The sequence below is a fragment of the Balaenoptera ricei genome, chromosome 8 (assembly GCF_028023285.1).
Source record: "Balaenoptera ricei isolate mBalRic1 chromosome 8, mBalRic1.hap2, whole genome shotgun sequence".
NCBI lineage: Eukaryota > Metazoa > Chordata > Mammalia > Artiodactyla > Balaenopteridae > Balaenoptera > Balaenoptera ricei.
This window is the reverse complement of record NC_082646.1, coordinates 9,759,166-9,903,344: the sequence shown is the minus strand read 5'-3', so window position 1 is coordinate 9,903,344 and position 144,179 is coordinate 9,759,166. Positions and strand designations below refer to the sequence as shown.

Here is a 144,179-nt window from a genome sequence, read left to right as displayed (position 1 = left end):
TTCGGTTGGTTTCTCCTGGACTCAGTCATGTGACAACATTTAGCTGGTGGACAGACTGGGGCTGGGCTCAGGTGGGAAGGCTGTGAAGACTGGCCCTCTCTTTCCATGTGATCTTTTATCTTCAAGGAGGCTAAACCAGCCTCTTCACATGGCGATGGGAAATGCTTCAAGGGGGTGAGAGCGCAGCTGTAAGGCCTGTAACTTCTGTTATGTTCTGTTGGTCGAAGAACCTCACCAGAATAGCCCAGATTCCAGGGTTGAGGAAACAGACTCCACCCCTTAATGGGAAAGACCACAAAATAATTTGTGTCCATTTTTAATCTGCCACAGTCCATCCTTGGGCCACAATTGTTTGCAGCTCCTCCCATCAAGAAATGGAGTTCAGGGACTTCCCTCGTGGTCCAGTGGGTAAGACTCCACACTCCCAATGCAGGGGCCTGGGTTTGATCCCTGGTCAGGGAACTAGATCCCGCATGCATGCCACAACTAAGATCCTGCATGCCGTGACTAAGACCCGGTACAGCCAAAATAAATAAATATTTTAAAAAAAGAAAAAAAAGAAATGGAGTCCATGTCTCCACCCCTTCACTCCAGACTGGCTTGCAGCAGGTTTTGACTGGTAAAACATCGGGGAAGACTTAGGCTCCAGTGTGTTGCCTTTTCTCTCTTGGAACACTGTCTCAGCATGTGAAGAAGCCTGGTCTAGACTTCATGAGGATACAAGACCACGTGAAAAGAAAGCCACCCCAGGCTCAGTTCCCAGTCAATCTGCCGCCTGAATGCAGCTGCATGAGTGGGCCCAGAAGAAGAGCTGCCCACCCAGCCAATTCACAGAGTTATGGGAAATCATAAATGTCTATTTTAAGCCACTACACTTTGGAGTATTTGTCACGCAGCAATAGATAACTGCTACAGGGGCTCTCCACAGCAGGAGTTGTGCAAAGTCTGAGTTGTCATTATGTGACTGCTCCGAAACCTGGTGTCCAGGTCTCTTGGCTCCAAGTTTGAGTCAGGAGTCTACCTCTGAAGCAACCAGCTGGGAGGTGATGGGCCAAGTCTCCTGGCACAGATGGGTGCCCAGGAGTCACCCAAGTTGAAAATCTCCCATCACCTCCATGCTGTATCCCAAGGAGGTTGCTATCTCTGCTTTTAACCTTCAAACCCAAGCCCAGGTAGGATGAGTGTCCTTCCTAGCTTCCCTTTAGCACAACTGAAAAATGTTGAAACTTAAAAAAAAAAAAAAATTGCCAAAACCTCAAGAGGAACCAAAGAGACCAAAATAAAGGGAAATGAGAAGTATCTAATAATGTAAATAACAAGGTGTCTGATGTGCACAGACTAGACATGGCTGTCATGATGAATTCTATCAGTCCTTACATCTCACATGCTGAGAACTGTTCTGTCCCTGTTGCAGATCGGACAGCATATCAATATCTTGACCATGCAATACATGTCTGTAGAACGTGGGTCTATTCCAGAAACTTTTCATTTACAAATTCCACTAAGGGAAATTTTTTGGGGGGAGACAGTATTGCAGAGTGTTTAATATTATGGATTTTAAAGAATTAGACTAGTCTTCTCATTTGTAAAATGGGAATAAAATGTATTACCCAAGATTATGGGGCAGACTAAAAGAAAAAAGCATGTACAGGCATCCCTCGGCATCTGCAGGGGATTTGTTCCAAGACCTCCACAGATACCAAAATTCACAGATGCTCAAGTCCCTTATATAAAATGGCCTAGGATAGCTGGCCCTCCACACCCGCGGATGCAGAACCCCCGGCAAGGGAGGGCTGACTCTTACAGTATTTAGCATAGCTGGCAAACAGAAAGTGCTCAGTAAATGCTTACTGTTAATAATAAACTGAAAACAGCTTTGAGCACTGGGACTTGCCCTTCGTCTTTGTACCCTCAGATACCCTCAGCATATCCTAGGGGTACAATAAATGTTCACTGAATGAGTCACTATATCTAGGGGTTGGGGGGCACAAGGACACCCAGCAATAAAGACATTTGCCACTCTGCCACTTCAAAGCAGAGTTTATAAATCTCTCCAGTGTGGGTTTCCCTTTAAGTCTCTTGCTTCCTGTGTGTTTAGATCCTACCTGACTGAGCATAAGTCTTGGGGAGAAAGATTCAATCAAGGTTCCAAGTCTGATTCTATTCCGGCCAGAGCTGAGTGTCTGTCTCTCCTCTTCCCTGGGCCTGCGACAATCTTGACAAATAGGCTTTTAAATTAAGTAGTGATTTGGAATGTAAGTGAGTGCATTTAAGATGATAAGAGACAGAGAGATCCTAATGGCTGAAATATTTGTCATATCACAAGTAAACGGAGTGTTTCCGGGAGTCACTAATGTAACTAATTTTTTCCAAACCCTCCTATGCTCTGTGTGAGAAGATGAGGTCAGCGCGGGTTGAGCCAGCCCGCAGTGAGCAGCTGTCGGGGGACTGAAGAGAATACTGATGGATGGCCGAGGCACCCGGACTGTTTTCCTCGGGAAACCAGGGCCCAATTGCGCAAATTAAGCTGCGGCTGCCCAACAACCAGCGGCAGGTTGCTGCCAATGAAAAGGTGGGGGAATGAGCGTGCAGCCCAGACGGCCTCCCCCCAGAGAGCAGACATGCTGATGGTTTGGGCTTAGCTCCATGCTGGGGGTTCTGAAGGGAAAGTAGAAATAATCTCACGCAACTCCCTCCTCCTCACTCCCACCCCCTACTCCTGATTCTCCTCTGCAGCAAACCCAAATCATGTTCGGCAAACCTCTTCTTGACTGCTCCCAGAGCCTGGGGTCTCACTACCTCCGGGGCAGCCCACTTCAATCAGCATGTTCAGCAGAACCCAGCAGTGTCCTTTACAGCGGCCTTACTAACATTCTGCTTGTGTTGGCAGTGAACCCAAAGGTGGACGGCCCGGTCAGTAGGGCTTGGTGCTTGGAGTGCTTACACTTCCCGCCCAAAACCTGAGTTCAGGTCTTGACGCCACCACCAAATTTGCTGTCCTGTCTTCAACTAGGAACAATGCTTGCTGAGACCCTTCTGGTTTGTAAAAATGGGGGTGGCATCTACCCCATGGACTTTCCCAATGGGAAGTGTTGATGGAGAGAAAGAGTCATTTCACCTGAGTCTCACATTAATGAAGCTCCCTAAATTTACATTTTGACATTATCTCAAGATGAATATACATTCAACTGCAGAGAAATACTGACGAGAGTGAAAGATGTTCATCCTCCACTTTCAAGCTGATGTGTCACACAGCATCACCACACCTTCTGCGGCACATTCTAAAGGATTTTTTAAAACAAATTTTGTCTGGGACAAGCATATGGCATTGCATTTTTAAAAGTATTCATTTATTCCATGTAATAAAAATGTTAATATACCACAATTTTTAAAATCTCAGTTTCAGGTTTCTTAATATCTTCAGAGCCTAAAAAAAAAAAATGGAAATGGCCCAGGACTCTCTCTAAAAGGCTCTGCCCTACCTGCTTGTAGGACTTCCCTGGTGGCGCAGCGGTTAAGAATCTGCCTGCCAATGCAGGGGACAAGGGTTCGATCCCTGGTCCGGGAAGATCCCACATGCCGCGGAGCAACTAAGCCCGTGAGCCACAACTACTGAGCCTGCGTTCTAGAGCCCGAACTCTGAAACAAGAGAAGCCACCGCAATGAGAAGCCTGCACACCTCAAGGAAGAATAGCCCCTGCTCGCAGAAACTAGAGAAAGCCTGCGCGCAGCAACAAAGGTGCAATGCAGCCATAAATAAATAAATAAATAAATAAATTTATTTAAAAAAAAGATTGTTGTAATCAAATAAGATTAAGAATGTAAAAATTAGTTGGCTATAAAAAGGTCTTACATATTATATGAGGTTTCTAGAATAGTCACTGTTAGAAAATATAATGGTACTTCTACTTTCCCAGGGGCTGGGGGGGAGTGGGAAACGGGGAGTTGTTGCTTCATGGGTGCAGAGATTCAGTTTTGTTTTTGTTTTTTTAAATTTATTTATTTATTTATTTATTTATGGCTGTGTTGGGTCTTCGTTTCTGTGCGAGGGCTTTCTCTAGTTGTGGCAAGCGGGGGCCACTCTTCATCGCGGTGCGCGGGCCTCTCATTATCGCGGCCTCTCTTGTTGCAGAGCACAGGCTCCAGACGCGCAGGCTCAGTAATTGTGGCTCACGGGCCCAGTTGCTCCGCGGCATGTGGGATCCTCCCAGACCAGGGCTCGAACCCGTGTCCCCTGCATTGGCAGGCAGATTCTCAACCACTGCGCCACCAGGGAAGCCCAAGAGATTCAGTTTTATAAGATGGAAAAGTTCTGGAGATTGGGTGTACAACACTGAATATACTCAACACTATTGCACTGTACACTTAAAAATGGTTAAGATGGTAACATTTGTTATATGTATTTTACCCCAATTAAAAATATTTTAAATCTTAAAAAAAAACTTTTTTAACGTTTAATATAAATATTAGGTGTTGCTGATAATATGAATACTATCAGTAATTATATACCCAGCCTCTCTTTAAATACATCTTTGAGTATCTACTCTGCACAGTGCCAGACACCATGCAAGGCCCTAGGGAACTTTTAACTATAGGTGGTGAATCAACACAACATAGAACTTCTTGAGGTAGGTGACAGGAAGTTTATAAAAAGGTAATATAAATTAGTATCCGAGTGTTGGAAGGCTCACCAAACGGAATTCCAGCCTAGAGTGGCAACCTGCCCTACCATCAGCATGGCAGCAGGAGAATGCTAGAATGAAGTCAGTTGTCCTAGACTCTAATCTGGGCACTACTGCTAGATAACAGCAACAGAGAGAAAATGGGTAAAAGTAGGCACTCAAGCTGGAAATCTTTGGTCCAAACCTCAGCTTTGCAATTTATTATCTGTATGATCTTGGGCAAGTTACTTACCCAGTCTGTATTTCGGTTTCCCACCCTAGGAAAGGGGGATTTATGATAGTACCTACAGGAGAATGTGATTATGGTTTAAATGAGCTATTTATCAAGGTGTTTAGAACAGTGTCTTCTATATAGTAAGTGCTATATGTAAGTATTAAATGAAACTTTCTTGATAGTAATTAAGTCAGGGTCCAGTGAAGAAACCAGAAACCATACTAGTGATTTCAGTGGAGAGAATTTCCTGTAAGAAACTAGGTATTAGATAACTGACAAAGCTAAAAGGGGACACTGAGGTAATACAGAGATAATAACTTCAGTCACCTCATCCAAGGCTGGGGCACAAAGGGACAAGGAGAGGCTATTGGAGCCTAGAAGCTTAGATGAGTCCCCAGTAAAGCTGGACCCAGACCTCTGAGGAAGGGCGCTGCCTCGTTATTGCTGGGACCTCAGGAGCTTGGAGGAGAGCCCAGTAGAGCTGTGATTCAGACCTCTGAGGGGGCAGTTTTACCCAATGCTGATAACCTCTGAAGGGCCACAGTGATATTTGCTCTGGGTATGTTGAAAAACAGCTGGACACTGGAACAAATTGCCACTGTCATGGTGGAGGGCCACTGCTGGGTGATGCTATCAGTAACAGCAAACCAGAATATGGATGTCCCTTATCCTTCCTCCTGCTCTCCAGGCTCCCTTTGATGCCCCCTAACTGGCGAACGTAACGGGGATCCAGCTGGAAAGGAGGAATATGGTTTTCAGAGTCCCAGGCCCTACATCAAAAAGCAGAGTCTAAAAGAATTGGTTTGGCACTAGAGAAAATAACTTCATAACTGACAGCCCCCAAATTGTTTCCTGTTACTTCGACTCAGCCACAGATGCCGGTTCTGACCTCCAGAGTAACCCTGATATATTCACACTCTTCAACTATCAAGAGTAGGTAGTCCACAGATTCAATGCAATCCCTATCAAATTACCAATGGCATTTTTCACAGAACTAGAACAAACAATTTTTTAATTTGTATGGAAACACAGAAGACCCCAAATAGACAAAGCAATCTTGAGAAACAAAAATGGAGCTGGAGGAATCAGGCTCCCTGATTTCAGACTATACTACAAAGCTACAGTCATCACAACAGTATGGTATTGGCACAAAAACAGAAATATAGATCAATGGAACAGGATAGAATGCCCAGAAATAAACCCACGCACCTTTGGTCAATTAATCTATGACAAAGGAGGCAAGAATATACAATAGAGAAAAGACAGTCTCTTCAATAAGTGGTGCTGGGAAAACTGGACAGCTACATGTAAAAGAATGAAACTAGAACGCTCCCTAACACCATACACAAAAATAAATTCAAAATGGATTAAAGACCTTAATGTAAGACCAAATATTATAAAACTCTTAGAGGAAAACATAGGCAGAACACTCTTAGACATAAATCGCAGCAATATCTTTTTCAATCCATCTCCTAGAGTAATGGAAATAAAAACAAAAATAAACAAATGGGACCTAATTAAACTCAAAAGCTTTTGCACAGCAAAAGAAACCATAAACAAAACAAAAAGGCAACCCACAGAATGGGAGAAAATATTTGCAAACCATGTGACCAACAAGGGATTAATCTCCAAAATTTACAAACAGCTCATACAGCTCAATATCAAAAAAACAAACAACCCAATCAAAAAATGGGCAGAATGGATGGGAGAGAAGTCTGGGGGAGAACGGATACATGTATATACATGGTTGAGTCACTTTGTTGTGCACCTGAAACTATCACAACATTGTTAATCAGCTATACTCCAATATAAAATAAAAAGTTAAAAAAAAAGTACAAAAACAAAAAAATGTACAGAAGACCTAGATATTTCTCCAAAGAAGACATATAGATAGCCAAGAGGCACATAAAAAGGTGCTCAACATGGCTAATTATTAGAGAAATGCAAATCAAAAGTACAATGAGGCATCACCTCACACCAGTCAGAATGGCCATCATCAAAAAGTCTACAAATAATAAATGCTGGAGAGGGTGTGGAGAAAAGGAAACCCTCCTACACTGTTGGTGAGAATGTAAACTGGTATAGCCATTATGGAGAACAGTATGGAGGTTCCTTAAAAAACTAAAAATAGAGCTACCATATGATCCAGCAATCCCACTCCTGGGCATATATCCGGTGAATAACATGGTTCGAAAGGATACATGCACTCCAATGTCCATTGCAGCGTTGTTCCTGAAGCCAAGACATGGAAGCAACCTAAATGTCCATTGACAGATGAATGAATAAAGAAGATGTGGTACATATATACAATGGACTATTACTCAGCCATTAAAAGGAATGAAATAATGCCATTTGCAGCAACATGGTTGGACCTGGAGATTATCATACTAAGTGAAGTAAGTCAGAAAGAAAAAGACAAATATCATATGACATCACTTATATGTGGAATCTAAAAAAAGTGATACAAATGAACTTATTTACAAAACAGAAATAGACTCAGAGACTTAGAAAACAAACTTATGGTTACGTAAGGGGGAAAGGGTGGAGAAGGATAAATTAGGAGTTTGGGATTGACATATACACACTACTATATTTAAAACAGATAAACAAAAAGGACCTACTGTATAGCACAGGGAACTCTGCTCAATATTCTGTAATAATATTCTGTAATTATTTTCCCTAAATGGGAAAAGAATCTGAAAAAGAATATATATATATATATATATATATATATATATATATATATATAACTGATTCACTTTGCTGTACACCTGAAACTAACACAGCACTATAAATCAACTATAGTCCAATATAAAATAAAAATTTAAAAAAAATTAAAATGTTGGGAATTCCCTGGCGGTCCAGTGGTTAGGACTCCACGCTTCCACTGCAGGAGGCACAGGTTCGATCCCTGGTTGGGGAACTAAGATCCCGCATGCCACATGGCATGGCCAAAAAATAAAAAAATAAAAAAATAAAAAATAATAAATTAAATTAAAATTTTTTAAAAATTTAATTAAAAAAAAAAAAGAGTAGGTAGCTCAGCTGCCCCAGGCTTTCCTTTTCCAGCCTAACAGAGACTTATGCTGATTTCTCCACTGTGGGCTCCTAAGACAGAGTCTCTGGGACTCATTTCTGTGCCCCTCTGGAGTCAGCATAACACTACGAACACACCAGGTGCTTTCTCAGCGTTGATGTGAATTGTCAGATGGCTCTGAATGTTAGGAAATTAGTCTCTATACTCAGCCCAAAAGAACCTGTCCTCAAAGCAAGTGGCCTATGCAATTCAGGACACCACCTCACCCACTTAAGACCCTGGCATGATTACAGTTCAGGACTCCCCAGATGAGAACTCTCTGCGTGCCCTTTGCACCTTCCCCTGTCACTTGGCCTAGCTGCCCTCTCCTCCTCAGATCATGCAAGCGCTCTAGAGCATGAGCCAGTGGAGATCCTTTGTAAGAGTGGTGGGCTTTCAGGGGGGATCAATTTTGGCCAATTTCAGGGATAGTCTTGCCTGGCACTGCTCATGGTAGACTCAGTACAGCGTGGAGGGGAACCAAACAGGCTTGGGAGTCACCTGTGTTCACATTTCTGCTGTGTCCCTTCTTATGTGACCTTGGGCAAGTAACTTGGGCCTCACTTACTCAACTGAAAATTAGAGTCAATAATGGCACTGAACTCAGAGCATTGTTACTATTCATGACATATAATAAATGTTCAATATATATTAGCTATTTCTGAGCACTGGGTACTTGATACTGTACAGAGTGTCATTTGCTACCCTGTCATTTAAACCTTTGCATGCCTTGTGACTGGGTATATCACCCACCTTTTACAGATGAGGACACTGAATGTGAAGTGGCCACATAGACAAAAAGAGGCAGTGCCAGGGTTTTTGAACCCAGGGTGATTTCTGAATGCCTTCCAGATATTCATGTAGATGAAAAAGCTTTCTATAATGTACAAAAATAACATGAAGTCTTTTTTGCACAACTGAAAAATACACTGAATTTTCCCAGAAGGTAAATACCATGTAAAATAAGAAATGGATGTCCTTGCTTCATTTGGGACAATACAAAGATTTGGTCAGCATTTCAGAAGAGTCTATCTTGACAGCAGTGCCACTGATGTCTGAGCCACCAAAACAGTGGCCTGAATTCTGCTTTCACAAGGATTCTGCAGAAGGGTTGAGCAGCCCACTAGTTATGTCTTCCAGTTTAACTGAACTTGAGCATCTACTGAAACACACGTCATTTTATTGCAAACTTTTCCTTTCACTCTTTTTCAGATTTATAATTAGAACATTAAATGGAATATTTTGATTATCTATGAATTTCATTCCAGAATAGTAAAGAGATATTATAAAATATTTGTTATAAAAAAGAAATTCAAGTTCTAATTGGATTGGGAACTCCACTGCATTACAGTATACACTTTCTAAAGCCTGGTAGGATTTAACTGAGTTTCCACTCACCCTGTGTCTGGGATCATGCAAGATTGTCCATTTGTTCATCTCTAAGCCACACCTCTGTTCCAGTAAAAGAAACTGTGTCCCTTGATTCAACACATCTGCACTAAGTGCCTACCCCCAAAAAAGAGCAGGTAGCAACTACCTCTAAGATAGGTATTATTATTCCTTTCTTTATAAATGAGAAAACGGAATCTCCCATGAGTAAGAAACAACTTAGGTACAACTTCTTAGAAGGAAATTATATTTTAAAGAAAAGCATTTTCAGAGGGAAACTTGTTGAGGTTTGCACAGCTGGAGGAACATGCTACGCAGACCCCAGAGCTCTGACTCTGCTCCGTGATTCCCAGGGAGGCAAGGCCTCAAAGGGGTGGGGGGAATATGAAAATGAGGAAGCCTCAGTCCCTACCTCAGAGGATCTCCCTGTCCAGGGGGAGAGAGCCAGCCACACAGACAGCTCCAAAATGTGTGAAAAGTGCTCTACTAAAGGTATCAAATGTATAGGGAGCACTGAATGGGGGCGTCACCCACATTGCCCAGGAGAATCCCGAGAGGGACTATTTCAGCTTTTGAAAAATGAATAGATTGGGACTTCCCTGGTGGTGCAGTGGTTAAGAATCCGCCTGCCAATGCAGGGGACACAGGTTCGAGCCCTGGTCCAGGAAGATCCCACATGCCGCGGAGCAATCAAGCCCGTGCGCCACAACTATTGAGCCTGCGCTCTAGAGCCCGCGAGCCACAACTACTGAGCCCATGTGCCACAACTACTGAAGCCCATGCGCCTAGAGCCCGTGCTCCGCAACAGGAGAAGCCACCGCAGTGAGAAGCCCGCCGATGGCAATGAAGAGTAGCCCCCCACTTGCCACAACTAGAGAAAGCCTGCGTGCAGCAACGAAGACCCAACGCAGCCAAAAATAAATAAAATAAAATAAATTTATTTTTCAAATAAATGAATAGATCAGCAGGTGGAGAGGAAGAAGGAAGCCATTCTAAGCCCACAAGTCCCATCTTGAGGATTTTATTCTCTCTTGGCCCTACCTATGTCCATTCTTCCCAGGCTGTCTCTGAAAACCACATTTTGCAACACTTCCTGTTTTCAGTTTCAGTCATTTCCTTTAAATTGTGAGCACCTACATTTCTTGCATTAGTCTCCTTCCTCCATCCTGGTCTTTGCTGGCAGTTTTATCACAGATAGGCTGCCATGCTCAAATTTACCCTTAATACAAGCATGATAGCAAAACCCAATTTGTTAAAGAATATCTATGAAAAACCCAAAGTTAATATCATACTTAATGGTGAAATATTAAATGCTTTCCTCCTAAGATCAGAAACAAGGCAAAGGATGTCCATTCTCACCATTCTATTCAACATTTTACTGATGGTCTTAGACAAAGCAATAAGGAAAGAAAAAGAAGTAAAATATGTACATATTGGAAAGGAAGAAATAAATCATCTTTCCTTGCAGATAACATGATTGCTTATGGAAAAAATCTTAAGAAACTCTTCAAAACCAGTACTGGAATTAATAAGTGAATTTAGCAAGATGGCACAATACATGGTCAACATTTAAGTTCCACTGTATTCTTACAAAGTAGGAGCAAATAATTGGAAACTGAAATTTTGAAAACGGTTCTATTTACAATAGCATTAAAAAATGTAAATGAAAACCGATTTAACAAAAGGCAGAAGCTTTCTTCATTCTAAACTACAAAACATTGCTGACAGAAATTAAAGAAGACCTAATAAATGGCAAGCTATGCCATGTTCATGGATTGGTATTCAATATTATTAAGATATCAGCTTTACCCAATTTAATCTATAGTCATTAAAATCCCAATTATAATTCAAGAAGGCAATTTTTTTTAAAAGAAATGAGTTGATTTTTTAAATTTACATGGAAAAGAAAAAGATCTAAGAGTCAAAACAAATTTGAAAAACAAAATTGGGGGACTATGCCTGCCTGATTTGAAGACTTACTATCAAGCAATAGTAATCAAACTTAATCAAACACAAACTTTACCAAATGTAACTTTTCCAATTATCTGTCACCATGTAACAGATCACCCTAAAACAGTAGCTTAAAACAATAACAATCATTTATTTTGCCCATGAATCTGAAGGTTGACTGGGCTCAGCTGACCAATTCTCACTCAGGGGCTCTCTGAATGAAGATGTAGTTGGTTGATGGCTGGGGCTGGAGTCAACTCCAAGGTTGCTTCACTCATGTGTCTGGTACCCAGACTAGGACCACTCAACAATGAAGCTCCTCAAGCATCTCTATGTGGTCTTTCCACATGGGGGACTCAGGGGACCAGACTTCCTACAGGGCAGCTGAAGACTACAGTGAATGTTCAGAGAACCAGATTGGAAGCAGCAGGAATTTAATAATCTAGACTTGGAAGTTACCCAGAGTTGCTTGCTCCACCTTCTATCCATTAGAGGTCAGTCCCTGAGGCCAGCCCATATTCATGGGGAGAGGAATTAGACTCCATTCCTTGATGACAGGAGTGCTCAAAAAAATTGCAGACATGTTTTAAAACCACCACATGAACTAAACAAGTGAAGGGCCTGAAATAAAAATCACTCTTGGCCTAGAAGAAAGTATGGTAGAAACAAGAAAGCATCTGACAAAATGATGGGAAATACCATCCGGGACTTTTTGAGCTTCCTAAAGCTCCTGACGAGCTTTATCAGCATGACAGGCAGGTAGAAGACAAGAACCCAGGTTGGGAGAGGGACCTGTCCCCACCTCATACAAAGTATTGGCCTCAACTAGAGAAGGTCCCCAAATTTCTTGGGCCTTCTCTTTCATTCCCAGGCCTTTCCAACATGCTGTTCCACTGACTAGCATGCCCTTCCTCTTTCCTATGACTACTTCCTACTCATTCTTCAGGTTGTTTAGGAATTTATCCCTCCAGGAAGCCTTCCTTGACCCCCAAGCCTGGGTCAAGGCCCCTCCCATGGGGTGCCATAACTTCCTATACTTTGCCCCTTCTCAAGGCTCATTAGTGTCTTGTGGCTACTTATTTACTTATTGATCCCTCTACTGCTTACTAGAGTTGAAGATCCCTGAGGGCACAAGGCAGTACTTTACTCTGGGAAGGCTGATGAATGACTTGAGGGTGTGGAATATTCCTGAGCTAAAATAGGACACAAAGCTACACAAGGAAGTGGCTGCTCGATCTCTTGCTTTGTCCCGAGATATTGTGCATCACCTCCCTGCATAGGCAAACCAGAACTGGGCAGAGCAGATCTGACGGAGTGATTAGCTCCCTCAGTGTGAACAGCTGACACTGCAATCTGCTCAACCATGGCCTCCCCTCCAGCCTCCCCAAATCAGCAACTCCCCTTCCCAGCTCCTCTCTGAGAGTAAATCGACCTGCTTCCCACTAAAACCATAGACGCGATAATAGGAAGAAAAAAAGAGGGTTGAGGGTAGGACAATTGGTGGCAATGAGATGAACACAGATTAATGACGAGGACCTCGCCCTGGCCACCCCAGCCTGGGCTGGCGAAGGTTCATAGTTGATACCCATTAAAGGGCTTAATGAAATAATTATAATTCACACCCCAGAGCATCAAAGAATCAATACCGGGGAACTTTGGGCCACTCTGGGGGTGGCATCCCACTGGCTTCACAGTTCAGCACAGCAGGCAGAGCTGGTGGAAGTAAATGCAGTTGACACGGAAGCTGCATTAAAAGAGGGCAATAATAGATTAAAAGCTGCCGGGATCCTGGCGACTGGCCGTCAATATCCTTTATTCCCTACCTCGCCCCAATTCTGCCCCCCTCCACGCACTATTAGCCCAAATCGATGGGCTGTCAATTGACATCACCAGCTCCAGCATTAATGCGAGCTCACAAAAGAAGCCCGGCCCTATATTATCAGTTCTCTTGCTTCCAAATTACCACATAATGCAGGCCGCGGGCAGCTTGTGACATATTAACACCATACACGATTTGTTGGGATCGGACTAAATATTTCATGGCTAAAGATTTCATCAGAGACTTGATGACAGAAATAAACTGCTGCCCACAGGGAAATCACTGGAAATAACAGAATTAGGCATTGTTGGAAAATCCAGAGGGACCAAGGGCTGGTAAAGGGATAGAGAGGAACACTGCCCACAGCTGGTGGCCTGCGCTTCAGGGAGACTGCAATGAAAAGGCCTTTTTATTGGTCTCACAAAAGAACAGGTATTTCGATTTCGTCTAATTTACTTTCTATTCTTGTGCAAAAGCTGGGGAGGAGATTCCTCTTCTTCGATAACAGGGAATGTGATTGTCATGGGTTGAACTATGTCCCCCCACACAATTAAAAAAAAAAAAAGTTAAAGGTCTTCACCCCCACAACCTCAGAATGTGACCTTATTTGGAAACAGTCTTTACAGGGTAATCTAGTTAAAATGAGGTCACTAGGGTGGGCCCTAACCCAGTACGACTGGTGTCCTCATAAAAAAAGGAAATTTGGACACAGACGTGCACAGAGGGAAGACAATGTGAAGACACGCAGGGAGAAGACAGCCATGTGACTGGAGTGCTGCATCTTTACGCCCAAGGACACAGGCCACCTGAAGCCAGAGGGAGGCACAGGTCGGCTCCCTCCCTGAGCATGCAGGGAGCATGGCTCTGCCAACACCTTGATCTCCGGCTGCTGGCCTCCAGGACCGCAACACGATACACTTCTGTTGTTTAAGTTTTTGGTACCTTGTTATGGCAGCCTTAGGAAATGTTAATATTATCACTTAATTCATTTAATTAATAGTTAATAACCCTTACTAGCACGGTACTCTATGCGTCAGGCACAGAGCTAAACTCTCCATATACACTGGCTCACTTAATCCTCATAACACACCTAATGGCTGATTATTATAATCCCCATTTCATAGGTAAAGATAATCAGCTTCAGAAAGAATAATTCACTGAAGGTCACACAGCTAGTAAACGACACAGCAGGTCCCAGACACATGAGAAACACTAAATCAACAAATAAGGTTTCTGGTGAATATTTGCAATGTCTTTTTTTTTTTTAATGTGGCTTGATCTAATTTTTTTTTTAATTTAGTTATTTTTGTTTGCGTTGGGTCTTCGTTGCTGCGCGCAGGCTTTCTCTAGTTGCGGCGAGCGGGGTCTACTTTTCGGTGCGGTGCGCCGGCTTCTCATTGCGGTGGCTTCTCTTGTTGCGGAACACGGGCTCTAGGTGCACAGGCTTCAGTAGTTGTGGTACGCAGGCTCAGTAGTTGTGGCGCATGGGCTTAGTTGCTCTGCAGCATGTGGGACCTTCCCGGACTAGGGCTTGAACCCATGTCCCTCGCGTTGGCGGGCGGATTCTTAATCACTGCGCCACCAGGGAAGTCCGTGCAATGTCTTTTCAAGTGGTTACTTGCCTGCAGCCTGCTTTCTTTTCAGCCCAATCTAATTTTTTCAACTCCTGGGTTTGGAAGCTGTATCAGCTTGGTTTGAGAGTCCACAATGTCTCAGAGGGATGTGTAGACATTAGAAGGCAACAGCATAGGGCAGTGGAGAAATGGGAGGATTTGGTGAAAGGGTACTCGGGGGATCTAAAAATGTACAGCCTGGTGACCATATTTAACAACACTGTATTGTATACTTGGAAGTTGCTGAGAGAGTAGATTTTAAATGTTCTCACCACAAAAATGAAACAGTAATTATGTGAGATGATGGAGGTACTAATTAACCTCATTGTTTTTTTAATTGGAGTATAATTGCTTTACAATGCTGTGTTAAGTTTCTGCTGTGCAACGAAGTGAATCAGCTACATGCGCACATATATCCCCTCCCTTTTGGATCTCCCTCCCACTCCCCCACCCCATCCCACCCATCTAGATCATCACAGAGCACTGAGCTAGCTCCCTGTGCTATACAGCAGGTTCCCACTAGCTATCTATTTTTTATATGGTAGTGTATATATATATGTCAATCCTAATCTCCAAGTTCGTCCCACCCTCCCCTTCCCCCACTGTGTCCACATGTCCGTTCTCTATGTCTGCATCTTTATTCCTGCCCTGGAAATAGGTCCATCTGCACCATTTTTCTAGATTCCATATATATGCTTTAATATACGATATTTGTTAAGTCAGAAAGAGAAAAACTAACCTTATTGCTATAATCACGTCACAGTATGTAGGTATCAAATCAACACTTTGTACGCCTTAAACTTATACAATGTTATATGACAATCATGTCAATAACGCTGGTGGATAAAACGGAAAACCACCGCACAGCCAACGTTATTACTTAGTTCCTTGAGAGTAAGAATATGGTTTCATATTCACATACATTCTCTCTCCCCCCACTTTGGGGAAGCCAGCTCTGCAGCCTCTTTCTTTTCTAACTCAAAAAAGATTTTTCACTGCTTTGTTGAAATACTATTCATATACCACACTATTCATTAATTCATCTATTTAAAGTGTGCAATTCAATATTTTTAGTATAGTCACAGAACTATGCAACCATTGCCACAACCAATTTAGAATGATTTCACCATCCCAAAACAAAATCCCATACCTGTTTGCAGTAACTGCATTTTTTTCCCCAACTGTCCTTTCCCCCAGCCCTAGGAAACCACCTCTATCTCAAAGGATGTGCCTACTCTGAACATTCCATATAATCATACAATATGTGGGCTTTTGTCACTGCCCTGTTTCCAAGGATCATCCATGTTGTAGCATGTATCAGTACTTCATTCCCCTTTACTGCTGAATACTATTCCATTGTATGGACACGCCATGTTTTATTCATCCATTTGCTGATGGACATTTGGGTTATTGCCACTTTCGGCTATTATAATCCTGCTGTGAACATTTGTGTATAAATGTTTGTGTGGATTTATGTTTTAATTTCTCTTGGGTACATAAGTAGGAGTAGAATGCCTGGGTCATAAGTTAATTCTAACTTTTGAGGAACTGCAGGCTGTTTTCCAAACCTGCTGCAGCATTTTACATGCACACCAGCAGTGTATGAGGGTTCCAATTCCTGCACATCCTTGCCAACTTGTTCTTGTCTAGACATCCTAGTGGATATCAAGTTCTGCCTCATTGTGGATTTGATTTGCATTTCTCTGATGGCTATTGATGTTGAGCTTCTTTCCATATGATTATAAGCTACTTGTGTATCTCCTTTGGAGAAATATCTACTTAGATCTTTTGTCCATTATAAACATTGGTTTTTCTTTTTTGAGTTACACGAGTTTTTGTAATACATTCTGGATAGTACTACTTCTTTAGATATATGACATGCAAATAAATTAAATACCTTCCCCAATTCTATAGGTTGTCTTTCTTCACTTTCTTGATGGTGTCCTTTGAAGCACATTTTTAATTTTTATGAAGCCCAATATATGTGTTTTCTTTTGCTGCTTGTGTTTTTGGTGTCTAGTGCATGGGTCAAGATTTGCAGCCTTTTTCTTAGGGCCCTGGGGCTGGCTGCACGCGGAACGTTCTGTGGCCCAGCTTCTTAGGACAGGCCTCAGCTCTCCTGGCAGGCCCCGACTGTCCTCTCGTGTTGCGAAGACTACGTACACTGCTTCTGCTCACCCCACTCACTCCACGTACCGCCCAGATCTCAGGGGCAATCTGAAGACTGCAGGTGGTCCTTTAGGTCAGACTTTGACAGTTCTGTTACTGCCAACTTTCATTTGGCTAGAGCTGCTCTGGGCTTGATCGTTTCCTCATCTCATGCAGCTCTAATGTTGGCTCCACCACTCTGCAAGGAGCCTGAACTCAGCCACTCAGCCAGCCTCTCACCACTCCAAGAGCCATGACCATGACCAAAGCATCATAAAGCCCAAAGGGAACACATTCTACCACTAACTTCTTGGGTGCCCGCTCCACCCCTTTTCATTTATTCACTTGACGACATTATATGTTTATAATGGGCCAGACACTGGTTGGAACTGTTAAGAGTGCATGGGTATTCTTGCACTCATGAGTTTCAGTTTGGTGAGGAATTCAAACATTTCATACAAGTGATGAGTCTCAGGGGTCGGCGTCAAGGGTGATGAGGGAAATAACAGCGTTTTAAACTAGGAAGAGCGGATCAGGAAAGACTCTTTTCTCTTCCCGGGGAGACTCACCTTTTTTCCCCGCATATTTCAAAGCTGTTTGTATTTAACCTGTCTGTCCCAAGTACCCTAAAATCTCTACTCAAACCCATACCCCCCAGTCAAGGCACTTGCTTCAACTTACTCAGCCGGAAATGATTTGCCTGGAACGTGAACGTGAACATTTGGAGCTTTCTTCCCTCAGCATTTACTGTGCTTCTAGTTAGGCAACTTGTGAAACAAAAAGCACAAACCTTAGTGAAAATGTTCCAAGCAGCCTCCCTCAGCGACCCAAGTAGTTTTCTAAATAGCTTACTGCCATCTAGTGGATACAGATTTCGTTACAGCCATAGATAGACCACAGAGAAGAAAATCCTCAGCCTTTCCTATTTATGTCCCACCAATCACCCCATTTCACCTTAACAGAACCCAAAAGGCTATTTTTCCTATGAAAGTATATTGTAGGTACTCAATAGTGTTTCAGCAAAGGATTGTTTGCAGGCATCGTTTTCTTTACAGTACATTTTAAGTACATAAATAACTGCAGTAATATTATTGGGAGTAAATGTGCTGCTGTGGCTTCTAAGACGAAAATTATTCCCTTAGTAGTTTAAAAAATACAATTACTGTTACTCAATGGGCTATGGTAATAAAAATACATTTGTAAACATAACCATGTTATTGTTAAGTCCAGCTGAAACCAGCATGTAACTCTTAAAATTGGACATGGAGATTGAGAGCCACTGAACTTTTTTGCTCTCACTTCCCAATCCAACCGTGCCCTGTGCAAAATTTAAAAGCCAGGCATCCAAGGGCCATGACCTTAGATTTATAACCTCAATCTCATTATAATAATCCACACAAAAGTGAAATTGATTGTCATCACGCTATACAGACTTACACATGCACAGCCGGACGATCCAACCCTCATTCTCTTTTAGGGTTGTTAGGATAATCAAATGGGGTTAAGACAAGGGAAAACCATTCAACTATCTAGACTGAATGGAAAACTGTAAATGCTGTTCTTATGGCCACCTTCTCCACATCTTCTTCTAGGCTGTAATAAACAATCTAACTTACACTTACTGCCAGTGTTCCCTCGCAAAAAGGGTGCCATTTTGTAACTGTCTTCATCTTGTGAATGTCAGTGTCTCCTATAAGGCTGGAACACATCTTCACCAGCTTCTGTATCTACTCCTGCAGTCAGGGCTTAGCCCACAGCAGGAAACTAAAAAACAATAAGGCAAAGTGAAAGACAAAAATTGACTTGAGTCATTGGGTTCAAATCCCCAGACTGCTTAGACTTCTCACAAAAGGTAAGTCTCCCAAGTTTGAACACCCAAAGGACTGAGGGGGGAAAAAAAAAGACAAACAGGGAATTATCTGATGGACATTAGGGCCAAGTTATTAAGTACATAATTGCAAGTGTTTTCAGAAGCAAGATTACAAATCCCCTTGGTTTAAAGAAACCCCTTCCAGTAAACGTGAACCCCACGCTCTGCAGAGATGAGCCAGGACTTCATAATTCACTGCACTGGGATGCAGGAGCAAACATACAGGTCTTGGAATAAGTCTACCCCAAATTCGAATGGCTGGCTGGCTCCCCTCCCCTGTGTAATTAAACCTAGCAAATAGTTAATCTAATCCGTAGCTCCTCCCTGATCCCACTTATTTTCTATTACACAAGCCCAGCAATGCATTGTTTCTCCCATCTGTGAAAAGAAAGTAATTTTATTTCAGTCTCACTGATGAAACTTACATCTCAGGTAACTGTTGAAATTCAACAACTTCCAGTAATGGCTACCACTGATAACCTTCCACTAGGCCTTGTGCTAATTTTCACCATCACATGTGATCTTCACTTTTCTTACCAAGACCCCATGGTTCATGAGACATGTTATATTACTTCCTTGAGAGTGATCTCAAAAAAAAAAGCCACATGGGGCTTCCCTGGTGGCGCAGTGGTTGAGAGTCTGCCTGCCGGTGCAGGGGACACGGGTTCGAGCCCTGGTCTGGGAGGATCCCACATGCCGCGGAGCAACTGGGCCCGTGAGCCACAACTACTGAGCCTGCGCGTCTGGAGCCTGTGCTCCGCAACAAGATAGGCCGCGATAGTGAGAGGCCTGCGCACCGCAATGAAGAAGAGTGGCCCCCGCTTGCCACAACTGGAAGAAAGTCCTCGCACAGAAACGAGGACCCAACACAGCCATAAATAAATAAATAAATAAATATTTTAAAAAAACCAAAAAACCAAAAACCACATGGTTTGCTCCAGGTTCACAACAATGCAGTAAAAAACTAAAACCCAGGTCAGATTCCCAGTCACTTGAAAACAGGTGGAAAAAAAAGTACATAAACTATGCTTTCATTTGTAGCCCTTGGAGAAAAATTGGGTGCAGTGCTATCAATTCCTGGAGAGCTGTCAAACATTAACACCTAAGGCACTGAACTTAGTCAATTTGATGTATTTTTAGAAGAAACTTCAGCTGTTTTACAAATGACAGCCTTTGGCTATACCCACTAACCTTAACGAGGGAGGGTCAATGCTGGGTAGTTATTGGGGAAACTCTTATGAAGCCCAACTGTCATCTGTATTGTGCTAGTTGGGTCATCCAAGAACAGCTACAGGAAGGTGGAGGAAGGAGAGCTAAAGTAGAAACTAAGATTGGGTCATTCTGCTGAGAATGAACTGTGACCCAGGACATCCCACCATACCAGAACTGAGATTTTTCCTAAGTGACCACTAGGTGGCTGGTTGGCACTAAGCGGGTCTCATGAGCAAAGCTTGAGGTTTAAGCAGGCCCATCTCACACAAGGATGACTTTAAAGGATTCACTCTCAGGTGCAATACCTTCTGGCCTGTCAACTCAAGCTAACATACCAATAGCCCAATGAACAAAGAACCAATGAGAAGGCCTTTGCTCCTAAGCAAGCTTACCTAAAAACAGTCCAGCGTAATTAGGCTTGGTAAGCACAACTGTTCTGCCTGAAGTTGCTGAGTTAATAAGGTTAGCTATGATTTAAGATGAGATCAGAATTAGACACTCAATTTCTTTAAATTCGGTTACAAAGGGTGAAAGGGCCCTCACTATGCCAACCTTACAGCCAGCTCTATTAACTCCCAGCCCTTAATACTCAGGTGAGAAAACAGAAACCTCTGCCCACGGATTAAAGGATTTCAGACGGACACTCTACCTGAAGTCGCCTGTGTACACCACATGTTGTTACTTCTGACTTGGTATATTTCCTTGTCCTAATTTTGGCCTCAAATTTGTCCTCTTTTGAACCCTCAGATATTTTCAGTAAACCACATGGAACACTAAAAAATATTTGGGATGCCCCTTTCCAGTCTAACACAAACACTGGAAATCACAATGATCTGTAGTTCAAACTACACTAACACTTAACGTAGACTTAGTACTAAATGAGCCTAGCTAGCAAAAAGTTTACACATTTTCCCACTCTTTACACCTTAAAAATTCAGGCAGTTGCTTAGACTGAACAATCTGTCATTGACAACCCAGATACTGCTGTAATACTTAGGCCAGAAAGAAGTTCAACCCCCAAAACCGAACACTACCTTACTGCCCTTTTAAACAGAGTCAAAACAATTTTATGGTGCCAATTTTAAATACAGTTTTATTTAAGACATTGCATTTTCCACTTACAATACAGTGCTTGTAAAGTGCAATGTTATTTCCTTTCCCTGTGCACACACTCCACGTTCAAGTATCAAGAATGCCCAGTTTACTGCAGCAGCTCAACTTTAAAACTGCCATGGAATTTGCTACAAATTTGGGTCCTTCAGTGTTGTGTGGAACAATGCTACACCTATGCTAGGCTGGCTTAATCAACCTCTTCAATGGTGGGCCCAGAGGAGGCACCACCAGACGGAGGAGCTCCACCACCAGGGAAGCCCCCGGGCATCCCTCCGGGCATCCCTCCTGGCATGCCTCCTGCGCTCTGGTACAGCTTGGTAATGATGGGGTTGCAGACTTTTTCCAGCTCCTTCTGCTGATGTTCAAATTCTTCCTTCTCTGCAGTCTGAGGAGAAAAAAATACTTTATTACAAGTTCTTCAAACAGAAGACTCTTTAAGCCTGATGTAATCAATCTGACACACTAGACACACAACAGCACATGAAGTTACGTTTAAGATCTTGGGTCACTCAGACATCCAAGGAAGGAAGTTGCCAACATCTGTAGTTCTGGTGGAAACCGCGAATGTTTTGAACCATTCATCATCGTGACCCTACAAATTTGTAAAACCCACCTACCCACCTAAGCTTTTGCTAATAAAGCCCTACACACCCAACCCCACACCCTCAAATTTTTGGCAACAGAAATTACAAACCTGGTTCTTATCAAGCCAGTTGATTATTTCATTACACTTATCAAGAATCTTCTGTTTGTCCTCATCATTAATCTTGCCTTGAAGTTTCTCATCCTCAACAGTAGCTTTCATGTTGAAAGCATAGGATTCAAGAGAATTCTTCGAAGACACCTTATCCCGCTGCTTCTCATCTTCAGCTTTGTACTTCTCTGCTTCCTGAACCATGCGTTCAATGTCCTCCTTGCTCAAACGGCCTGTAAAATTAACCAACCTTTTAGGCAAGACAATCACCTGCAGTTCTGCACCATCACCCTGCAACTCCATTTAGCAACTAAGTATGATCTCTTGGCTAAATGCCCTTGGGGTAGGAGTAGAAACACGTGGAAAATAAAACCATTATGAACCAAATTCTGCCTCTAAAATAAGCAGGTATGAGTGCCACAGGGTGCAGGGTGCCACGGAACAAGTCAGCATTCGAGTCTTCAAATCAGGTATGGGTAACAGAGATACAGAAATTGACTCCTTCGTAAAGGGAATCAATCTCAATACAGGCCTGGGTGCTGTAAGAGTGCACGCTTAGCACGCTCACAAAATACTGCCCGAACTTACCCTTGTCATTAGTGATGGTAATCTTGTTCTCTTTTCCTGTGCTCTTATCCACAGCAGAGACATTGAGGATACCATTGGCATCAATATCAAAAGTGACTTCAATCTGAGGAACACCACGGGGGGCAGGAGGTATGCCTGTGAGTTCAAACTTGCCAAGCAGGTTGTTATCCTTGGTCATGGCACGCTCACCTTCATAAACCTTGTTTTGAAATAAGAAATAAATTCAAAATTACAATAAAAACACAAAAACAAGAAAGAAAAATCACAAATATCTGTGCTACTTCAGATTTGTATAAGCTTGATTAGGAAAGACTGATCGCTCAGACATCCAAGGAAGGAACTGGCCAACACAGGATTTCTGGTGGAAACTACGAATGGTTTTGGAATCCATCATCACAGCGGAACAAGTCTTCCCCAGTTTTATAGGCCCTCAGGTAATCTAGACCACAGAGAAACATACCTGAATGAGTACACCAGGCTGGTTGTCCGAGTAGGTTGTGAAAGTCTGCGTCTGCTTGGTGGGAATGGTGGTGTTGCGCTTGATGAGGACAGTCATGACTCCACCAGCAGTTTCAATTCCAAGGGAAAGAGGAGTGACATCCAACAGCAGCAAGTCTTGAACATTTTCAGATTTGTCTCCAGATAAAATGGCTGCCTGGACAGCTACATGATTAAAAAGAAAAATTTAAATAAAACACAGTACAACTCATTATGTAACTAACTATTCTCAATCGCTCAGACATCCAAGGAAGTTTTGCCATCATTAGCTACGGCTTTCGGTGGAAACCACGAATGTTTAAAGATCATTCATCACAGCGAAAAATCAGTTAGCTAAGGCTTCCCAACAGGCTGCCTGTTAAACTGCTTAACTAGGATAGAAAGATTACCTGCACCATAAGCAACAGCCTCATCAGGGTTGATGCTCTTATTCAGTTCCTTCCCGTTGAAGAAGTCCTGTAGAAGTTTCTGAATCTTGGGGATGCGGGTTGAACCACCCACCAGGACAATATCATGGATCTGAGACTTGTCTAGCTTGGCATCCCGAAGGGCTTTCTCCACAGGGTCCAGTGTGCCACGGAACAGGTCAGCATTCAGTTCTTCAAATCGGGCACGGGTAATCGAGGTATAGAAGTCGATTCCTTCATAGAGGGAATCAATCTCAATACTGGCCTGGGTGCTGGAAGAGAGAGTGCGCTTAGCACGCTCACAAGCAGTACGAAGGCGGCGGACAGCCCTCTTGTTCTCACTGATGTCCTTCTTGTGCTTGCGCTTGAATTCTGCAATAAAATGGTTGACCATCCGGTTGTCAAAGTCTTCTCCACCTAAGTGGGTATCTCCAGCTGTAGATTTGACCTCAAAGATTCCATCCTCAATAGTGAGGATTGACACATCAAAAGTGCCACCACCTAAGTCAAAGATCAGCACATTTCTTTCTGCACCAACCTGCAATTAAAACACAAATTATTCTCATACCTATTATTTGTGGTGACTCAAACCAACCTTGAGTGACGCATACATAAAACATGGTACTTACCTTTTTGTCTAAGCCATAGGCAATAGCAGCAGCAGTTGGCTCATTGATAATCCTAAGTACATTGAGCCCAGCAATAGTTCCAGCATCTTTGGTAGCCTGACGCTGAGAATCATTAAAGTAAGCGGGTACTGTGACAACAGCATTGGTAACAGTCTAGGAAGAAAAGAGATGAAAACTTAACCACTTAAGACAAGAATAAAGACACAGACCTACTAGAGAATGGACTTGAGAATATGGGGAGGGGGAAGGATAACCTGTGACAAAGTGAGAGAGTGGCATGAACATATATACACTACCAAACGTAAAATAGATAGCTAGTGGGAAGCAGCCGCATAGCACAGGGAGATCAGCTCTCTGCTTTGTGATCTCCTAGAGGGGTGGGATAGGGAGGGTGGGAAGGAGGGAGATGCAAGAGGGAAGAGATATGGGAACATATGTATATGTATAACTGAGTCACTTTGTTATATAGCAGAAACTAACCCCATTGTAAAACAATTATACTCCAATAAAGATGTTAAAAAAAAAAAACTTAACCACTATATCATCTATTTGGACATGCAAAGATACATCCTCAAATAAAGTTCTGGTTTTACCACCCGTTTTGATAGCTTTATCTACTGCTCACTCTTACTCCGCATTATCAGGAAACCTGGTAATCCCCATCTATATCCTCTCCCTGCTGTACTCTGCACTACTCACCTTCCCAAGGTAGGCTTCTGCTATTTCCTTCATCTTTGTCAAAACCATGGATGACACCTCCTCTGGATAAAAACTTTTTGTCTCTCCCTTGTATTCTACTTGAACCTTAGGCCTGCCTGCATCATTCACCACCATGAAGGGCCAATGCTTCATATCAGACTGGACAACAGCATCATCAAATCTTCGTCCAATGAGGCGTTTGGCATCTGCAAAAAGTATCAATACAAACGTTACCTTGAATTTCATTACATCTTTCCACTAAGAACTTGGCCCACCATTCCAAGACCAAATGCCTATAGATTCAAATTTTGAATGACCAAGATGCTGCAAACCTTAAGCCTTAAAGGGATAATCACTGAAGTTTCCTACGGATAACTTTTCCTATTCTCAGGGCTTTCGTGGCCGCGTCACATTTAACAACCTTCGGAGACAGCTTCTCAGATTACATACCGCCGAAATCACTTAAGTTCACACCATGAAGATGTACTGGCTTACCAAAAACCGTGTTGGTGGGATTCATTGCAACTTGGTTCTTCGCAGCATCACCGATCAATCGTTCGGTATCAGTAAAGGCGACATAGCTTGGGGTAGTTCGGTTCCCCTGATCATTGGCAATTATTTCCACTTTTCCGTGCTGGAAGACACCCACACAAGAATAGGTGGTGCCAAGATCAATGCCAACTGCAGGTCCCTTAGACATGGTTGCTGGGAGGGGGAAAAAAAAAAAGCCCACGGTTTGAAAGGCGGATCAAGCACTTAGAAAACGTTTACCAAGTCAACGCTACCAGATACTACCACTCTGCAAATTATGCTTAGAACCTCGCCCCAGAAACTGCTCTTGTCGGAAATAACCACGCGGGAGGGTCAGAGCAGGCATGGCGTGCCGCAGTAAGGTTGCCGTCCGAACCGCAGAGCCCGCCGCAGACGGAAGCACGCACCTGCCAGGAGGGTCTGCGCCACACCTGAGCACGTGGTCCCATGCCCCGGGCTGAACCTTAGCCCTCCCCCCACCCCCGCCGTGCTCAACACAGCAAGGCCTGCAAGGGTCCGAAGCCCCCTCCCCCACCTTGGGCGCGTGCCAATTATGACTTCCTCCTTTAAGAAGAATGGGTCCTGAAACAAGGAAACAGGGAACGGCAAGCTCTAAGGCGCCGGTTCCACGCCCCGCAAACGGGCGCCGCCTCCTCCCCCTCCGGGCGGCCCGCCCTCCGCCTCGATTGTACCCCAAGGAGGCTGCCTTCCCTCGGAAACAAAGCTCCCCAGCCGGGCAAAGGAATCGCCGCACACACCCTGCCTGACACGCTCAGAAGGCCCCGGGCCGCTGCAAACCTATGTAGCCTGGGCCGGGCGGCAGGCTCCCAAGAAGCCGCAAAAGCCTTGGAAGACAAAGACCTTAACTTACCTGGAGCGCAGGTCCGGGTCCACTGGAGGAGGAAACAGCAACCTATGCCGCTGCCGCCGCGTTCAACGAGACCGGTTTCCGTCCTCCGCCCCGTCTCTTATACCCTGCCTCAGAACCTTCCAGAAGGGGCCCGCCCCTGCCAGTGCCCATCTCGGCTCCTCGGCCAATGGGCGCGCGGCCACCTCCGCAAGCCCCAATGACGAACCCGGCTCTACCTTTCGGTCCTCCCCTCTCCCGCCCCAGCCCGCCCCGCCTAGCGATGACGCACTCACCGCAGCGTTCTGGAACTTTCATTCTCGCCCCCGCTGTCCGAAAGGCCCCGGGGAAAGGGAGGGTGGGGCCGACGGAGCCCGCGCGCGCGAGACTCCTCAGTCACCCCGGGCGCGGGGGAAGGGCTCGTCTGCCTCTGCGCATGCGCCCCAGGAAGCGCAGGCGGGAGGGACGAAGGAGGGGGAGGAAGAGGGGCGGGCCAACTTGGAACCAACCAATGAGAGCAGCGCGATCGGCGATCTGGCTCCTGCGGAACCCCCGGGAGCGAGAGCGCAGGGCCTGCAGGGAGGGGTCCGGCGCCGGCAGCCCTGGAGAGAAGGCGGAAGTGGAGCGAGGACAAGATGGCCGCGAAGGTGGTTGCGCCCCTCCCCCAGCATTCTCTTTCCCTTACTCCCACCCCGGCCTTGTAGATGGTCTTCTAGGCCCTCCGGGGTTCCACACACCCACATAGCCAGCGTGGCTCTGTCCTAGGACTGACGCCGAGCGACGGGGCCGAAGTTTCCGCCCCCAGGGTGCTGCGAGGGTAACTTGCCCAGTGGCACCCAGATCTGGGGATGGAAGGAGCCGGCCGGCCGCCGCGGTGTCTCGCCTCTGCGCGGGATGCGACAGGTTAGCCGGGCAGGCCCCCGGGACCCTCTGTTCATTGTGGTAGATGGAAGCCGGCTGACCCCGACGCAGAGTGCGGAGGGGCCCGACTTCTCAACCTCCAGGGTCCGATGCTGTGTCTGGAGCCTCAGCGAAATAGATGGCTAAACCCGCTTCTTGGAGCCCGGATGCCTCCGTCACCCCCCAGCGCCCACCGAGAATAGACTCGGCTTCTTGGCTCGGCCCCTTCTCCACCCGCCCGGGCCCCCGCACTTCTCAGTTATTTGTTTTTAAAAAAAGAAAAGCTAGGGAGCTCTTTCATTGTAAGTGAACCAGGCGTTAGGAATCTGGGTTCCGGTAGCCCTGTGTCCTTGATTGAGACTTCCTGAGCCTCTTACTTTCAGAAATTCGAGGTAATATCTTTCCTGCCTTGACTTTCGGCAAAAACTAAGCGAGAAACCAGGCAGAAACGCCTTGAGAATATTACTGAACGAGTGGAGTGCACAAAACAGTGTACCTAGAATTTCAAATTGCGGCGCATGATGCGGTGTTTGGGGCCTTGTCATTCTAAGCCTTTCTCAGCACGTTGAATGCTTTCTAGTGAGCGCTTTCAAACAGGTTGGGCAGGTAGTATTCCTATTTAGTAGATGAGTGGGCACAAATAGGTGAAAAGATTTTTTTTAACACTATCTAGCAGAACTTTTAGTGGCGTGGCTGGAATTAGAAAGGTCTCCAGACTTCGAGAAAGGCTGTCAGACGAGAGATACCTTGTCCTTGTCAAAGCCAGTAAAGCCTAGAGACAGATTCGAATGTTGGATCAAAGGATGTCCTTTCTGTATTTGCCTTCTGGGGGAAAATGTGGGCTTGAGTCCTTGGAGGTATGTACCTAAATTCTCCCCACTTCCCAAGGAGTTCGTTTTATATGATGCTTTCACAGGGTACAATGTGCTTTCATTTGCTATTTCATTTAATCATCAAAACGATTCTGAGAGAGAGATCATTCATTCCTGTGTTAGGAGAGAAATGAGGTTTAGAGATGTTATTTGTGGGAAGTTAAACATCTGGCTGAGCTACAGTAGAACCTAGCTCTTGATTCCAGAATCTTTGGTCTTTTTTTATTAGTAATTTCCTTCCTGAAAACACGTGTAACTGGAACTGCAGAGAAAGATGTATACTTCTTGCAATTTTCTTTAGCATCTGCAGACTTCCTCTCCCCACCCAATTTATCGAGTACAATCTCTGAACCACACCCTACATTTTGCAGCTTTTTAAACTAACCTCTGAACTACCTACAAGATTTGAACCGGTGGAAAATAGAACGGGTGCCCAAATCCACGGGTTTGGGGTATCCCACCTAGTAGCAGTGATTACAGAAAGCTGAACGGATAACCTTCCCTTCTGGTCACTTTCAAAATGCGTTCTAGGATTTGAACTATCTTCTTATCGACTAGAATGAGTCAGAGTTTATATATTTAAAGTTCAGATTATGATAAATGTCCTGTCTCCACCTCTTTAAATGCACAGGGTTTCAAACCCACTCAGGATCTAAAGTTAAAGTTTGGGTGCCTTGGGCTCCAGTCTGAGGCCTAGGGTTTCTGACTAGGGAAGAGGGTCATGATTAACATTTTTTGAGTGCTTGTCACAGGCCAAGCACTGTTGTAAGTGCTTTGCATATATTACCTCATTTAATTCTGTGAAATTTTTTTCAGATTTATTTAAATCTCATAGTGTTTACTTTTCAGATTTCTTTAAACCCTGTAGTGTGTACTTTTTTACTGGCACTTCACCTTGATATAAAATACTTGCTTAGTAAATATTATTTGTTATTTTGATAAAGTCCTTAAGGTCAGAAACTGTCATGAACTTTGTCGTCACTTGGTTTGTCCAGGACTACTTAGTATCTCGCCTTGTGAGAAAAAAGTGCTTGGTATATTTGTGACTGGAATCAATAAATAATAGATCATATTCAGTCTGAGTTCTTCTGTTCTTCAGTTGGCAGCAAGCTAATAAATAAATTTCCAATGCAGGTTATATGAGCTTCAGCCTCTCCTACAGTATCACCTTTACTTATTTATTTTTAAATTGCCGACACGGATGCACCTGTAATAAATACTTGGTTTTTGTGATCAAACACAGTCCCATTTACAAGGCAACTTAGAAGTTAAAATTGAAATACAAACAGCTTAACACCAGAAATGAAGCAGAATTATATATGTCTTTTTTGCAACGGCAGTTTTGAAATTGTTCTTATACAGTGTAACAACAAAGGCATCACTTCATTATTTTACAGTTCTAAGTGTAGTGTATGCATTTTATTGAAATGATTATTTTCTAAACATCCACATCATTCCATCTGTATCTTCTTCCTACAAACACTTTTTCTTCTACCATCTATTTTATCCTTTTTTGTTTTATATTAAAGAATCAAATTTGTTTGTCTTGCAAGGTTAATGGAATATGGTTTGAAACAAATAGTGGCTCAAACTTTGTCTTAAACCCAGAGCCTGTCATATCTGAACCCAAAAGCCTGACTGAAAGAGAAGCACACTATCACTACTAAGACTTCAGCACCTTATCTCTCAGAATCTTCAATTCCTAGAATTTCTCAGATTTCAGGTAATAATTTGTTTTGTGACATTTTTTGTAGATACCCCGTATGAATGGATTTCCAAAATAATACGGATATTCAACTGGTATTTTAGTCTTCTAATAACTAACCTGTTTAAATAATCTAAACCTTTTCACGCAAAGGGGACTGATGCCTGCTTGCAGAGGCATAGGCAGGAAACCTTAGGTTCAAAGGTAATAAATAATGATAAGAGCAAATTTCTAGTGATGGTACAGCTGCAGCTGCCATAGCGTACTCATTTGGCTCAGGTACTCTAGGAATGTGAATTCTCAGAATTACACAGCAGATGTGTTATGTTGCCTGGACACCACACTACCAGAAGAATAAGGAAGTGGAGTAAGGAGTTTATATCTTACAATGAGGCAGTGTTAGTATAAGAAGCATTCCAAATGTGCTAGCCCTCTTAAACTAATGGCAGCCATTCTTTACATTACTTCCTCAGTGTCTCTTATGTCCCAACTTTTGGCGGGGGGGGGGGGGGGGGGGGGCGCGGGCCGGGCCTGTGCTGCGTGGCTTGCGGGATCTTAGTTTCTTGACCAGAGATTGAACCCATGCCCTCAGCAGTGAAAGCATGATGTCCTAACCACTGGACTGCCAGGGAATTACCCCCAATTACCCCCAAGCCACCCCCATGTTTCCCAATTTTTTTTTTTTTTTAGGAAAACAAAACTCAAGATGAAACTTTCACTCAAGGATAAAACCCTATTTCTTAAAGGACTTTGGAAGGAAATGCATTTGTACTATGTGAGAATTAGATGTAAAAATGAAAATCAGAAATAGGACAAAATCCCAGATCAACTTTTTCCCTTTAAGCACCTGATTCCCATTTTAGGAACAGGGCTTTCATCACCACATTCAGCACTACTTTTTCTTTCCTATAGCCTGCTCCTTTTTTTTTTTAAGACTTTATTTTATTTTTATTTATCTATTTATTTGTTTATTTTTACTTTTGCAGGGCCTTAGTTCCCTGACCAGGGCTTGAACCCTCGCCCTCGGCAGTGCAAGCGCAGAGTCCTAACCACTGGCCTGCCAGGGAACTCCGTGTCCTTTTAATAATAAGAAATATTTTGCTCTACCACTGGTGATCTGTTGACACTTGCTTTAGAGTCTTTGAAGGGCTATCTCAGGTTTAGCATTCTTGCCATAGGATGAATTTGACTAGCAGAGTCGTCAAAACTATTAAAAAGGCAAGTTGTTGTATTGGAGGCTGCTTTCTTTTTATTTCTCAGATATCTTTCTTCTCCCATGAGTCAGCTCTTCTGAGAGCTATCCCGGTAAATCATTTCTGCTCATTCTTTGCAAGATGCCAGCAGTATTTAACAGCACTAACCCAGATCCGTCCTGCCACGCACTAGTTACCCTCACCATCTCTGCCCTAAATGTTAGTTTCCTATCCTTCCAGCCCGGAGCTAGGCTTCCTGAGAGGCTAAACTTGGAAAATACTGAATTTCTCTCTGTCTCAACCTCTCAGGAGGGAATGGTATGATGTCCATGCAGTGCCATCAGGAAAGGTTGTCAATCCCTGAACTTTTTGATAATTTAAGGCCTAGAATCAGCAAAAGTCCCAGGTGAATCTTTCTCTGAAAATGAAAGAAATGGAGGAAGCTCCAAGTTTGGTGCAATGCTGAACTTCTGATGCCACTCCTTGACATATTAAGAGAAAGCTGATCTAATCTCCCTTTTTAGTCTAGGCAGTCTTGAAATCCTGATTTCATATGTTCACTGAAAGAAGAGACTGTTGTTGGATGATCTTCCAGCATTCTGAAAAGCTCTCTTTCTCTAGAATACTTCTAAGGAGATTGTTAAATGACACCTAATGATTGTTTTCTTGCTCCAGAGATATCCAGCAGGGAAGTCCTTAGAGACATCCAATTTGAGGGAAAATCCACAATTATTCCAGCATATATTTCTTTTTTTTTTTTTTTTTTTTTTTATATGGTTTTTATTCTTCAATTTGTTAATATGGTGTATCACATTGATTGATTTGCGTATATTGAAGAATCCTTGCATCCCTGGGATAAATCCCACTTGATCGTGGTGTATGATCCTTTTCATGTGTTGTTGGATTCTGTTTGCTAGTATTTTGTTGAGGATTTTTGCATCTATATTCATCAGTGATATTGGTCTGTAATTTTCTTTTTTTGTAGTGTCTTTGTCTGGTTTTGGTATCAGGGTGATGGTGGCCTCATAGAATGAGTTTGGGAGTGTTCCTTCCTCTGCAATTTTTTGGAAGAGCTTGAGAAGGATGGGTGTTAGCTCTTCTCTAAATGTTTGATAGAATTCACCTGTGCCAGCATATATTTCTGATATTTGTCAGTGGCCCTCTGAACATCAAGATGGAAGGTTTTTCACAGTCCCTTGTTACACATTTTGGACTCCCTTTTTTTAGTTCAATATAAGTAGGAAGATTAGTAGTGAACAGAGTGGGAAAATCTCAGTCATTCTCCATCTCCCACTATTTCTCAACTCCTCTTGAAATTAATATCCAAACTTTCGAAGTAAATGAAGTCAGGTCAGAATGGAAAAGACATGTTTCCTTTTTTGGAGTTTTTCATGGTGCAGATAGGTGTGATATAAGGCTGTGGGTTCTGCTTGACTCTGAATAATCATAGCAATCCAGTAGGTTTGCAGAAATGCATAGAAAATTTATGAACAACACCTCGTTTCTTAACAATGGTGAGTCAAAGTGTTGACACAAAACAGCCCAAGTGAGGAATTCTAAGTGTGTTCACTTCCCCTCTCCCTAGCCTTTCTCACCACCGGTCCTGGTCCCCAAATGCACAGATTTGGCCCCCGCTCTGGTCTAAAGGCACAGTGAGATGCCTTTTTGGAGACGATCAGCTTACATCCTTTTCCTTGTTTGGTGTCATATAAGGAAAGTGTTCATTTGAATCTCTCCCATGCAATGGTCACTGCTACTTCAATGACCTCTCGTTTGGTCCGAGGGGGTTGTGTGGCTGGTGGCCGGGCGTCAATGACGAGAAGAGTCCTGACTCCTGGGAAAGGATGGGAGTCAAGTCCGCTGGAACTCAGACAGTTTGGAAGGCTCTGCTCTGGCTGGGGATCGTGCCAGGAGTGCTTTCTGCTTTGGTCAGGGTAGCGTGGCGGACTTTCTTTGGTTCAGACCCTCTTGCCTCCGGCCCCACTGGACCGTAGGTGTGGGTAGCCAGCCCTGGCCGGGGCGCCGCTTCCGTGGACGGTGTCCGCTGGCTGCGGGAGCCGCTGTTTGCCGTGGAGCGCGTGGAGGAGGAACCGGAGCGTGAGCTCCGCGAGCCGGAGGAGGAGGAGCTGGGTTTCACAAGGCGGGCTTTCGGGGCTTCGGCATCTTCTCTGAAGAGGAAAAACAGCAAAGATAGATTTTAGGACCACAGGACTGTGAAAGCTTCCGCTGCGGCTGCTGCTTTCTGAGGTTGCCCGATCAACTCCTCAAGGTGGAAACCTCGAGCTACCACGTAGGGAAACAGGGACCCCCCCCCCACTGCGTCCTGAGCCCTTGCGGCGGGCTTGGGCGGGTGTGCGGCCCCTTGGCCGGGAGGTCCACCCTGTTACTCTGGGGGAATGGGCACTCCCCACTGGATGTCTAGACAGCAATCCCCTTGACTGGGAATTTGTCTGCAGAAACCCTTTCATGGCCCATAGGCTAGGCCCATTCTTTATTGCATGCCCTTTATAAGTGGAAGGCAATGAGATGGCAAAGTTTATTAAGTCCCTGTTGCGGATAGTTTCACAAGAAAGTCAAGGTGAACCAGTCCTCCTGCCCCTAGGCTGGAACTCCTTACCCACCAGAATAATCCTTTTAACAGATTTAAGGTTAAGAGGAAATGGGACATTTTTGTTGGCTGGTCACTATGGAGCTGGCGGTAGAAAGGCAGCCTGGGTGAGGAAGGGGATTTGGCGGGAGGTTTACCGAATTTCATTCGGTCTCTCTTCCTCCTCGTATCTCTCTTTGTCTTTCCGTCGGATTAGCAGCCACACCAAGAGGAAAATCAGCAGGGCTCCAGCCACCATACCTGTCACCGCTCCTGCAATCATGCCGATGCTTTGTACATCTGTTTTCTCAGAAACAAAAGCAAAAGTAAAACCAAACATAAGCTAAGCAACACATGGACTTAAAAAACATAAGCTCTGGACAAGATGAGTACTTCCAGATCTTTGTATCTATCTTCCTGAGTTCCCCATATACCCTTTCTTGGTGTATGACTGTCCCTCTTGATATTGAAGGGGAGCAGAATACGACACCCCAAAATATGCCTCGTTGACATTAGGATTATTTTTAGCCGATTATTTTTGAGAAACAGCAGACACGAGAGAAGCTCTGCAAACAGAGCAGAAGTTACCTTTTGTAAGGGAAATTTATATCTATGAAGGAAACCTCCATTTGGTTTTGGTCCCCTCCTGGATATAATAAATTTCTTTAGGGGGCTGGAAAATTCACACATACTATAAATACAGAGTTAGCTACAACTGTTGAACAGTCCTTGGTAACTACTGAATTTATTTCAGTGATAGCCATGTTCTTCTGGAGATAAAGATGTTGACCTTACTCTTACTTGTGATTAAAAACATTTTACACTGAACCACAGTGCAGAGACAAAACCAAACCAACCCTTTGGGTACTTACACTGAACAGCCACTCGCACCACACAGCTCTCCTTCCCGGCCTCATTGCCCGCTGTGCACTGGTAGAGCCCAGAGGAGGACATGGTGAGATTCTGCAGCAGGACGCGTCCAGGGTGGTTGTAGTCTACACAAGCAGAAAGATGACTGTAATCCCCTAGTGACAAGGTCTATATTTATCGTTTATTGTGTCACTGACCTAAGATTCTATCAATATAATACGGTTTGGTAAGGATGAGGTGAGAGAGTCGATCCCTTTTTGGAATGTGGGAAGAAAGGTGAACATTCCTTTAAACTGCAGTGCATCCTCAAAAGTTACAAAAGATTCTGAACATTTAAGGGATACTAAACACAATAATTAGAGATAATGGATTTATAGAGTACATTTACTCCTAATCTCCTTACCACTTTTATTTTTGCCATTTGAGGAAAGAAAAGACAGATTTTTCTGTCCCTGTTTAGGGATGAAAAATGGAAGTTCAAAGAGGTCCAGCAGTGTCTTCAAAGTCACCTTGTGAGTTGCTGACAAAACCAGATTTAGAATTCATGGAGAGAGTACTGTCCTGCTATCTCAATAGACCGGTAGAAAGATGACTTACCAATCCTAGATTTGGGAGGCAAACGTTCATCCTCTCCCTCCTTCTCCCGGATTCGCTGCCAGTAATACACAATGGGCTGTGTGCCAGAGGATGACTCACACTGTAAAGTCAGGTCACTTCCTTCTGTCAGCTCTCCTTCCAATTCACACTTGGGCTTTGATGGTCTCACTGGCAGAAAAAAAAAAAAAAGATCCCCAAACACCCAATTCAGTGGAAGAACTACATCCTGTTGACTTGTTTTTCCACCCATATGGTCAACTTTTGAGTGTGGATTCAATAGCACTTTGTTACCTTGCCATGCTTTACATCACCCTCCAAAATATACCCACTTCCATCCCCTGCACACATATACACCCAATTCCAGCTGTTTCCAGTGGTGCTGTTGTAATTTTTAGAGGCTGCCTCAGAAACTCTCTCATCACTTCTCAAAGAAGAGAAACTTTTATAATTGGAAATTTTAGGAAAGTTGAGTGTGATTTTACTAATACTGAAACAGGGACAGAAGTTCGTTAACTTGTAAGCAATTAAGAACTTAGTAGCTCTTGCTATCACAAAACAGAGAAATGGACTTGAAGCAGATCTGAGAGATTTGTTAAATATGAGGATACTATTTAAACATTAGAGGATATTTAAATTTTGTAATGGGTTACCGTGGAAACCTGTGATTATTTGTTCTTCTTTCATTACGGCTAAAATACAAAACATACACACTTCTTCCCAGGGAACTGGACTAGGTGACATCTGTATAATACGAAGGATTGAATAGGAAGTTTTGTACCAGTGTGACACATGTGCCTATCCCTCGCCAAGACCTCATTAACACGATGTAGGCGTTTACGAGGGCACTCTGTCTTACCTAAGACTTTTAAGATGACGTGGCTCCACACGTAGCGCCCTGAGTTCTTCACCTTGCAGGTGTACCGGCCCTCGTCGCTGGGCTTCAGAGGCTGAATCTGCAGGGAAGCATCGCCCGCCAGGAAATTGGAAGCAAAGGCCACTCGGCCCTTCTGTTCCTCAGTCAAGTTATTGTAAACATGACGACTGGAGTAAGTGATCACCTGTGGGACAGACGGAAGCAGAGTCAAGTTGTGTGGCTCTTAGCCGTGCCCTCCAGCTGAGGTCAAGATGAAGAAAGGATGGGAATTCCTGGTGGTCCAGTGGTGGGGCTCTGTGCTTCCACTGCAGGGGGCGCGGGTTCATTGGGGAACTAAGATCCTGCATGCAGCCACGCGGTGAGGCCAAAAAAAAAAAAAGACCAGGAAAGGAAAGGAAATGGAACAAAGCAGTCAAGCCTGGGGGTGATTCTAAGAGTCCAAGAGATTTCTGTTCTAAACAAACTTAAATACACTGTTTGTCTAGGCCTTCCTTTTTCTAAGAATACGAACACCTCATATTTGTGTAGCATTTTAACTATAAAGTAGTAATTGTTGCATTAAATGCTCAGAACTTTTCCATTTTATAGGTAAGGAATTTTATTTTATTTTATTTTTATTTTATATATATGTATGTGTATATATACACACATATATATACACATACATACACATATATACACATATATACATATACACATATACACATATACACATATATACACATATACACATATATACACATATACACATGTATATACATATACGCATATATACATATACACATTTATACATGTATACACATATATACACATATACACATATACGCATATATACACATACACGCATATATACACATATATGCATATATACACGTATACACACATATATACATACACACACATATATACACGTATATACACATGTACACATATATACATATATACACGTATATACACATATACATAATACACATATATACATATATACACATACACATATATACATACATACACATACACATATATACACATATACACATATATACACATATATGCATATATACACGCATATATACACATATATGCATGTATACACACATACACATATATACACATATACACACATACACATACATACACATATACACATATATACACATATACACATGTATACATATATAGATATATACACACATATATACATAATACATATATACATACACACATATATACATATATACACAATATACATATACACATATAAACATATATACATATATACACATATATACACACATATACATATATACATATATACACACATATATACATATACACACATATATACATATATATATATAAAATCTTTTTCATATTCTCTTTCCTTATAGGTTATTACAAAATATTGAGTATAGTTCCCTGTGTTATAAGGAGTTTTAATTTTGAGTTACAGACTCAAGTTCTCACAGCTGAGTCCAGGAAAGAAGTAAATGCACAGAACGGTCCCCAGAGTTGACTCTGAGGGGAATTGAGAGAATGGAGGCTAAGGAGGGGAGGAGACTTACCTTTCCCCTGCATACCTTCCTCACTTTTGCATTTCCTACCACTTGCACATGATCTGGTCAAAGTACATACACTCCTTGTGCTAAGTGCTTTTACATCTAGTTTATTTCTCACAGTTTTTCCAAGTAGGCGTTATCTATCCCCATTTCACAGGCACATAGCAGAACCAGGATTTGAACACGGCCGTCTAAAGCCATCCAGTTCATTGTTTTGGTTACCACAGTTACCTCTCCTTGTCCCACCTGCACTCATTTCACTGCTCAGAAACTGCTCTTCCAGAAAGTTTGGAAATGAAGGAGAAAATGTGAAATGAAAAAATGTGTTTTGTTTTTTACAAAAGTTTCGAGTCCAGCTGAAGTTAAGGAGTAGAAGTTTATGGTTAAAATCTAGGTTTGATACTGAGGGATTCATTGTTGGCTTTCCTTCTTTGTCTGGCTTCACTGTGAAGTAGTAAGTTAGGTGGGAAAACATTGTGTCCTTTCCTTCCATAAAATACACGTGAGCTTCATGTCTTTGTTTTCCCTGGTAGGGAGACCAAACTTTAGATTTCCCCAACAGGAAAAAACAATCATGATTTTTACTGGATTTTCATCTGCCTGCAACACTACCTCTAGTTCTTGAACCTTTTCCTGGTTCTCTTAGTCCATCACCTCCTGGTAATCACAAAAACCATGGTGATCTTGTCCACCAAGACCTCAAGCCGTATAACTTCAGTTTTGTCCTCCCCGCCACTTAGCAATCATATTCCTAAACTTACTTGATTTAAACATCAGCAAACATTTATGGAATGACTGCTCCCCATCAGGTCAGGAGGAGGCTATACAGATGAAGTAAAACCCTCTTCTCATCATCAAGTAATTGATAATCTAGCAGGATTAACAAGGAGAGAAGTATAAACACAGAAAAAGGAATGATTAACTTGAAAGAGTATCAAGAGAGAATGTCCCAGAAAAGTTGGTGGCATTTGAGTTAGGCTTTGAAAGATGAGTAGACTAAATAAGAGATGAGAGAGGCAGGGAGAAGCTTGCTGGAGGGAGCATGCCAGATACACAGAACAGCACTAAAAAAAAGGCAGCAAGCATGTGGGAGTCCCCCAAGCACATTTCTGGCTGCAGCTGTTCCAAATTGTTTCACTCGACTTTAAGCCCTTAACCCTATTGTCAATCCCGTGATGCTCTGCGGCACAGGAAATGCTTTCCTGAAAAGGTATGGAGCCATCCAATAAAACGGCCATAAATGCTCTCACCATTATATCAAAACTGTTCAGTATCATCCATTTTGCCCTTACCACCTCTCTGAAAAAAAGTGTTTCCTCCTTTCTCTGCATATTCTTTTTCTTCAGCAAATATTTATTGAACGCATCTGCCGGGTGCTTTGCTGGGCACTGGAAAACAAGCAGGAATAAGACACAGTTCCTACGCTGAGGGCCTCACAGTTTTGTGGGGGGAAAAAAATGGGGGAGCAGCAAGTAAGAAAACTAAGGTAAACACTGTAATCGATAATACACTTAAAACGTTTTCAGTATTCGATTTTGTCCCCTCACTTCAACCAACACCACAGTTGTGATAATTCTGACATCTTTGTCTCTATTGCCAACATATTTTTGAGCTCCAGTTTTATATTTCCAGCTACCTGGCCCCTATAGATGTCTGTCTTCTCCAGTCTACCTTACATAATAATGTAAGTTAATGCCAAGCTAATATTAATGTAAAACTCACGCTAGCTCTTTCCCAGATCAAAAACCTTTCATGGCTCCACGCCACCTCTGAATGATGACCAGATTCAGACCAGGGACATCAAAATGATCTCTGCATTACCTTCCCAACCTCGTTTCCTATTTAGTCCCCCTCACATTCCTGGGTGTAGACACGGTACATTTCCCTTGCTTTCATATGAGGTGCGCTTTCTTTTTTTTTTTTTTTTTTAATTATTAGCACCTTTAATTATTTATTTATTTATTTATTTATTTTTTGGCTGTATTGGGTCTTCGTTTCTGTGCGAGGGCTTCCTCTAGTTGCGGCAAGCGGGGGCCACTCTTCATCGCGGTGCGCGGGCCTCTCACTATCGCGGCCTCTCTTGTTGCGGAGCACAGGCTCCAGACGCGCAGGCTCAGTAGTTGTGGCTCACGGGCCCAGTTGCTCCGCAGCATGTGGGATCTTCCCAGACCAGGGCTCGAACCCGTGTCCCCTGCATTAGCAGGCAGACTCTCAACCACTGTGCCACCAGGGAAGCCCGAGGTGCGCTTTCTTTGTGCTCACATGCCTTTGCCCACTGCATTTTTCCACTTAGAAACTCCCCTTTCTCCATCTCTCCACATAAAGAATCCCTATTCATTCTTTTAAACGCCAAATCAATGTTAATTCCTTATGAAACCTTCCCTGATAGGACACTCAGACTAAGAATGCTGTCATCCATAGCATGTCTTGGCACCATTTTTATGTGAGGAGAAAGTGTGAAAGACAAGACGTTGGGCAAACAGGTTGCTGGATCCTCTTTCTGTAATTCTGGGCATTGTCTGGGAGACCCTTCAGGCCGCTCTGATTTTATGTATGTCTGTTGCCATTGACTGTCTTTGGCTAGGCAATTTTGCAACCCGGCAATCGTTTATTTAATAAACACTAATTGAAAACATACTCTACACTTGGCACTGTTCTAGAGATGACAACAATACAGGGAAATGAATTTTATAAGTGTTGTCAGGGACCAGAACATGCCACCCCCAAACATGCCACTTTGTATATGCATAAGGATAAATTTCAGCTGAAGTCACTTGAGCTCCTGAAATCCCTTCTCTGCCTAAAAGCAGAGCCTCCCCAAAGAATTTGTGTCCATAAATCCCCTTTCCCAGTGCAACTCTAACCTTCCCTTCTGGGAGATCAGAGGTGGGCATCACACCCAGACATTGTCACAAACTACCACATCTCCCATCTATTCTTCTAAGGGCCCATTTATCTTTCCAAAAGGTCATTTGCTTTCCCATAAGTGCCCTTTCTACCCCTCCCTTCCCACACTAAATTAGGTATACTTTAACCGCCTCTTTGAGTTACTCATTGCTGGGTACTCCCAGGTGTTACTTACACAATGCATGGGTTAATAAAATGTCTGCTTTTTTTCTTATTAACCTGTCTTTTGTCAATCTAACTGACAGTGCCCCAGCCTGAACACCTAGGAGGGTAGAGGGAAAAAGATATTTTTTTCCTCCCTTACAGTTTGAAAGAACAACTATTTTTTAAAAAGGTGAAATCGCGACTCTCGTATATGTAGAAAATAAACATGTATCAAAGATTTTACTTAACTCATTAATTAATGATGGAACCAGAAAGCTGTTACAACAGGTTCACAGGAGAATTGGACTAAAGAGTTTACATTCTCCTTTGGACAAAAATTCATCTGCATCTCTATGAACAGGAACCATTTCCATCCTATGGATAGGAAGCTTGGCATCACCATCAGCATTCCACAAGTTAATTTCCATTTCTGCAGAAGTTAATACATGAGGAAAATTAGACCCTAATTCATCTCCAGAAAACTTGGACCCTAAGCATAAAGCTGATGTTCAGGAGGCACCTCCCTGTGGTGTATGGCAGGGAAGGGCCAAGTTTTCAGGCTCCGTACAGAGAAGGCCACTTTGGTATGACAATGAGGGGAATTAGATCCCTTGAAGGCTGTTTCCCTGCGCTCCCCGCTCCCCTACAGCTGCCTCCCTTAGGGTGTGGTCTCCAGGTTCAACTCGCTGAGTCTTTACATTAGAGAACCTGAAAGGTTACTGGGAACAGCACTATGGGGGTGCCTCCTTCTTACTGGGATGAGGGTGGAGGGGGAATTGGGGCAGCTTCGCTAGGACAGCACCATCAGGCTGCTCCCTAAGGCTGAGGTGAACTCTTCAAAGACGTCTTAAAGCAAACTGGGGGCGTCCCCTAACCACGTGGTCCAGTGGTTAGGACTCTGTGCTTCACTGCAGGGGGCACGGGTTTGATCCCTGGACAGGGAACTAAGATCCCACAAGCCACGTGGCACGGCCAAAAAAAATAAAGCAAATTGGCAAGCATGGCCAGTTAGAGAATATTTAGGAGAGCGAAGAGAGGATAGGAGGGATAATCATCCATAGGTAAGGCTGGACATGTGACCAAAGGCTGGACTTGAATCTTAAGCTGAAGACATCCAAGATGACAGTCATTTATTCAACACATTTTGAGCCTCCACTATGTGCCAGCACCTGTTTTAGACACTGGGGGGATTATCAGGGAACACAACATGTAAAAATCCAGCCCTTGAGAAGTATATGTTCTAGTGATGGAAAACAGACATAGAAGAACATTATATGGGAGATCTGACAGCGTGAAATACTATGAAAATAACAGAGCGGGGGAGGGGGGTTGTGGGCCAGGGAGACAGACTGCAATTTAAATAAGGTCATCAAGGTAGACCTCACTGCAAGGTGAAATTAGAGCACACACTTGAAGGAGACACAGACCTAGCCTTGGAGTTATCTCGGGGCAGAGAGTTCTAGGCAGAAGAAAGAGCCAGTGCAAAGGCCCTCAGGTGGGAGGGCGCCTGGCATGTTTGAGGAACAGCAGGGAGGCCAGGTAGCTGGAGGATAGTAGATGAAGTCAGGCGCTGGGGCCTCATCACGTAGGGCCTCGTGGGCCACTGTAAAGATGGCTTTTACTCTGCGGGAAATGGGGGGCCACTAGAGGGCTCTGAGCAGAGGAGTATCAAGACCGATTAATGTTTTGAGAATAGGCTGTAGGAGGCCAAGGGTGGATACAGGAAAACCAGTCAGGAGGCTACTGTAGTGAAGATCCAGGCAAGAGATACGCTGCCTGGAAGGGAAGCAATGGAAGTGATAAGAAGTCATCAGATTCTGAATGGATTTTGAGATAGAACCTACTAGATTTCCCAATAGACTGACTGACCACCTTATTGAAATGTTTGTGGCATGAGAGTGTGAACTAAAATTCATATTTATGGCAAGACAAGAACGATTTAAACATAAAGATTCTTCTTTGCCCTTTGCCCCCAGCCCCCCACCCCGCTCTGCATCATGTGTCTGCATTTTGCACTGACCACACCCCCCATCAGCAGGAATGCCTGCTCAGCCGGAAAGAGCAACATTCTCCTAGCCTCAGCAAGACAACTCCTTAGAGATCTTGAGCTTGTAAAGGGTCACATGACCCACCACAATGGTGCTTAAATCTGAATTATGTAACCTGTCGATCATATGTCATTTAACGTACAGCCCTCTGGCTCAAAAAACGTATATAGGGCTTCCCTGGTGGCGCAGTGGTTAAGAATCCGCCTGCCAATGCAGGGGACACGGGTTCAAGCCCTGGTCCGGGAGGATCCCACATGCCGCGGAGCAACTAAGCCCGTGCGCCGCAACTACTGAGCCTGCGCTCTAGAGCCCACAAGCCACAACTACTGAGACCATGTGCCACAACTCCTGAAGCCCATGTGCCTAGAGCCCGTGCTCCGCAACAAGAGAAGCCACCACAATGAGAAGCCCGTGCACCGCAAGGAAGAGTAGCCTCCGCTTGCCGCGACTAGAGAAAGCCCGCGTGCAGCAACGAAGACCCAATGCAGCCAAAAAATAAATAAAAATAAAATAAATAAATAAAAAACGTGTATAAACTGTGTCTTGACTTCTAAGGGGCAGAACAGTTCTCAGAGCTTTCTGAGATGCTCTTCCCGGGTTACAATCCTCAAACTGGGCTCAAATAAAATTTTCCAATTCTTTCTTAGATCGACTGATTCATCTTTCTCGACAAGAGAAAAGGAGTCCAGGACTACTCCCAGGTTTTCGGCATGAGTCCACGCAGGGAGAGAACTGCCCTCAACCAAGAGGGGGAAGACTGCACAGAGCAGGTGTGGGGTCAGAGCGTGGGGACTGGGGAGGGGTCAGGAGTTTAGTTTTGGACTTACTCCATTTGAGGTACCTGCTAGACACCCAAAGGAGGTGTGGAGTAAGCAGCTGCATACTTGTGAGTCTTCTGTGCCGGGGTGAGGCCTGGACTGGAAATAGGGATTTAGGAATTATAAGCATGTGGTTGGTGTTTAAAGCCAGGAGACTGGGTAAGATCGCTGAAAGCATGAATAAGAGACCAGGAACACAGAAGGGAGAATGAGGCTATTCATATAGTGGATATGGAAACACAAGAACGAGAACTCCAGTAAAATACCAACAAGCTCAGAGTAAAACGAATGACTGTCATCTTGGATCGCTTAATATTCAAGTCCCGCCTCACCTCTGGCTGACAGCTGCTCTTCCTCCCACCCTCTCTTCCTAGAGGCTCTCTGAGTCACTGGTGAAGTCTCCATGAGACCACAGACCAGGAGGAGGCCTTGGAGGCATGGGGGCGGGGAAACAGCCAACTGGAGAGCTAATTCTCCTCGTTATCATACCAGTAGAGGCTCTCTCCCCACTCCAGCCTGAAAACTGCCACCTCCACAACTTACCCTCTAGGGAGGTGCCTCCTGAACACCGTCTTCAAGCTGAGGAATATTCCAGAAAATACAGGAAAAGCATGGGGGGTGGGGCAGAGGGCTTTAACTGTAGGAATCTTGGGTTCAGATCCGAGCCCTGAAATCTATCAGACAAGTCCTTCATGTTTGCAAGTCTGAAAGGTTTAGAGTCCAAGTTTTCTTGAGATGAACTAAGGTCTCATGTTCCTCACATATTAAAAGAAAACTACTATAACAATCCTTACCCTACCGACTTTACAGGCTTATAGGAAGAATTAAATTTAAGATGGGAGTTCCCTGGTGGCCGAGTGGTTAGGATTCCGGGCTTTCACTGCCGTGGCCCAGGTTCAATCCCTAGTGGGGGAACTGAGATCCCACAAGCCATGTGGTGTGGACAAAAAAAAAAACAAAGAAAAATTTAAGAGACGACATTTGAGAATGGGCACAGTTCCTTCCCTCGATGACCATTTAGCAACTCCTCTGCCAGCACAGTGCTTGGCTCTGGGATCAAGCATGTGAATTACATGTAGACATGAAAATCCACCAACACAGTACAATACATCCACTCAGGGTTTTTTGTTTTTATTTAACAAACATGTATGTGGTATTTATTTTGTGCTGGGCACTGTTCTAAACACTTAACACATATTAACTCCTTGCATTCAAGAAAAAAAAAAAAGGCAGCATCACACAGTGAAAAGTTTAAGACAAGATGAAGGAGATTAAGGAAGTAGGCTCTCCAATACACTGCTTAGATTTAAGGCCATTCTTTTGTTTAATAAATATTTGTAGAGTGCCTTCCATGGGGTGGGTACATATATCTTTAACCTGAAACTGGGGCCCTGCAGTTGAAAAAAAAAAAAAAAAAAGGTTCTATTCTGCTAGAATGGGGTAGTTCTTTTTGGCCCTCCTGTAGTTGCTAATTAATAACTGCATTTCCCACTGAGGCTGGGCATCCCAGGGAGTTCTTAGGGCCAGGGAGAGGTTTCTATCCTATTCTTATCCCTTGAAAGGCAACCAGCCTCATGTTCCAGGAGGTGGCCAGCAACATTTCTGAATAATTTCTTCATCCCACCTCACTGCTTTTTGTTTTTCTCCCAATCAGATAAAACCTATGAACTCTGACCCAGAAAAATGTACATGACATCTTATTTTGCAGATAATTCCTTAGGGTTCCTGGTGTTCGACTTAAAGCCCTGTGCTTTAGACTCGGACCAGGAGGACCTAGGACCACACCCTCACGATATGGTACTTGTTCGTTTTAAACGTTTGCAGGGTGTTCTTGCCCCACCTCCTGTTGCACTCCATGGGAAGAATAGGTTTCTTACAGGGTAGAGGAGCTGCCATAGAAATGCCAAACCAGTGGGACAATGGGGAGAGGATGAAACACATTAGCAACAGGAAAAAACTGGAAGCTTTAGAGCTCACCTCCTCTCTAAGAGGGAATAGGGGGGGCTGATGTTTGGAGATAGAACAAGTAAGCGTGGAACACTTAATAGGCACTCAATTAATGTTATTTTCTTTCTTTCTGACTTTTTCATATTTGTGTACATTTATGTAGGTGCACATCACCTATGTGCTTCCTAAGAACAAAGAGACTCTAAACCTAGAAATCAGTACAGAGCTGGGTGATTTTTAGGGACTTTTGGGTTTTTTGGGCTGTGGGAGGTTGGTGACCCTTTGTGGTCCAGGGGATTTCTTCCTTGTTCATTTTAGTATTTGGACTAATATCAGGAGATACCTTTGTCTTAAAAGGTACTTTTAACTTCGGAGAGCCTTAGGAGGTGTGGTCCAGAGTTGAATCTGACTGCTTTGGACTGTTAGAAGTTCACTACCGTAGGAGCTTTCTAACGTTTTGAACAGGCACACACTAAGAAATACATTTTTCTTCCTGACCCAGCACACACAGAGCATACACATATATAACTGAAACATAAGTTTCATGAAACAGTTTATGTGCCATATGCCCTGATACTTTCCAGTCTATATTAAAACAAAATGTCTGGCTGCTTAGGATCCACTACTGAGTCCTAATTTGGAGAAACGCTACTGGCTGGGAAGTCGGTAGTCCTCTGTATTCAAATGAGAGCTCCTCCACCTACGGCTGTGTGCCTGGGCTCAACTAATGAACTTTTCTAAACCTTAAGGTCCTCAACTGTCACACAGGGACAAGCTACTTCATAGGACTTTTGTGGGATGAGATAGTAAGTGTTCATGATCACTTTTATTAGGCAGATTCTGGGTTCAAGGAAGCCTCTAAGGTTTCCAAACTGCTCAGCCCATTCATTCCATTCATTTCTATAGTGGAGCTCTCCTGGCTAAAAGCCTCCATTGTTTCCCATCACCTGTGCACACGTGGTCTACAGTTTGACCCTCTGAATGTGGCCCCTAAGGCCAGTGCAGGCTGGACCACACCTCAGCTTTGACCCCTGCCCTCACATCTCTGAATAGCCTAGTCCCCAAACTTGAGTCCCTTGATTCCGAACAATGTCCTCTGATGCGTCTTTGTCTTGAATCATACAGTCTTCTCCTTCTGAAATGCCTCTCCTTTTATTTTTACCTAAACAACACCTACACAGGTCTCAAGATCAAGCTTGAGGGTCACCTTCTGTGTATACATGCTTTCCTGGTATATTGCTTTTCCCTGCCTTTCCCCCAAATCCTGTCCTAATATTAAATGAAGAAAAAAGAGATAACTACAGGTAAGTATTTAACATCTTTGGGAAGCAGAGATTATACAGCTTCAAAATAATTTTTTTTTTTTTTTTTTTGGCTTGCAGGATCTTAGTTCCCAGATCAGGGATCAAACCATGCCCTCGGCAGTGAAAGCGCGGAGTCCTAACCACTGGACCGCCAGGGAATTCCCCCAAAATAATATTAATAGGGACTTCCCCGGTGGCGCAGTGGTTAAGAATCTGCCTGCCAATGCCTGCCTGGTCCGGGAAGATCCCACATGCCTCAGAGCAACTAAACCCGTGAGCCACAACTACTGAGCCTGCGCTCTAGAGCCCGCAAGCCACAACTACTGAGCCCGTGTGCCACAACTACGGAAGCCCGCATGCCTAGAGCCCGTGCTCCGCAACAAGACAAGCCACAGCAATGAGAAGCCTGCGCACTGCAACGAAGCGTAGCCCCCGCTCGCCTCAGCGAGAGAAAGCCCATGTGCAGCAAGGAAGACCCAACGCAGCCAAAAATAAATAAATTTATTAAAAAAAATAATCTTAATATAATTAAATAACCCTTATTTAATATGAGAATTTCACAACACTTCTGACATGAGTTGGGGGTCAGTTACAGCCTTGCAATTTGACTCTTTCTTTTTTTTGTTCAGACACACATTGAATCTCGGATGCTTGTGTGCCTGTCTGTTTTATTTTGTTTTTTTAATTCTAGGGGATGTAGTGCTGAGACTAAGCCATGGATCAATAGGGGTGTGATGGGGGAACAGTGAATAAATTTAATCCTTCTGCAAACAAACAAATTAAATATATGAATCGCAGCTGTTGTAGGGCTGTTTGTCTTATGACATTCCTGGTGGACCTGCTCCCGATGCATTTTTAGGGAAAGAAGGCAGGACAATTTGTTAGGACTCCAGTGGAACAGTGCAACTTTCTGGCAGTTGCTCTGCTGTGCCAGGCCCTACGTAGCAGTTGTGAAACTGCCTTGAAGGAGATGGATGTAGGCCCCTCTCTCTGTGTTTTAGATCAGGATTTTTCTTGCTTAAAGCCAAAGAGAAAGGGGAAAGGGTGAAAGAGTGGCCAAGAGTGGCATGGGAATTGGAACATCTCTGTCCTGATTTCTCCAACTGAAAAACAGAGGGGAAATGTTGTGAGTTCCTGACTGACCTTGGGGGAGGGGAGCACTCTTACTTTGGAAATTCTACCGCGTTTTCATCCTAGAACCAGGAGGAAAGCTCCAGATTTCTAGTGGCCATGCTCTCTAGGTTGAAATTCAAATATCCCTGAGGCTGGCTACCCACCCCTAAATGTCCCCTGCATATCTGAGCATCCTAGACAAGAGGGATGAAAGTGTTTCTGCTCAGATTGAAACGCAAAGCTAACCTTGGGATATAGGTCATTGGTTAGCCTCACATCCAGGAATTCCCTGGTGGTCCAGTGGTTAGGTCTCTGAACTTCCACTGCAGGGGGCACAGGTTCAATCCCTGCTTGGGGAACTAAGATCCTGCAAGCCGCGCAGCGCAGCCAAAAAAAAAAAAAAAGAAAAATAAGCACCACGTCTGTTCCAACCCTTCCTGTATTTTCTTCCTCGGCCCCCCTTACTCTCACTCCCAACCCCCTGGCAATTAACCAGCTCTGGCAACTTCACCCACTGCTTGGTATCCCAACTCCCCACGACTGCAGTTTAAGCCCTTATCGTATAGCCGGAAACTGTTCAACTGACCTTGTTTCTACTGGAGTCCCGCTTAGATCAGCCTCACAGAGCCAGAGTGCATGCTCTAAAATGCAAAGATGCCCTTTTCACTCTTAAAAGCCTTCAAGAACGCCATGACCTTGTAGGAAAAATTCTCAGCTTCCTGGTATGGCAGGCAAGACCTTTCAGTTTCTGGTCCTGCAACCCACAGGCTCACACTTGCACTCCTTGAGAAGCACACCTTGACCTCTCCCCTCCTCCAAGGGCTCTCAGCCAGCGGCTCCTCCTTTGTTTTCCTCTAGAACACTCTGCTTATCTCTATCATGATATGTATCTGTTCAAGTAGCTCCTTTATGAGAGACAGTATGTGTGTTTAGTGGGAATCCAATATTTATTATATTTAACTAAACTGATTTTTGGTATTTCAGAACTTCCAATAGTGCTCAGCTTTTTCCAGCAACAGAGTCTCTGCATAATTAATTCTGTCTGGAATAATTTTCTCCCCATATTCTCCTTATTTCCTATATAGCAGCACATTTTCTAATTTCAAATTATTTATGAAGGTGACATAGCGAGTGGTTAATAGCCCAGGTACCGATGTCAGCATGCCCAATGTCAAAAATGGGTGACTTTAAGCAATCTTCTCACTTTGTATGTGTATATGCACGTGCCTTAGTTCCTAATTTTTGAAATGGCACCAATAATCCTGGTTATGAGGCTTAAGTTAAGTGAGATAGTATGTGCTAAACAGATTTGTGCCTGGCATAATATTTATTGTTCTGTCCTTAAAAACAATTTCTTGGGGGAGATTGGGATTGACATATATACACTAATATGTATAAAATAGATAACTAATAAGAACCTGCTATTCTTATTAGTAAAAAATAAAATAAAAAAATAAAATAAAATTCAAAAAAAATTTTTTAAATTATTGAATGACATTTCGCTTTAAGCTCCAAGAAGGCAGGGATGCTGATATCTTCTTCACTATTGTACCCCAGTGCCTACCCTACCGTAGCATACAGTAAGTGCAAAATAAATTCATGCCATGTGAATGACTGAATAAATGGCAATCCTTACTTCAGAGCATTCACTGAAGATAAGTAGGGAACTGTGCCTGCTTATCAGAGTGATAACAGAAGCCATATCAGTGGCCTTCTTTAATCAACCCTTAAGTTCACTTGGCTACATAACCAAGCAACTCTTTTTTTCTTTAGTTTAAATGAAACCGCTTGGGTGAAAGTTAGATGAGTGGCGTCATTCTTGGATTTTTATTAGAGGAACATGGCCTCTTACTTCCTTCCTTCAGAACTGAGAGTATCATGTCTAGGATTGATTATGAAATTGTTGGAATAAACATGCACAGGTTAAGGTGACCTTGCTCTCGAGAGAACAGAGTGAGTCTTGGGATGATGTACTATGAGAACAAAATGACAAGCGGTATCAAAATAACAAGGTGATGTAGGCAGCTCTGTAAGCAAGTTAAACTCCAACCGTGATCCTGAATTATATTTTCAGCGAAAACCTTTGCTTCTCCCTGCATAAACCACCTTATGAAATTAGTAGTATAGACAGAGGAGAGGAAAGGACAACTTTGCACTTTTTGTAGGGTAAGAAATAAAGTTCTGAAAATGAAGGAAAGTCTAAAGTCAGCTTCCCTAGGTTATAGGTTTTTGTTTGTTTTTTGTTTTTTTAAAATCACAAGACTTTCAACAAAAAGATTTTTAAAAATAAGTCAATGGGTAAAGGGAGTGAGAATAGTTATGCTAGAAAACCTAGGTTGAGGCAAGGTACAGTGGCTGAGTGCAGCCAAGGCAGAAAGGATGGTAACAATAGGTTACCTACTTCTCCTTCTCTAATGAAGACCAGACCAGGGGGTCACCAGGAGCAGAGTGTGACAAGTTCTGTTCACACCGCCAGAAGCTTATAGAAACCAATGGACCACCCTGGTGGTCCTACAGAACCTGAGCACTGCAGACCCAGGGCCAGCTCCTTTGTTTTCCAACTCTAGAACCAGTATCAGTTCTTTTGCTAACCAGTTATACATGTGTTAAACATTTCTATTTATGTCCTGTACTTGTTCCTCTGTATCTTATATTGTTTATCATATTATACAATCTTAGAGTTCAGAAGCCATGACTGTGCAAAGCTTAAGCATCAGCAGGTGGTGATGGTTTCAGGGGAGGAAGAGGAGCAAGATTCCCAGTACAGGTGTGGTTCTGGCCCACTAGACTAGGCAATCTAGCTGCTTCATCCTAGCCCCCTTCATAGGAAAGACCCTACTAGTGCAGATTCCCTCCTTAGGCAAATGATAGATGGCTTTCTCGTAGTTCTTGCTTGCCCAGGAAACATAGAATCTCTTACACTCGCAACCCAGTACCCTTTCTTGTTTATAGTTTTGCATCTGGAAGACTCTAGCCTTTTTCTAGCTAGAAAAGCAGTTTCTAGCCCTTACTGACACAAGGAGAAAGGCGAGGGAGGATGGGAGGAGAAGAGGCGGGGCTCTAGCCGGGCGCACACTCACCACTTTTTGGTTCCCTTCATGATCGGTGAGCAGCCATTCGATGTCCAGGGTGTCTTTTTCTGGGAGCCCCAGTTGATGGTGACAGGGCAAAGTGACCTTTTCCTCTGCCACTCTCTTGATCTCAGTGTGAGTCCCCAAGGTTCCAACATAGCAGGAAACTGGAAGAGGAAAACCTCTGATGAATCACGCAGAAACTGGATGGCAACGTGCAGGAAGCAAATATTACAACTAATAGCTATTGGATGTTTCTGTGGGCAAGGGGCGAGTCAGAGTGTTGGAAGAATCCTGCACCAGAAGTGATAGAAGTCCCGGGTCTCACACTGGCTCTTCCATATTAATTGAATTCATCATATCTTCCTTAACCCCCCAAATTACACTCCAGCTAATGCCCACCTTTCCTACCTTACTGGGTTTTCAGGAACAATGAAATAACTCAGGTCAACAACAGCTTTGTCTTTTGACCTTTCTATCCTCCACTAGCAAAGGCTTCCAGAAGGACGGAACCTAAAAGGGAAGGCAGGGTTGGCCTCCTCCCAGAACAGGCTCCAGATACTGGTTCACTCCTGAGACTCTTCTTAAAGTCAGGCTGCCCTCACAGAACTCTGAGTAAGTGCAGCATCACCTCTGGGAGCAAGTGGGCTCTTACAGGCAGTCCCTGCTTCCTTTAGGGACACACATCCTCCTACCTTGCCACCCCCGCCAACTTCTATCTTTCATTCTCTGTAGTTTCTTTCTTTTTTTTTAAATTGAGTTATAATTGATATAATATTCTATATAAGTTACAGGTGTTCAATATAGTGATTCACAATTTTTAAATGTTATACTTCATTTATAGTTATTATAAAATATTGGCTATATTCCCCACGTTGTACAGTATATCCTTGTAGCTTATTTGATACATCATGGTTTGTACCTCTTAGTCCCCTACCCTTTTCTCTGTAGTTTCGTATCATATGGCTTCAAAATATCAAGCAGCACTTTCTAGCCAAAGCAGAATTCCAAGTTACCACATTTGGATCCTGTCCCTTCATCCATCCAATATTCCTTTGGCCAATAGGAATTCAGTTCCACTTTTGCTTTTTTTTTTTTTTTTTTAATAATTATTTATTTATTTACTTATTTATTTATTTTTGGCTGTGTTGGGTCTTCGTTTCTGTGCGAGGGCTTTCTCCAGTTGCGGCAAGTGGGGGCCACTCTTCATCGCGGTGCGCGGGCCTCTCACTATCGCAGCCTCTCTTGCTGCGGAGCACAGGCTCCAGATGCGCAGGCTCAGCAGTTGTGGCTCATGGGTCCAATTGCTCCGTGGCATGCGGGATCCTCCCAGACCAGGGCTCGAACCCGTGTCCCCTGCATTGGCAGGCAGGCTCTCAACCACTGCGCCACCAGGGAAGCCCCACTTTTGCTTTTTTTAACTGTCATCTTTTTCCAGGAATGGTATGGTGTCAGCAACTTTGCATCCCAAGTTCACCTTCTCTCCTTCCTATTCATCTCTTAGTACCTGACTTTTTCTTTTTTTTTTTACTTTTTGGCTGCACCAAATGGCATGTGGGATCTTAGTTCCCCAACCAGGGATCAAACATGCGCCCCCTGCAGTGGAAGCTCGGAGTCTTAACCGCTGGACCTCCAGGGAAGTCTCTCTTAGTACATGACTATTAAATCTGCAGTATTGATGACCGATAAATTGATATGATGAAACCTCACCTGATTCTAGGTATGATGTGTCTGACATTCAAAGTGTGCTTTAGCTCTGATCCTCCTTTATCTCCTTACACAGAGATAAAGAAGTTCAGCGTCAAAAATGATCTCTTTCAAGCCATTCACAATGGAACAGAATCACACAACCTCTAAGATGGAACAGCCCCAAGTGCCAGGGCTTGTGTGAAGCCCTCTCTCTGGCAGAGAACTCACTCTGCCACTTTAGAAGGGTTTTAAGCACTAAAGACCAAGGGTCGTGACCAACAGACGCATATAAACTACCTCTCTTATTCCCCGTTCATTTCCCCAAATTGATTAGCAGCACATCTGTAGGAAGGAGAAGGGCCTGTCTTCTTGCCTGTAGGGAAATGAAACAAGGAAGAAGGGAGCAGAGGAGATTGTGGTTCTCGCTCAGGGGGGCTGATGGGCTGAAATGCAGGGGGCCTCGGAGGTAGACCCCAAGAGAAGCAGCGGGTGGATCCCCAAGCTCCATGGCCAAGAAAGGAGACTAGAGAAATCTGCTGAGCATAAGAAGGGGCCTCAGAACCAAAAGACAAGCCCCTCGTGGGGTCTAACTGACATTCTCAAGAAGGTTTCTGTTGTTTCAGTTTAGAACGTGACACTGCAGTGGGCGTGGCCGCCATGTAGTGAGCACTTCTAATGGTGTGGCTCTACACTGAGCAGCCACTTTATAAAGAAAGGGTTATTATCCAAAATTACTGAGGAAATGTACAGAGGGGGTTAGCAACTTGCCCAATATCATACAGCTAGTGCAATGTGGCAGTGCTGGTCTCCACCCAGATGTGTCTCACTGCGAAGCTCACACTGACAACCATGCTATGCTGCACGTACCCTTTGTTTTTTGTTTTTGTTTTTGTTTTTGTTTTTTACAGCTTGTTGGTATTTTAATCATCAACATCTGAGTGCTTTATTTGGTCTCTACACAGGTGACCATTTGTGTCTGATCTCTACACAAATGACCATTTCTCCAGTGCTTTTTCTGGAGAGACAACAGAGACAGCAAGGTCTCAGTTACCTGGTAGACACAGGGTAGTACTTGATGAACTGCTGGAAGAACCCTCCAGGACTTCTTCATCCTGCTCTGGCTGATTTTCATTCTTTTTTTTATTCTGCTGGTGGTAGAAGACTAGTATCATGGACTTCTTCCCTTTCTTACATTTTTCCACACTCTGCCAAAGGGTTGATTTTACCTTCATGACCGTCTTCCGTACCTTCTCACTTTCATAGTCCTGAAGTTGATAAGGGGCCTTCCTCTTCTTCTTCCCTTTGACGCTTGGTGTTTGTTGTTTCGAACTCATGGTGTGTATCTCTGAATCCGAATTAGGCTCCTGTGGTTTCTCAGTTACCTCTGCCATGTTGTAGCAACAGTGTGATCTCGTGCCCTTTGTTTTATGTGGCTTCCTGGATGTCTGGTTCTCCCGTTAGCCTCTAAGCTCCTTGAGATCAAGTTCTGTTCACCACTGCATGCCCGGAGCACTCAGCCTGGGTCTCACACACTGCAGGTGCTCAATAAATATGTGTTGGATGGATTTGAATCTAACCCACACAATGATTTTACCAATGAGCAACCTGAGGTCTGGGAATAAAGGAGTCGGCCCAAGGTCCTACTGAGAGGGAAACCACTGACCAAAACTGCCCTTCCTGGTCAGGCACGACAGTAACCACTTGCATGAGTTATCTTACAACAGGAGGTGCTGGTAAGGAACTCAGAACTGACAAGCTACCACCAACCAGAAGAATTCAGGAAAGGTCAAAAGGAGAGAGGAGATGCCAGTCCGTATGTCCTACCAACCTCCCAGAATCCTTCTCGCTGGAATCCATCTTGGCTGAGTGATGCACATGTCACCAGGAAGGACCCTGAGTCAGAATGATTGGCCAGAGACAACCCGGAAACTAAAACCCAAGACTGCGAGCCACGTGGCAGAGCAGTCCTCCTGGGTTCCCTTACCCTGCTGCTCTCCGCCCGGGGACCCCTTCCCCATAAAGTCTCTTGCTTTGTCAGCACGTGTGTCTCCTCAGACAATTCATTTCCTAGGGTTAGACAACAGCCCACTCTCGGGCCCTGGAAGGGGTCCCCCTTCCTGCAACACTACAACTCATTTAGTGGCAGAAATAACCCATATAAAACCCATCCTCCCTCAGTCCCCATAAAGCAGAGGCGGTTTGCACTGAACTAAGCTAAGCTTGTAAGGAGGAGCTCTGGCTTCCATCCCTGATCATTCCACTGGACACGACAATGTTCAAATGAAGCACCCCTGGCAAAGCTAGAGAACCCAGTACCAATTTGGTGCATACAGTAGGTACTCTATACATTGAATAAATAAATGCAAAGAATCGGCTATGAAAGTTGCCGATTTGAGCCACTAGAGGGAATCAAAGGCTCAGATTTGGTTGCTGTCCCACAAGGAAAGGAACAGAGTGGTGGGTGGTGTGCTTTGCCAGAGCACCAATTTCTATTTATACCACACCCAGAATTAAACACAGCAATGCGGGGACTGGCCACTCAGTGAATACAAGCGGCTTTACCAAGGCAGGGAGCCTCAAGATCAGGGTGCATTGCACTTTTAGTCTTCCCTGAACCTCGGTTCCCCAGGACCCCTGCAGATTTCTCAGGTCCTTCTGTGCTTTTTAACCCACACTCATGTTCTACAGTCTACACGGACAGGGGCCTGGGCTCTGATTACCACCCCCAGGCTCGGCAATGCTCATGGGGGCTGCCGAGCACGCCTGCCGCCTGGCCGGTGAGCAGGACGGAGCAATCCCAACACCCCAGGGCCAGCCTTGGGTTCCCTGGACACTGAACGGTTTGTCTTCATTGAGAAAGACCTTAGGGGGTCATCAAAATTTAACTGCAGCTTGGAGATTTGAAGCGTCAAGTCACAAAGCTGGTTGGTGGCAGAACTGCAAGTAAGGGAATTATCTCTATTGTGTGACTGGGACTTGTGGCGTTTGATGGTGGGGACAGGTGCTGGAAGGCGGCAGTGGTAAGGACCCCCTCCATGTGCAAATGCAGTCATGGACGCCGCGGCCGCTCCCTAAGCTGAAGCCTTTGCCTACAGCTCCAGCACTTAACAAAGGACCCCTGTGAGCTTGGGAGAATTACCCTCTCTGAGCCTTAGTGTTCTCATCTGCAAAATGGGAATTAAACTAGACGCTGAGGTAAAGCACCTGGTGATGGCACATAGGGGTCTCCCCCTAAAATGTTCTTCTCTAGTACAGAAAGGAGTTTTTCCTCAGATGCCTGCTGCCTACATTCGTTAAGATTAGTTTAAGGTTTTATTCTCTAAAGGGCATTTATATTTATTAAAGATTCTCTTGAACCTTCAAGACCTCCTTCAAAGAGAAGGGGCAGGGGTAACTTTTTTTTTTTCAACATGAATATTTGTATATAACTGAGGGAAAATAAGCCACATACTTTGGAGATGAATCCACTGAGGAGATGAGTCAGTTTTTAAAAGGCGATTTCTATAACCAATTGACTATTCACATTAAAACACTCATAGTTGGGACTTCCCTGGTGGCACAGTGGTTGAGAGTCCGCCTGCCATGCAGGAGACATGGGTTCGAGCCCTGGTCCGCGAGGATCCCGCGTGCCGCGGAGCGGCTGTGCCCGTGCGCCACAACTGCTGAGGCCCGTGCGCCACAACTGCTGAGGCCCGTGCGCCTGGAGCTCGTGCTCTGCAGCGGGGGAAGCCACCGCAGTGAGAGGCCTGTGCACCGCACCGCGGCGAGGAGTGGCCCCCCCTCGCCGCAGCTGGAGGGGGCCCAAGGGCAGCAGCGAGGACCCAATGCAGCCGGAGATAAAAAAATAAGTAATTTATTAAAAAAAAAGAAACACTCATAGATGACTATTCTACTCACATAAAACATTCACTCTCAAATCGCCTTTCTAAAAATGTTATGTATGAAGAGCTGGCATTGATTCAGTGGTCAGGTAGACGCCTTGGACGACCCTTTCAAGGAAGCTTACTTAGTCCAAGTAAGTGAAGCCTATAGTCTTCAAGCCCTGACAAAAACACTGTTTCCCTCATATACTGAGGCCCTATTTCTGGATCAGACTGTATGGGTTCGAGAGATGTGGCAGGAGTGAGAACCCTGGCTGAATTTTCTCAGATGGCTCCCCTAGGGCTGCCGGTGACCCATCTTGCTTTCACAGATGCAAAAAGACAAATGGCCAGGGGTAAGTTTTAATAGAAACCAGGATGCTGCATATAAAATATCTATTTCTCTTTTCTTTCCCTAACAGAGAAATTTTCTACTTCTCAAATACTTACTGAATGCCTACGGGGTACAAGTTGCCCAGGGCCCGCTTGCTACTCTCTCCAAAGAATGGATCCTCTATGCCGCCCTCATCAACACAGGTCATGCACACTATTTACTGTACAGCAGGGCACCTGCTAACAGGCGATGGAGGGGTGCAAGCACCCCCTTCCACTCGGTGATTACACTCTTTTCAATGGACCCGTGCTCTTACCTGAAGGGGAGGAGAATTTTCTTGTGTTTTGCTTTACATGGAATATTTGAGAAAGCCTCAAGAAAATCAAAATCATTGAATGTCATTTAGAAAAATGAAAAGGATTTTGGAAATTTAAAAATAGACTTCTCTTAATTTATAGATCAAGAAATCGAGGCTTAGAGAGAAGTGACTCACCCAAATGCCTCCTGATTTCTAAGACTAATATATATATATTTATATATATATTATATATATATAAATTCTGTAGGGGTGTGTGTGTGTGTGTGTGAGGGCATGTACCTTCCAGACTGTTTCTGGAACACTGTATGCAATTCAAGGTACAGCAGGATGCAATAGAAGGAGCATGAGTTTGGAGTCAGACAGATGTGGACTTAACTGGTCCTAAGACCAATTAATTCCCTGACCGCTCTGAGTCTTTTTCCTTCTCTGTAAAATGAGCATAAAAACATCAACCATGAAAGGTGATTTTAAGGGTTACATTTGATGTATGTAAAGTGTCTGGCACTGGCACATGGTATACAGTACATACTCAACAAATGTTCATTGTTATTATTAATAGTTGTACACGTCATGCTTTGAAAGACAAGGAAAACCAGAAAAACATGCTGAGGAAGTGAAGAAGAATTGTAAGGAGTATGAAAGTCATTTTGCTAGATAACTCTTAATATTTGGCCATATTTGCTCTCTCTCTCTCTCCATATATATATATATGTATCTGTATATATATGTATGCATATGTATACGTACATATACGTACATATATGTATGTATACATGTATATTTTGCTGCATATTTTTGCTGCTATGTTTCAACATCTTGATCACACCTAGGCAAAGTGATCATATTGTGTGGAAGATCAATCATTTCCGACAAGAGTGGTTAAGAAAGACGCCAAAGAGTAAGTGGGATTAAGCTGTTTCTGGAGACAACAGGCTTTTCCTGCACAGACCCCAGGGAAGGCAGAGAACATTCCTGGTGGAGGAGCAGCTTGAGCAGAGGCAGCCTCTCTCCTCTAGTCTGCCTCTCAGGCGCCCTTGCTGTGAACCAGGCAAGTTTCTCTTCTCTCTATTTTGCTTTCCCAGGCCAAACCCAGCATCCCTCCAGCCAGCTGCCTTTATGAGGTGTTTGGAAAAGGAAAACCAATTCACTCTGAGCTGCTAGATTCATCCCAATGTCTTCTCAGAGACAAACGTATACTTGATATTTAGAGAAAGCCTGGAGCTGAAGGAACGCAGCTGTGATTATCAGTGGAATTTCAGGCATCTGGGAATCAGTGTGGTGCCTTGTTATCTTTTTCCCCCAGGAGGTGAGCATTTGTTCCTGTAGTCCTAAAATTAATGATGTGGGTGCAAGGACCAAGATGGCAGCCTTCGGCTTCAGTGTCGGGGTGGGAGGTGGGAGTGTATAGAGCTTCCTCTGGCTTCCCAGTCTGGGGGTTGGTTTTAGAGGAGGAGAAGGAAGTGGGGAGGAAGATGGAGTAAAGGAGGAGGGAGGAAGGGAAGGAGCAGGGCTAGATGTAGGGGGAAAGGGAGAGCCTTATGCTGATAGAAGATAGTTGAAGAAGTTTCCAGACTAAACACAGGCTGATTAAAAATTATCAACTCATGGGCTTCCCTGGTGGCGCGGTGGTTAAGAATCTGCCTGCCAATGCAGGGGACACGGGTTTGAGCCCTGGTCCAGGAAGATCCCACATGCCGTGGAGCAACTAAGCCCGTGCGCCACAACTACTGAGCCTGTGCTCTAGAGCCCGCGAGCCACAACTACTGAGCCCGCATGCCACAACTACTGAAGCCCACGCGCCTAGAGTCCGTGCTCTGCAACAAGAGAAGCCACTGCAATGAGAAGCCTGCGCACTGCAAAGAAGAGTAGCCTCCGCTCACTGCAACTAGAGAAAGCCCACACACAGCAACGAAGACCTAATGCAGCCAAAAATAAATTAATTAATTAAAAAGAAATTATCAACTCACCTTCCTTCCCCTCTGTGAAAAACTTTCTCAATATGTACTTTGTGTGTATTTATCCACATTAAAAAATTGTATGGAGCTCTTCACCTATCAGGTATAAAGGGAACACATAAGATGATAACAGTTTCTCCCTCCTCCTCAAACCATTTGAAAGCTAATGATTAATAATACTTCACATTTATTTAGCAATTAACAATTAACTCAGCCTATTCAAATGCATTATCTCACGTGGCCCTATGAGCACATGATGAGCTCATGTTATCACCTCTGTTTCAGAGAAGAGAAAACAGAGGACCACACAGCTGAGGCCACACGGCTGATGGGTGGCACTGTGGGGACATGGGCCCACCTCCAGTGTTTATTCTAATCTCTTTCCTACACCAGAGGTCATTGCCTTTGCCTTGAAATTGGTTGGAAACACAGAGGTCATGCTTATTAAATATGGGTGGCACAGAGCTAGGTAGCTGAGCTAATCTGAGTGAACACATTTAAGATATATAATCATCTTGCTAGCTGGGATTCTGAGCCAAAGGCTAGATGAAATTTAATAGAGACAATTGTTAGAAGTTATAGCTAGGCACAAGTACAGGGTGGGAAAGACCTGGAGGACCTGGGGGGCTACGAGATTTACACTGACCAGTAGTATGATATAACTGCTGAAAAAGCCCATGGAGTTTGGGTTGCAAAACCTCTTTGAGGAATAACCGCTTCATTGTCCTCTATCCTAGACAAATGAGCATATCCAGAACACCTGTGTTCAGTTCTTGAAGCTGCACATGAGAGGGACATTGACAAAAAATTTGGCATCCAGGGTTGTAACTGGGAGATGATGGGATCTAAAAACATGTCATATGAGGAATAGTTGACACAATTATTGGTGAAAAGGTAGCAAGACAGAAGACTAAGGGGCAACATGGTAGTTCCTTTCCAACATTTAAAAGCCTACAAAACAAGTAATAGGCTTATTGAGTGTTGTTCCAGAGAATAGAATTAGGTCCAGATGGTGTAATAGATTCAACCATAAAAGGATAAACTGGGAGATCTCCAACACCTCTTTCCAGTTCTGAAATGATATGATTCTCTTACAAAGGATCTATTCCATTTGGGCTTAATATTTTTTTAATTGAATTATAGTTGAATTACAATGTTGTGTTAATTATTGCTGTCCAGCAAAGCGACTCAGTTATACATATATATATTCTTTTTCATATTCTTGTCCATTATTGTTTATCACAGGATATTGAATATAGTGCCCTGTGCTATACAGTAGGACCTTGTTGTTTATCCACATTTGGGCTTAATATGTTGATAGACTTTCTAACAGTCCCTGCCTGATCGGCGAATGCACTGAATCATTTAGTGAATTTTCCATTCCTGGAGTCACTCAAGTGGGGTTATGTCAGGGGCTGTGAAAGGGACCCTTATGTGTGGATGTTAAACTCAATATTTCATGTCCTTCCTAACATTCTATTAAATATTTTTCCAATGCTTGATATAGTCAAGGCACGGTCCTCGTATACAAAGTGTAAGATACAGATGTATACTATTAGCTGTCAGTGTATTTTGTCATCATCTATCAGCTCTTACACAATTTATACAAATAGTCTAGTTTTGTTCCATTGTAACATTACTTTTCAAGATCACTGACGGGCTCTTTGATAGAACTAAAAGGAACTGGCCCCAAGCAACTGTAGCATTTCTTTCCTATCTGTGGATATTTTAATCCACAAGGGGGCAGAATTTGCTTAGCGAGATTAGCCGAGCCTCACCTTACATTTTTATAACAGTAAAAAGGATTAAAATTGACAAAGAATTATAGACGACCTTGGATTTAAGTTTGAAAAGCACTTTTTTGCTATTTGTGGTTATATGCTAAATTTCAAACTGTATGCATTTAGTTTCCAAGGGCCATGGAAAAAACGGAAATCTTAGAAAATATGATCAGGCATTTGAGAAAAACGTTGTTAAAGAAATAGAAACACACACTTTTAAAAAATAACTTAAGGTCACTGGTTTAACTTTTTCCAACTGAAATAGGTGTTTACTTTGTCTAAGACCAAAAAAACTTATTTTCATTGCAGAACTTCTTATGAAGCAAATCAATTACTCAGGTATTGTGAAGTATCATCTTCAGAGAGTCAATAAGGAAAGGCAAAGAGGGAAGGAACAAAAATCCATCTCAGGTGGCTTAGAGGGGAGGAATCAGCAGAAGAACCCTGGTCCTTTAAATCTTAATGTTTAGCCTTTGTTTTAGGTTGGTAATTTACTGAATTTACAAAATTTACAAAATTTTGTAATTTACAAAACCCTAGAATGCTCTGGTTCTCTGTAATCTAGAATCTCAAGCTTGGGAAGGCCCAGAAGGTCATCTTGGTCATTATCCTGCCTTCAGGTCAATTTCACATTTAAAACTAATCTGCTAAAACATGAAATTGTTCATAGTCTCTCATTATCACTGAGAATCTGAAATCACAGCAAAACTTTTATAAGTTCTTGACAGGTCTGTTAGTATCAAATTGTTTATTATTGTATATCATAAGATATTCAGGAATACTGATTTCTATAGCATTTCCTTAAACATCTTATCCACCATGCTTCAGATTCTGGGTGCCACAAACTAACGGGAACATTGACAAAATAGTTGGCAGCCAGAGCTGGGTAACCAGGAGTGCACAGTTGTTCAAGGAATATGAGTAGTCCTCCTGTTACCACCCTAGATGGTGCCGGGCTACAGAGATGAATGACATTGTCTTTTGTCTATGAAGACGTCCCAATAATAGAGAAACAAAAGAGGCACCCAACAAACCCAGTTCAAGGCACTGTGTGTGATATGAATGTGAGGGTCAGAACGTGCTCTAGGATTTAGAAGAGGAAGATCACCAAGGCGATCAGGGATGGCTTCATACAAAAGGAAGTATTCAACCTGGGCCTGAAGAATAGGTTGGACTTTTAGCAGCTCTAATTCATAGGTGATGACATTCCAAAGACTGGGAATGGCGGCCTGACTGCTTAGGAAATGAGTTGTCAAGCTGACTTCAGTGTTTGGCAGATTAGAACATCACTGTGGACCCTCGATCCTGGTGAGGTCTCACAGACTGGTCCGTAGTATCACAAAATCAGCATGTAAGCTCTACCCACCACTGTCCTACACCTGGGGGTTGGCCATCTGGGAGTAATGGTTTACCCTGATTTCTCCAGGACTAATTGTCAGGGGAAGGCTACCAATCTAGTCTACAGGGATCACTCTGCTACTAGAAAATACACGTTATCCCTCAGAATTCTGTTCTCAGTAGTATGATTGTACATGTCCCATGCCTGTGTTCATGTCCACATATGCAGCACCCCACACACACACACACACACACACACACACACACACACACCTGTCTAGAGACCCCTACCTACAAGCATGCCCGTGTCAGTATGCAGATCAGACAAGAATGTATGCCTTTGATGCTGAGATTCCAAGACCTAACCTGTTTCATCGACATGCCTATTTATAGCCTCTATCGCATTCCAAATGCTAAGTCGCTTTCTAAATCTAAATCTTTTATTACCTTCAGCAGAGATTTGACCAGAGGGAGGAAATTAAAAATAGACATAGACTGGCTACTGAGAGAGCAGTAGTCAATTTTTAGGGAGTCACAGCAATGGAGACTTAAGATTATGCTTATAATTAAAATCTAATGATAAGTTAAAGCCTCATTTCAGCCTTTAACTTTATCCTTCCTCCTCCACCTTCCCATCAAAGCTAATTACAAAGAGAAGATGCCTGGTCTGAACTTCATCTGTTTCCCTCTCCATCACCCACTCTAGGGACAGACAGAAGAGCCAAGAAACAAAATGATAGTACAAATTGGTCACCCAATATATTTTTTAAAAACTCCCTATGGAAATATTTATCAATAATAGCTAACAATTTTTGAATGTTCATCTTGTGCAAAGCATTGCACTACTCTATTTATATTTATTTTGGTTTTTTTTTTGGCTGCGTTGAGTCTTCGTTGCTGCGCGCGGGCTTTCTCTAGTTGCAGCGAGCGAGGGCTTCTCTTCATTGCAGTGCACGGGCTTCTCATTGCGGTGGCTTCTCTTGTTGTGGAGCACAGGCTCTAGGTGCACGGGCTTCAGTAGTTGTGGCACGTGGGCTCAGTAGTTGTGGCTCGCGGGCTCTAGAGTGCAGGCTCAGTAGCTGTGGTGCATGGGCTTAGTTGCTCCGCGGCATGTGGGATCTTCCTGGACCAGGGCTTGAACCCGTGTTCCCTGCATTGGCAGGTGGATTCTTAACCACTGCACCACCAGGGAAGTCCTCAATTTATATTTATTTCCATTTTTAATCTTCTCAGCAATCCTGTGAGGTAAGCACTAGTATTATTCTCATTCTATAGACAAAGATGCTGAGACACAGAGAGATTAATTTGCCCAGATCACACAGTTAGTAAGGAGTAGAGCCATGATTCTAATCCAGGCATTTTATCTGTAACACCCATACTCTTAACAGTGTATTATACTGCCTGTCAGTATATATATATTTAACAAACATTTTATTGCTCTAGAGTTCTGCTGGGATTCTTGTGAATTCCTGCAGACCTTCTCATCATCTTCTTTTCTATTCTTGGTCATATACAGAGATGCTTCTCAATCTTTCTCTTTTATGCTCCCATTTTTACATATATATCAACTCACACTCTTCTTTACTACTGTTTGGAATAGATTAAATACTGTGATTAAACAATGGCCTTTTAGAGCAGGCCTTTAAAAACTAGACAAGAGGAATGTACTGCTGACCCAAAGAAGGTAGACACAAAAGAGTACACGCTACGTGCTTCTGTTTATACAAGGTACAGAAACAGAAAATTCATCTATTCTGTTAGAAGTCCAGATGGTGGTTACCCTTGGAAGAAGGAGGAATGGGTTGATGGGAATATGGGGAGGCATCCAAGGGGCTGACTAAGTTCTATTTCTAGATTTGGGTGCTTGTTACTTAGGAGTGTTCATTTGTGAAATTCATCAAACTGTACACTTATGATTGTGCATTTTAGGTGTGTATCTTATACTTCTTTACTAATTACCTCTTTCTGCATAACAAATCATTCCAAAACTTAGCAGCTTAAAACAACAAACATATTTCATAGTTTCTGTGGGTCAGGAGTCTGGGCACAGCTCAGCTGGGTAGCTTTGGTTTAGGGTCTCCCATGAGGTGCAGTAAAACTGTTGGCTGGGGCTGTGGTCTCATCTGAAGGTTTGACTGAGGTAGGGAGACTCCATTTCTAAGCTTACACACGTGGCTGTTGGAAGGTCTCAATCCCTCACTACACGTGCCTCTCCAAAGGGCTGCCTCACCCCAAGGCAGCTGGCTTCCCCCAGGGTAAGTGACCCAAAAGAAAGCACAAGAAAGTGTCGAAGATGGAAACTCAGAGGAGACACCTGTTGCCATATTCTATTGATATTTGTTATAAGTGATTACATTATTCCTGCCCACAATCAAGCAGAAGGAATACTAGGAGGGAGGAATTCTGGAGACAATCTTAGAGGCTGCCTACCACATCCTTTAATAAATGTTTAAAAAATTATGCATTAGCTTCCTCTACCTCCCCACTCACAATGATAATCACTGTCTCATAGAATTAAAAATGCTTTAACTATTCACAAGTTTTTTGGTAACCACAACAGCCCTAGGAGTGGGTTATGACATGAATTCTTTATTCTGTTTTATAAAAATGTAACGATAAGCTTGATATTACCACTTTTATGTCTGCATAGAACTTTTTAGATTTCACAGTTGTTTCCCATATATATTTTGAGTTTTGTTATGCAGAGTAAGTGGGAATTGTAGTTTAGTGTTAGTTTATCTGAAAGTACTCTGCAATCATAAAAATGCTTTATAATATTAACAATATCTAACATTCATTGAGTGCTTACTATATGCCAGTTACCGCATGCTGAAGAATACATACATTTTATATATATAAATTCATTTAATCACTTAACCCTATGAAGCAGGGTTTACCTCATCTTACAGAGCAAAACCTAAGACTCAGAGAGGTTAAGTAATTTGCTAAGATCTCAAAGTTAATAATTTCAACTAAGTCTGACTTCAGACTTCCCATGCTCTACAAATGATATAAACTATACTCTTCACATCATTCTGGTAACACATTTTCCTGGAATATGTCATGGGGAAATGTTTACAGAAGCTGTGCCATCCTAATATCATGGGGGCAAAAAGAAATCATCTTCAAAGATTATGGCAGGTAGAATGTGGAAGACAGTAATTCCCCCAAATGGCATTTGTATCCAACATTCAAGAATATAATCCTCCTGCCAATGCAGGGGACATGGGCTCAATCCCTGATCCAGGAAGAGCTTGCATGCTGCGGAGCAACTAAACCCGTGCGTCACATCTGCTGAGCCCGTGCACCACAACTACTGAGCCCACACGCCTAGGGCCCGTGCTCCACAACAAGAGAAGCCACCACAATGAGAAGCCCATGCACCGCAACGAAGAGTAGCCTCTACTCGCCACAACTAGAGAAAAACCCGAGTGCAGCAACAAAGACCCAACGCAGCCAAAAATAAAATTAATTAATTAATTAATTAATTAATTTTTAAAAAAAGAATATAGTCTTTCTCCAAGAGGCTGATGCTACTGACCTATTATCATTTGGCTAAAGTGCTGGCATATACTCTTACTAATATGCTCATGAAAAGGTGACCATTCATACCATTTAACACAGACTCATTTTTTTTCTTACGCGGCTTAGTGTTTCTATTTTTTTTTAACATCTTTATTGGCATATAATTGCTTTACAATGGTGTGTTAGTTTCTGCTTCATAACAAAGTGAATCAGTTATACATATACATATGTCCCCATATCTCTTCCCTCTTGCATCTCCCTCCCTCCCACCCTCCCTATCCCACCCCTCTAGGTGGTCACAAAGCACCAAGCTGATCTCCCTGTGCTATGCGGCTGCTTCCCACTAGCTATCTATTTTACACTCGGTAGTGTATATATGTCCATGCCACTCTCTCACTTCGTCCCAGCTTACCCTTCCCCCTCCCCGTGTCCTCAAGTCCATTCTCTACGCGTGTAACACAGACTCTTTTAAAAGGGCTTATAAATAACTACTGAATTATATAAGTTCTTAAGGACTGCAATAAGCTTTAATATGCTTCCTATCAAGTATGTGAGCGGCACTATAATCAGGCTTAGCTCATGCTTCACAAGAAACATCTCAGAGCTTCTCTTCTCCCAAAGACAGAGAATGGCAATTAAAAATCTGGACCTTGATCTGTATGCTACTTAATGATGGTATACAGCTAAATTGGCTAAACCAGACTTCAACTTCTCATGTTGAGGTGGCAAGAAGAGACCTAGTATTGCAGTTTGGTTCCCTACACCCAATACACATCCCTGCAGAAAATGTCAGGTCTCAGCAAGGGAGGATTTACAATGCCAAACAATTTCCCCTAGCTTTACTTCCTTCCTCTCACTCACCCACACCCAAATGACTCAAATGGCTGCTTCATGCTCATTTATCCTTTCATTCACTCATGTATTTATTCAAATGACCTAATGATGAGTCTTGGCTTTGGCTCGCCAGAGGATTGACTTCCAGAGTATCTTTGCATTTTCACCAGTGCAGCAAACAGGTTCTGGCTGACCTCCCTTTCTCCCTGCCTACTTCATGCTTACAGGAGAGGAGTGGAGAACCGGGAATCATCCAAGGGCTTTTGGTGGTTTCCAAATTTAATTAACTATTGGCATCACTTAAAAGTGACTTTTTGATTCTAAACTTTTTGGAATAATGTGATAAGCATATGGTAAACATTCAAACAGAACAAAATGGTCCACAGTGAAAGGTAAGTCTGTTGCCCACACCTAGCCCTCAGTTTCCCTCCTACAGGTAACACTTGTTACCAGTTTCTGTGCATTCAGTGTCTCACACTTGACTCCTGGCTTGGTTGCTATGGAATATTAGGTTGGATACAGTTTTCTCAATTCCGGAAGGCATTGCTCCATTGACTTCTGGCTTCCAGAGTTACTGTTAAGAAGTCTGATGCCAGTTTTAATTCCAATCTTTCATAAGTGACCTTTTTTTTCTCTCTGGAAGTTTTTAGGGTTTTATCTTCATCCTTGGACTTGTCAAATTTTGCTAAGATGGGTTTTGGATTGTACGTCTTTTTTTTTTTTTTTCCCATTCATTTATTGTTAGTAATCTGAAAGCTCATTTAAATGTAAGGCAATGTTATTATACTATTTAAAAATAATTCCTTCCATTTTCACTTCTTCCTCTTTGTATACATATGTGTTAGATGTTGGACCTCCTGGGTTGATTCTCTCATTTTCTTACCTTTTTCTCATGTTGTTTGAGTTGTTCCGAGAGTTTTTTTCAAAGGATCTCTTAGAGGTCATTAAAATCAGCGATTCAAATACATTTAGTACACACTCTTTTCTGGTTATATAACCTTTGACAAGTTCCTTACCTTCTCTGTGCCTCAGTTTTCTCATCTATAAAATGGGGGAAATAATTGTACCCAACTCATGGGCATTTAATGAGGATTGTTGATTTATACACACTACTATATATAAGATAGATAACTAATAAGAACCTACTGTATAGCACAGGGAACTCCACTCAATACTCTGTAATGACCTATATGGGAAAAGAATCTAAGAAGAAGAATAGATATATGTATATGTATAACTGATTCACTTTGCTGTACACCCGAAAGTAACACAACATTGTAAATCAACTATACTCCAATAAAAATTTTTTTAAAAAGATGTGGTATATATATATACACAATGGAATACTACTCCCTAACTATTAGAAAAAACCATAAAAAAGAATGAAATTTTGCCATTTGCAGCAACATGGATGGACTTGGAGAGCATTATGCTATGTGAAATAAATCAGACAGAGAAATACTATATGATACCGCTCATATATGGAATCTAAAAAATACAACAAACTAGTGAATATAACATAAAAGAAGCAGACTGACAGATATAGAGAACAAACTAGTGGTTACCAGTGGCAGGGGAAGGGCATTATAGAGGTGGGGGAGTAGGAGGTACAAACTGTTGGGTAGAAAATAGGCTCAAGGATGTACTGTACCACATGGGGAATATGGGGAATATAGCTATTATTTTGTAATAACTGTAAATGGAAAGTAACCTTTAAAATTGTATAAAAATTTTTTTAAATTTTAAATTAAAAAAATGAGGATTAAAGCATGTAATGAGGATTAAGTTAGTTTAAATACATGCCTGGTACATAGTAAATGTTCAATAAATATTGTTATCATTATTAATCTGTTCCTTTTGCATAACATTCTACAATTTCTTCCCTTATGTCCCTTAGGATATTGATCATAAGGTTCCTTGCACAGTCTCTGTTTCTATTTGTTTTCCTCTTACTTTTCTCAAATGTCTCATGTTAGGGAGAGAGATACCAAAAAGCTCTTTGGAAGTGCTGTGAGCCAACAGGGCTTTTTGTGCCACGGATTTCTCTGTAGGCTTTTTCACTGTGGGATTCCCAAATGTCAGCATCCGGAGGCCTTTTCTTTGAAGCTGTTCTCTTTCTCCGGAGAAGAATTCTCAAGTCACCCATCTGTCAGTGGGAGGTGAGTAATGGCTGCCAGTGATCTCTGAGCTGGGTGGCCAGGGGGTTGGAGAGTCCTGTTCAGAATGCAAATCCAACAGCCTCAGAGAAAAGGCCTCCAGACCTTGACTTTGGGAAGCCCCATGTTTACAGTTTGGCCCTTTGCTCTTTGCTGTGTCTGACGTCTCTGTTTCTCCAAACTCCCTTCTCCTGTAGGGTGGGGGAGGAGTTGGGGCTTCTCTGTGGAGGGTGCGGAAGGAGAAACTTAGATCTTTTTAAACAGACTGTCACCTGATCCCCCAGCTTTAAGAACATGACTCCGCTCGTCTTTTTGCTCCTCGAGCCGGCTGCCCTCCACAAGCAGCAAGTTTCGGCCACGGGGACCTGGTGAGTCAGGTCTCTCCTCATCTGCTGCCCTTCATCCAAATGTCTGTCGACATTTCTCTTTCCCCTCAATTTCCTCCCCTATTCTCTTGACCTTGGTGGATTTACAGCCGTTTTATTCCTGTACTTTCATCTTAATGGGATTTGGGGAGGAAACAGAGAAAAACACCTGTGTTTAACCCAATAGGTGATTGGGGGTGGGGAGCAAGCATTGTCTTCCATGCCCTAGACATTTTCTCTGCTCCATGTTTGAGACCAACTAACAACTTGATAACACCTGTGGCTTTTTACCCTCCCACTTCTCCTGTTCAACAGATGGTCATCTTCGCAGGGTGTGTCCCTCGACTGTGACACTGATATCTGACCCTGTGCCTGATGGGACAGTCCTTTGGGAACAGAGCTGCGTGTCCTTGTCCTCAGGCCGCTCACTTTGGCGTTGGCGACAGGATGGTCACACCCCTGCTGGAAAGTATTTCTGCTGCAACCTCCTTTGTTCAGCCCGATAGAAGAGGAGAAAGGACGTTTCTGTCTTCTCCATTTGACCTTGCCTGAAGAGCAGGGTACCAGAACAATGTGAAAGCAAGTCTTATCTTGTTTTTTCTTTCCTTCCTCCCTCCCTCTCTTCCTCCCTTCCTACCTTCCTTCCCTCCTTCCTGTTCACCAGGCACGTTGTATTTCAACTGTCTTGGTTCAGGTTGGGGGAAAATGAATCAAGGTTTTCAGAATGCATTGAAGCGGCTCAGAAGCGCTGCGGATAAAGCCGTCCCGCCCGACATAAATGAGGCCCTGTTCTGCCCAGCACCCTCCTTCCTCCGCCCTCACCGCTTTTGCTGCGTTTGCAGCTTAGAAACCCTACGAGAGGCTGAGGCCCTCCTAGGAAAAATATTTGTTTAAAGTTCTCATTTTCTCTGTGGTCTTTAAAAGCCACTGTGGTTCTTAGTCCCGGAATCAGCTTTTCTGGGCATATCACACTGGTCTCCATCTGTGACCTTTCTAGGGCCATGAACTCTACAGAACTCTAGCAGAGATCTGAAGATTTTTGTTCGGGAGAAATTGGTGGCAAGCCCTGCGAGGAGCTGCTTGGGACATGCAAGCAGATTTCCTTGACCGCTAGCTCCTGTGTCAACCAGGGAACCAACAGCGTGAGCATGTATTATGTCCCCACTGTGCACAGGGATTCTGTGAGAGATACGAGAATAGGATTAACACAGGATTCCTGATTCTTGCCCTCAAGGAGCATCCAATATAGTTGTAAGTGGTGTGAAAGAATCAGAATACCATGAGACAGTACAAAATGGGCAAATCCTGGGAATTCCCTGGCAGTCCAGTGGTTAGGGCTCCGCATTCTCATTGCCGAGGGCCCAGGTTCAATCCCTGGTTGGGGAACTAGGATCCCACAAGCCGTGAGGCGAGGCCAAAAAGAAAAAAGCAAAAACCAAAACAAACAAACATACAAAAACCCCCAAATGGGCAAATCCTGTAAAGTCTCAGGAGCTCAGAGGAAACAGTAACCCAGGGATGATGACAATCCGTAGAGGAAGTGACCCCTGTGGCCTGAAGGATCGCAGCATTTCAGCAGGTAGGACGGGCGACAGGTAGAGCGGAACTCTGCCAGGCAGAGAGTTGGGAGTAGAGTAGTGCTGGATGTTTGGGTGGGAGTGACATGATCACTCAAGGTTGGGTTGCAAGGGAAAGACAAGAGGAGCAGAGAGGAGGGCGCAAGTCATTTGCGGCGAGATTCAGGATATGGAAACTTCTAGAGAAATACTACTTAAACTGGCCCTCAGAGAACAGCTCTAATTTTTCTTTTGGTTGTTTTTAGTTTAACAGTAGTCTCAGGTTTTATCAACAGTTTTCCCACCTGACCTGGTTTACTGTTCTTTGAGATTAATCCAGAAGCAGATGGAGACTTAATTTTGCCCACTCTCCACCCCGCAAACCCCTCTTAAATCTCCAGGCTTTTGCTGGGCTGTGGTGTCACAAGTGAGTAAATCGAGATAAAAAGGAATTTAGATGTATTTCATTCAGCACCACAGGCCTATCTGGCAGCAGAGGCCTGAAGTGTCCAATCCCCACTTTTCTGGATTGTGCCTCTGAAATAATCTAGCAGGCATCTGCCCATATCGCTTTTAGGATATCTGGGGGTCTGAACATGACAAAACACACCCCTTTCCATGACCCACAAGAAGTTGCTCACTCTCTATTGCCTCACCTTCCCTGCCTGGAAAATCTCTCTCCCTCTTTCATGGAAACAGCCCAGGTAGGTGGCTTTGACTGAACAGCATGGCTTTCTCTTATCCCCTTTCCCATAGTACTCAACAGACACCTATTAGAGTCTTTATATTTTGTTGTGCCTGAATATTTGTTCGTCTTTTCTCCCACTAGACATTAAGCTTCCCAGGCAGGGACAGTTCTGTACCCATCTTTGTAGTTATACAATGCTTGTCACAAAATAGGCCTTCAGTGAAAGGGAGCTAATTTTTCAGAGGGACATGCAAATTCTCTGGGAAGCTCATATGAAAGCATTAATTTATTCATCATCTATCCATTCATTCATTAAATACTTGCCAGCTTTCTACAATTGAGCCAGGTTTATGAAGATAATAGTAAGGAAAACAGAATTAGTCTCTTCCCTCATGAAGCTTATATTTGTGTGGTAAAGACACAGGAATAAAAGAAAAATACTTAGTCATAAGTATTAAGTTATATTAAATGTGATCAATTAAATATAATTAAATAAAATCTGTAAAAGTACAAAATGTTTTAAAGGAAAAGTACAGGAAGCTATGAACATATATAATTCCATTTTGAACTATACTTTGAATTCTCAATATTCCACACAATTATGTTGTTTGGATTATAGTGGAATTCTTCTTCCTTTTACAACTTTTCCTTAATTTGTTCAAGCACTTTTTGAACTGTATTTATAGACTGTTCTACCCCTTGAGATAATCACTTCTCTTCCATTTTGGTAAATAAGACTCTTGTGTAGGGAAGGGGAGGGTTGAGAGGAACATTTAAAAATCAGAGTTAAACCTTCCTGGAGAGGAGGAGTGATACTAATTCTACACAAACTCTTTTAGAAAACAGAGAAGGAGGGAACACTTCCCAAAACATGTTATCAGTATTACTCTGGTCCGGAAAACCAGATAAAGATATTATACACACGCAAAAGAAAATCAGACCAATATCCCTCATGAACATAGATGCAGTCAGCTCTTAACAAAATCAGATCATGCAATATATACAAAGAATAATGCATCAGATCAAGTGGGTTTTATCCTCAGAATGTAAGATTGATTTAACATTAAAAAATCAATCATAGTAATCGCCCATATTTATAGAAAAGGAGAAAAGAAATGTCATTTCAGTAGATGAAGAAAAAGAATTTAACAAGTTCAACACCCACTTATGATAAAAGAAAAAAATTATTGGCAAACCAGGAAAAAAGGAACTTCTTAAAAAACAAAAAAACAAAAACAAAATAGAACTACAGTGGGAAGTCTGCAGCCCGAAAGAGGGTCCCCACCTGACCATGCTGGCACCCTGATATCAGACTTTAAGCCTTCAGAATTGTTAGAAATTAATTTCGGTTGTTTTTTTAAAAAATAGAACTACAAGTAAAAAAGTGAACATTACTTAAAAATTTAATCATCAATGACCTTTTTTGCAAATTGAGTCATAAAATGTAGAGGTGAGAGGAACCTTGTGGAACTTCTACGCTAATAGCTCTTTTTTTTTTTTTTTTAATGGCACCATGCCACGTGGGATCTTAGTTCCCTGACCAGGGATTGAACCCTCAGGAGAGAAAGCGCAGAGTCCTAGCCACTGGACCCCCAGGGAGTTCCCACTAATAACTCATTTTATTGATCACTTGCTAAGAACCCTATGAACATTATCTTATTTAATCCCTAAAACCACTCTATAAATTAGTTTCAATTTTTATTCCCATTTTACAGATGATGAAACTGAGGCTTGGAGAAATCAAGTAAAGTGCCTAAGGAAATGCAACTAGTAAATGGCACAGCCAGTATTTGAACCATAGGTCTGTCATTTGGCATTTGTGGTCAGTACTCATTTAGCCACTTTACCTTATAAACTAAGCAACTGAGTGTCGGGTCACACTGATGCAAGTTACTGGCAAATTTAGGACTAGAACCCAGGCCTTCTGACTCCAGGGGCACTATGTGTTATTTTCACATCTAATCCTCCCACCCCTTCCTTTTCAACAAAACACACATTATTCCTCCTTGGAAGCTCCAGGCCCAAAATACTAGAGAAATAAATATAATTTAGAGAGCCAAGGATTGCATTTCATCTCCTGCTTTGTTTAGCATTCAAAACCACTAAGCCACATAGAAGACTCTGGCCACGGTCAGAAAACAGCAACTTAAAGCAGGATCAAGTGGAATCCTCCCTTCATAGGAATGCAGATGGTGAGAAAGGAAATGTATTAAAGGGAAAAGGAGGTAAAGAAAGTCAGGGGTGATGGTAGAGAATGCTCATGGTTTTCATCTCTCAGAGATTTGAAACTCTGGCCATCCCCCACCCCCCCCCCCCACCCCCGCCACCAACAGAGGAATGCAGGCGGTGTAAGTGCCCCAGGAGACCTCAAACTGGCCCTTCTGTGACAAAGATCAGTTCCCATCTTCCTACTCACAGCCCCCAGGACTTCTTAGAACCACCTGAGAGGTGCTGGGAAGTGGTCCCAAGGACATCAAGGCTCTGGAGCTTTGCTCTGCCCTCTGGAAAGGTTTGGCAAAGATAAAAAGAAAGTAAAAATTCTTTGCAATTCAAGCAATGCGAATTAAGAAGAGAAATGGTATGGGCTGGATGGTGTTGAAGCAGGTCAGGGGGGAGAAGAACAATGTCAGCACCCTTCCTTTTAGACGGGCTGAAGTTCTCTAAATGATGCTCTCATCCGGACAGAAAGGAGCCCACCTTCCCTGTCTGGCACCACGCATCATGACCGGCATCATTCCTGTGTCCTGCACTACATAGAGGAATGTGGAGCAAGCGTTTTGAATGATGAGCACCGAGCTGTTGAAAATGGTTGCAGATTTGGTTCCAAATTACAGCATATTTTCAAAATAGAGGAAATTAGAATGAAGGAAATAAAAACCACCCATTTCTTATATCATCCAGAGACAACCACCAAATTTATCCAGAATGTTTTTACTTTTGTTAAAACACTTTTTATTTTTTAACAAAATAATAGTGCATCTATAATGCTCATAAAAACAGTGATCTCCCCCTCCACACTTTACTTCCCAATTTTTGTTCCCCAGGGGCAGTCACTCTGAATTATTCTAGCTATTTCTCTGTCATATCCCTTTATTTAAAAAAAAAAGTTAGATATTATCTGCTGACTTTCTCCTACGGAAGATGAAAGTTTATACTCTTGTTTCCTTCCCACTCCTTGCCTCTCAAATACACACTTCCCCTCCAGCAATGATCACAATGGAGTTATATCACATTTCAATACGTGTATTCAGCATATATATTATTGTGACTGTGCAAATAATACTCACAACTGAGCCATGCAATTAATTCTGATTACATTTTCTTTATTGTATGATTTTTTAGTATTAAATGCTGTTAATATTGAAAAAAAGAAAGAAAAGAAAATGGTTGCAGAAAAAAAAAAGTAGTTCAGGAGTCAGAAAATATTCACAAATCTAAAACTTTGTTGAAAGTTGTTTCTAAACACATCATGGTACACATGTGCATATGATCTTCACTCAGAGCAGAAAAAGTGTGCCTAAGATCTGCAAAATCTTTGTTATTCTTCCCCAGGTGGATTTGAAAACTAATGTACATCATTCCAAAGTAGGATGGATGTATGAGATTGTTTTTCCTTCCCCCAAAATAGTTTGATCATTTAGTTTTTGTTCTTTGTTCTCCTTCCTCAAACACAAAGGAATAGGGGCTTCCCTGGTGGCGCAGTGGTTAAGAATCCGTCTGCCAATGCAGGGGACACAGGTTCGAGCCCTGGTCTGGGAAGATCCCACATGCTGTGGAGCAACTGAGTCCGTGCGCCACAACTACTGAGCCTGCGCTCTAGAGCCCACGAGCCACAACTACTGAGCCCACGTGCCTAGAGCCCCGTGCTCTGCAACAAGAGAAGCCCCCGCTCGCCGCAACTAGAGAAAGCCCGTGCAAAGAAATGAAGACCCAACACAGCCAAAAATAAATAAATAAAATAAATAAATAAAATATCATTTAAAAAAAACATAAAGGGAGAGAAATTTCACTTGCCCCATCAGTTGCATTAAGAAATATTTCCTGGGCTTCCCTGGTGGCGCAGTGGTTGAGAATCTGCCTGCCAGTGCAGGGGACACGGGTTCGAGCCCTAGTCTGGGAAGATCCCACATGCCGCGGAGCAGCTGGGCCCGTGGGCCACAACTACTGAGCCTGCGCGTTTGGAGCCGGTGCCCCGCAACAGGAGGGGCCGCAACAGTGAAAGGCCCGTGCATCGCGATGAAGAGTGGCCCCCGCTCGCCGCAACTGGAGAAAGCCCTCGCACAGAAACGAAGACCCAACACAGCCATAAATAAATAAATTAATTAATTAATTTTAAAAAAAGAAATATTTCCTGGTAGCCACAGAGGTTAGAAAATAAATATGGAAAAGAACATTTTGAGTCTTGGAGGGAATTCTTAACTCCTCTTAGTTTAATTTTATGTATTTAAGATTAGAAGCAAAACAAAACAAGCAAAGGACAGTAACAATAAAACAAGCCCCCACTTACTTCCTCCAAAGTCTTAAAATAGTAATTTTAAAAACAGTGTGGAGAGTGGCCACCCAAGCGGGCTTGGGTCAGACTGAGTCCTGATCCTGCCTTCATTGGCTGATACTATGTGGCCTTAAGATCCTTAAACTTGTCTAGACCTGGCTTTATTATCTGTAAATTATATAGTAGTAGTCCCTTTTCCACAGGGTTTTTGTAAGGATTAAACAAAGGAACGCTTGTTTTAAAGCACATAGTATGAAATATGTCTTAGCTGCTATTATAAGTAGTACAAAAGTGGAAAGAAAGTAGTCATTCTAGGGAGAGGGAGGACATATATGTAAGAAATCTCTGGGGATGGTGGTGTGCTGAATTGGGCGATTGGGATTGACATGTATACACTGATGTGTATAAAACTGATGACTAATAAGAACCTGCAGTATAAAAAAACAAACAAACAAAACAACTAATACTAAACTTTCATTGGGTTATTTGTATGGAAATACGTTAATATAAATGTTTCAGACATTACATGAAATTTCTAAAAATCTTATATGTTCTGGTATAATGTTATAAGTCATAATTCTAGTTATTACTTTAAAATGTATATCTCAGAAATAACTAAATTTCCTTGTCAATTGCATTATTATGAACTTTCATCAAATCTTTAACTGTGGTCATTTTTAAGTCTTTTGTCATTTACAGACAGTTCTGGGTGTACTCTGATGCTTTTGCAAATATGTTCCTATAAAAGGGTTTCATCTTCAAGGAATTCATGGAAAAGACTCTGACAAGTACAGGTTTCTGGTAACTGACTGTACTGCTGAACTGAATGAATAAGCATTTTCAGAACTCTAATGAAAAACTGATGAACTCATAAAAGTGCTAACAAAAGATCAAGATGAAAAAAAAATTAATTACATGGGACTGAGTGAACTGATGAGGATGATTATAATTTTTGTGACTTTCTGTTTGAATTTAAAACAAAAAACAAAAAAACTAAAATAAAAAAAAAAAGAAACCTCTAAGGAAGGAGCAAAATTGACCATAGGTACTGAGGCAGGGCCTCTGCTAGGACAAACAGCACCTTTTTTGAGCAAATGGCAGAAAGACGATTTATATCTTTCTGTGGGCTGATTTGTTCTGACGCCAGGGCACATGGCTGGTGAGTGGGCAGCAGCTCTTATTAAGGGACTCAGCAAAGGAATGATTACTCTGGGGAATTGTCAAAGACAAATGTATCACGATCCCACTTATTTGTGGAATAGGGAAAGCTTTTTGTCGCGTCGCTGTGGAGAAGGCTATTTCCTAAATAACAGCTTCTCCGATATTTCCTATTTCTCTGTGGGCTCTCAGGTTATAATTGAGGACTAAGGAATTCCAGAGTTGTTGGGATGACCTGGAAATATGTTCAGGGTAAGATGAGAAATTTCCAGGAACTTCAGCATAGAGTTGACAGGACCTAATGACTGGAAATGAGCTGGAAAAGCAGGATAGGGCCAGGCCAGGAAAACTTTGCCTGACATGCTAAGACTGGAGTTTATCCTTGATGCATAGGTAATGGGAAGCCATAAGAGTTTTTAAGCAGGGGTGTTTCATGCTAAATTTATACTCTAGCATGAGAACTCTGTTTACCTGTGTGACAAATGGACCCTGCAAGGGGAGGGCTTGGTTCATGGAGGCTGGGTGCAATAAATCCACGAGCAGCAATAAATAAATTAACAGCTTTTGACCTTGTGAAAATTTTCCTTTCTCCTTATTCGCCTTGAGGACAACAGAATACCTGAGAAACTTGTCAAACATCCTTGTAATGTTTGTACTGACATTCTCCAAAGTAAAGTATTTCTATGAAAATGGCAATCCTGACTTATAATATCTGTAAACTACATGCATGTAAGGTCAAGGCTAAGGACTGAAAGTTAATGTCCCAAGAGGGAAGAACAGTGAAAAAAAAAAACCTGAATGAGGTGTCTGTCATCGATATTTTTCAGGAATGTGGGCTGGGTACTGAATTGTTTGAAGCAAGATGATTACCCATAGGTTTTCATTTCCAGTGTAACAGTTCATGGCTGGAACCTAGCTTATTACTTTTAAACAATACATCTGAAATGTTGACCCGAAATGTAACTTTAATAACTTGCCATAAGTGGAATCTTACTTATGGGCTGGCTAACAGCCTCTGGTTTTAGGTGTTACAGGCTGCCAACATAGACTGACAGGGTTTATCCTCATTCCAAATTGGGTAAGTAGACCTCCGGTGCTCAGTTGCCTGAGCCCCAGAGAAGTTTCCAGCAACTCTTCTTTACTAGAGAACCAAATTAACTTCCCATGTTGGAATGTTGAATTTTCCTTGCAGTCCTCTGTTTTAAAGTTCACTGAGTGGTATCAAATTCAGAGGAAAGCATCTCAGAGGGAGGGAGGGGGAGGAAGTGAGAGAGGAGGAAGGCTGAATGAGCCTGCAGGGTCCCAGAGGGGAGATGGCCATCTCCTAAGAATAAACTGTTTCACCAGAGGCTGCGCTGGGGACGTCCGCTGGCTGTTTGCTTTGGACAGAGCCGGCCAAGAGGTCTCAGGGTTAGTGGTCCCCAGAGATCCCGAGTGGCCCCAACCTCGCAGCCCGGCTCCCTGAGCAGCTGCCCGAGCCTGCAGCCTGTCGCCTGGGGCTGCCCTGCGATTTCCGGAATTTCACAGAAGGGGGAAGGCCGAGCCCCAAGACGGCTCTGAGGGCAGCCACCCTCGCGGGGTCCAGCTCCTCGCAAACAAAGAAGTCAGACGGGCGCCCGGAGCTGGAGCTGCCGGGCTTCTGCTCGGTGATTGAAGCCACATGGGCTGCAGGTTTTCGCGCCCCGGCCCAGACGCCAGGGAGCCTGCGGCCTCCTTCTCTCTGTTTCCACAGTCAGATGCTCTAAGGGCTCTAGACCCCCAGTATCCCAGCAGAAAGAGCAGTAAAGTAGCTTCCTCTTTTTCTTTTTTTTTTTTTTTTAATGTAATGAACATAATGTATTCCACCCCCTTCCCCACCCCCAAATGACTAGAAATCCCCCCGGGACCCACAGGCCTCGGCCTCGAAGCACTCTCCTAGACTTCTCTACCTACAGGAGACCTCAATTCCTTCACAGAAACCAGCAAGGAGGGGTGGATTTTTGTTTTGTTGTTGTTGATGGTGTGGGAGGGGGTGGTGAGGCATATTCATCAAAATAGCATAAGATACACAATAACCTTTTTAAAGTTTAAAACTTTATGAAGTTCTAAGACTAATACATAACTGTAGTCTCACTATTAAAAAAAAAAAAAAGGAAACGCTTCAAGGCTTCCCTAGACCCATTCTTTTTAATCCTCCTCCTCTCCCCCAGGTAATTCATAAAAACTATTACTTTGGGACTTCCCTGGCGGTCCAGTGGTTAAGGCTCCGCGCTTCCATTGCAGGGGGCACAGCAGGTTCGATCCCTGGTCTGGGAACTAAGATCCTGCATGCCATGCAGCGCGGGCAAAAAAAAAAAAAATCGCTAATTTTATGAATATTCTAGATTTCTTCTTTCCAGGTTGAAGTCCCACATTTCACCTTTGGGGTCTCCATAGATCCAGGGAGGGGCATGTTGAGAACCCAGTAGAGGCTCCTGACAACCTATTCCCTGTGTGGGAGCATGGCTGAGTTCTAGGTGGTCTTATTTCTAGCTCCTACTCCCCAGTTTTTTTGCAAGCTGCCTAAGTGTCAGGGAACCATTGACTGAAACTGCCTGCCATGGCCAGGCAGGATAATATAGTAACCACTTGTATGAGTTATCTCACAACAGGAGGTCCCTGACAAGCCAGAAGAATTCGGGAGGGGCCTAAAGGAGGGAGGAGATGCCAGCCCATAATATGCCCTGCCCACCTCCCAGAAACCCTCACGGTGGAAACCATCTTGACTGAGAGATGCGCACACCACCAGGAATCGGACCAAATATGGGCACAGGCAAGCTGACTGGCCAGAGACAACCCAGAAAGCTAACCCCATTACCATAAAATCTGAGACTGAGAGCCACATGGCAGAGGAGTTCTCCTGGGTTTCCTTACCCTGCTGCTCTCCACCCAGGTGCCCCTTCCCAATAAAGTCTTTTGCTTTGTCAGTATATGTGTCTCCTCGGACAATTCATTTCTGAGTGTTAGACAAGAGCCCACTCTTGGGTCCTGGAAGGGATCCCCCTTCCGGTAACATAAGGGCAGGACCCATGTCTCACTGTCCCTATGTGGTAGAAGGGATACTGGCCATGGAATCAGAACACATGGACCTTAGTTCCCTACAACCTAGTCATTCTCCCCAACCCTCACTGCCCACCTCTGTGAAATGGGGATAATACCACTGCAGTGGACAGACCTGAAGGTGGCCCGCATGCCCCCACCTCCTGGTGTTCATGTTTTTGTGTAATCACCAGCCCTTGAGTGTAAGTGAGACCTGTGACTTGCTTCTAACCAATAAACATGGCCAAGGTGATGATGGGCTGTCACTCATGATTACGTTAAATTACAAAGAACTCCCTCCTAGTGGACTGGAGTTAGAAGCGCTCCTGCTGGCCTTGAAGAACAAGCTGCCATGTCATAAGCTGCCTATGGAGAACGGCCCATGATAGGGACCTGGGGGTGGTCTCTGACCCATAGCCAGTAAAAAATGGAAACTCTCAGTCCTCCAACCACCAAGAAACTGAATGCTGCCAACAACCATGTGAACAGGTACGTACATCCTTCCCCAGGTGAGCCTTCAGATGAAAACCTAGCCCTGGTTGACACCTTTACTGCAGCCTTCAGAGACTAAGCAGAGGGCCCAGCTAAGCTGTGTCTGGCCTCCTGACCTGCAGAAATTATGAGGTAATAAATGTGTGTTCTTGTAAGCAGCTAAGTTTATGCTAATTTGTTACATAGCAATAGATAATAAATATACCTCTCCCTTTGGTTTGTGTGTGAAGAGCTTTGTAATCTGCTGGGCACTGTACATGCATAAGGCTTTACTGGATCCAATATCTAGCACAGTTTCAGGCACACTGTACTCGCAGTAACTATTTGTGCATGATGACATTAAAATGGAAACCAAGGTGAGCATCATGACAGAAAAGAAGTCGTACAGAGCAAGAGACTGAGTTTTTTTTCAGTGCAGGGAGTGGCTGTGTGGGGTCTGTCCCCATTCCACTGCCTGACTGGAACCTGGAGGGACCCTGACTGTCTCTGCTGTCCCAGCCCCTCACACTTACAAGGCTCTAGAGCTGTGCCAGCCACCAAACCACACTGGGCACTTGAAATGTGGCTAATTGGAATTGAGATGCACCTTTGTATAAAACACATACAGATTTTGAAAACTTAGTGCAAATAAAAAGAGTGTAAAATATCTTGCTAGTAATTTTTTATATTGATTACAAGCTGAAATAATCATATTCTATATATTTAGGGCTAAATAGAATATATTATTAAAATTAATTTCACCTATTTCTCATTGCTTTTTTTTGACGTGACTACTAGAAAATGTTAAATGACAAGTGGGTTTGCGTTTTATTACTGATTTTTTTTTTTTTTAATTTATTTTTATTTATTTTTGGCTGTGTTGGGTCCCCGCTTTCTGCGCGAGGGCTTTCTCTAGTTGTGGCAAGCGGGGGCCACTCTTCACCGCGGTGCGCGGGCCTCTCACTATCGCGGCCTCTCTTCTTGCGGAGCACAGGCTCCAGACGCGCAGGCTCAGCAATTGTGGCTCACGGGCGCAGTTGCTCCGCGGCACGTGGGATCCTCCCAGACCAGGGCTCGAACCCGTGTCCCCTGCATTGGCAGGCAGACTCTCAACCACTGCGCCACCAGGGAAGCCCATTACTGAATTTTTTATTGGACAGCGTTGCTCTAGAGTAGGGGTCCCCAACCCCAGGGCCACGGACCAGAAGCGGTCCATGGCCTGTTAGGAACTGGACTGCACAACAGGAGATGAGAGGCAGGCCAGCGTGGGGAGCTTCATCTGTATTTACAGCCCCACGTGACCGCCTGAGCTCCGCCTCCTGGCAGCATTATGGTGAGTTGTATAATTATTTCATTATATATTACACTGTAATAATAATAGAAATAAAGTGCACAATAAATGTAACGTGCTTGAATCATCCCGAAACCATCCCCCCCACAGCCGCCCCATCCGTGGAAAAATTGTCTTCTGCGAAACTGGTCCCTGGTGCCAAAAAGGTTGGGGACCGCTGCTCTAGGGTAACATTAAAGGTTAACTTTGTGCTCTGATCTAGACTGGCTGGTGGAGAGCTGCTGCCCAAGGTAAGGGCTGTCTTAGGTCTGGGCCAAGGAAACCCAAGTTAGAGGACACCCTTTCCCCGGTGCACCTCGCGCTGCTCCGGGAGTGGGTTCAGCTCCGCTAACGGTGTGAATGTGCTGAGTGAGCTGTGCTCCTGACCCGGTAATGCAGGACGACACGGCGTTTCCGCCTCCGAGCCCTAGTGAGCCTGATGAATGCGCTGAGAAGCAGCACCCACTGCATCGCCCTCGATACTTGGCATATCGCCTCCTGCCCGTCAGCTCACAGCTATAGCCCTCCCAGGGGGAGAAGATTCACGGCCCCAGCAAGCCCGGTTCTGGGCCAAGCGCAGAGAGCTCCCAGCTGCCTTAGTTTCTCCCACTCGTTAAATGCACGCTCATCACGCCTAGGGGAGGCTCTCGGGCAAACCCCCAGCATTATTTCCTCTCAGTTCTAATAGTGAGGCTTATAATTCTAGCCATTCTTAAATGTTTAAAGATTTCTTTTTCCCTGGGAGGGGTAATGGGTTCAGCTTTTGTCGATGGGCAGCATCACATAGTGGTTAAAAGCAGAGACACTGAAGTTAGACTGCCTGGGCTTGAAATCAAGCCCCACTGCTTAATTGCTGTGTGACTTTGAACATGTTTCTTAACTTCTCTGTGCTTCACTTTTCTCACCTATAAATGCAGATAAGAAGATAATGTACTTTTTTTTTTTATTGTGGTAAGAACACTTAACATGAGATCTACACTTTTAAATTTTAAAATGTTAAAAAAACAAGGTCCTACTGTATAGCACAGGGAACTATATTCGTTACCCTGTAACAAATCATAACGAAAAAGAATATACATATATTCAGTTACATATATATATTCAGTTATATATATGTATACATATACATAAGTGAATCACTTTGCTGTACACCAGAAACTAACACAATGTTGTAAATCAACTATACTTCAATTAAAATAAAATAAAACGTACAATGAAGTCCTCAACAATTGGTGCAACGTTATACAGCAGGTCATCAGGATTTATTCATCTCGCATGACTGAAATGATGACTGTTGATTAGCAACTCCCATCTCCCCCACCCCTAGTCCCTGGCAACCACCCTCCCACTCTTGGATTCTATGAATTCGACCATTTGAGATACCTCATGTAAGTGGAATCATGCAGTGTTTGTCCTTCTGTGACTGGCTTATTTCACTTAGTATAATGTCCTCAAGGTTTGTCCATGTTGTCTCACGTTGCAGAATTTCCTTCCTTTTTAAGGCTGAATAATATCCCATAGTGAGAGAGAGAGAGAGAAAGAGAGAAGAGCATGTACCTAATAGCATGGATGTGAGGATTAAATCAGATTATCCACGCAAAGTGTTTAGTGCTTCGCACATGTGTACACAGCAAGTGCTGGCTCTTCTCACTTCCTTACTCCTCTTGTATTAAGTGCTTGCTATTTTGGGGAAACAGAGATGAATCAGACCCAACCCTGTTCTCAGGTCACAGCCTTGGTGGGTAGGTGATGTGTAAACAAGAAGAAGTCGGCCCACCCCTCGTGGGTGACGTGTCCTCACTTCTAGAACTCTGCCTTTAGCTTGTGTGACACGCCGTCTCTGGGTTTCCCCCTTCCTGGTCCCATCATTGGGTCTTCCCCTGGGGGATGTCCCATGAATGCGAGCACTGCCCCAAGGCCCCTCCTTCAGCTCTCTTTCGTCCCTCCCTGTGCACTCCCCTGGTCTTCCGGGGCTTCCACGCACCTAAGTGCTGATGACTTAACTTCCTATCCAGCCCTACCACCCACACCTCTTCCCCAGGGCTTGCAGATGCAGCGAAAGGAGCCCTCCTTGCATGTCTCACAGGCTCCTTGAACTCAGAGGGAGGGTCCCAAACTCAGCGCTGTGCCCCCCATTTTCCTTATTTGATTGAAGGGCCCCTTACTTCCTGAGCCAGAACCGGGAGTCACGCTGACCCCTCGCTCCTCCTTTGCTTGACGTTCACCCCACCCCCATCCTGTGGATTCTGCCTCCTGACGCCTTTGACTCTGACCCGTCTCCACCCTCGCTGCCCTGCTGTAGTGCAGCTGCCCAGGATCTTCACTGAGTTACCTCCAAAATGAACCCCTTGCTTGCAGTTTTATACTTTCCAATTCATTCATTATTGTTTTCTGAAATGCTATTTTTTCTCTCAGGTTCAACCTCAAATTCAGTATGGTAAAGGACCCTTGGAGATCTGACTTTGCTCTCCAACGTCCTCCCTTGTAACGGGTCCACCCCCATGCGACGTTCCAGCCACACCGAGCTGCTTCCTATTCTGCACGTGAACTGTTATACCTTGGTCTTTGTTACACCTTTGTCACTGCTTCCTCCATCTAGAGGGCCTTCCCTACCCTTCTATCCTGCCTGTGGCCTCGTGGTCTACCTTCCACTGGTCCCTTGAGACTTAGAGGTCACATCTTCCTCTCTTGATTGTTTCCCTAGCGCTCCTCCTCTGTGTTCCCCTAGCGCTGAACGCACACCTCTGACCCAGCCCTCTGAGTTATGACGTCTCCCCCTCTAGACTGTCAGTGCCTGGAGGGTCAGGGCTGTATCCTTCCTCACTGCATCTGCAACACCTTGTGCAGAGCTGGACAGAGACGGCGCTCAGGAAATGGCTGCTGAAGAAATAAATGACGACAATGTACCTGGTGGGAATGTAAACTGGTGCAGCCACTGTGGAAAACAGTAAGGAGGCTCCTCAAAAAACTAGAAATAGAACTACCACATGATCTAGCAATTCCACTCCTGATTTAGATTACAGTTATACCCCAGGGGAATATAAGAAGGAAGGTCATGTGATTCCAACCCACCTGGGACCTCTCGATAGATGCTGAAAGGAGAAAAAGTCACGCTGATGTATTTGGGTCCTTCTCTCTTATCGTACCACCCTTCTTTTTTTTTTTTTTTTAACTGAAATGTAGTTGACATACAACATTATTAGTGTCAGGTTGCTACATAGTGATTTGACATTTGCATACCTTACGAAATGATCACAAGTCTAGTAACCATCTGTCCCCACACAAAGTTACTACAATATTATTGACCCTATTCCTTACACTGCATATTACATCCCTGTGGCTTATTTATTATGTAACTGAAGGTTTGTACCTCTCACCACCTTTCTTTTACAGGTGGACTTGTTCATTCAGCAGGTGTTTTGGGGGCCCCGCTGATATGCAGCAGGGGTGGCAGCAGCAGGGAAGACAGAAGGTCAACCAGGAGCTTGTGGGGAAGGACCCTGGAGCACTGACAGGCTGAGGCCATGGAGAGGAAACCCCTGGTTTCGGCCCATAAATCTGTTCTTTGAAATAAGTTATTTCACATCATTGGTGCCATCTCCCTAGCAATTCTGTACAATAAAGTCCATATGTGAAAAAGTCTGCTGCCTGCAGGGAGCTGGTGGGCAAAACCACTTCCTTGAAGTTTCTCGGGCTTAACAGAGAGGTCTGATAGGTCCATTACCTGACTGCAGAGGAGGCTGTCCTGGGGACACCTGTGAGGTTCCTGACACTTGTCCTCAAGGTCTTTTGCCTCTGCTTTTTATGCTCTTTCTCGCCTCAGCGTCGGTGTCCACCTGCTCACTCTCATTCATTCAAAAATTGTTTATTGAGCTTCTAACTACGGAAATGTTTTACTAGGTACTGGGTATGCAAAGATGGAAAAAATACTGTCACTTTCCTAGAGGCGCTCATGGTCCGGTGAGGGAGCAGATATATGAATATAATTATAGTGCAATATACTAACTGCTTGTAAGAGACACACAGGAACATAGCTGCACTTACGTTCTCCCTGCTCCTGCTTACCAAAGTCAGGGAGGAATCGGATCAATCAATTCATGCTGAGAAACAGAAACCTGATGAAAACCAAATGCGTTACCCTTCCCACGGGCATTTTTGCTAATCTCGTAGCATCTTCGTTCTTAGCAAGTTTATTAATCAGAACCAACAGAGTATGTCTGTTTAAATTATCCCACTTCTGGTACCACTCCCCTAATTCAGGCTTTCATCACTTCACTCCTGTTCTGACTTCTAACAGCTCCCTGCCCCTGCCTCTTCGCACTCCAAAGCCTTCTTCACAGCCTGTCAGAGTAATTTGCCTACAGCACAGTTCTGATCGTAGCCCTTACATCTGCTGGTCAAGCAATTTAAACTCTCGCCACCTCAATCTCCTCATTTATAGGATGGTCATAATGATGCCCTGCTGGTTTCATTAAATATCTGTGGTGAGGAAATGGGATAATGTATATGAAAAATCTTAATAACTGTAAGAGGCTGTTCACACATGTTATTATTGTTCTCACTTTACTACCAGTTTAAAAGCCCTCAGTGGGAAAAAATCTCTTTGCAGCCTAGCCCTCCACACTTGAGTTTCAGCTTATGTCCTCAAGCGCTTCTCCTCTCCTCTCCTTTCCTATAAAATGGATGCTCCAATCTTACAAGACCAGTGTAATCAACATCCTCTGAGCACCTCTTCTTAGAGCCCCACCTGGACCATTTCCCATGCTATTCCACCTGGAATGCGCTCTCCTCCACCCAGTTCCCTTCCTCTACTCTCATCCAAGCCTTACTTTCCTCTCTAGCTAGTTCAGTCCCATCGACACATGAATGGATAAAAAAGATGTGGCATATACACACACACACACACACACACACACACACACACACACACACACACAATGGAATATTACTCAGCCATTAAAAAGAATGAAATAATGCCATTTGCAGCAACATGGATGGACCTAGAGATTGTCATACTGAGTGAACTTAAATACCATATGATATTGCTTATATGAGGAATCTAAAAAAGACAATACAAATGAACTTATTCACAAAACAGAAGCAGACTCACATAGAGAGCAAACAAACTTATGGTTACCGGGGTAGGGGTGGGGGACGGGTTGGGGGGAGGGATAGTTAGGGAGGTTGGGATTGACATGTACACACTGCTATGTTTAAATGTTTAAAATGGATAACCAACAAGGACCTACTGTATAGCACAGGGAACTGCTCAATGTTATGTAACAACCTAAATGGGAAAAGAATTTGAAAAAGAATAGCTACATGTATATGTATAACTGAATCACTTTACTGTACACCTGAAACTAATGCAACATTGTTAATCACCTATACTCCAATATAAAATAAAAAGTTTAAAAAAAATAAAAATAAAGGCCTCCTCAAACCACTCAGGCTCATGGCAATTTCTCCATCTTCTGAGCTCCTTCGCAGTAGCACACACCTGACAGGTAGCACAGCCGCCTAATTGATAGATTAACATAACTTTTCACATGGTTATGAACTGTTTGCTCCTCTAACCTAAACATCCCTTGTTATGGACTGAATTCTGTCCCACCCAATTCATATGTTGAGGCCCTAACCCTCAGTACCTCAGAATGTGAAGGTATTTGGAGAGAGGGTCTTTACAGAGGTAACTGAGTTAAAATGAGGTCATTAGGATGGGCCTGAATCCAATATGACTGATGTCTTTACAAGAAGAGGAAGTTAGGGCCTAGACAGGTACAGAGGGAGGACCATGTGAGGACACAGGGAGAAGACAGCCATCTATAAGTTAAGGAGAAATGCTTCAGAAGAAACCAACCCTGCTGACACCTGAATCCTGGGCTTCTAGTTTTCCAGAACTGTGAGAAAATCAATTCCTATTGTTTCCATCACCCAGTCTGTGGTACTTTGTTACGACAGCCCTAGCACACTAGTACTCCCATGAAGGAGCCCCTGAAGGGCACCCACTTTTGATTTTCTCCAAAGCTCAAATTAGGGAAATATTTTCCAAGTACCTTGTCATTTTTCCTTTGACTCCATCTTTCCCTCTGTATCCTTGCATGTTGTATATCATGTATGTCCCAACCAGACTGTACATTCCGAAAGCTTGGGGCCATGTCTTTTATTGTACATACTCAGTAGGGCCCAATAAGGGACTTGGAGCACAGAGGTTGTGTAAGAAATGCCTTAAGGGGAAGCATGTTAAAAGTATTTCACCACTGGGCTGATACAGACTGCCCTCAAAGGAAGCTGATTGAGGACATTTGTTCTTTTTTGTAAAGGTTTTCACTAGGAAACGAAATCTCTTGCCTTGAAACGCATCTGGCTGAGAGTACAGAGCAATGACATTAACCGTAATTGACATTAGAGCATCTCCCTGGACCGCTGTTGATGGGGCTCCCAAGGTTTCAGGGCTCGTGTTGCAGGAAGCACTGACATTCAAGCTTGCCCATCGTCTGGAACACTGAACTCCTCTCCTCTCCCCAGGCATAGAGCAGCCTCCAGGGTTTGAGCAAATAAGAGCTTCAGCTATTTTCTCTTTATGGAGGAAGGCACAACTGAAAACTTTTATCTGATCTTTTTTCTCTGCAGTTCCTTTTTTCTCCTGCCAGCTTTTCTTCTTTGAGTCCTGTTGCCATGACCACATCTGTCCCCAGAGATTTACCTCTCCCACTTAAAATTTTGGCCCAAGTATGGAAAATAGAACATCTTCTCTCTTTATGTCCACTAAAAAAGCGGAGGCAGGCAGGAACATTCAAAAGGAACTTTACTGTGAACTAACAGGGGAGTGAACATATGTGTTTATATGTAATACATATAGGCAATAACATACATGTGCATATGAGCATAACAACATTTATGAAGTATTTGTTTTTAAACAATTGGCCCACTTAACATGCTCATAGGCATTATTCTTTCCACCTCTAGGCTGAGAAAATTCCTCTGTAATTCTTTGGCTTTTCTTCCTTTGGTTCTTTTCTTTTCCCTTTCAGAGAAGGTACTGGAATTAAACAGTTGTCACATACTGACCTGCTGGTCAAAAAGTGGGTCGCAGGAATTCCCTGGCGGTCCAGTGCTTAGAACTCCATGCTTCCACTGCCGAGGGTCAGGGTTCCATCCCTGGTTGGGGAATTAAGATCCCGAAAGCCGCGTGGTGTTGTAGTGGGTCGCAGGCCCACCCCAGATGAATGCGGAACCCTCCCACTTCTCAGCTCTCATTCTCCACAGCAAGACAGGAGGCATGCCGAACCCTGCCCTCCCACCCCCTCCTCCATGCAGGTATTGTCAGGGATGACGTCATTGCCCCATCCTGACTTGACTTCTTTCTTTAAAATATTTTATTTATTTATTTATTTACATTTGGCTGCGTGGGGTCTTAGTTGTGGCGTGTGGGCTCTTCGCTGCGGCGCGTGGGCTTCTCTCTAGTTGTGTGTGCAGGTTTTCTCTTTCTAGTTGAGGCGCACGGGCTTAGTTGCCCCACAGCATGTGGGATCTTAGTTCCCCGACCAGGGAATCGAACCCGCGTCCCCTGCATTGGAAGGAGGATTCTTTACCATTGGACCACCAGGAGAGTCCCCCTGACTTGACTTCTATTTGTCAATGAGAAGCTAGTTTCTCTTTGTGATTGGAGCGTAACAGAAAAATTGAAGACACAAAACTATCTCCCTATCCAAAAGCTCTGATTAAACAGCCTGAGAACTTACAGGCATATTGGCTAGTGAGGCAGCCTTCCATGGGGACCACACAGGCAATAGCCTGTTCTGGGGTACTTACGGGCCCACAGTGGTAGGTTTGGAGGTCTTGCTCATTTGTGCTATTCATGCAACCTGAGCCTTGAGAAGGTTTTTTTATCCTGGATTTTTATGTTAGATTGAAAGACACCATAGATCTCTTATCATGTCAGATATCATGAACTATAGCACAGCACATCAAATAAATAAGGTGACAATTTAGAATTAGGGGACGATCATTGGTTTGGAATTAGGAGGTCCAGGTTTGAGTCCTAGTTATATCATTAACTAATACAAATGACCTTTCATCTCTCTGGGCCTCTAAGATGATAATTGCTTTGCTTTTCACTGAAATTATCACAACTCAGTGTGGAAACACTGACGGTCTCTCACTGATCAGAAGTTCTGATGGGCAGTTATATATGCCTTTGATGAATTTAATGGGAAATGAAATGTGTAGTTAATGTAATTTGTTTGGGGATCAAAAGTATTTCAAACTATGGGTCTCACTGGGAGAAAAAAAATACAACCTTGGCAGTTAAAAAAGTTGGGATTACCAGACTAGATTATACAGAAGTCCTTCTAACTCTGACAATCTAGAATTCTTGTCTGTATTGCCATTGTACAAGAAAAGTATGTGAAGCCTGGGCAAGCGTTGGAAGTGGGAATAGCAAGGTGGTGAGAGACAAGAGAAGGTTGGGGAGGGAAAGAGTACTTACTTGATAACCACAATTTGTGACTCAGCAAATCTATTCTCTCCTTTAAGACAACCATCCTATGAAGAAAGGTATTATTTGCCTATGATGGAGAAACAGGCTCAGAGAGGTTTAGTGTTAGCATAGCCCGCAAGTGGTGGAGCTGGGATTTGACTTCGGCTCCAGGTCTGCTGGTTTTAAAAACATACGTCTTTTTTTCGATACCATCATGTCTATCCATCCAGAGACATGGCAGCCAGTCTCCAAGATGGCCCCAGTGACTCTTGCCTCCTGGCATTCGTGTCCTTGTATAGTCCCTTCTTACACTATGAATAGGACTGGTCTTTGTAACCATTAGGATTTTGCAGAAATGATGGCGTGTGACTTCCAAGACTAGGTCATAGACATACTGGGGCTTCTACCTTGCTTTCTTGGATTGCTCTCTCCCAGTGATGCCGGGCATCATGGCATGAGGATGATAAAGCAGCTCATGGAAAAGCCCACATGGGGAGGAACTGAGGCCTCCTGCCTATAACCAGCATCATGTAAATATGCCATCCTGGAAGCTATTGTGGACTGAATGTTTGTGTCCCCCCAAATTTATATACTGACGCCCTAACCCCCAGTGTGGCCATATCTGGAGATGAAACCTCTCAGGAAGTAATTAAGGTTAAGTGAGGTCATACAGGTAGGGCCCTGATCTGATACAACTCGTGTCCTTATAAGAAAAGGCACCAGAGCACTCACACCTTATCTCTCTCCCTCTCTCTCTCTGTCTCTATCCCTCTCCCTCCCTCCCTCTCCCTGTACCCATGTACCAAAGAAAGGCCATGAGGTCATAGTAAGGAGGTGCCATCTGCAAGCCAGGAAGAGAGCCCTCAGAAGCAACCAATTTGCTGGCACCTTGATCATGAATTTCCAGCCTCCAGAACTGCGAAAAAATAAATGTCTGTTTCTTAAGCCACCCAGTCTGTGACATTTTGTTATCACATTAGCCTGAGTACACTAATACCAAAGAAACAGATCCTTCATTCTCAGCCAAGCCTTCAGATGACTGTAGCCCCAACTTGACTACAAACTCAGGATCCCAAGCCAGAACCACCTGGCCAAGCCTCTTCTGAATTCCTAACCCACAGAAACTGTGAAATAATAAATGCTTGTTGTCTTAAGCCACTTAATTGGAGGGCGGGATAATTTTGTATGCAGCAATAGACAACTGATGCAAAAGTGAGGGAGAGGGCCGTTGATGGCAAGGCAGTACCCGTAGGGCGTTTTGCATAGCAGAAGGAAGGAAGCATCATTTGTGAGACTTTACCTGTGGGACAGAGCCCAGCTACGCTTTGTCCCACAGGCAAAGTGTCAGACGATGCTTCCTTCTGTAGCTATGCAAAGCGGTGGAGAGATGTGGGAGAGAGATGGCCAGCTATGCATCATCCCACAAATAACATCTCCCAAATGATGCTTCCTTCCTCTCAGAAATAGTTGCTAAACACCCCCAGCAGCAGTGCATACAGCTCCAGGGAAAAGCTCCCCGAATATCACTGCTTGGACACTTTCTTTCCTGGACGCTGTCTTTCGTTTTGCTAATGAATTATTTTGGTTAATATTTCTATTGAATGCTGAAGCTTATGACCAAATTAATGTTTAAGAGTTTTAGGAGCAGAAACACTGAGGGATACAGTTACAGTACTTCCAGGAGAATGTTGGAATCATGGATGGTAAATACCTGGGAACAAATTATCAGCTGGCTCTGTATTCCAAAATAAAATTCAGAGGAACTGGGAGAGGTGGTCACAGTGGCGGAATATTCTGAGAAGGTTTAGGACATCAGGCCTAACCTTAAATCATCCGAGTTCAGGAGAATCCGAGAATTTCAGAACTAAAATATCTTAAAAATCACCCAAGATAAGCTCTCTATTTCAAGATAAAGAAGAAATGAAGGCCCAGCAGCTGAGTCACTTGCCCAGGTGTACGTGATGTGTGTGTAAATGATGGAGGAGAGCCTGGAGCTGTGGCCTTTGGATTTTAGTGCAGGCTGTTCTGTCCCAGGGTTGGGAGGAGAGTGCCAAACCACTGCTTCTTCTAAGGGGGATCTTGACCTGACTCAGCCCTGCACCACTTCCCTTCCTGCAGCCATTTCCTCATTAGATGATTTTTTCCTGCTCCTTCCTACATGATCCCTTCTACACAAACCCCCCCAGGTCTGCTCTCGCAGGTTTCCCCACACAGATCACTCAGCCCACCTGAAAGTACCCTCTGCTGCTTTGCTAGAACTCTGATAGCCAGCAAGCCTTTGTCAGGTAGGAAGGTAGGGGGAAGGGAATGTGCCCTGGACAGCAGGGTGAGGGACTGGGGCTCCAATATCGATCGGCCACCAAAGGGTCGGCCCTGGGATCTTAGGCAAGTCACGTACTGCTTCTCAGCCTTGAAGTGCCCTTCCAATTATAGCCGGTCGCCCCATCAATCAGAGAGAGCCATCCCTTTTAAAGAGCTAGCTAGCTCTCAGCGTGCCTACATAATGGAATGCTGCATTCTTGATGAAATGCCTCTCTCCTGGAGAAGACAGAGAGAACAATGGTGGAGAACTCAGATATTGTGGAAGCTGGAAGTGCCAGTCTCCTCCGCTAGAAATCAGCCTCAGAGACCCCAGGGACAGTGCTGCCTCAGCCTGCCTGCTTTGGACGGACCCGGGCACCGATGAGCTGGGCCTCGTCGTCTCCCCCTTGAAAAGGCACTGCTCATTATTTTCTCATACATGTTATGCCGTCGCATATATGATTTTAGTTTTGCAATAAATCACAAAACCAGTAGCGTATTTGAATATTTCAGTCCCTAAAATCAGAGTTAGTTCAACTCTAGTCCTCATGTTGTGCGGTATCAAACACAGGGGCTTTGGAAATAGACAGACATGGATTCAAAATTGGCTTTACCACTTCCTGGCTGTTGGACTTGGGCAAGTTACTTTCCCTCTCTGAGCCCCATGCTGTTTCCTTCTACCATGTGTGGGGCTAGTAATCCACAGCCCACCAGGCGGTTGTGAGGACCACACTAAGATCATCACATAAAGGTCTTCGCAGTGTGGCACCAAGAAAACGCTCAGTGAGTATTAGCTATGACTCTTGCTATTCTGTGTCTAATTCTCTGAGCTCCTTTATGTGCCAGGAATTATACTAATCACTGGGGATTCAAATAAAAAAGATAGTCGTTCCCTCAAGAAGTTCATGAAGTAGTTGCCATGCATGCCTGGTTCTAAGACATTTGGAAAATGTGGAAAGACCAAAGATCTGTCAAAGCATTAAAAAAGTGAATGTGCTTAAGTATGGACGGGTGTGTGTTATTTAAAAAAATGATTACAACAGTGTCCGGAAAGCCCAGCAAAAACCCAGTCTCTCCAGGGAACAATTTAACCTCTATTTTGAACGAGAAGATAAATATCAGGCTATGAACCTTCCAGAAAGTGCTCCTATCAGATTCCCCATGGGCCACTGTGCAAACAGAGCTGCATGGCCCCCCATGGGGTGAGCCTGGGCAGGAGAGGGAGGAGCAGGGAGACACCAAGACCCAGTGGTGAGACGGGTAAATGGTGTCCCTGGTGTCTCATTTGGGTACCCACTCTGCAGGCGACAGATGATATGGGGATCACCTGAGCGTGTGTTGCATCTGGATGAGAACATGAGAACGTGGAGCATGCTGGATGCTGAAACAGATGCTGAAAATTTGTGGGCTGCATCGATTTTAATTTACATTAGCTTCTCTACTGCTTCAATCTTGAGATAACTGTCTCACGCATAACAGAATAGGGGCTGGTCAGCTGACATGACGAGACAGTGAGGTAAGTGCTATCATGGTGGCAAGAGGATGGGCTGTGCTGGGGGCACAAGGTAGGGGGGCACAGCGTGGGGACCCCAGAGGAGGGCTGGGATGCCTGCCCCGAGTCTGCGAGGAGGTGTATCCATAATCCTCCACAAATCCTCTGGATTAAGAATTGTTGTTCTAGAAAATTATTTTAAATTTCTAGCCCAAAAGGGAAAAAATGAGGAATTCATCCATTTTTTGCTTAAATTTGCCACGTTTGTTTGTTATTAAGACCTCCTGCCTAAGGGTGATTTTATAACAAGCTATTAAATGTTCTGAGAAACACAAAACAGACCCTGGTGATAAGAATTTATTTCAACAATCCAGGTATACCCTCATGAACTTAATTTTTTTCCCGAGGAGGTAAATAAATACTGACATTTTGGGAAGGACAGTCCTTAGAAGCATGTTTTCCTGAGTGGCTTCTCTACGTGTTTTAATGATTTCCTAAATGCTGGCCCACATGAACACTGACTGTTTATTTTAAGGGAAAATCAGAAAGCAGATAGGCAGCACCAGAACCATTGCAAGAGGGGCTGAATCATGCTGAATTAGTTGGGATGGTGTGGGTTAGAGACATGTCTCTGATGCGCTGATCTCCTCAGATGCATCGAATGCGTGGGCCTGCTGCAGTTCTCTTGTTTAGAAACCTTCTCCCCTGTAAACACCTTAGGTATGAGCGCTTCAAAGAAGTTGACAAGGGACTTGCCCTCCTCCTATTGATTGATTGAAATGGGGAATTTGAGGTTTCCTTGGCTTTCCTCTGACAGCAATACTGAAAAGGAATAGGAAAGGCTGCTATTCATTCAAAGGTATGTATTGAGTGCAAACTTGGGGCCTAGCCCTGGGCTCTGCCTGATGGAATTTGCAAGAGAAGTAGTTGAAGACTTGGTCTCTAACTGCAAGTTACTTATATAATCTATTTGGGGAGGAAGGACTAAGGTAGATGGAGCAAAGAATTTAATCCATGAAATATTTATGAAGTCCCTACCATGTGGTAAGCCAGTCACACTCAGCCCGTGAAAAGCTCTGTGGTTTCTTTTCTTCCTTTTTTTTTTTTTTTTTTTTTTATTTTGCAGGATCTTAGATCCCCGACCAGGGATCGAACCCACACCCCCTGCAGTGGAAGCGCATCTTAACCTCTGGACCGCCAGGGAAGTCCCTGTGGTTTCTTTTCTTTAGATACAGAATGGCTGGGCCTCACCCCCAGAGCAGTGGTCCAAGAGTCATTTTCAGAGCAGCATCAGTCATCTGGGGACTTGTTACAAATGCAAATTCCTGGTCCCATCCCACAGTCTCCAGGGTAGGGCCCAGCAATCCACGTTTTAACAAGCCCTCCAGGTGCTTATGACACACACACACACACACACACACACACATCTGAGAACCGTCTGATTCAATAGGCTTGGTGTGGGATGGGGGGGTCTGGGCTCCTGAATATTTCCAAAGCTGCACAGAGATACTGATGTGAGGCCAGGATTGGGAACCACTGGGCTGGTGATATGAGAGACACAGGGGTGCTAAGAGCACGGCCCCTGACGTGAAGGAGCTCACAGTTCAGTGGACGGTATTAAACTAGATGCTACTGGAGGCCATGGAACAGCCCCACCTTGGGTGGGGGGGAATTCCTGGAGGAGCTGGAGCTCACCTTGCACCTTAAAGTTGAACAGGATTCCAAAGAGCTGCAGGGGGACCTTTTAGAGGGACAGATGAGCAAAGGCCCAGAGGCAGGAAGGAGTGGGAAGAGCAGACAGCAACCTGCTCTTCTGCTACTCGGCCCTGAAGAAAGCATCCATTTATTCATCTTACAAACATTTCCTGAATGTCTGCTCTTACGGCTGATTATTTATGATCTCTAGCTCGCCAATTTCCAAAAGGATTTGAGGTGGTTTACAATGTTAAAACACATCTAACACAGGAGCATAAATAATGCAAATGGAACAGAGTTCCATTAAAAGGAACTGGGAAACAGATTTTTCAGGCACTAGGATGTATTAATTGAGGGCTGGCTGGGAGCAAGGCCCTGTGAGAGGTGCTATGGGATTTGCTGAGAGAGATGAAGGACCTCACCAGGGAAGATGAAAGTGCACATAAATGACCATATTTTAGCCAAGAGCTGTGGTACTTTCGAGATCATTTTGAGCTGGGGAAGTGGGTGTCCATGCCTTGAAGGAGGGAGAGGATTTGGGTGCTGAGATTAGGGCCACAGTTGGAAGTGGGAAGCGGCATCAGTGGGAGGAAGAGAATCCACAAAGTCCCTGAGGCAAAGAAGTGATGGAGAGAAAGAACAGGGTAAATCAATGGGAATCATGAGATTTCTCACACTAAAGAGGCTGAGGCTAAATTCGAGAAGGTCTTAACTGCAGCTGGAGAAATCTGTGTCCCGTCTCCTAGTTAGTGGGGAGTCACGGAAGGCGTTTTAGAGGGGAGCAACCTGGGGGCAGTTATGTAGGATGGAGTGGAAGTAGAATGTATAGGTGGGGAGAGCACTGAGGAGGCTGGGTCTAATCTAGAGCAGGGAGGATGGCCTGAGCTGGGGGTGGCAGCAGCAAGAGAAAGGCAGGTCGTTGAAAGAGAGGCTTTGGAGTTATAATGGACAGCTCGCTACTCCTGGGACCTGCAGTACCAGCATCACCCGGGAGCTTGTTAGAAATGCGACCTTAGGCCCCTCGCCCGACCTCTACTGAGTCAGAATCTGCATCTTAACAAGAGCCCCAGGTGATGTGTATGCACAGCAATATTAGAGAAGCAAGGGTTACCAGGACCAGGCAAGTTCCTTAATGCAGGGAGTAGGGGAAGGAGAAGATTCGAAGATATCATCAGATGTTTTGAGGACTGGACCATAAGGGGATGGGGGTAGAGTCAGAATAAGTTTGACGTGAGGCTGAGAGGACCAGACTACTGACCGGCCTGTGGGTTCAAGGGCCTGTAGCTGGAGGCATATGTCGGGAGCCAGAGTATTTGCTTAATTTGTTTACTCCAAATCATTGTACGGTGGAGCCACTTGAATCATACTTCGTAAAATTTTCTCTGTAAAATGGAGAGATAACAATATCGTCCAGCTTCTATAAATTATATAGGAAAAGATCCACATTAATTCACCAAGTGTTTGCTAACAACAACAATAATAGTGATGATAATAACAGCAACATATACTAGCATTTATTAAGTGTTTGCTCCGTTCCAGGGGAAAATACTAAATCATTTACTACTATGCAAATCAATAGTAATATGCCTACCAACTGTGGCCCTTAATTGTTATAGATTTTTACCTCCTTTGTACCATATAATTTATCTATTTATTCATCTGTCTCCCCCATTCAACTCTTCTTAGTTTTTCTAGTACTTAACGTAGCACCTTACAATGAACTCATTGGGGTTTTTTGGTTTTGTTTTTTAATGAATGAAAAGCCAATCGAGTGAGACTAGCTATGTGTACGATGCTTTAAACATCTTGATGTTTAGTCACACATTGCATTGCACTTGATAATGCATCTGCCTCGTATAGGAAGAGACAATCTTAGTCATTCTCCTGTTCCCAGTATTGAACCACTGTCATAGTACATAGCAAGTACTCAATAAATTTGGATGAATGAATGAATTTGTAGTTTGCACTAAAAGGTTTTTAACATGTGATAACAAACCCCTAAAGTTAATAAAACAGGACCTCAGAATCCTCGGATTTGAAACTAACCAAAGGATGTTGTAACATAACCAAGTGCGTTTTCATTTAACCAAGGAAGAAAGGATGTCATCACAGAAAGGTCATGATCTTTACAAAGTTCTAGAAAAATGAACCAGAAAAATGAGGTTGTGACAGTGTCATTCCACACCGTGCGGGGGACAGACTGTTCTCATAAAAACAGACACCTCTTCAGACTGGAGACAGTGTCTCAGCTCCTTCAGCCTGATGGAAGGATCCTTGTATCCACTACAGCAACTTCTGGTCTGGCCTCTGGCCTCCTGAGCACGTGTAACTCCCACTCCCCCTATGGGAGTGTCCTGAACAAGTAACTAACCTTCAGCTGCTCAAAAGGCCTGACAGAGTAGAAAGAAGTTTGAATCCCAGCTCCATCATAGGCTAAGTCCGAAACCTTTAGCAATTTACTTGGCCTCTATGAGACTTAGTTTCTTCATCTGTAAAATAGATTGAAACTGACCTCTCAAGATAATGAACACTAAAAAATAAATTAGTGGACTTCCCTGGTGGCACAGTGGTTAAGAATCCGCCTGCCAATGCAGGGGACATGGGTTCGAGCCCTGGTCCGGGAAGATCCCACATGCTGTGGAGTAACTAAGCCCATGCGCCACAACTACCGAGCGTGTGCTCTAGAGCCCGCAAGCCACAACTACTGAGCCCGCGTGCCACAACTACTGAAGCCCGCGCACCTAGAGCCCATGCTCCACAACAAGAGAAGCCACTGCAATGAGAAGCCAATGCACCGCAACGAAGAGTAGCCCCCGCTCACCGCAACTAGAGAAAGCCCGTGTGCAGCAACAAAGACCCAATGCAGCCAAAAATAAATAAATAAATAAATAAATAAATTAGTGTATGTAAAGCTCCCAACCCAGTATCTGGTACCTAGGACAATAATATCAATGCTCCTGTCCCTCCCCTGCCTCTGCCCATCCCTCACCCCCGCTCCCCCCATATCCCTATCATGGTGAACAAGGACATTATTACTATTTTGCATTCCTACACATGCACGCAGGCCCATGGTGACTACCTCAAAGTACTGTTTTCCTGTGGCCTCAGCCCCCAGTACGGCTTCTCCTTTTATCACCATTACTTGGAGTTTCCCGTCTTGCTAGCAATTCACCCGGCTGGCTTTGAGGACAGTGTCCTTTTTACCCAACCCTGACTTTGCAGGACTGTTCCTGAACGCACCTCTTAATCTTTCATCATCATAGGCACCGAGAGCACACAGGGTCCACCTAGGACCCATGTAATCTAGTGCCCTCTCCCGAAGCAGATGCCACGGGAATCACAGTAATAGCAACCACAGTTCACTGTCCAGACTGAACTGTGGATGTGGTCAAGCCATCTTTCCCTTTCCCAAGCTTCGTTAAAGGTGTGCTACTTCCAGGAAAAGGGTCTTGAATTACACTTAAGGGAAAAATCAAAGAAAACTTCAAGGGGCATAGGGACTGGATTCCCTGCCACAAAACCATATGGGCTTGTCCTGCATTAAAACTCGTGTGGCCACGCTCCTTCGATCCTTCGGTCCCTTCCACCATCCGACCTCCCTTCGGCACCGGCCTGCTCTTACATCTTAGGCCTGAGGAAGGAATAGTAGAGCGCGGGTTCTGGGAAACATGTAGCACGTGGAGCTAGGGAGGTGTCTGTAGTGACCCCCAGCCTCCCCACAGCCAGGTGCCTCTCCTCCAGCTTCATCATTTTCGCCCAAGCCCAGGGCTACATTCGCTTCAGAGGGATTGACTATAAATGGTCATCAGGGGGAAGCGGCCAGAATGCCAAGAGCTACAAGCCTGACAGAACTTGTGTATCAGCCTGACAGCTTCAATAGCCCAGAGTCTACACGGAATCCCAAACAGCCCTTGTTTCTTCCTTCCCAGACACAGGCCTCCTGCCTGCCTCCCTGGCCTTATTTAAACAAGATGAGAGCAGGCTGTGTCTGGACCAGAAGACCAGGGACCTTCCCCCAGCACCAGAGGGCAGGTCAGCAAGTCAGGGCTCAGACTTAAGGTGAACCGCTCTCCTGCTTTTAGGTCCTCTGACTTGTATAAACTGGAGACCATAGGAGTTCCATCATCTCAGAATCAAAGGTGAGGCATGTCCAGGACCAGTGCCGACGGCTGGGGTCTGCGTGTGGTAACAATTACGGCGCCGGGCTCGGGGCGGGGCGGGGGCGTGGTGACGCCCGCCCAGTGCTCAGCACAGCACGTGGTAGACAGTAAGTGCTCAGTAAGCGAGAGATCTTGCTATCGATAATCTTACAGATCATCCTACAAAGACGTATTGTGATTCATTATTACCCTTTTTTCCTTTTTTTTCTCTTTTGTTTTTTGGCAGCTGAGGAAACAGACCCTCAGAGACGTTCAATAACTTATTCCTGGTTTCATCGCATTCAAGTCAGGGTGTAAAGCCAGACATGGTGCTGTAGCCTCTGTTCCGTGCCACTTCTCACCGCGGGGACAAGACGACCACGTATTATACTCCAGCTCTGAAGAAGGCCCCTCCTCACTCTGGCCTTGAGGTATGAGTTGAAATTAATGACCCCTAAGGATTCTTCCAGTGTTACCTGCTGTGACTTCAAGTTGAAGATCTCAGGGGCAGGGGAGCTCCTCCCTAGCTGAGAAATCTGTCTCCTTCCCCGTCCAAGAGAGGCTGCTGTGATGGGGAGGCTGATTGTGGTCCATGAGAAGCAGATGCAGAGCCTGGGCTCTTTCAGGCCCAGGGAAGAAAGATGGACAGAAAACTAGGGTGAAGGGTGCTTCAGAAAGCAGGATGCCTGTTCTTAGCCTCACTGAGGGACACCAGGTCAGCAAAGGAAGTGGGACTGGAGAAACCGCGTCCAAAGAATCTGAGCTAAAAATGCCGTCAGAGGTTGGAAATCTGCCACCATAATTTCCTCCTTCCACTTCATCTACTGCCCTCTTCTAGTCCTCTAAGGGATACGTGTGCTTTCTCTGCAGAGCAAGCTGTAGAAGGAGAGTCATGTATCTGGCCAGGGCAGAGCTAGGACACCACATCCCACAGCTGGGGCCAGAAAACCCCGAGGCACAGCCACCCACACCGGGCTCTCCCATGCATATCGAGATTCCACTGGCTTCATTTCATGGCTTTTCTCTGCAAGCCCTTCTTTCCTTCCAGACTTGGAAACAATTGAGGTAGTTGGGCTAGTTACTTTGGAATGAGACGGGGCTGTTTTTGGGAGTCCGCGAACCCCTGGAGCTGGTGTCTCCCTGCCATTCCGATTGCCCTTCAGCACCCCTGGGTGGGAGAAGGGCAGCCGATCAGCTGTCCCTGCCCAGTAGTCAGTACCCTTCCCAACTCCATCCTTTTCCTGTCAAAATTCACCTCCTCCGAGAAGCTCTGAGGTTGGATGGAGCCAGACTTCCTTCCTGCCCTGCCCCTCCTGGGAATTTACAGGCTTCACACACTGCTGATTATCTTCTCATTTACATCTCCCTGCGGTTGGTACTATGTCTCAGGTTTCTACTTTTTGATTTTCCTTCTCTGTTTTGTATAATCCATTAGACTGGGGGCTGTTTAAGCACAAAAAGCCCAGAGTGTCCTTACTCCCTCAGCTCTGCATTTTACAGCATCCAGTCGGGGCTCTGCCTGGGGCTGTGCTGCGTCCATGCTGTGGGTTCACTTTGCCTTCTAGTGTCCAGGATCCGGGCGTGAGAGGGACAGCAGGGAAACCCCTGGTCTTCAGAGACCTTGGACCACCACGAGGGGGGGAGGGGCAGAACAGAGCTGGTCTCCCAAAGGGCCAAGTGTCTATTTTTGCACCCCGAAAATGAGCTGTTGGGCCCCTGCCAGGGAATAGCCACACAACACTGGGCTCCCTGGAGGCAGCTGGGCTCAGAGAGCCCAGGAGGAGGTGCAAAGGGGGAGAGATGTTACTTTGGCTGCGAGGGCCTCTGGGACTCCCGGGTGAATCCACAGGCCTCATATATATTTATGTGAACTTAAGATGCTAATGAGTGGTGTGGAGCCAAGGGCCCTGCTGGGCTCTGTGAGCAATTGGCTTCACTCTTAGCAGTCTTCTTTGTCTGCAGGCCTTTAGGTTCAAATTGCAGATCTGGGTTTGGAAGTGCAGCTGACATGGAAACCTGCCCGGGGCTTAGAGCAGAATCACAGCGGGCTGGGGAGAAGCGGGGAGCCTCCCCACCGAGCTTCTTCGGACAATTCACTGAAGCCGGGGTCTGGCTGAGGTCCCCTTGTCCACCTTGCCGTCACAACCCCTCTTACACAGGGAGGTTTCTACCCTCTTCTGAAGGCATCTCCTTACCCCAAACATTCATCTGTTCCAGTGATGGCAAACTGTGCCACTTTTCTGGCTAACTTAAATCCGTTTGGCTGCAGTGGAATGAAGGTCAGTTCGCCGCCGTATTACACAGATGACCTCCTTGGCTTTAGAACCCCCTGCTGCCTCCTCTGGTCCAGCTCGGTCACCGGTTTCCTTACCTACCCATCCCTGGACAAGTACACTGTGCCAGTCACCGGGCACACCAAGAGGAATGAGTCTCCAACTTGACCCTCACAATCATACGGGCGTACATAGGGAGGAAGTTGAGGGGGGAGCAGGAGATATTAAAATACATTTATTATGATAAATTATATTTGCTAACACAGAGCTATAGGCAAAGTCTTTGGGAACAGAGCCAATAGCAACCAGCTCTGCTTGGGACTGATGGGTAAGATTTCATAGAGAGGCTCACCTCTGAGCTTGGCCTTCGTGGCAAGTAAGACTTTCCCAGGTGGAGAAGGAAGGAAAAGGGTGTTCTAAGCAGAGGGAAGACCATGCATGAGGCCAGAAGATCTGAGAGTCTGGTCTGTGTGGTTGAACAGCAAATCATACAAAGGAGTTTGAATCCTACCTTCTAGTCTAAAGGCAACAGGTAGTCAGAGTCTGTATTAGACCAACGGTATTAAACCTGATCAGCTTGGAGTCAGAGAAGACGACCCTGGAGACAGTACAGGCTGGGCTGGGAAGCGGGTAGGATGGGAGGAAGGGGTGGCGGTTGGGAGGCTGCCGTACTTATTCACGCAAAAGAGAAAGCCACTTAAGGACGGCACTTAGAGATTTCAGCAATTCTAAAAATAACATTTAAAAAAATAGAAGTTATGTGTACTTATTATACAAAAGTTGGAAAACAGGGACAAAAATAACACAGAAAAAAAAACCAGAAAAAAAAACAGAAAAAAAAAAACAGAGAAAAAAAAATAACACAGAAAATAACAAACACCTGTAAAATTTCCTTCCAGTCTTTTTTCTATGCATATATACATATACATACACACACACACCCACACAGAGTACAGATTTTACTATATACATAGTTCTGAGGTCTTTTCATTGCTTTTTATATCATGAACATTCATACAAGTCATGAAAGTTCTTTGTTACCTGTTTTACTAACAGCATTATATTCAATTGTATGGATTCATGAATTGTAATTTACTTAGTCACTTTCCTATTCTGAGACATTTAGCTTGTGCCAGTGTTTTTACTGCAGTAAACATTTTAATACATAAATTTTTGTACATTCTATTCAATTATCTCTTCAGCATAGGTTCCTAACAATGGAAGTATTGGTCCAAGGCTATGAATGGCTTGAAAATTCCTGAAGCAGACTTTTAAACTGCTCTTTAAAATGGTTTGTGTTATTAGCACCCCACTAATTATGCACGAGCATTGCACCCTTGTGTGCAGACCAGGAGTTCACTCCCTCTTTATCATTTCCTCAAAGTCCACACTCTTTTTCCCAGACTTCCCCAGAAGAGAGATCAGTCAGAGCAGATATGGTGTTTGCTTTAACCTCTTAGAAAGAGCTCATTTCTGAGGCAGGACGGTTGGACGAGGCTCATCCCAGAGCGAGGGGAGTGTCACTCATGCTGGGAAGATCAGAACTGGCATTAGAGCACAAGCAATTGTCTGTGACCCAGGATTGCTTTTCCTGTGGCTGGAGCCACCGCCAAGCCTGGATTTCTGGGACACAGAAAGTCCCTGGGTTTGTCCATTTATTCTTAAAGTATACTCATGCTGGTCAGAGCACAAAATTGCTTCTATTTGTAAAGCACAGTCTGACATGAATGTCTTCGTGGACACATGTAGAAGTGGGCTGACATGTCTGTTTGCACATGCCAGGTGGAAGTCTGTGCCTAATAGCCACCAGGGATGATTGCACAGTACCTGGCTCATTGCAAACATTTCAGTGCCTATGATCTCATCTTGGTGTGGTTAGGGAAAATAGCACAGGCTTCGCAATAAGATACCTACTGGCCTGTGACTTTGGCCAAGTTTATGAATCTCTAAGATCCTTACCTTCCTCCTTTGTAACATGGGAACGAGTATCCCCATTCTGCAGATAAGGAAACTGAGGCTCAGGGGTAAGTGACTTACCTAAGGTCATAGAGCTGATAGAAAATGGAGCTATCACTATCCAGGACTATCCCCAGCTCCCACCAGATTTAAAAAATTCCAGCCCTATGAGTCTAAACTTCCATGACATGGAGGCTAGGACTCGCCCTTCAGATTAAGTTCTTCTTACACTTACTTAAATGTCCTTTCTACTACATTATGCTTCCTCACGTTTCCCTCCAAATCTAGTTCTTTGGGAATAAGAAGTAGTTTGAAAATTTTTGTTGCATTCTATCTATAATAGGAAGTTCCAACTGTGTCTTTCTTTCCTATTGGGAAGCAAGATGGTTAAGGGGAAGGGATGAAACAAGCAAAGATCGTCTGGACTTAAACCACATTCTATCCTGAATCTGGCTCCTTTTCCATCTGTATATTAAAGCACTGTCTCCGGAAATGTAATATTTCACATCTAGGTCTGACACTGGGTCTCCTTGAGCTGATTTGTTAAGCACTGGAAAAATAAATAACAGTGCCTCCCACTTGCTTCCTCCTTTTGAAGATGCGTCTGGTCTCCGGGGAGACTTAGCAATGGATGACCTTGCTGGCCTGCCCATCTTCTGAAGAAGGCCCTTAAGTCTAGAGGCAGCATCTTAAGGACCTTTGTATTCTCTTTCTATTTCAGGCCTCCATGAATTTCCTTTAATCCAGAAATTAGGAAACACTTAGGAATTTTTTTTTACATGGTTGTTTAAGGGTTATTTAATTCATACCCTGTTACTCAACCTAGCATTTTTTCCCTTGGCTTAAGCCATCTGGTTTGCATTCATTGTGAAACATGATAGCGGGATATTAAGCTTTTCAAAGTACAGGCAAGGAAAGGGGAAAAAGGCTCTATCTTGCAAAAGTGGTAGCTTTTCCGTCATCTCTCATGACCCAAAAATGTAGTTGGAAGCATTTCATCTTTGGCTGGATTGTGATTTACTTGGGTCATTGCATTTGTGGATAAAAGCTGCAAGCTTGAGAGTCTCCATTGCAACTGGGAACAGAACTCGCTGGGTCCCACATCTCAAAGAAAACTTCAGAGGAAGATCTTTGTCATCTGGATCCTGCATCAAGCACTCACCCTGAAGGATCACGTCCTGGCCTGTGCATCAGGCGGAAACTTTAAGGTTCATAGGAGTTTGATTCCTAGGGCTGTGAGTTACCTCTAAAAATTCTCTCAGCTAGTGATTCCCTAACTCTCGGGTATAAACTGGTGCCATTGGTCCATGATAAAATTTTCATGGTTTCACAGGGAGGGAAAAATGTAGATGATATAATATGTATGGAGTAAGATGAGATAAAAGTAAAATATTTAGAATGGCGTCTCGCATATTGTTAGCACTCAGTAAATGTTAGCTGAGATAGACAGCTGTCCATGTATGGTTGTCAACTGTCTTTTTGTTTCTATTATTGTTTTTGTTGTTGAAATGCCATTTCTTTTTAGGAATAATTGTAACAGGATGGTAGTTTACATTTTTGTTTAACGTCAATAGTCAGCAATATTTAAAAAGTGGGCACCTGATTTCATGTCCAAATTTATTTTTGAACTTTCACTGGTCCCTGAAATCTAAAAGTCTGAGAAACGGTAATCTAGGCGCACCTATACTTCGAATCAAATTTTGTCTAAAACATGAATGGATTCCTTTCCCAGTGACCTAAGGCATCTAATCACTTGGGCCTTGCCGCATCTGTCCACAAGGAACGGCTGTCTCTGGACGGGGAATTGGACAGGCAGCCCACAGGTACCAGGACTCTGTAGACTTCTTTTCAAATGGGACCCTAGTTGCTGAGCCCCCCACCCCGCCTTGCTCAGAACTACTCTCTCCCACTTCAACCACCTGCCTTCCCCGGGCTCATCAGTACCAGCTGGAAGCACGGAGGTGGGAGCCACGTCTCCCTCCGAGACAGCCTCACCAGCGACGGCAGACTCACCAGTACCAGCAGCCCATTTCCTTCTGTGAGCCAAGCCTGTCAAGCTAAGCCTCACCTTTGCTGAGAATTAACAGTGTGTGCAAAGATGGTGTAGGGATCTTTCCGGCTCTATTTATATCACCCGAGTGAGAATCACATTTTGGGTGTACTATACCGCTACTCCATGTGTGACATCTGATGCGAGAGACACCGGGATAATGCTAGGCTCAGCTCTGAGTCCTGCCTAAGCAAAGCGACACAGCTCTTCCCTGAGGTTTAGGACAAGGTGGGTCATTCATTCATTTGTTCAACGAGTACCATGTGTACTACGTGTCAGACACTGCAGGGGATGCAAAGACGGATCAAACCGGGATCACGCCTGAGAAAGCGTACAGTCCAGAAAGTGAATAATTATATTTCTAAGGGTAGAAGGTGGTTGGTGACATAATGATAGTTTTGGGAGTTTAGAGCAGACAAAGATTACTTCAACTGAGGGAAATGAGGAAGGTCTTAGAGTGAAGAGGGTATTTAGGCCATTGAGCTACCCCAGAGCAAGCCTCTGTCTTTGCATTCAGAGTCCTTCCCTGGAAGGACTTAGGGTGTCTTTGCTCCCTTTAATGCAGTGTGTATTTGGGGACGGGGTTTCAGGAGGCAAGGGTGAGGTAAGAGGGGCAGCGGGGAGACAGGAATTGGACATTGACCCGGTGCCTCCTATCTCCTGGAGACTCAGATGGGCCATTTCATCCTTACTGAATCCAGAACCCTGAAAAGACGGGTCCCTGAACTGGATGACCAGCCCCACTGGGTTCCATTTTACTTAATTTTTCAACCCCGAGAACTTGATAGTTAACTTATTCCTGAAAGGTTCACGGGAATCCAGAGAAGCCAAACAGGGCTGGAGATGTGGGCTCTGGCCTCAAGGTCAAAATAAGTCGGAAAACTGCAAAGTAGTATGAACATCTAGAAGCAAAGGGAGCTGGAGGGTCCTGCAGATCTGGACTACCGCTGACCTCAGGTCTAAACCTTCCACAAGGCTTTCCAGGGATTGGAAATGGTTTGCGTCCTTCCTGGGTCCTTATACTAGACCCTCCATGAAGATCAGAACCCCCAAAATTCATAAGTAGGCATGCCATCCTTTTGGATTTATGACATATATTTAAAATATCTTGATGGTGGTGATGGTTTCATGGGTGTATATATATATATGCCAAAACCTAACAAATTATATAGCTTAAATATATGCAGTTTATTGTACATCTCAATAAAGCTGTTGTGTTTTTTTTTGAAGTACTTAGAATTGGTGTGAAATAACCTTCTCAATAACAAAGCCCTCAATAACTCTCACCCTGCACAGATTCGGCTCCCCTGAAGGCCCAATTTAGTACGTGGTTATTCTTTATTCTGCCAACACAATAAAGATAGTTATGATGGGAGAATGTCCAAGTTTGCATCATTTCTCACCCGAATCCCACTGTCCTCATTCCATCCCTTCACCCAGCATTCTTCTCATTTTCACAGTCTACGAGGCCCAGGTTCAAATCCTCGCTTTCTGTCACTTACTAATTAAGTGACATTGGACAAATTACTTTTCTGAGTTTCAGCATTTCACTCATCTACAAAATGGAGATGTCTTAAGGTTCTTATGGAGGTGGATTCAGTCTACATACTGGGTCCCTGGCTCATAGCATGGCTTCAGTTAATGATGGTTGTAATAACTGGGGAGAAAGGTTAAAGGAAACAGGAGTGTTTAGTTTGTAAAAGGAGAGAGCAGGATAGAAGACAAACATGAAAGAACGTTCTTCAACTATTTATAAGGAGGATGGGCAGCTATGATGTAGTAGAAATGACATCGGCCGTCTGTCTTGAGGCAAGTCACTTAATCCCTCCCTCAGTGTCCATATGTCAAAGGGGGATTGATCACTACATACTTCAGGGTGTGCTTGTAGTATTACATGAGGTGACGTGTATATGAAAATGTCTAGCACGGTACCCATCACAGATAAATGTTCTTAAAACATCACTTTACAAATTGGAGGGCCCTTTACTTGTAAGATTATGGCAGTCCTAATCTTTGTAGCCTTGGGAGGTGGCAGTTTCAAGTGTCTCCAGCTCAGAGCGGAAAGTCCCTCCCAGGGTAAGAGCTGTCCTGGAGCGGATGGGGCTCTGCAGGTCCTGAGTACCCTGCGGTGTGTTCCACTGGAGGATGGACGGTCATCTTCCAGAGGGACTTCTGCTGGGTGGGAGGGGGAACAGACCGATGTGTAAAAGTGTTCAGCAATTGAACCTTCTGTGTCAGGAAGACAGGAACAGGGAAGGCTGGGGAAGGGTGGAGGCGGCTCAAATGACCTGATGCTCCCTGTAACAAATACTATTGATGTATCCGCAAACCTTAGAGCAGCCACTGGGAGCTTGGTAAACCGGAGATAATGGCACTTTCTGTCCTGGGCGTGACAGTTCTTGTTTTGAGAGACATGAATGGTTCCCCAGAATTTCCAGACCTCCTCCAAGCACACACACTCAGCCGCCAAGGTGTGTGATCTCCACGTACCCCCTCCCATGCCCTCTGCCTCGGGGACGGAAAGAAGCCCTGCAGCAACCAGGTATCCTGGTCATGATCAGCAGGGGGCACGGGCCAGCATCATGGGCCCCTTTGCAATCTCTAATTCAGGTGGCTATATTCCTGCGAACGGTCTTTGAAGATGTGTACATGCTTTAAAATCCTTGGGCTTGCTGAGCCATTGAAAGAGCGTTAGGCTAGGAGCCAGGACACCAGGCTGGCCATGAACTAGCTACATGATCTAAGGAAAGCCACCTGGCCTCTCTGAGGCCAGTTTCTCTCCCTCCGCCTCTCCCTTCCCTCCTGAGAGACATTTTCCATGGACCAGCAGCACCAGCTGGAAACTTGCTGGAAACACGGAATCTCAGGCTCCGCCCCAGACCTGCTAAGTCAGATCTTGCATTTTAACAAGGTCCCCAGCTGATTCATAAGCACCTTAAAGTCTGAGAAGCGCTGGCTTAGGTGACCTGAATAGCACATGAACTTATGGCACCAGCTCTGCAGTCAGAATGCCTGGGTTCAAAGCCAGACTTCACAGCTCACTAGCTGTGTAACTTTGGCAAGGACTTCACCTCTGTAATGATCCACGCCCTCCTCTGTAAAAGGGGACCCTGATAGTATCTACATGGTAGAGCTGTTATGAGGATTAAATGAAATAACATATACAAAGAGCTCTGCACAAATAAGGGCTCATTGAATAACTTTTTTCATTTATACAATGTCTCGGTTGCTATGCACACCATAGAGAAAAAAAGCAGATGTTTATTTATCGTCTCTTTACTGAGTAGCTATCTCTGTGTCAAGCACTGTGGGGATACAGAAGGCAGCGATACAAAGTCCAGACTCTTGTAGAAACAGACAAGAGACAAGTGCACGAGCAGAGGTAAAAAGAAGACTTCAGACTGTGATAAATGTTAGGGGGAAAATATAGCAGGGTAATGTGAGGTGATCAGGCCAAGGCTCTGGTTAGAGGGGAGGCTGAGAGGAGCTCAGGGAGGGTCTCACGGAGGCAATATTTGCACTGAAACCTGTAAGGTAAGAGCCAGCCTTGCAAAGACCAGGGAGAGAGCGCTCCAGGCGAGGGACAGATGTGCAAAAGCCCTGGGATGCGAGCGACTTTGGCATCTTCAGGGGCAGAGGCCTGGGCAGATCAGACTGTATGTGGGTCTATTCTAGTGCCAGGGAAAGCACTGGGGGCAGAAACAGGGAGCTGGGGGAGCAGGGAGACCTGGGGGGGCACAGGTGAAGCATCAGCTCACAATGCCTGCACGGGGAGGACGGCGAGGGATCGTTGGGGTCTGAAGCCTCCCGCTAAGGAGTACAGCAGAGTGTCCTCCTACTGCAGAGTGGGAAGGACCTAGAAATTCTCCCCTCCAATATCTCCTGGTGCAGGGTGACAACTGAGACCCAGAGAGGGAGTTGCCCAAGGTCCTTCTCCACACTGCCTGAGGTAGGTCCCCAAACTGGCCTGTAAACTATGACTGTGTGTTATTTCCAGAGTGAGGCTGAGTAACTGTTTCACAACTATCCCCACGTGTCCGCCCTGCCCCCTCTATGCCCCCAGCTGCACGCCTCCAGTCTCCTGACCCCTCACCCACCCCCTGATGCAATATCTTCATCTCACATGACACACACTCTTGCTCCACTGTTTGCTGAAGATCTTACACCTTAATGACTCTCCTTTTCCAAATCCCGCATTTCACTTCCTGTCTGTACCAAACATTCTGGCCTTTAACTACATTCTGTCTGACATCGTTCACCATTTCCTTTTTCCTCTGTCAGTCTGGTCCCCTGATAGGACTTGGATGAGCAAGTATCCAGCACACAGGAGTTGCTTCATAATGGAAATCTGTATCTTCTGATAAAATCCACCCACAACCAAGCCCTCGGAGATCCCAGGGAAAACAACATGCACAGACGAAACTGTTACAAAACCAACCTAGGTCAGAGACATCTCTCCCTATTATGAGAAAAGTGATGGTTTGATTTCTCGGTGTCAGGGTGGGATTAAAATCTCAGCAGAACTACAAATAGAACTACCATATGACCCAGCAATCCCACTACTGGGAATATACCCTGAGAAAACCATAGTTCAAAAACAGTCATGTACCAAAATGTTCATTGCAGCTCTATTTACAATAGCCAGGACATGGAAGCAACCTAAGTGTCCATCATCGGATGAATGGATAAAGAAGATGTGGCACATATATACAATGGAATATTACTCAGCCATAAAAAGAAATGAAATGGAGGTATTTGTAATGAGGTGGATGGAGTTAGAGTCTGTCATACAGAGTGAAGTAAGTCAGAAAGAGAAAAACAAATACAGTATGCTAACACATATATATGGAATCTAAGGAAAAAAAAAAAAAAAAGGCCATGAAGAACCTAGTGGCAAGATGGGAATAAAGACACAGACCTACTAGAGAATGGACTTGAGGATATGGGGAGGGGGAGGGGTGAGATGTGACAGGGCGAGAGAGTGGCATGGACATATATACACTACCAAATGTAAAATAGATAGCTAGTGGGAAGCAGCCGCATAGCACAGGGAGATCAGCTCGGTGCTTTGTGACCACCTAGAGGGGTGGGATGGGGAGGGTGGGAGGGAGGGAGATGCAAGAGGGAAGAGATATGGGAACATATGTATATGTATAACTGATTCACTTTGTTATACAGCAGACACTAACACACCATTGTAAAGCAATTATACTCCAATAAAGATGTTTAAAAAAAAAAAATCGCGGCAGCAATCAGCCTTGTCTGAAACAGCTCTAACTGAGCAGGTGAACACACCCACCTCCACGCCTGCCTGTCATCCCCTCCCTTGAGCTGCCCTTATTTCAGAGTCCCTACTGAGCATGTGACTTGGAACAGAGAGAAAGTTGACAAATGTGGATTATGCTTCTTTCAGTTTGAGGCTGCTCCGCCACCCCAGTCTTACAAATGTCTTTTCCTACCTTGCCTGGTACCTGTGATTTTCACATGTGACAGTCAGGTTTGAGAGCAAAGAAACGAACAGAAGATGACACACCACCACCATCACTCAAAGGACGGAACACCTGCTTTGACCCAGGTTTACTCTAAGATAAGCCAAGGCCTAGAGGAGCCCGTGAAGCGTGTGAAGTTGGCCAACCACCTCCTCACTGGAGCACAGGTTCAACGATAACTTCTATTTATGTCCCAGTGAAGTGCTCGCCATGGGGAAGGAAGGGCCAGGTAACCGCTGCCAGCTTGCTCGCGAAGCTGGGTTAGGATCCTGTGACGAGGAGCCAGGCATCACACAGGAAATCCTGTAGGTGTGGAGCGCTGCTTGAATAGCCTACTATTCCTTCAGTAACTAACTTGGAGAGTCTGCTCTTCGGCAAGCATGGCTCAATTAGAGGCTTTGCCCTCTGTGCTCTCATTTCCCGTGTCTCCAGGCCCCAGGGGCATAGGCCGCTGCTGGCCCCAGGCAGACCCTGGGTAACTTGCTGTCGGCCACTGCCCGCTCCAGCCTCGCCCCAGTAAAAGGAAAGGAGAATCCAGGAAACTTCAGAACCTTTATAACATCATCATTCCAAGGACAGACAGAAAAGCTTAACCGCGAATCACTCACGCCCACACAGCACCAAGACACCCTCCAGCCTTCTCACCCCCATGTGCTCAACTCTGGGACCTGTAACTCCTTTCCTCCCAGCCTATAAGCCTAAGTCTTGCGTGTCAATGGACATCACCTGAGGTTACAGCAGGTGACGGTCCCAGGTCAGGGAACTCAGGTGCACGTCTTCCATTTCCCCAACTCCTGCCAAAGGTGCCCGAGGTCCTGCTCTGGAGCTTCTCAGATGTTTCTTATGTTCTGCAGGGATCTTGCAGATCCTGGTTCAGTGGGTCTGGGTGGGACCTGAGATGCTACATTTCTAGCAAGCTCCCTGTGCTACCCCTGCTGCTTGTCTGAGGATCACACTTTGAGTGGTCTACTACCTGGGTGAACAGCCAGATGGTTTTCTCAGGACTGTCCTTGTTTTATCATTGAAAATCCTGTGTTCCACGTCCTGAGAAACCTCCCAGTCCTGGGCAAATCAGAACGGTTGATCACTTGAGACAAATCTCAAGCCTTCCCAGAGTTGAAGGCAGCCATATCTGGCAACAAAGCTTATTCACTGCCCCCTCCATGAGCTGGTAATGAGACACTGGAGGATGAGAGCCAGTGAGGAGCCCTGCTGTGGGGTGTTGCTGCCATGCATAGGGAGGCTCATGGTCCAGCGGAGGAAGGGGATGAGCAATGGTTTGGGAGCCAGAAGACCTGGCTTCTCCTTTTGATTCTGCAACTAATTAGCTGTATAACACCAGGAAAATGTCTTAACCTCTCTGATCCTTTTCGATAAAATGGAAGCTGACACTACGTGTCTCACAAAGCTGTTATGAAGATTAAATGCGCTAACATACACATAAGTACTGAGCCTGGAAATAATATTTTTTGAATCCCACCAACACTTCCTGTAATCATTGACTTGTGTTTCCTCTGTTTGCCCTACCTCGGATACCCTAGTGGAGTTAGTGATGTGCAGGGTGAATCCACCAAGACAAAGAAGAAAGAGGGAGGAAGAGGACCTTTGACTCCACGTGCCAGGCGACACAGGAAAGACGAGCTGTACAGAGTTCACACTTGCCTGCTCTGCGTGTGTGTGTGTGTCTGTGTCTCACTCTGTCCCTCTCTCTCTGTTTCTCTCTCTCTGTGTCTCTATCTCTTTGTGTGTCTTTGTCTCTGTGTGTGCATGTCTGTTTCTCTCTGTCTTTGTCTTTCTTTGTCTCTTTCTCTGTTTTTTCTGTCTCTCCCTGTCTCGCTCTCTTGTCTCTCTCTGCTTCTCTGTCTCTCTCTCATTAAGTACCAGATCTGAGAGCAGCCACACTGGGTCCAGAGAGAGAGGGGAAGAGCTAGGGGAAGGTCAGGCTCAGGTGGCAGGCATATGAGGACGGTCACCTGGATTCCTCAGGGCTTGGGAAGCTGCAGGACTCCGGGAACAGGGAGGGAGAGGCAGTGGAGCAGAGACGGTGGCTACGGAGAGGTGGCCCCATTTCCGGCTCTCCTCCACTGAGGATGGAGAGGCTGCAAGGCGGGAGCCTGAACGTTGTTATTGGCTGGAGGGATGGGGGATGGACCTCCAGCCAAGGAAAGCAGATGGAGACCAGGCCTCGGACTCTACCCGCCTGGGCCAGGAATCCATTCTAAGTGGGAATTCTAGGTCTGTGGAAATCTGGGACACCCAGTTTAGCCCACACTCTTTGCTGTTCAGGTCAGTGGAAAAAAACAGACATTTTTCTTCCCACCTTGAGGTTTGCCTTTCCTCCCAAATTTAAACAGGAAATACAATTCAACATGTCTTGAATGTGGGTATTGGGCTCACTGGATCTAATTTTGGTCAGGGCAAAAGTAGAGGATGCAGGGCCTTGCAGCTCCATCTTAGGCCAAATCCTCAAAGACCACATGGTGGCCTCCCATCCATGTGTCCCCATAGGTATGCCATCCGTCTGTCTCTCCACTCCTGTCTTCCCCAGATCATTACTGAAGCAGAAGGCAAACTCAGCTCCAGTCTGTACAGCTGTACAGCCTACGACAGAACACCTGACCTCTTCAGTCTAACTTTTCTGACCCAAAATAGTGATGACAACAATACCGGCCTCACAGCAGACTTCCCTGGTGGCGCAGTGGTTAAGACTCCGCGTTCCCAATGCAGGGGACCTGGGTTCGATCCCTGGTCAGGGAGCTAGATCCCACATGCATGCCGCAACTAAGAGTTTGCATGCCACAACTGGGGAGCCGGCGAGCCGCAACTAAAGAGCCCATGAGCCGCAAGTAAGACCCAGTGCAACCAAATAAATAAATAAATAAAATAAAATAAATATTAAAAAAAAATAATACCGGCCTCACAGATTGTTGTGAGGATACCAGAAATTTCTGGTATGAAAGTCCCTAGCATGATGCCTGCTACATAGTAGGTGCTCAATAAAACATTACCTGACAGCGAAAGCAGAAATTAACCAGCCCGTGTTTGCCCAGGCTGGACAGCCCAAGCGGGCACAGGCCTTGGGGAGTGTGTGATGGAGAGGGCAGAGTGGGGAAAAGAAGTCCAGCCCCCTGTGATTCAGCTTCAGCAACCTGCAGACAGTATGCAGGGCAGCATAAGGAAGGGCGCCTCTTGCCCGGGGCTGAATAACAGAAAAAGTTACTCTCCTAGAGCAGTTACAGACAACTGGGGCACAGACGGGGTTTATGCACCTCTTGGGATCCTGGAGCAGGCGACATTCCCCGAAGGACATCTGGGAACTCATCTGCAGGATGGAGGGGAAGTGGTGGCCAGAGCCCTGAAGGCTGGCCCTGCTGGCCTGGTGTCTGCTGGCTTCAAGCAGATCCTCCATATACCTCTGGGCTGAGCCTCTTCCAGCAAGGACAGTCATGGGAATCAGGACAGCCATTTATTAGCTCATTATGTACCAAGCAGGATGCTACAATTCTTTGTATGCATTGCCTCATTTAATTCTCACAACAAACCTATGCATTGTTAATAGATGTGATTACTGGTGAGAAAACTAAGGTCAGGAAGGTGCAGTGCCCAAGGTCACACTGTTATAAAGTGGCCCAGCCAGGACCCCGGGGCTGAGCTCTTACAGAAGTGGCCACCCGGCACATCCACGTGGCCGCCTATGTGCCTTCCCCCACTCTTCCCTTGAAGAGTGATTGGAAATAATTGGAACTGTCACTGGAAGTAATGAGAAGTGACAGAGGCTGGGTTGGAAGGCTTATTGCTCCAAGTCAAAATGATCCCCACAAACCCAAGCCTAAATTTAAACGATGAAGTCGCAAAGCACTCTCCCTCTCCAGGATTTGACACCCCCTCAACCCCAACCCTCCCAACAAGAAAAGAAGCAAAAGATTACGTCAGGGGCTGAACCTGTTCAATACAACGGATTTCTTCTGGAGCAAAAAATTCCTTTTCGGCTTGATCCTGTTCACTTTCCACGTGGACAAATATTACTCAAACCTCAGGTGACCAGACCACCGTTCTTAATTAAGAGATCCAAATTCACTGATGTATTTCTTCCTCTTTTTCTTTTCTTTTCTTTTTATAAACATCCCATGAGGGACGAGGAACCAGAGGCAGCTATGTAACTGGCAGGTTGTGAGGGAGAATGAACCATAACTTTCAACAGGCAAGGATGTCGGGAGGTCCAGTCCTTCCAGAAAGCACCTGGCTGAAGGCCAACGACACACAGCACTGAATCCGTCCCTTCTGATGACGATGGGGGTGATCCATCAACCCACCAGCTGTTTATTTAGCACCAGCCCCACTAATGTGCAAGTGCTGTGGGTGACAGGGGAACATGAGCCACCGTCCTGAAGATGCACGTGGGAAGACACAGCCCATCTCCGTGAGACGGCACAGGATTGAGTTGCTACCTCCCCGGGACTCCTAGAAACCCTGGTACCTTCCTTGAGGACAGCACTCTCATATATCTGCAATTCCTTGTTTAGGACTATGTCGCCCCACTGGGCTGAGTTCTTAGATGGTGGAAACTGTGTTCCGTATCAGTGGCATCTGAGAGCCTAGCACAGGGCCTGAACTACAGAAGGAGTCCCCCTTCTCTAATTGTTTTGTGAGTGAGGGTGCATGAATGATGTCGAAAATGTTATGGGACACACATGAAAGTCCCTGGAAGCTCCTGAAAGCTGCTGCTGCTCTCCGTGAAGTAGAAAGAGCTCAGAGAAGCTGCTCTGTGAATGCCGGGAGGGCCGAGCTTTTAGCTTTTGCATCCTCTGCTTTCTATTTCTATGCCTTCCTCTTCCTCCTGCTCCTCTATCTTCTCCCCTGTCGCCTTTCGTGACCTGAACTCTCCAGATCCCCTTGCTGCCTTGCTTCAGAAAGACCTCCCATATTCCACACCAACCTCGGAAGACGCTGCCCATGTTCCCTTCTCAGTGTGGGCACAAAGGCAGCGGCTTTCTCCCCTGCGTCCCATGGAAACAAAGTAGCCTTCAGTCTTATCACCAGCAGACTCTGGCCGAGGCTCCACACACAGTGATCCAACCACTGTCACTAACAAAATAAAGGTTGTTTGATTTCAGCATTCTTCCCCATTCTGGTCTATGTGGTGCCAAAGGAAATAAACTTATTTTCCCAGAATCTAGACAGTTAGGAAGCTCAGATAACCAGATTTTTTTTTTTTTTTTTTTTTTTTGGTACAGTCTGCATTCTTCTTTGGGAAGAAGTCAAAACTGCTGAAAAGAGGAATTTAATTACAAAAGGCAACATATAGGGTGAGTTGTAGCCAATACACTCACCATCCATAGCCTCAGGACTAATAAGGAGCTCACGCAACCAACCCCAAAGCAAGGCGAGGTCTCCACAACTATGAGAGTCTTCTGATTCGTTAGACGGAACTAGTAACCCATGTACGACATACATAGTAATTCTGGGTTATAAACAATAGACATTAACCCAAACGAACCATTTCTTAACAATTTGAATGGAGTGGGGGGTAGGGGGTGATAAATGTTCTAACCAAATTTTCCACTGTGGGATTTATCGTTTGGAATCCTGTAAATGAAGCCTTGCTTCAGCCTGATCCTCTCTTCTTGGTAACACAGAAGCCTTGATTTCAGAATAACTATGTGCCTCCTGATAATTGGAAAGCAAATAGTTTTTGGAATCCAAAATGTTGGGTCGGTGTCCTGGCTCAACTATTTACTAAGAGGGTAATCTCGAGAAACTCACTTTATTTCTCTAGGCCTCAGTTTATTTACCTGTAAAGTGGCATAATAATGACATTTACTCTCAAAGAGTGATTTGAGAATGAGATAAGGTATGTTAATATATTTTGTAAACTGTAAAACTTTGTGCAAATGTTAGCAATAAATTCTACTGCCATAATAATCCTACCCACATAATTCTCCCTCAGGTACTATGAGTGAGCTAATAATACACAATTCATATTTCAAAACCCAACCACAAGTTCAAATCCATGCAAGGAATTCATTAAGCTACACACTTAGTGGGTGCACTTTACTGTATGTAAATTATGCCTTAATTTTAAAAACTGAAGGAAATGCTAATGCCTGCAAACAGTTTCATACAATAGACCCTCTACTCAGAAGTCTACCCTGGGTGTCCATGCTTGGGGTCGTTTTGTAGGTAACTCTGCTCAGGATGAGGTCCTTTCGGTGAGTATTTCAGGTACTAAACTTCTAGGGCAGAGGTCTCTGGCCATCTACCCTGACCTTGAATGATGCCGCCTGGCTATCAGTGCCCCAGTGCAGACCCAGGATGGAGTCGCTACTGCTCTCTTCACATTAGGCAGCCAGCCGTGCTGGATTCATAATCATATGCTACCTATTGCCATGAGGGCTCAGTGGCTGAAAAAAATCAGATAAGCATGGTAACACCCGTGTGTTCTGATCACAGCCACATCTGGACCAGCTGGAAAATTCTCAGAATTATAAAAAAACCAGAGAACGTTAATGGTATAAGGAAACATAGAGATAACCTGAGTCTAGTAATCTCGTTTCACAGAGAAAGAAATTGAGGCTCAGAATAGTAATGACTTGCCCAGAATAACCCAGCAAAATTATGAAGGAGCTAGAGCTATTGATTTCCCATTCTATTCCTTGTAGGCACACCTACACCTTTAGGACTTTGGGTATAATCCCTTTTTCCTGAATATACCAGACATTATACAAGGCACTGCAGAAGTTTCCAGGATTTCTAGTTATGATGGCTAAACTGAAATGTTATGACATCGGCCCTATTTTTCAGGCAATTTCTCAACATAAAACCAATGGCAATTATTCAGCACTGACTACATTTAACTGAAGCATCTGAAGAGCAACTGTGATCTTGGAGCTTAACTACATGAGCTGAAAAGGAGGGAGAGAGATTTTCCACTTCCAGAATGTGTGATAGGACAGATTATGGAGTTAGGGGGTCTTGTCTTGGCCCTTCTACTAAGCAACCTGTTTAACTTTAGCCAAATCTCTCTGAACTTTGGTTCTTTCTTCATCATAAAAGAAGGGGTAGGTTTAGATCAAGGATTTAGTTGGGTTCCAAGGAACGGTATCAGGAGGTCAATGAACCCCTAGAAGTTATAGGAAAATTTGATGTGTATGTGTCTTTTTCTAAGAAGTGGATTCAGGGTTTTCACTGGATTCTCAGAGGGGTCTGGGATTAAAAATTTTAAGAACCACTGATTTAGACAGTGTCTTAGCTTTTCCCCATGTCTGCTAATCTTTGATTCTACCTTTTAAAAATGTCTGTCTAGTTCATCATCATTAGGTACATTTATGAAATATACTCATGTGTACTTTGCCCAGCTGGGCAAAAGATAAAAATTGAATGAGACAAGATATGAGCCTACCGGGAATGTTTCTATATTATAACCATCACCATTAATGTGGGAAGATGAGGGAAGGACATGGAATCCTACTGAGACCTGTCATTAAACCACAGGCCAGTGGGCCAAGCATTCAAGCACTCCTCAAACTCATTTTTTTGGAAACAAAGCTCTTTCCCAATCCTGGCAAAAGTTTCAATGAATTCTATTGTTAATGTCTGGTACTAATGTACTTGATATATAAGTTTGTATAACAAATGTATTATCTGGTCCTTGTCCATGTAATGTTCTATGCATAATTTTTTTAAAAACAGTACTGGGCTTCCCTGGTGGCGCAGTGGTTGAGAATTTGCCTGCCAATGCAGGGGACACGGGTTCGAGCCCTGGTCTGGGAAGATCCCACATGCCGCGGAGCAACTGGGCCCGTGAGCCACAACTACTGAGCCTGCGCGTCTGGGGCCTGTGCTCCGCAACAAGAGAGGCCGCGATAATGAGAGGCCTGTGCACCGCGATGAAGAGTGACCCCCACTTGCCACAACTATAGAAAGCCCTCGCACAGAAACGAAGACCCAACACAGCCATAAATAAATAAATTAATTAAATAAATAAACCCAAAGTTTAAAAAAAGAAAACAAAACAGTACTCGTGTTTGCCTTAATGGACAAGGCAGCATAAAAGCAAACAGTTAAAACTGGGCTCCTCACAATTGTGTTGTTCCACAGTCAAAAAGTAATAATACTCCAGATCTTTCACCTCTCTTGACCTTAAATGTTCCAAATGTTTCAAATAGCCAATTATTTTAACAGATACTTCGCAAGCTTTTAGTTTCTGCTAGGTACTAAAAGTGGTACCCAGATGAATGAGGCATGGACCTTACACTCTAACTGGAGTGTTAGGTAAGTATTCAGATGGCTGTAATACAAAGTAGCATAATAGAACGGCTATTGGGATTCAAAGGAAGGAAAAAAGTACATTCTGTTGGTGAAATCATGGACAGGTGTATGGAGGAAGTGGTACTTGAGGTGAGACTTGGAGAGTGAACAGGATTTTGATCTGGAGGGTCAACAATCTGTAAGGGTGGAGAGTAAGAGGGCATTTTTGGTGGAGGGATTATCATAAACAAAAGCATAGAGTCAGAAAGAAGCATGGGGCATGGTTTGAGTACAGGAAGTAATCCAGGTTTCTTGGAGAGTTGTTGGGGGGGGGGGGGAGTTGTGAATGATACTGTGTAAAATCCTTAATATGAGAATGAAGTGTTTATACTTGACATTATAGGCAATGGAGACTACTAAAAGTTTATGGAAGAGCAGAGTAAGATCATGGAATCAGAGAGAATGTGAATTCAAAATCCCTCCACCCCCATTCTGCAGTCAAGGAACCCAGAGAGCTTGCCAGATTCCTAATCCAAATTCTTGCCTTATACCAGCTGTTTCACGAGGTTACTCGGGTAGCAGTATGTAGGAAGGGAAGAGAGAGTTTGGGAAGGAGACCACGTGGCAGCTATTACAGAAGTCCAGGAAGAAGTTCAGGTAGGATAATGAGACCGAAGCAACAGGGGAAGGGGAGAGGTGGTGGTCAGAGGAGGGGCTGGGGGAACCCATGAAGTCCCCCTTGTTTCTCCTCCGTGGGGCTCAGAGCATTCCTTTTCCTTCACATCAGAAAGGCGGGACATTCGATTTCACTCACTGGCGGGTCCAGAAAGCAAGGAGTCAACTGGCCCATCCTTGTTCAGACTATGAACTCTTAGCCCTCCTGACTCCCTTTCAATACTGCGCTTTCTCTAGAAAAAAGAGGCCAGAAATCACGCTAGCAGTGGCCAGAAGCCACCCTGGATCTATTCCTTTCAGGGAGCAGGAGATGATTTTAGGATTCGGGCAACACTGAGGGCTTTTCCTTCTGGCTTTCCTAAAGAGTGCCCGCCCAGGCATCCCAGGGCTCAAAACCACTTTGCAAATAAGGCTAATCCAGCCCACGGGAGTGGTTCCCCAGGGGCTGCTGACCCATGCAGGGATTTCAGCTCCTTCAGCGCTGCTCCCCTCACATGCTGCTCTCTGGCTCTCCAACCTCATCTCAGGTTTCCTGCACTGTCTCTTGTCCTGACCCTTCAACTCATCTCCACTGTGACTTCTTACTTCAACAGTTTATTCAATTGAGAGCTGGGATGTCATGTGTCTGAGTACATCTGACAAGGGCATTGATGTGGCAAAAGCTTAATAGTAGGTGAACATCCTACTGTTAGGTGAATAGTAGATGAACATCCAGTTATGGAGAATTTCTAAGTCAGTGGTCCACTTTTTCTCTTCTACATGGCATTTGGTTTGTAACAATTTTATAAAGACAGAACCCTCCCAAAAAAGATATCATGAGAGACAACTTCTATGAGAAAGACATCAACCCAACAGATGATATTCTCACCAGAGGAATGATACACATAGTAGGCACTCAATAAAAAATGGCTAAGGAACCAATGACATCTTTTGATCCATGTCTTGGTCTGTTCCTCTTTCTCACGAACTAAGACGTTGACCATCATCAAAGCCAGCTGATTTCAACTGACCATGTGGGCCAAAGTCACTTTCCACCAGAAACTGTGCCCAAATGGGGCTGGTGTAGAGCAGGTGCTCAAACACTCTTAGTTTTGTTTCCCTTTCCCAGGCTCCTCCCACGGGGCAGGATCTCGCTGACATTTCCTGCTCCATGAATAGGACTGAACTGGATCTCAATGCAGAGAACATCTTTAAGAGTCCTTCTGTGGTGCCGGCAGACTCTATACATGGCGGTTCAGCAAGCAAACAACCTGCATTCAAATCCTATCTCTGCTAACTAGGAGCTTACAGCTTTGAGCAAGTTACCTGACCTCTTTACATCTGGTTTTCTTCACCTGTAAAACCAGGGTAATAATAGTGGGTGGCCAATAGGGCTGGCGTGAAGAATAAATGAGTTAACAAGATAGCCCGTATAACATGCTCAGCATAATAAGTACTCAATGAGTTCCAGCTGCTTTTCATAAGGCTGCTCTGACATTTGAGCCTACTGACATCGGGTGGTTGGTGGCTTAGGGGTAGAGGCCAGTAAAGGTGCCATCCAGATATGCCAGCTGTGCTCAGGAGTGGTACTGCAATACTTGGCTGGTATTTAAAAGAGCTTAGAAAATCGTGGCTCCTCACCTGCCCTACTTGAGCAATAGTTTAGGTTAATCCACCTGTTTCATTCCTCTAACCTGGGTGAAGAGTTATTGTTGGCCTGAGGCTGGCCTAGGTAGGCATGTATAAGGCCTAGTTGGTTTGTAAGGTTTCAAAAAGAGAGACAGAGAGCTCTAGACATCTAATTCAGAGGGAGTTTTTAGTGCCTCTTCACTTTTGTTTGGGGGGTTTTCTATCCATTAGGTCCCTGACAAACTCCTGGTGTTTAAGGCTGTCAGAGCCAGAAGGGACTTAGGAATCATCTCATTTGCTTGTTTTGGAGCTAAGGGAACTGAAGGCCTGGTAGTGGGTAAGTGGTCCAAGATCACCCAGCGAGTCAGTTCAAAACCGGGACCAGTCCTCACCTGGCCTGGGCTCCAGGGCAGCGCTCCCTTTACCACGCCTGCTGGCTCTTTGGTTTTCTGAACTCAGGCTCACATTTGGTCCCGGCTCTAGGTGTAGCCCACGCTTCCCTGGTGCCTATCATGACTCTTCTTCAGCTCCGCAGTCGGCCTTCCCTGCCCTGGTGCATCTCCCTCCTGTCAGCTCTTGCCCACACATCCTTGATGGGCACTGTCCTGCCCTGTCCTGTAAACTTGCCTGCTTCCAGCCCGGGTGAGTCTATGCCTTAGGGCCTCTGAGGCCTCAGGAGTCCTGCCTGGGTGACACCCAGAAGGGACACGCAGGGCAGCACTTCTCTTGGCCCCAGAACCTGTTTCCCTCTATTCTCTCCTCCGCTCCATTTTTCTCTGTCTTGATCAGTCTGTCTCAGTCTTGCTGTTCTGCCTCACATCCCTCCTCCTCTTTCCTCTCTCCCTCCCAGCCCTTTCCCTTCCCCTCTTCGTCCCTCCCAGTCTGTCCGCACCTTCCTGGTCCTCCTGGTGCTCTGCCCTTTCCCCTCTCCTGCTTTCCTCTCCCCCTCTCTTCTCCCACTCCCTTTCGCTTACCCTCCAACACATCTGTTTCTAATCTGCGCCCTCCAGGCGCCTGTTTGAAACGAAAAAGCTCCCCCCACCCTCAGGAAACTGGCACAAAAATTCCTGAATAATACCTTCCCTCCCCCAATTCTCCAGTTTCCCCAGATACTCCTGAAACTAAACACCACCCCCGAAAGCACCCGCCACACCAAGCGGTTCTCGGCCAAACTCAACCAGGAAACACCCCAACGCCCAAGGCTGCTCCAGGGCCCAGATGTGCAAGACGTTTTCGATGGCCGACTGGGCGGCCCTGCGCTGCCAGATGTGTTCCTCCCTGGCCGGGAGGCAGGGACACAGGCGTCCGGCTCACTCCGGGGGCCGCGGGGACAACCGTTCGGAGCCCGCGTCGCGGCCCGGGTGCGGGACAGTGTGTGCCCGGGGCCACCCGCCCTCCCCAGGCACTCACCTAGCCCGAGCAGGACGAGGGAGATCATCCCGATCCCCGGGCGCGGGCTCCTCCCCGCTCAGCCGCTGCTTGGCTCCGGGGCGGGCGGGCTCAGGCGACGGACCTCGGGCGAGCTGGGCGCGGCACCTCGGGGTGCGCGCGGGGCGGCTGCAGCCATGTGCCGGCGCGGGAGCGGCCCCACGCCTCGCGCCCCGCGCCCAGCTCCGGGATCCCCGCAACGGGCGCAGACGGGCTTCCAGCGCTCGCCCCACCAGCTGGCACTCGGACGCGAGCGGGGACCCAGGTCAGCGGGGAAAAGGCGAGGCGGAAAGACCCTACCGCTTCGTGGAACACTTTTCCCTGTTTGGAAAGAAAAAGGAGTGAAGAAAGAGAGGTGGGGGTGGAAATAGAGTGAGCTGGAACCACATGGTTGCCTCCCACCGGCAGCCCCTCCCTCCCTCGCTCGCTCGCTCGCTCGCTGCTCCCTCCCTCCCTCCCAGCGCTCGGGGCGCGCGGGGCGCCGGCCGGGCAGCCGCGGGGGTCGGGCCCGCGGGGCTCCGCCGGCGGCTGGAGGGAGGAGAGGGGATGCGGCCGCTTGGAGGCCGGTGGTCGCGCCCGGCGCTCGCTGCGGGGTCGACGCTGTAGGAGAGAGCCGGGGACACTTGGCCACGAGCGAGGATGAGGCCTTGTCAGCCTCCTCGGTCTCCGTCCTCACTTCGTCCTTCTCTCCACTTCTCTCTCGCATCTTTTTCTCGCGCACACACGCTCTGCTTCCGCACAAATCTGCGATTTCTCCTCTTCCATCTCCTCTCTCCATTTCTCTCGCGTTTGCATTCTCCTCGCCTCTCCTCTCTCACCTCCTCCCTCCTCTCCTTTCCTTCCTCATTCCTCTTTTCTCCTCTCCTCCGCCCTCTCTGCCACGTCGTAGTCGGGGTGAAACTCCAGACCACCGTGCAGACAGCCCAGCCTGAAAGTGACAGCCGGGACCGTCAAGCAACGGGTCTGGTCGGGCGCTCCTGACTTCACGGCCTGTTTGGGGTCCACAGCCTTTCCGTCGGCCTTTCGCCCTCGCTGTTTCTCCCTCGGCGGTAACCACAGCAGCCCCCTCCTCGGATCCGGCCGAGCTAAGCGAGCCATCCCCCCGGGGGAGTGGGGTTCACAACTCTGTAGAAAGGAGTCCGTCAGGAAGTCCTGGAGCTGACCTCCCTGCACGTGGCCCTGGACAAAACAGGCATCACCTCCTTTCAGGAGAGAAGGCAGAGGGCACGGGTTCCCTCCTCTGTGCGAGGGGCCCCGCCAAGGAGGCCCGCGGAGGGCCGCCCGCGAGCTCCCGGGTCGGCGCCTGGGGTTGTGTCTACCAGGACCCTGCTGCTCGGCGGTGGCGGGAGGGGACTAGAGAAGGAAAGGGCAGCGACGGCCACGCACAGGTCTCAACTGTCCTGAGGCCCCGAGAAAGCCTGGACCTGCACTCTCTGGTGCCCGGGCTCCGGACGTCCCCGGAGCGGGGGCTGCTGCTTCAGCCAGACGGAGGCACGACCTGACCCGCGCCCGCGAGGGGAGCTGGGGCCAGCCTTCGGCGGCGAGGCAGGCTGCGCCATCACACTTTCAAGCTCGTTTGCCCAATCCTCGCTCCAGGGGCCTTAGATGCCGGAGCTGTACGGTCCTTTCTAATTAGCTAGTCTTTTCCGGTGTAATGAAACCAACCCCATCTCATAAGTGAGGAAAGCACAGGCCTGGAGAGGTGATGGCACTCTCACCAGGTCCTTCAGAGGGGTAACAAAAGCAAGGGCTGCTCTTGGGGCTTTGGGATCAGCTGTGAGAGTTGCTTGAGTGGAATTCCGGCATTTTTTCCCTCTCTCCTCGCCCCCACCCTTTTTTCAATAACTATTTATTATGCATCTACTCTGTGCCAGATGTTTTTTTAGGTGTTGAGGACACAAAGTGAGTAGAACTTGGTTACTGACATTTCTTAAACATTTGGAACTAGTATATCTTGGCATCAACTATGGACCAGGAAGCGTATTAATTATTTAATATTTATCATTTTATTAATTCTTATGATAATGCTAAGGGATAGGCAGTTTTGATTCCATTTTAAAGATGAAGAAACTGTAACCTAGAGAGGTTAAATATCATGCCCCAGATCACAAAATATTAAAACTCTTCTATTCCAATATTAATATTCTAATGTATTATTATTAATATTAAAAATAAAACATTTTAAAAGTCTCTGACTACTTTTTTCCATTTTATACTTCTTCTGTAATAGGAGAAATAGAAATATTCATAACTATAATTAACATATGAATGTGTTGAAAAAATGTTAATTCTCTTAAAGGCTGAGGAAGGTAGGAGGGAAACTGTACAGAGAAGGTGACTTTTTGTCATCTCTGTCTTAAAATTTTATTTAATATTTTGATATATTTTCAGACTTAGAGAAAAGTTGCAAAAATAGTACAAAAAATCCTTGTATACACTTCACCCCAGATTTCTACTTTTTATTTCTTTCTAAAAGAGATATTTTTGTAAAAGTTTTAAAGCCCCATCTCTACTCCTCCATCGCTGGTGGCCTTTCTCATGAACCTGGTGACACCATGTATTGCGTGAGGGCTGGTGTGCACATGAAGACAGATGTATGCAGGTGTAAACAGACATGTGTTTAAACCCACATTGCTCAGGCTGAAGATAATAAGACACCTTCAGCTCCAAGTTGTTAGTCAGTCACCAGCATAGGAAATGCCAATTTCATATGATTTTTGCTGAGATTGGGTCATAAACACTCAGTTCCCCCAGGTCTGAAGTCTTATAGCCAGTATATATTGGGCATAGACTCCTTGGGGAGAGTCCTTGGGTCTCTGGAGATGACTGTCCCTGAATCTGAAGCCTCCTTTCTTTTACCAGGCATCTGTGAGCCAGAAGAGTGCCCCAGTGCCCCTGGGGATGGCTCACAACTCAGAAACACATTACCTACCTACGCTGTGTCCCACACTGATTGGGCTGGGATCCAAAGAGGTACCGGCAGTCTTTACCCTAAATGGACCTCTCAGTCCAGTGAGAGAGAAAACATCAACATGCGAAATCTTTCCACAACAAGCACGAAAGTTACGTAATTAAGTGCCAGAATAAATTATCCTGACGATAAGAAACACTGAGAATTCCAGGAAGGGAGGGAGCACTGTAGGCTGTCGTGGCTGTGAAGGTTCTTCGGGAGAACACTTCTCGAGCCAGGCTTTGGGGGATGGAGAGAATTTCACTAGATGGGAGGAGCACTGGGAGGGGGGGCACTCCTGGACACAGACATGGAGTTAGGAGTAGCTGTGGTGTACGCAGGGGGTATTGAATGGAATGAAATCCATGAAATGAAAAATTGGTGTTGGTGCAAAATGGCTTGGAACAGTTAGCCTGCAGCAAAATTGTGAAGAGTCCTGAATGTGAGGCAAAGGATTCTGGAACTTGTTCTACACCTTCTCCAGACTCACTGAAAAAATTTTAGCAAAATGGACCTTGATGAGAACCATACTTTAAGAGATATAAGGTGGCAGTGCCCAGAGGTGACTCCAAGGGCTGGCCAAGGGTGGAGAGCTTTAGTACACTTTCTTATCCATCAAGCTCCCTGGCCCCATGCTTTAATAGAAACAATTACATTTCCTCAACCTTTTGTAAAGTGATATGAATATGCAGCTTCGAGACAAGTCCCTGATCCTCCCCACTCTGTGTGGAGCCAGAGCGCCACCCTAACCTCTTCTCTATAGGAATTCCAGAGCCACCACGGGGTGTGCGTGAAGCATGGGAAGAAAAACCTGAAGCAGAGAAACTGGTTAGAACCTACTGCGTTAAATGGGGAGATGAGGTGAGGGCAGTAAATCCAACATAGAAGATATTTGGGAGAAAGTTAAGCCAGGTTAAACATCCAGTGGTCATTGTGGGCGGGAGAGGGAGTGGAAGATAAGCAGCACCAAAGATAGAGTTAAGTGATCTAATCTATTGTTATATATGCTAAGATTAAAGCTACAATTTATAGACCTTCTACTATGTTCCAGGGATTAGAAGTGTCATCAATAAGCCTCACTCTACGATATTACAATGAGGGCACTAAGGTTCAGAGAGAGTAAATAAATTGCATATCATTCCATGGTTAGTAAGTGACTGAGCCAAGATTTAAAGTTAGAAGATTGAAAGCCCTCACTGTCTTTTGAAGGTAATGCTTACTAGGAAGTCAAGTAAGTTAACTTGTCAGGAAGGGAAAGATCAATTTAATTTGAGACACGGTAACTCGGAGACGATGATAAACCACATCTATCCATTCTCCATCCATCCAGCCATCCATCCATTCACTTTTTTATTTTTAATTTGAATCAATAATTCAGTAAATCTTGGTTAAGTACCTACGAGGTGCCAAGCACTGGAAGTCAATGATGAACAAAGCAAAAGTTGTCCTTGCTCTCTAGAAGCGTATGGTGGGTTAAGGAAGATGGACAGCAAAGAAGCAATCGTAAAGCAGAGTGAGAAAGACTCCGTAAGGGAAAGTGCAGAGTGCTACGGAGCTGACGGCAGGACCCTGTACCCAGCGTAGGAGACGTCAAGGAAGCCGCCCTGAGCAGGAGGGGAAGGAGATGTCTCATCTTACAGGACACCTGGGAACCATGGACCACGTCTTTCCATCCCTTTGCATTCCGGTATCCACCTGTGCCCCGTTCTCTCAGAGGAAGACACATTCCTGAGGGCATCTAGGACGAGAAGCTGTGGGATAATGGAAGGAGCTGTGGGCTGCGAGGCAGACAGTTTGGGTTCTGAGTGGCTTTGAATAGGTCACTTGACGTCACGGGGCCTTTTCCTCTTTTCCTGACGCTGGTATGAGGCAGAAATGAGATTCTGGTGAAGGTGCCTAGCACAGCGTGTAACATATAGGAGACTCAGTAAATACTTGTTCCAACTAAAACTTAAGTCAAGTCCACAGGATTACATTCCCTGCAGTAAAAAGAGAGCCAACTTCTGTCTCATTTCCTTTTTCTATTAAAACAAGGTTATCTTTACATATTCTTTCCTGTCCCACAAGGACATCACTTCTTGCCTGGCTGTTCAGTGCGCTGGCTCTGTGTATGGCTGGACAGTAAGAGGCTGCAGCTGGCTGTCGGGGTCTTGACTGGACAACCCTCACTGAGGCTGTGTCTGAGGAGCCCTGTGTGTTGATGGAGGCTAAGGAGTGAGGGGTTCTCACGGAGGAAGAGGAAGCAGCTGTTCTCCCCACCGACGGCCGGGGGGGGTGGGGCAGAGGTGAGAACAGCTGGCCCTGCTCTACCCCAAACTGCGAGATGACAGTCCCCAGCTTTGATCTGTGTGGTCAGCTGAGGAGGCAGGGATTTGGTGGGGCTCGGGTTTCCTGTAGGACATTTGTCAGTGAAGAAGGGACCTATGCTTCCCTCTGCCTGCCAGGACGCAGGATGCACAGGTCTGTCCTTCGACCCCAGTCGGGTTTTCAGGTGCCAGTGGGAGAGTCAAGAGGCAAGATGAAAAACAGAGAAGGTTTATGTAGCTTCTGAGCCTAAGTTACAGTCTGAGTTTTTGCTCTACACACCACCTTCTTCCCTGAGATCAGCTAGGTCTGGGGTTTCCCAGCTCCTCCCCACATCCTACTTTCAATTCCTGCTAAAGTGATGCCCTCAGAGACGTAGTTCAAGCTTTGGAGAAAGACAGGCTGATTTTGAATTCGCGTGGCTCTCCTTACCGTTTCTAACTTGGGCTCCCTCAGCCTCCGTTACTTCGGGTCGTCTCTAAGAGTTCTCATGGTTTTCTGAGACGATTACCTGAAACTATATAGAGAAAGCATCTAGCACAGGCACCCTGCTACTCAGCACACAGCAGCTCCCTCTGTTCCCCCTTAACTAACGCAACAATGCACGCCTCCAAGGATACCTTGTAACCAGGTCTGCAGAGGCTGCTTTCACCTCTCAGAGAGGGGGAGAGACAGCATCTCCTTCCTCTAAGGGTGAACTGAAGTCTGGTGACTTCCTTAGAAACACACAGCAAAAGGAGTAGTGAAAGTATACCTGTGCCATCTCCCTTTCTCATTCCCCATCTCTAAGTTAAGAAGAAAATCAGAAGGTTTTTCCTTGGCTAATAATACTCAGAATTGCCCACAAGACAAGCTGTCCTAAGGAAGCCTGTGAGAGAGGAATAAGATGAAGCACTAAATTTCAGATCATTTGATTGAAAAGACTATCAGAGGCATCTGATCTAACATCCTTATTTCACTGAAAAGAACTCAAGCTCAGAGAGGAGCAACGACTTGCCTAAAGCCACACAGCCAGCTGGTGGCACGGAAGTGACCAGAGCCTTAGTCTGATGCCTAGTTCAGTGCTCTTGCCACCATCTCCTACGGGCCTGCTCTGATCGCCAGCTAGGCAGGTGAGGCAGACCCACGCCTGGCTTCATTCTGCAGCCGGACAGACCTAAGTGATTTTCCGGAGAATCCAGCCGCATGTTTTCCTCTGTAACACATAAGCACATGGCAGAGAACACAAACGGCCAAACCAGAAGACAGAAATCATTCCCATCTTCCCAGCTGCGGATCAGCCACTTGCTGTCCCCAGCTGCATGAGTTCTCCTGTGCTTTCCATTCATTCAGCCTTAACGGAAGTGTTCCAGCCATGAGCCCGCATTAGTTCCACCTCTGTGCAGCTGCTGTCTCCACTATCAAGCTGGATGGGTCTTAAGAGTTCCTTTTGGTCGAACTTCCTCACTTTGTTGACTGAGACCCAGCCAGGGAAGAGCTATCTCAGGGTCACACTCAAGTTAGAGGCAGAGCCAAGCTTGAGACCAGTTGCCTAGAGACCAGCCCATTCTCTTTCCAGCAGTGTGGACGATTATCACAGAGAGTGGCTCTCCCTCTTCCTAAAAGGTCGAGAATGAGAACAGAAAACTACATGGTGTCTGCCGGCAGAAACAGGTGTGACAGGGCCCCAGGAAGAGCTGGGATTTTTTTTTTTTTTCCTACTAATGGTTGAGGCCGTCAAAGCCATTGAATAAAACTGAGGACAATATATCCAAAGCCTGAATATGCCACTGGTGTCCTGTGAGGAACTCATATTTTTGTAGGCTGAGATACGGGGAGCTGTCAACAGCTGTTTGCAGCTGCTCAGTGACAAGACTGGTGTCTGCAGTGGGCAGGCTGAGAAGCTGGCAGGGGACGAGAACCATCCCCCATCTTCCCTACCACAATACTCGCACAACTGCGTGACACAAACTCAGACCACTGTCTTGTGTTGTCTTGCATCTCCCCTGACTACACTGTTCCCAGGAGGCAGGGTGAGGTACAAGACAGCTATGGCCTGAAACCGCTGTCTGAGAGGCAGTGGAGAGTGGGGGACAGAGCACGAAATGTGACATCAGGAGACCAGGACTGAGCACTTCCTGGCACTGTCATTTCCTGAGTTATCTTGAACAAATTATTTAATGTCTCTGAGTCTCAGTTTTTCATCTGAAGAAAATAGGGATGCTACAACATTGTAAATTTTTAAGCTCTGTATGAATGTGAGGGAAGTATTATTAGGAGTATAAATTGCAGGAATTGACACAACCTGATTAGAGCTGGTCATTCTTCTCTGTTCCCCTGTTTCTCAGTTGGAGTAGAGAATCTATGAATCTAGGAGTCTTTAGTGTGTACCCACGGTAGACACAGCGCGGCATGCAGAAGAAACAGACCGGGCACAGGACTCGGGGTGGGGCCCGGTGGGGCCCTCCCCTCTGACTTCCCCGAAGATGTGTTAAGCTCAAAGACAGGGCTGGCAGCCCCCGTTCACTGGCTGCCCAGCCCATTCCGAACACACCTCCACCGCGGAGGCTGAAGACTTAAAGGACCTGCCCAGCCCCCCTTGCCCCAGGGAAGGCCAGGTGACACAGGTCTAGCCAATGAGTCAGGCATAAGAGATGTTTGCTGGGGAGCTTTTGGTAAACATTTGCTTTATACGATGTGCAACCCAGAATTGGATTTTCCCCCTAAGGGGCATCCAGTTTAAAGAGGGATATGTAATTTGCTCTTACATATCTTACATTTATGGTAAGTAACCATAAACCTAAGATAAAGCATAGCCATTGGCCTAAGAAAGGCACAGGTGAAGTGCTATTGAATTTAAAATATTCCTTCCTAATACAGTGATCAGGGACTGCTTCATGGAGAAGGTGGCATTTGAGGTGGGTAGGGCTTGAACAACACGAGGATGGGATATTGAGAAATGGATCCCAGTCCCAACCTCACCAGCCCTGAGCTTCCCCACTATCCTGAGCCATGTTATAGGGAAGCCAACAGTTCTTTCTAGGCGAGGTAATTATAACTCTGGACATGATCAGATATAATTGCATCTTATACACACAGAGCATTTCCTCTAAAGTCCTTTAAAGATATAATCTAACTCATCCCTCTGACATGGGCAGGGGTGGATAAAGAATAAAGAAGGAAGCTCACAGACATGAAATGACGTCCTAAGATTCTAGAGTTGTTTGGGAAGAGAGCCTGCCAATCCCTTTGGCCATCCAATCCTTCTTGGAACTCTGCACCTTCACTTTCATCCACGTAGATGCACACCCTTGCCTATGTGTGCACACACACATCCTCTAGTTATGCGGGGAGGTGCCTTTGTCTAATGTGCTTCGTATAAAAAAATTCTCACTCATAGTGAAGATATGGGAAATCTCTATGAGGAGGATCACTATTTCAGTTCATTATCCTTAAGAGCATATCATGGATTTGCTCGTTATTCAAGTGCTTTCCCTGGTGTCCAGTGGAATGAATGCTTCTGTGAATGCCCCTGGTTGGGCTTGGGGCTGGCATGTCAAGTGGAAGCTAGCCTGGTTTCACTAGGACCATTCTTTAACTCCTCTGAATAAACTGCCCTGACAACCACATGTTTAAAAATCATCCATCTACACACTCATTAAGATGACTAATATCAAAAAACCAGAAAATACCAAGTGTTGGTAAGGATGTGGAGAGATAATAACCCTTGTGCACTATTGGTGAGAATGTAAAATGGCACAGCTACTATGGAAAACGATATGACGACTCCTCAAAAAATTAAACATAGAATTGCCATATGACCCAGCAATTCCACTTCTAGGTATATACTCAAAGGAATTGAAGGCAGGGACTCAAAGAGATATCTGTACACCCATATTTATAGCAGCATCCTTTACAATAGCCAAAAGATGGAAACAACACAAATGTCCATCCACAGATGAATAAACAAAATATGACATATACATACATGGAATATTATTTGGCCTTAAAATGGAAGGAAATTCTGACACGTTACAACATGGATAAACCTTGAAGACATTATGCTGAGTGACATAAGCCAATCACAAAGGGATAAATACTGTTTGACTACACTTGCATGAAGTATATATAGACGTCAAAGTCATAGAGACTAAAAGTAATAGAATGGTGATTTCTGGGGGCAAGGGGGAATGAGGAGTTGGTGTTTGATGGATACAGAGTTTGTTTTGCGAGCTAAAAAGAGTTCTAGAGATGGATGGTGGTGATGGTTGTACAACAATGTGAATGTACTTAATGCCACTGTACACTTCAAAATGGTTAAGTTGATAAATTTCATGTGTGTATTTTACGACAATTAAAAAAATCATTCATCTACAACATCACTTACTTTAAAAAAATCTGCTCCTAATCTGTCCAGATCAAATGTGACCCAGTTTATCTTTTGGAGATCATCGTGGTCTAATTCAAAGGGCTAAATCTCGAATCAGAAAGCTCAGATTCAAATCTCAATTCTGCTGCTTGTTAGCTGTTTGACCTTATTCTTACTGAGCCTCAAGTTCCTTGTCTTTGGTGGAATATAATAACATCAGCTTTGACTCCTTCGCTGGGTAGATGTGAAGATCCAATGAGATAATTTATGTGAACGTGCTTAGCAAACCACAGAACACTAAACAAATACAAAAGATTTTTTGAGAGAGTAATGAGGTTTTCTCTGGGACCTATTGTCATATTTTCCAACTTTTCTTGCCAAGAAGTTTCTTCAATCAGACCTAAATTCCTTCCAACACAGCTTCAGCCAGGTTGGAAATAGCCTTTCCGTTAGGACGTTTCCAAATCCCCGGTTTAGAGATCCCTCCATCTGGTGGGTGTCAAAGAGGACAGCAGGAACCACAAGCAGAACCATGTGGAACCACTAGTTTTTTGGGCCAAGGACAGAATTCTTCTTTAGGTCTGGTTTGGTTTGCAAATTCCTGGCTGTCATAGCAACCCCCAAAGTAAAGGAGGACTGTTTAGCGTCAACTGCGACTGCAGCCTGGGCTGGGAACGCACGCAGGTTGGCCCGAGTAAACAGTGTTCACTGCTAACCACTCTGTGCCTCTCTCTCTGGGTCCAGGGACGGGCGAGGCAGGGAGCTCGCCAACCTCAAGCTCTTTGGCTGCAGAGCTTCCTGCTGGTGTCCCATTGGTGCTGCCAGATCCAAAGTGGGGAGGGAGTTTCCAGAAGAGGGGAGGCCCCTGGGAGATGGAATGAACTCCACCATGGAAGCAAAGGTCTGCAGCCTGTGAAGATGTATGTAGATGCCTTGGGGAGGGGACGACTGTTGGCACTTCCGTAGTACTTCAAGTGTTCCTGTTAAGTTCACAGTTGACCTCTGCTGACCCCTTCAGTCAGGGCTGTTTATCCCAATGCTAGTGCTGGAGACCTAAAAATGTTGAAGATCTAACAAATGTAGTTGGCTTCACAACACAAAAAGAAAACTGTGAAAATGAACTTATTAGGCACCTCACTAAATCTATAAAGATGCTATGATGCCATTTTCTTTGTTACATTTATTATCATAAGATTTTTACCTATTTGAAAATAACTTGCTGGCTAGTTTTTCGTCATTGGCAGAATTCCTGATTATGTGCAGCGATCGCCAAGAAATCATTGCTAGGCCAAATTTCAAAAGTAAAATTATAAAAAATATTGCAATATTTTCACACTTAAAAAGGTTAGGGTTTGAGTATATTTTAATACACTTAATATGGTGCGGCGTGGGACCAAAAGGCCTGGGAAGGCCCCCAAATGTTTCTGCTTCTCAGTTTGTTTCTCTCACTCTTTTTCTTTCTTCTTTCCTTCTTTCTTCTTCTCTCCCTCTCTCCTTCATCTCTCTCCCCCCTTCCTCCTGTCTTCCTTCCTTTTTTCCCTCCTCTCTCCTTCCCTCTTTCTCCCTTTTTCTTTCTTCCTTTCTTCCCTTCCTTCCTTCCTCTCTCTCTCTTTTTCTATTTCTCTCTCTCAAGGGCACAGGATCATTGGTGCCTGATGCTGAAGCAGCATAAAACAGTGCAGAAGCTCCATGCACGCAGACGGCATGTATTCTCACTACAGGAACATAGGCACACTGCTATCTATCTGGTCCTCTGGGACTCTCTGTCCACTTGTAAAACAAGGTAATACCAGTTGCTTCCAGGAGTTCTGGTGAAAATTAAATTAGGTGAGTAAAAGTGTTTTGTTAAATCTGGTGGTTGTTATTACTAACAGTAATACCCACCTGCGCTTCACTAGTCACCACACAAACATTAATATGCCCTCTATCCACTATCTAACATTACCGTTCTAAGGTGTGCGGAAATCGTTTCTATGTCTCTAGCTCTCCCGGTGCCCAGATGAGAGCAGTCTCCCGCCTGAAAGTCCATCTCATTAACCCTGTTTGATTACGCTGCTGCTCCACCTCCCTGGGGGATATTCAAAGTTACTGTGGAGGCATCAACGAACTCTGGAGACCTTCTGCTGTGTCGTGTCCCTTCTTTAGTTGCTGAGTCACACAGGGGGTTTAGAGACTCTTGGAGGAGGATTCAGGGCAGTTGGGGGGCAACTAGGGGCCCAGAGCTTAAACTCACTTAAACTCACCAGCCAGAATGGAAATATTCCAACATTTAATACTGCATGTGTCATAATGAGCGTACCACCTGAATATCAGCCTTCTTTGCGCCAATGGAATCTGTTATTAATTTCTTCATTTATTCAGTCTGTCAATACTTAAGAGTTTTTGAGCAGCTTTTTTGTGCAAAGTATTAGGTTAGACACAGGCGAGGAGATTAAAAAGAGTGAAGAAATGTACCCCAAAGAAATACATGGTCTCCTAAGAAAGCTATGGCAATCATCAAATAAGCTCAGTAAGAACAGTGCATGAAAACTGTCCTAAGGAAAGTGTACTCGTCTTGGGAGTCAGGAGCATGATGTCGCATCTGGCTGGTGATCATGGAAGTCTTCGTGGAGAAGGTGGCTTTTGAGTTCAGGCCTTGAAGGATGGGTAACATTTCAATACATTAGTAAGAAGGGGGTGGAAGTCCAGATGGAGGAGATGGCAAGGGCAGAGGCTCAGAGGTTAGGAATGGGAGTGATTTTGAAGGATCCATGAGTGGTAACATTTTGTGGGAGCATAAGAAACATTTGGGCGGATCAGGGTGGAGTTGGGCCAAATCACTGAAAAAATGTCTAGGCTTTATTCAGTAAGCAAAGGAAACTGTTGAAGGTTTTTATCTGGAGAGCAACACAGTCTTTATGAAGAGCGGTCGGATTTTCTTGGGAACACCTTAAAGGAAGGACATGGGACTGCAAGTGGTGGAGGTGAGGGAGGGCATTGGGACCAACTAGAGGTGGAAAGTTAACCTGTAAGGCATTCAGTGCTCCAAGTGAGAGGTAAAGAGGGCTGAGTTGGGACAGAGGCCATGTGCCTTCAAGGAAGAGATGATGAATGTAAATTTTTGAATAGAGTAATGAGACTTGGTGACTGATTACAGCGAGTATGGAGGATGGGGAGGGATGGAAAGAAGTTAGTCATAATGTGGATTTCGAGTCTGGGAGACAAGAAGAATTATGGTTCTAAGCCTAGAGAGAAACACAGAAGCCAGGAGAGGGAGCTGGTTGAGAAAAGAGAACCAGTGAATTCATTTACGTTGTCTTTTTTTGTTTTTTGTTTGTTTTTGTTTGTTTTTTTTATAAAGAGGACACAAGTGGAAGCAGTTAATTTTTTTTTTTTTAATTTATTTATTTATGGCTGTGTTGGGTCTTCGTTTCTGTGCGAGGGCTTACTCTAGTTGCGGCAAGCAGGGGCCACTCTTCATCGCGGTGCGCGGGCCTCTCATTATCGCGGCCTCTCCCATTGCGGAGCACAGGCTCCAGACGCGCAGGCTCAGTAGTTGTGGCTCACGGGCCTAGTTGCTCCGCGGCATGTGGGATCTTCCCAGACCAGGGCTCGAACCCGTGTCCCCTGCACTGGCAGGCAGACTCTCAACCACTGCGCCACCAGGGAAGCCCCATTTACATTGTTTTTTAAAAAAATATTTATTTATTTGGTTGCACCAGGTCTTAGTTGTGGCAGGTGGGCTCCTTAGTTGCGGCTCGCCAGCTCCTTAGTTGTGGCATGCAAACTCTTGGTTGTGGCATGCATGTGGGATTTAGTTCCCTGACCAGGGATCAAATCCGGGCCCCCTGCATTGGGAGTGCAGAGTCTTAACCACTGCACCACCAGGGAAGTCCCCATTTATGTTGAGTTTGAGGAACCTACAGGACACCTGGTGAGATGGTCACTGGTGCTCTAGCTTGAATTTGGATTGTTAGTTATTTACATCAGGAAAGGGCCGCCAGGCAGAACCAGAGCTGCCCACTGGGACAAGACTGCTAAAAGACAGTGAAAACGAATGAGCAAACAGGGTGGTTAAGGGGGTACTAAGATCTCCAGGTGCCATCAGGGCAAACAGTAGGGCAATAGAGCGGTCCACAGTGGAACAGCAGGTTGAATCAAACTTTTAGAGCTATCATCTTCTGGGTCACACTGGCAGCCCCACCAACCTGATGCTAAGTGCTGGCCTGGTGCAGGGGTTCCCACATCTAGCGATGCAGCAGAGTCACAGGGGAGCTTTTAAAATGACATATTCCTGCCTCCCCATCCCCAAGGTGATTGGGGGTGGTGCCTGGAAGTCTGTATTTTTAAGTTTCACTTTGGATTCTGGTTCTCAGGCATTAGTCTAAGTCTAGTGAGGAGTAGTAGCTCTCATCTCAGAATTGGTCTTAGTTGTTCGCTGGCGGGGTGGGGAGGGCTGATCCTGTAGGTGAGAACCTAGGGGTCCTGGTCTTCCCTCCCCCTCCCCCTTCCCTTTTCCCTGCCCTTCTCCTCCTCCTCCCCTCCCCATGTCAGGAGAGGCTGCTCCTCAGATTGGCAAGAGTTCTGCAGAGAGGTGCAGGCAGACCCCTGCCAGGGAGCCCCTGCAGAGAAGGGGACCAGCCACCAAAGGATGGAGCAGAGAGTAAAACAGACAATATAAGCTCCATGAGGTCAGGGATTTCTTAAAAATCTCTTACGGAAAATTTCCAACATAAAAAAAAGGAGACAGGATAGTGTAAAGAACCCCCATGTTCCTGACACCCCACTTCAACAATTAGCCACAGCAGCTAATCCGTTTCACCTATTTCGTCTACACCCGGCATTCCCTCCCCAGCCTCCACCATTTTGAAATGAATAAGGAAAGATATTTTACGTGCTCTTCTGATCTCCTATTTTGCAGTCCACCCGCCCCTTTGCTGGTAATAAAAACAAGCTCTGAGGGAAGAAGGGATCAAGGAAGAATCATCAGCTAACCTCTAATTCCTCTTTGAGACACAAAGAGGCACTCATTAATTTTGCCACCAAGTCGCTGAGCAAAATATGCAGCCTCTAGCAAAGGGAAACACACAACACAGTAGCCAGTTAGAAAAGCTACGGTCTGGGGACTTCTCTGGTGGCGCAGTGGTTAAGAATCCGCCTGCTAATGCAGGGGACAGGGGTTCGAGCCCTGGTCCGGGAAGATCCCACATGCCGCGGGGCAACTAAGCCCATGCGCCACACTACTGAGCCTGCGTTCTAGAACCCTCGAGCCACAACTCCTGAAGCCCGCGCACCTAGAGCCCGAACTCTGAAACAAGAGAAGCCACCACAACGAGAAGCCCGCACACCGCAAGGAAGAGTAGCCCCCGGTCGCCGCAACTAGAGAAAGCCCGTGCACAGCAACGAAGACCCAACGCAGCCTAAATAAATAAATTTATTAAAAAAGAAGAAGAAGAAGAGCTGCGGTCTGAATTTACTAGAGTCCTTTCTGTGTTCAGCAGTCTGGTCCGAATCATCAACAGGTAATAATTCTGTCCCAGGGTTGAGGCTCCAGAGAGTAGAAATGTGTGCGTGGTTCAAGGGGCCCTATGCAGTAGGTACGAGCTGTTAAGTCTGGGTGGTCTCCAAGTCACAGATTTCAGACTGCTCTTCCCTCTCATGGAAATAAATCTCTGTTCTGAGTCTACAGCACCGCCCTTCCCTGCCTTGCCCCCTTCTAGGGCTCCACTTCCACACCCAATAATGGAGCAGAGAAACTAAAGGAGGCAAAAGAATGAGGAATTTGGACCAAATCAAGTAGTCATAAATCTCCCTAAACGAGTCAGTCCTCCAAGAATCAAGAAGGGCTTAGGCGGGGCTCATGGGTCATGGAAGTCTTTGCAAAGATGAGGGCCTACAGAGAAGGCTGGAAGGAAACATGGCTGTGGAGTGGAATTACTGCCTAGGGCATGCCCTCTTTTTGGTCCCTTTCCAAGTTCTGGCTCCTTGAGTGCTAAGAGGTCCTCAGTCAAGTGTGGACTCATCTGTGTGGTAGTCTTTATCACTGAGATGTCATGAACAATATCATAGTAAGGTGCTAATAGTACAGTGCTTTTCAGAGTAGGATACTTAAGCCTCTTGGGTCATGGGAACCTCAGTATAAATATGGAACATCTTGGTGGAATTCGGATTTACCAAAGATTTATTTTTCTCGGCGGGGGGACTATTATTCTTAATATTAAAATAATCTTGGGGGGGGCTTCCCTGGTGGCGCAGTGGTTGAGAGTCTGCCTGCCAATGCAGGGACACGGTTTTGAGCCCTGGTCTGGGAAGATCCCACATGCCGCGGGGCAACTAGGCCCGTGAGCCACAACTACTGAGCCTGCGCGTCTGGAGCCTGTGCTCCGCAACAAGAGAGGCCGCGACAGTGAGAGGCCTGCGCACCGCGATGAAGAGTGGCCCCCGCTCGCCGCAACTAGAGAAAGCCCTCGCACAGAAACGAAGACCCAACACAGCCAAAAATAAATAAATAAATAAATAAAGTGTAAAATTAAAAAAAAAAAGAAACGGAAGAGTATAGTTCTCACTTAAAAAAAAAAAAAAAAAAAATATTGGGGGACTTCCCTGGTGGCGCAGTGGTTAAGAATCCACCTGCCAATGCAGGGGACACGGGTTCGAGCCCTGGTCCGGGAAGATCCCACATGCCACGGAACAAGTAAGCCTGTGTGCCACAACTACTGACCCTGCGCTCTAGAGCCCGCAAGCCACACTACTGAGCCCCCAAGCCACAATTACTGAAGCCCACGTGCCTAGAGCCCGTGCTCTGCAACGAGAAGCCACTGCAATGAGAAGCCCACGCACCCCAACGAAGAGTAGCCCCCACTTGCCGCAACTAGAGAAAGCCTGCGAGTAGCAACGAAGACCCAACACAGCCAAAAATAAATAAATTTATTTTTAAAAATAAATTTATTTTTAAAAATAAATAAATTTATTTTTAAAAATAAATAAAGTAAAATAATCTTGGGAATGTGATGGACTAGAACGTAAAATTCTCATGAATTTATGAAGAAAACACAGGAATTTTAAAGAAGTGTCCCAACTGCAGTGGCCTATTTGGAGAGTTATTTTCTTTCTTCTCTTTTTAGAGGTGTTTGGGGGAAATTTTGACAGGCGCCACCCTGATGTTTCTTGGGATAGGTGAGTTATTATGATGTTGCGGTGTCTGCCCATCAGACACGTCAGCTCGCATCTCCCATCAGCCTGTGAGGCTGGCAGTTTTGTGGTCTCTTGGGATAGGCTCACCCTTTCCTTCCTCTAAGTCTTTGTCCAAACTGTCACTTATGTCTGGGACAACCTCCCACCTCCTGACAGCCACATCACATCTCTTCCTCTCCTTATAATGCTGTTCAAGGTCATTTTTTCTAGAAAGCGTTCCCTAAGTTAAGAGAATTGACTCTCAAAACAGAACCTGAAATAAGTACAAGGTTGGGATGCCACAACCCCATCCTGATACTAAATATCTGTATAGTTTTGTATAGGACTTAGTGTATAAAACTGACACACACACATCTTATTTAGTCATCATCACAACCCTATTTTGTAGGAGAATTGTGTTTTCAGAAGTTATACTTTGACAGCTCCACATTCCAAGCTCTTTCTATCACATGCCACCAAAGTCGCTCTGCTGCCCAGTCTGCCGGCTGAGAACGCCCACTAGGTCTGTTTGTGCACTGACATTTATGCCTTACAGGCACATCTATTAGTTTTTGTTTGTCTTGTTTTTCTTTGTATCCAGTAAATTCTTTTAAAATTGTATTTCCTGATTTTTAAAAATAGACAATACATCTACTTGGTTCAAATTCAAAAAGTTAAAAGGGTATATATATCCTGAAGATTTTACCTTCTACCTCTCCCAGACACCAGGTTTTCCTCCCCAAAGTCAACTTGTGTAACTTCCAGTGTTATTCTCTCCATATACTATCAAGTATGTTTACATATCCTTTTTTTTTTCAATAAATGGTAGAATATTCTACACTGTCTTGCAACTTGCCTTAAGGGCTCCCCACTGTTGTTTATGGCTATATACTATTCCACTGGATAAATCTACCACAATTATTTAACCATTCTCTTATTAATATTTAGATTGTTTCCAATCATTTGTTATAACAGGCAATGACGCATTGAATAACTATGTGCATATATAATTTTGTACGACTATGAAGGATAAATTCCCAGAAGTGAAATTGGTTGGTCACAGGACATATGTATTTATAATTTTTGAAGTTTTTGAGGAATTACTCTCCTTATGGAGAGCTGTATCAATTTACACTCCTGCCAATGATATATGAGAGTGCTTGCCAACATGAAAGCAGGTTGTGAAAATTTTGAACTTTGATAGGAGAGATAGTATCTCATTGTAGTTTTTACTTGTATTTCTTTTATTAATAATGAGGTGAAGCATTTTTTTCATATATTTGACAATAATGTATATACCTTTTGGGGGAACTGTGTGTTCATACCCTCTGTCAATTTTTTTATTGGTTTGTTAGTTTAATATATGTTATAAATATTTTCCCTAGGTTATCTTTTTTTAAACTTTGTTTATGGTGATTTTTCATACATGGACTTTTTATCTGATGTTATTGAATTTCTCAATATTTTATTCTATGGCTTCTAGTGTTGTATCATAGTCAGAAAGGTCTTCCCCGGTTGGGATTATAAAAGAACTCTCCCACGTCTCTTTTGGTACGTTTACAGTCCCACGTTTCACATATAAATCTCTGATTCATTTGGAGTTTATTCTGGTGTTAGGTATGAAGTATGGTTTCAGCTTAATCTTTTCCCCAAATGGTTGTCATATCATCCCTAAGTCAGCTATTCAATAATCTCTTTCTCTACATAAACATCAGTGGGCACTAGAATCCCAGCCTGATTATATACCAATTTGCCGTATGTATTTGTGGTTTTTAAAAAAAGTTTCTATTTCATGATCTGTCTATTCACTGCATGAGTAGACAGATTAATTGTACAATAAATGAGTAGACAGATTTATATTAATTGTGCATTGATATAAATTGCACAATTTATATTAATGTAACTTTAGAATACATTTAGTATCTGTTAAGGCTTGCACTCCCATTATATTTCGTTGAAAACATTTTAAGGATATCCTTGTATATGTATTTTTCCGTATCAAGTCTAGATTCAGTTTGACTGGTTAGAAAAAAAACTTGGTATTTCTTGAAAGCACATTAAATTTATAGATATGTAAGGGAGAACTGACTTCTTAATAATGCTCTGTCTGACTGCCAAAGAGCACAGTAAGCCTTTTCACTTAGACAAGTTTCCCAATCAGTTTAGTTTCAGCATTTTGATGTTCTATTCATTTTGCATATTATTTATTCTCAGATATTTTTTTAAATTGTTATAAAATAGGTCTTTTCTTTCATCATATCTTATGTTTGTTATTTGTATAGATGAAAGTTACTGATTTCTGTGCATAATTGTGTATGACCCTGCCTACTGAATTCCCTTAACTCTTAACTCCTCACACCATGCTCCTCAGGTAGCTAGTTGGTGTCTGAGTGAACCTTCCTGTGCCTTCTTGGAAGCTGGGGCTTCTTAGGGTTTAGTGACAGTTGGTACTAGGGGAGAAAGAGAGAGAGTTGATTTCATTTATCTTTCCAGGATGAACAGTGGATTGTTAATATTGGGCTGGCCAAGAAGTCTGTTCGGGTTTTTGGTACAATCTTAACGGAAAAACCCAAATGAACTTTTTGGCTAACCCAATAATTTCTTGACAGACTGGTTCATTCTCAGGGACTTTTTTTTTAAAAAAATGATGGTTAAAAGACTGAACGTTCTGCATGTGCTCTGCCACCAGCACCAGGCTGCTGTCACACACAGTGCACACCTTCTATCATGCTTCAGGCTCAGCTACTTCCCAGGTAAAATGCCCCTGTGATTAATAACGTATTTTCCTAGAAGCCAGGGGTTCCCCTTGAACCATCTTGCTTTGTATATTTTAATTCCAATTTAAGTGATTTCTCTACACTGACCATCCTTAGGAAGAAACCCCAGGAATTATCATCAACCACTTAACTTTGTTTTAATTCTGGTCTTCATTTTGTTTATGTTTGCTTCCAGCTTTACTATTACTGAAATATAACAATGCACATTTAAGGCGTACAGTGTGATGTCTAGGTACATGTATATATTGCAAAATGATGACCACAATAAGGTTAGTTAACACCTCCATCCCCTCATGTAATTAAGATCTGAGTGTGCAGGTGTGGTGATAACATTTAAGATCTACTCTTTTAACAACTTTTATATATATAATACAATAATGTTAATTACAGTCACCATGCTGTGCATTAGATCCCCAGACCTTATCTTGTAGCTGGGAATTTGTATCCTTTGCCCAACTTCTCCCCAATTCCCCCACCCTCCAGCTACTGGCAACCACCATTCTACTCTGTTTCTGAGTTTGGCTTCTTTGAAAGTTGCCTTTTAGTGCCAGGTTTAGGGCTTCCCAATGGCCTGCGGAGACCTGCCTGGGTAAAAAAGCTTGGAAGAGATGACTTTTCCTTTGTCTTAAAACCAGAAATAATTCTCTGGGGAGCGACCAAGCAAGGAAGGGAATCCTCCCCCATCAGGGAGCCAGCCTGGATTTAACCACAAATGGGAATGGAAGGAGTGGGGAGGGACGGGCCACTGCACAACATGACAGAAGTTTCCCACAGGGATCATTTTAGGAGGGCAGAAAGAGACACTGCAGCTCTAAGATCAGGTGGCTTTTTAAAAACCCACAATATTAGTGATTACTCTGTTAAGGTTCCAGTTTTAGGATCTCAATTTAGAGTGTTTGGAATTTGGCTGGAATTCTAAAGGGTTAAAAAAATCCTAGCATTTGACCTAAATACCCATAGGAACCCCTCTGTCTGGCATTAACACCTCAAAATGAAAATACATGAGCTTATTGGGGTTGCTAGAAAAGGGCACAGCAGTTTTTCACACTTCCTTTGCCAGCAAGATAACACTTTAATTTGAGCCCCTGACTTTTTCTTGCCCTAGAGGCAGAGGTGGGGTTACTTGTTGAGGCTCTAGGGCCTCCATTCTTCCTGCTTCTTTGGTGGATTTTAGCATGAGAAAACACAAGAGTGCTTTGACTTCCTATTCTTTTTTCTTTTTTTTAAAAAATTTATTTATTTATTTTTGGCTGCTGTTGGGTCTTCTTTGTTGCATGCGGGCTTTCTCTAGTTGCAGTTAGAGGAGGCTACTCTTTGTTGCGGTGCGCGGGCTTCTCATTGCAGTGGCTTCTCTTGTTGTGGAGCACCGGCTCTAGGCACGCAGGCTTCAGTAGTTGTGGCACGCGGGCTCTAGAGC

At 44.7% G+C, this 144,179-nt stretch overlaps 2 protein-coding genes across 2 annotated transcripts; both read right to left on the bottom strand.

The window, feature by feature from the left end:
- Positions 1-21,038: 21,038 nt before the first annotated feature.
- HSPA8 (heat shock protein family A (Hsp70) member 8) lies at positions 21,039-26,112 on the bottom strand. The gene is made up of 9 exons (XM_059930175.1): positions 26,004-26,112; positions 25,097-25,306; positions 24,602-24,807; positions 23,903-24,055; positions 23,256-23,811; positions 22,829-23,031; positions 22,369-22,567; positions 21,781-22,013; positions 21,039-21,471 (listed from the first exon to the last, which is right to left on the bottom strand). The coding sequence occupies exons 2-9, from the start codon at positions 25,299-25,301 to the stop codon at positions 21,274-21,276; spliced, it is 1,953 nt and encodes a 650-aa protein (XP_059786158.1). The 5' UTR covers positions 25,302-25,306; positions 26,004-26,112; the 3' UTR covers positions 21,039-21,273.
- Positions 26,113-32,107: 5,995 nt separating this feature from the next.
- On the bottom strand, positions 32,108-123,546 carry CLMP (CXADR like membrane protein). The gene is made up of 7 exons (XM_059930174.1): positions 123,214-123,546; positions 50,498-50,655; positions 35,560-35,761; positions 34,704-34,871; positions 34,109-34,231; positions 33,395-33,536; positions 32,108-32,817 (listed from the first exon to the last, which is right to left on the bottom strand). The coding sequence occupies exons 1-7, from the start codon at positions 123,239-123,241 to the stop codon at positions 32,517-32,519; spliced, it is 1,122 nt and encodes a 373-aa protein (XP_059786157.1). The 5' UTR covers positions 123,242-123,546; the 3' UTR covers positions 32,108-32,516.
- Between the last annotated feature and the right edge of the window lie 20,633 nt (positions 123,547-144,179).

What these genes read in the sequence shown, in the direction of transcription:
- HSPA8 (XM_059930175.1), bottom strand. Translation starts at nt 25,301, where the DNA reads ATGTCTAAGGGACCTGCAGTTGGCATTGATCTTGGCACCACCTATTCT. An exon ending in CCTATGGCTTAGACAAAAAG is followed by an intron (nt 23,812 to 23,902) that starts GTAAGTACCATG and finishes TTTTAATTGCAG; the next exon opens with GTTGGTGCAGAAAGAAATGT. An exon ending in GGCTGTTGCTTATGGTGCAG is followed by an intron (nt 23,032 to 23,255) that starts GTAATCTTTCTA and finishes TTAATCATGTAG; the next exon opens with CTGTCCAGGCAGCCATTTTA.
- CLMP (XM_059930174.1), bottom strand. Translation starts at nt 123,241, where the DNA reads ATGATCTCCCTCGTCCTGCTCGGGCTAG. An exon ending in GGTGCGAGTGGCTGTTCAGT is followed by an intron (nt 33,537 to 34,108) that starts GTAAGTACCCAA and finishes CTGAGAAAACAG; the next exon opens with ATGTACAAAGCATCGGCATG. An exon ending in GAGAGACCGAATGAAATTCG is followed by an intron (nt 32,818 to 33,394) that starts GTAAACCTCCCG and finishes TTTCCTCTTCAG; the next exon opens with AGAAGATGCCGAAGCCCCGA.